This window comes from Pagrus major, chromosome 9 (assembly GCF_040436345.1).
Source record: "Pagrus major chromosome 9, Pma_NU_1.0".
NCBI classification, from domain to species: Eukaryota; Metazoa; Chordata; class Actinopteri; order Spariformes; family Sparidae; genus Pagrus; species Pagrus major.
This window is the reverse complement of record NC_133223.1, coordinates 24,212,310-24,356,488: the sequence shown is the minus strand read 5'-3', so window position 1 is coordinate 24,356,488 and position 144,179 is coordinate 24,212,310. Positions and strand designations below refer to the sequence as shown.

The following is a 144,179-nucleotide window of genomic DNA, read 5'->3' as shown; positions in this document are numbered from 1 at the left end:
TTCTGCACATGGTCCTCTCAAATTGAGTTGTTCCTCCCACCGGTGGCCTCTGCTGAGTGGCTGACAGCTCCTGGGATGTCGAGGGAAAAAGCTTGACGGCGCGGCGGACAGACACACATACAGTAGATGGCATTAGTCTGCTCAGAAGGTCACTGTCGCAAGTTGTTCAAGTAGTTCAAAAGCAGGTTTTCGCTGTTATGTAAGATGGAGAACTGAGGGGAAATAATGACATTGTGTGAGGTTTAAAATGTCTAAGATATATTGTGAGATTGGTGCATTTTTATTCCTAGCTTCATCTCCCATTAGCATTCATTTTCTCTGCTCTGTCGACTGTGTTAAGTATCATACCTCGAGAATATATAGCTACATTTTTATAATTAGCATCGGTCGCAGCCTCACTTACACTTTCCTCCTGTCGTGCTTGAATGCAGACCTTTACCTCTAATCTTAGATTGTTTTTAGTCCTTCCCCTCAGTGTGAGAAAAGAAAATGGAAAAAGTAGAATAGTTTGAAAAAAAAACAACAGCTTTATCACAAATGCTGACCTTTAATTACAAAACCTCTGCAGCGGGAGACCTTAGCTTTTACTTAAGTTGACATTTATAAATACCGAAATGTCCCAGTGAATTGCTTTTTGTTGAAGTCAATGTATTGTTGAGCGAGATAGCATCGGTCCATTTGTCAAAAACTGTAACCGGTGGCTCAGGGGGGTGGCAGGGTGTGTGCAGAGGACAATGTATAGCTGCTCCGAACTGTCCATGTATGTAGAGGACAGACCTGTTAGCAAAGGGCCTCTCCTATCAGTCACGGTAGCGATGGAAAGTCGAGATAGAGATGGTACTCTACCCTGCTACTGTGTTTGTGTGCTCGGGACAAGAAATCGATACAGCTGGTTTCAGAGACTGTTTTACAGTCAGGGCAGCTCTCAGCTTAAATGTTTGTCTGTTTTATTCAATGACACTTCTCTGCAAACTATTACCCACTGGGAGCGGAGAACAAACGTGAAACAAATAAACTAGCCGTCGACCCATCGCTGCATTGTTTGCGCTTACAGATGGAAACTGGATAGTGTGGAAATTTTCTTTACACAGTGTCAAAGCAAAATCTATCACAGCTAAGATCCAAGCCATTATATTACAGCCTCGGAGGAAATATTACTTCTCTGTGCTGGCTTGTTTTATCCCTGATCTTTCTGTCCACCCATCATCACGGGGATATGGAGGCATCTGTGGGGACATGCGCCTTCCATTGCCTCTCCCCTGATGAAAGAGGATTTCCCGTCTGATATGCAGTAAAGGTTATCTGGATCGCAGTCATGTTTCTGTATAACATGCACTGCCAAGCAAAAACAGGAAAACATTTTCTCCCCCAAAACTCATTTCAGCTATGCTTTTCATTATTACCACCGCCAACATACTGCACTTATGTGACCATAATTCTCCTCTCAGTGAGCACAACACAACTCTGATGCCTTTTGGTCTGAAATGAAAACAAAATCTCTTGGTGATTCCAAGAAACCTTTAGGGTACTGTTGTAGTACTGTTTGGAGGAATATTACCCGGGAAAAAATGCTGATAATTGGAAGGCTGCACAAACCCCTCAGATTATTGCCTCCACACAACAGAATACTTTTACAGATTTACCAAGGCGAGAGTGGAACCAGATGAATAAAAAATTCAAATAGGATAATGTTGCGCCCTGTAATCTGGTCTTCTATTTTGCAAGACACTGATGTGTTTTTGCACTTATGCAGATTATTTTTGGAAATTATTTGATGCAATTTCTCAAGCAAAAGCTTTTGCCTCTGACAGTGGGTCTCATTTCACAATTCAGTGTAAAAAAAAAAAGGAAAGAAAAGGAAAGAAAGGAGAAAATGGTGCCTGAGGCTGAGTAGAGCAGACAAGCAACAGCTTCACATCACTCACCTCGATTCAAAAAGGACAGAAATAGCACTAAAAGCACCCACTCTCACTTTGTAACCGTTCCTTTGTTTCCCTGTCTCTCGCGTTAGGCTACCTTCATGGCAGCCCATAGACCCCGTGTCTCTTTTCCCAAAGGGCTACTCACCATCACATTACAGGCAGAGGGCATTTCACTGTGACAAACACAGACAAAATTAGCCAAAAAAATAAATTAAAAACATTACATTTTAGATACATATTTCAATTTCAACATATTTTTAAGGTGGTGAGGCAAAGTTTAATACTATGTACAGTATGTGTTAACTTCTTCCTCAGCTGCGGTTCTTTTAATAGAAGGTGTGAATCCCTCTGAGTGCATATATGACTGAACTTCTCCATCTCATTGTAACAGTTTACAAAACAAAAGGACGGATGACAAACCTAACTTAACCTCACGTCAGAATAGTATAATTCAAAGACTATAAAACTTCAAGGTTTAATTACAAGGATTTATCAGAGCTTCGGGTCGGTAATGCTTCCTGAGCAACACCAAAAAATACAGAAAATAAGAAAATCAGAGGGCTGCTGGGTCTCTGACATGCCTCTTACGCCCACGTCTGCCGTACATGATATGCACTGATTAGCTGAAGTCAGTCTTGTAATGTTGGGAATGCAGCGTGCAGTGATTCAAAGTAAAAATAATCGATAATTGCCCTGGAAACTTAAGTAACGAGCCTGTTTTGAAAATGTAAGGAGTAGAATGTACAGATATTTGTGTTAAAATGTAGGGAGGAAAAGCTTACTCAGGTACAGTAACAAAGTATTTGTACTTTGTTACTCCCCCCCTGGATTTAACCCACATTGTCAGAAGGATCAATGGCATAGACCAGGTTTATTGGTACTTTTTTGGGGGAGTCTAGCGCTGAGGACTGTCTGCATGTGTTCAACACTTTAAATTTGTAAACATATATTGGTATTCATATTTCATATTGTATTTTTGGAATAAAATGGATTCATAAGCCTTCAATGTAATAGGCTGATGTGGATGGCATTTTCCATTTAGATAGGCTCCAGTCAAAGTCAGCACGTCCAGATAAAAGACATGCCTCCTCCTTTATTTTGTGTTGCTCAACCATGCAAATGAAATGTAGGAATGTGCTTCCCATTGTTCGGTTTCTTGAATAGCCATCCTTGAACAGACTCCTGCCTTATATCCTACCTTAGGATGAGGTCATTTTAATTGGGATTTAAATGTGTTTTGTTTTGTTATATCCAGTGTAAATTTAAAAGAATTGCTGAAAGGTTTTGGGGTGATATAAAGTGTCTGATTTTACTTGGATGAGAGATACAACTATTTCCAGCTCTAAAGCTACTGTAAAGCAAATCTAAAATGTATGGTTACTAGTTGCCTATGCGCCTATTATTCATCTTTCTGTTTGCCATTAGTTTGTAATATTGTTATGAATATTTTTGCATCTTCTTCTTGACCAATTTTCAGGCAAAGGCATTTTTAATGTCATCGAGACAGAATGCAACAAGTTATAGAACAGGAAGTAAGATTACAGTAAGGGCCAAGCTAATAGTTTTCAAGCTAATAATAATAATAATTATAATAATTGTGAAATGATTTAACACTTAACCATCAGTTAAGTTCTGTATTTAGCAAACCTTTCCAGACTTCCAAGCTTTCAATTTGCAGGCTTTTGAATGGAAGCTGGTAGAAAAATCAGGGGACTCGCTGCCAATACAGAGATAAATACACTGTCTGTAGGTAAAACATTCAAGATCGAAAAAAGCAGTTTGAATGCAGACTGATAGTGACGATAATAGCAAAACGGTGTCACTGTGCAAGGTTAATAGAAGGTGAAAGGACAATAAAACCAAACACGATGCTCACTGTGATACATTTTCCTACAACAAGCAAGTTTCTCTCAGTCGATACCACATTTAATGTGCTAACATGTGAAAATGTGAAAAACCACCAGCCTTTCAACACAGCTGAATTCATACATTGAAGTGAAAAATCTCGTGATAATATCTTTTTCATTCAACACCAGCATCAGCATCTGCTGAGGCCATTTTTGTCAGGTAAGGGCGATTATGAGCTGCTGAGAGCTTGACGCTCTGCTAGTATTGCAGCCAAGGCAATCACTTGTTGTGACAGGGACAAGGAAGCTCCCTCTCCCTGCAGGAGGCTGATTGATTGGGCAGTCAAGAAGAGGGAAATGTCCTTCACAATGGGCAGGGAAGGACGGCAGGCCCGTGATATTCTCACTCTCCTCCAAGAACTTTGCGTTTTGCTAAACTAATCCTCACTGTTGACATCAAAGAACCACAGCTGACGTGGGAATGAGCTCTACTGGAAATGCTTCTGTCAGATGAGATGGATGCAAGTGGTCCAGATTCATAAAGTAGTGCCTCCTGCTTTCTGACTGAACTTTTTTTTTTCCATACTCATCAAAAACAGCCAAAATACGCAGCCTTAGTATCAGAGTGTGTTTCTGCAAATTCAAACAGAGAGGAAGCAGCAGAGCCAGTATTGGATGTGCACTGCACCGTGGGGTGGATCAGCAAGATTATGTCAGTCCATATATCTTATCCATCTTATAATTTGTCACTCTCTGATTTAGCAAAAATGTATTGCTTTGCAGATTCCAGTGCCGCCCTTCATTTTCATGACAGCAGGAGGACAGTCATTGTGCAGCTTGAAGAAAAAAAATCAAATTAGCAAGAATAGTGTTCCTAGTTATTTGCATTTCAACATTTTCAATAAAACAGTAGATTGTTGGGCTGTGTGATATGACCAAGGGCTCAAATCCAAGTGTAGATCATTTTATATCCACATATCGATACATATGATGATACAGCACATTTTCTTTAAATTTCAAAACATCCTCATACCCGTTAAAACTGAATATAGGTTGATTGCCAGTGACATATATCGGGTCTTCCTCATACAGTCTCACTTTGGCTGTGTTAAGTTCAGAAAACTATTTGGTGAGGTAGAAGAACACCTCGTGGTTTGAAATAATCAGATGTTGTGTAACTTCAGTTATAAATGTACATACGTTGCATACGAAACTGCGGTTACGTCATGTACATGATGTCACTTAACTACAAGTTAAAATAGCTCACTGTTGACTTTTGGTTTGATAGTAACCATCCATCCCCAGTATCCTCCAGATGCGTCTTTTTCACTCTTTGGACAACATTTCCTGACTTCCTCCTTTGCTGCCACAATAATTACTAGAGCAGCTAGAGGGCGCCACCTAAGAAGTGATAAGCTACTTTTACAGTCGACCTATATGATTGTGTTTCTGAGGCTGTGATACCACTTGAAAAGGCCTGTTTCCAATTGTAGGAGATACACTAATAATAAACACTCGTTAATGGGGCACCACCTCCGTTATTTTGTCTATTTGAATAATCCGGAGGTAATTAATCAAATTCGACTGGACAAGTTTAACTTGTATCAATTTTAATCAATTTCAGATCAATTTATTCATCTCATATATGAAGTAGTGAATTCTACACATATCCATCGGTTCTCCACATTAAAAACAAACCTGCACAGACAACGACATGCGGTTAAACATGTTTATTGACTAAATAATTCAGGTTAAATAAATGAAATGGCAATTTAAATGAATAACACAGGTAACAGGAAATGTGAAATAACTAAGTAATGGGTTATTAGTGGAATATAGGCTGATGGTGAGATCACGAGTTAGGTTGAAGCATTTAAATATTACGGTAGTAATTTTTAATACTAACGAGACCCTAACCGAATTTCTCTTAAGCTAAAAGATCAGAACCAGAGCCATAAACCATCTCATGTATCATGTGTGAATCCAGCTGTTGTGAGTGATGGAGAGCCTACTTTCACCGCAGAGGTGTTGAGTCCGCGGCGGCGGATTTCCTCAGGTGTTTTGCAGCTCTAGCAGTCAGTCAGTCCCGGTCCGATGGCCGGGGGTCAGCTCGTCCGGTATCAGTCGGTTGGGCACCTCGGTCCTTTGTCTTAGGAAGAGGGCAGCTGGTCCCGTACCGATCCGGTGCAGATCTTGGCTCAATGCCCAGCGGGATGATACCGCTAGCGAGCGCTGGGGGCTTGTCAAAGAGTCTGTCTTTCGTTGGAAACCGCTTGCACGGTCTCGGACACAGCAAGTTGCTGTGTCGTGATGATGATTGATAAAGATGTTCTTCTTCGTTTCTTCGAGTGGTTTTCAGGCTCTGACTTTGTAAACTAGATTTAACTTCTTGAATAAAATAACTGAGGAGGATACGTTGATCAGGCGGACCTTCCGTTGTTAGTTAATGCAAGGTAATCTAAATTAAGTTTACTTCTTCAAAAGCGAGTTACGATACTTAACGGTATAAAACAAATTAAAACAGAACTTCGTTCTGGTACAAACTTAATAAAAGAAGCTAATCAATACTGCGAAAAATATAAAATGAGAAAAATCAACGCGTGAGCACTTCTGATGAGATCGCTGTCTTGGAGCGTGTTTCAAAGTAAAGTGAAGAGCTTCAAAATAAGTTACAAAAGAAAAACTTAAACAAAACTTTTAAAAACAAAACAAAAACAAAACTAAACAAAAAACTCGTAAACAAAACTAAACAAAACTAAAAACTCTGAACCGAGAGACGTGATCTCTCCGTTTTATTACTTGCAAATCGAGGCGTGTCTAGGCGGGGCTTACCGGCTTTTATCTCCAAGATTTAGTGGAGGTGTTAAGATTCACAGAAACTCACTGAACTAAACCGTGCTTCACCTTCTCAGTTTCTCACCATGGCTCAATAGATATACTTTGTCTATCATGACAAGGATTATGACGTGATTAAACATTAATTATACATATTCAGCTTAATACTTGTTAAAACAAAGACATATCAGAGTCATTTACTGGTTATAAACATGAACATATTAAACAGAATATTTCTCGTCCAACTGCACCAGGGCTCACCACTGGAGGGCACTGTGGTTCCACCAAACACAAGACACATTTAAACATTAAACTTGATTTCAGTCAATCTTAATCGTAGAGAAACGGGAGAAAGACCAGTTTTATGAACTTCTCTTACTGTTTCTTAATGTGTTAGAAATAAGATTGTGAGATACTGACTTAATGGTTAATTAGAAATGGTCTGAAATCTGGAAGAATACAGAGACCATTTGGTTTGGAATGTGAGCAGATAAGGTACCAGGCATAAGTCGTAAATTAAAAAAGACAGAGTAACAGCATGGAAAAACACGTCAGAAGGTGTCCGATGTCCACTCTGTGGGTGTTTGTGGATCAGAAGTCGTAGAGACAGAGAGAGAAATAGGTAGAAAGTGATCAGGCGTGTTACTTAATCTGCAAATGTAAAGACATTGTATTAACACATTCTGAAGACATTCGTTCGTCCCTCCTGGTGAACTGTCACAGGTAACTTCATGACCTGTGTGAGGAGGTTCTGTTCAAAGGGGAAAGAGAGTTCAGAAATGGGAGTTTAGTTGTAAATTAATTAAAACTGTCCTCGTTTGAAGTCTTTATGGTCCAGAGAGGCACTGTCCTCTCTGCCAGGAGATAAGATGTGCCTGAAAGGCGCCTCCTTCATGTAAATCTTCTTCATCCAGATGAAAAGGGTTAACAAGAACAACAAAGCCTCAAGCTAATGCAGAGGCGATGGACATAAGTTCCTACACAATTACAATTTGAATTATATACTCAACAATTTAAAGGTATAAACTCATATTTGATGATTTTCTCCTTTTGTTTAAAACAGCACTGTTGCCCAACTTTGAACTAAGCATCTAACATGATTCTTGCGTAGGTGGTAAAAGAGGTTAGTCTGGAGTCTGTTGTGGGGACCGGCCTGCTGTACAATTTGCAAACTATGTTTTTCTAGTTTGTGTAACTTTTCATACCCAAACCAGAAGCAGACGTAAGTAGCCCCTCTTTCTGGTTTTGTCCTGGCTGGTCAGAGTCCTTCTCTTGTTCAGTATTACCCCATTTTGTGTCACTCTGACTCTCGTCCATGTTTGTTTATGTTCCCTACGTGCTTCATGAAGCATCAGGCCATATGTTGTCCAAATAATGAAAAATATGGCCTTCAGAAATGTCATTTGTGACCCAACAAAATAAATGATACACTTTTTTTCTACTAGCTCTACGTATATCCGAAGCAGGAACTATACTTCTGTCCTCATCTGTCGCTGTTATGAGTGAGTAATTCAAAATTCTGTCTAATACTGCAAATCCGAAACAGAGCACATTTCCACAGCAGCAGAGAATCTTAAATACGGTGCTTCTGCAACTGAGTTTTATTCTCTTCACACTGATTGATCATTAAACGCTTTTGAATTTGTCTGCTTCATTCCGTAACATGTTCAGTTCTTTGCCTGTGTCTTAATAGTAACGCATTACTGGATCATTAAATGAAGCTCCCAATTATCCCAAACCCAGTCACACGACCATTAGTTATTTAACTTTTCCGAAAGTTAAAGAAAAGAAATTATTTGCACATACGTAGGTACAAGACTTTTGGAAAATGGAATGAGATCAAATTCTTTGTCTCAAAAAACAAAGAAGATAAATAATGGTAATGTCATGATGACTCCCTGTTCTCTACTCCCTGTCACACATGCTTGTGAATAATGAATCTAATCTTGTCTTTCGGTTTTCCTTGTGCCCAAATTCTTCACATGATTTTAAGATTTCTTTTCTTTCTCATCTAACCTTAATACAGTATATCTGTGAATGTATAACGTGCATCCTGATTTATAAATATTGCTTTTTCTTTCCATCTTTCAAACATTCTTATCCGACAAAGATCTAAGTGGAATTGAAAGGTGCCTTGTCTAAACTTTTGTTGCATGGAGTAAATGTGCAGGCGTTTCCTTTTTTTATGCACTTTTCTTGAGAATTATGCTGTAGCAAACACCTTTATCAAGAAAAACCCAGCACCTCTCCAAACATAAAGCTTGACAGTCTTTCTTTTAGCTTTTTTTACATCTAAGATTTGAACAACAAGAGCAGGATGCTGAGGCAGTATTCCCTCTCAGACATGAAATTCTATCACCTCCTTTACATTCATCCAGTTCAGTGAGGACCTTGTTAAATATTTGCACTGTGCCAAGTCATACAGAGCCACGCAACCATGGCCATTACCAATGAGGAAGGCTCGGCTTTTAAATGTTAATTGCCGTTCCTTACACTTTCTCATTACACTCATTCTAAATGATGTGCCGTGAGCTCCACTGAAAGTGTTCCCATTTATTCTCAGAATGGGTTTAGAGATCCACCGCATTCACATATGTATGACGGAGTAAAAAGAACTGAGAAAAGAAAAGAATTGTTTCTGCATGATTTTGTGTGTAATGCAGATGGAGATATTGGAGTATTTTGTGAAGAAGAAAAAAAAAGTTAAGTCTTTATTATTACTCAGTAGAGTGTGTTAATGGAGTCAAGAATGGCAACATGCATGAGTGTGAATGTGGTATGATCTTGTTAGGTTTCCCCATTTTGTCTTTCACCCAGCCTGTGCAAAGAGCAATAGACCGCATCATTAAATATATAGACGTAATTTTACTTCAGAATAAAATTAACCATCATTCACTATTACAGCTGAACATAAAGCATTCAGAGACATTAGCTTTTTTTTTTTTTTTTTTTAAGTTTGATTTTGTCATCGACATCTAACTCATTCAGTACCAGGATTTTTTTAAACATTAAAGTCTCCTATTTGGCGCTTATAAAATGTCTTAACACTCGGTCTTTACTTATCTACAGTGTAACAAATTCTTGTTGAAGGCATGCAGCACCATGTTACTATGATGCTGTATGTTGAGTTTGAATCAGGACATTTGTGCAATTATCCCACTTTGTCTCTGCCACCTGTCTCGCCATCAGACTGTCCAGGACACATTTGTTAAAAGCAGAAAAAAGATTGCTCCACATGGAAGTGCTTCAGCACAGAACTGATGGAAAATGTACAACCTAAATAAGTGATTAAAATGGGCTTTAAACAGAAAAAGAGGGGAAAAAACAACCTTTAGTAAGGCCTTTGTCCTGAATTTGTCAGTGCTTTCATTAATGATCAGTATCTTCAACATTTCTAATATTTATTTAGATTAATTCAGTTGAGCTGTACATCAATAACAAATATCTTCATGGCCACATTATCTGTATAGCTTAATGGAGAATGGAGTGATTCTAGGTCTGAAAAGTAAAGACATGCAAAGTGCTTTAACCCTGCATTATTTCTAATGGGCAGAAGGGGGTTAGGGTTAGGTTTCACAAAGAGGTCTGATTGTATGTATGCTTATGAGAAAGTTACCCTACTTGTCCCTTGATTTATTACCTCAGTAAACAGTTTCCTTATGAGTTTATGGTCTCAATTGCTAGTCTCAAGTCTTCTTCAGTACAGCATGATGTTAATTTGTAAATTATGGTCCCATTTAGAGTAAAATAGACAATAAAGGAGGCTATCCTTTAGGCCGCGGCTACCTTGTGACCAGGGATTAAGCAGTAATGGTAGAGGGACAGCTACGACATTGCAGCGCGTTGCCCTAGTAGTGGAAAACCATTATCACTGAGCAACACTTAACTCTTACACTTATTTGACGTATTGCTGGGCACGGCAAGCCAGTAGTCTCCTGTAATAGACAGTTGGGCTACAACGTCAGGATATATCCCCCCCCCCCCCGCTCCAACCTCTCATCCAGATATGGTCACTTCTGGCTCCAAAAATCCAAGATGGCGACACCGTAATGCTAGACCCGAGGCTTCCGAAGTGTAGTCCACAAACCAATGGGTGACGTCACAGTTGGTTTACACTAAGTGGCACTTTGTGTCTGCTGTTTTATTTGTAGCATCTTAATACAAATGCAAAAGCATGCATCAAATCTGATTTACATTAACTCTGCATAATGCAGTTAAAAAAATGTACATAATAAATTACTTAAAGCTATGTATCTTCATGTATGGACCGTGACAGAACATTTAGATTTGCAAATTTAATGGAAAAGGTGTTTTTACTCTTTGAGAGCAAATAAGTATACAATGAGGATGCAGTCATGGCTTAATTTGACGCATACTGTACTCCTGCCAAATTAGTGCAATCCTAAAGCTTTCAATGGTGTCTCCTAATAATTGCCTTATGAATACGTGTTAATGAAGTGGCTTTTATTTCTGCCATCATGTAACCTAAGTGCATGGATAGTTAGACCAGGAAAGATATCTGTGTGCAAATCCGTCCGGGCAGGTTGCCTCGTGTCAAAGTATTTCCAGGGACGAAGATTAGTGTGTCAGTCACCAGGGACTGAGGTCGTGCACCCTCGTCATCCAGCGGGCCTGTACCTCCATGTACTGTAACACCAACTGGCAGAAAGGTCATACCAACTTGATCTTCAATTTAAGATGCTGTTCACGCTTTGGCTCTCTCTCTCTCTCTCTCTCTCTCTCTCTCTCTGTCTGTTTTATGTGATGGGTACAGACAGTGTCGCACTTTGTGTATGTAGTTCCTGGAAATTCACATTTGACAAGGACTTTGAAAAGGAAGTTGAGGCTTTTGAATTATTAGAGGAGAGTAGAACGGCAGTAAAAGGGTCGGACACTGAGGAGGGGTTGTCTGCTCGCCTGCCACTTAGTTAAACCAGCCCGCATCATCTCCGAGGATCATATATCAGCTGTGAATGAGCTAGCTGAAGATCCCTTGCCTGAGGGAGATCACCACAGCATCACCAAAGTCAGCAGCACAGAAACTGTCATGCACTGACACCTCCTGTGATCTCACAGTTATGGCGTGGAGACGGCTTTGATTGGACATACTGCCTACCAGGTAGTACAGTCAAACGTTAAGCACATGCATATTTAAAGGGTGCACCCTCACTGACTTTGTATCAGGGTGTGGAGTGCAAGGTAAGAATAATGAGGTTCATTACAGGAATCCACCCACTTCTCACTTCATGTCTTGACCATGCCCGTGTGCTCTTTTTAAATCTTTAATAAGTAATTAACCTGGCTGAAATGCTAGAGTTGAAATGGCCTGAAATGGCAAACCTGCAGCATCTTGCTCGATGCCTTGTTGCCTTGGAAACATTGGATTGGAAACACCAAGCAGTGGAGAAGATAATGTTGGAAGCAGCATCAGCTCAGTGAGGAGAGAAAAGAAAAGTTAATTGGTTTTGCGATCCAACCATAACTGACCAACAGCAGCTTTTGTAAACACAGGATGGGAACGAGAATATTGAAAAAAGTTTTATAATCTGAATTCACTGGAAATAAGGATTGGTTCATGCCACGGACAGGAATATGCTGCCTTAGCCTGTGAAGGCTATTTGGAGCGGGAGCTTAAGCTTGACACAATGTGCCCATACAATGGTTGGATCTGAGGTCTTGGGGATCTGCGGAGGGAAGCGCAGTCATAACAGAAATCCCCACTACAAAGAGAAGAGGTGAAAAGGCAGTTATTTAACCAGATGCCCCACTCAGCAGAGAGAGGATTAAAATGCACTACTGCTTATCTGGCATAAAGACTTTGACTTTAAAACTGCAGGTTCCCTCAAAAACATGGTGTGAAGGTCAGCCTTTTATTAGATGCCTTTTGTGTGCTAATGAGAATGCGGGGGGATTTATGTGTCATTCCTCTGTTCTTCTATTCACTCAGAGCTTTAATGTGGACGAGGAAGAATAACAAGGCTGCGAACAAGTGCTTTTTTGTTTTCAACCATTTTGTGGGGTAAAGTGGGTTCTGATTGCAAAGCAAACACGCTGAAAGCCAAGGTAACTGTACGGGGCCCAAGTGAACAGTTAAGTGTCTTTTAACCAATGTGCCTTCACTTCAGATATTACATAGTTTTTCTGTGAAGCACACTTTTATCTTTCTCCCCAGAAAAGTTTTTTTTTTTCCCTCAGTTTGGTCTTTTTTTTCTGTTGCAGATGAACTACAACTTGAGGCACCTTTTAAATAATACTGCCCTGAAATAATATTTGACTGTTTTTTAGCACAGAACCAGAGCTGCTGGCATTTTACCCAGGGCAGTGGCTTGGCTCACAGCATTTTCCAACAATAAATCAGCTGGTCCATGCTGTAACATTGATTATAACGTGCTAAATTACACCAGGTGCATGTGTGTCCTGGTTGTAAAAAATACGATGAAGAATACCAAATACGCTCCAAGTAACGCTCCAAATAAGCACAAGGTAAGACCTGTTTACTTTCTTTTCCCAACCATAACCAGGTGAAGTCAGTTGTTCAGTCGTTCTTTCTGCAAGTTCATATTATCTCAAAAATTAGATGTTTTGCTAAGAATCTGGAAACTATCATCCACAGTTTTAAAACATCCTTCTTACATGACTTTATCTTGCTGTATTCCTGTCTCACTCAATATAACCTATCCAAACTTTAGCTAGTTCAACATGCTGCAGTAAGAGTACTCACAAAACACCACATAACACCTTTACCAGCATCTCTACACTAGTTACATGTTGGATGTTGGAATAGATTTTAATATTTTAATGACCACTTTAAAAGCATGGTTGGGTTTTGCCACTGATTATAAATACCACTGACTTACTAACCCCTTACTAGCCTGATTAGATCCTCAGGCAGAGGTCTGTTTTTCTAATGTCAAGGTTAAGCAGGTTAGCTGTTTCTTGATTTTAAATCTCTCTCAAAAACACACTTCTATCTGCTTTCTCTTGAAATGGTCATTCCTGCTTTTTTCTCATTTGAATCATTTTTACCTTGTTTGTCATTATTTTTGTATCAATATACATTTGTTTATGAGTATTTTCTTTCATTTTTATGTCTTTGTAAAGCACCTTGTAACTTGTTTTTGAAAAGAATTATATAAATAAAATTAGTATTATTGTGATGATGAAGATGATGATGATGATGATGATGTTTATTATTATTATTTAAAACCCAAGTGTGTTATGTGTATCAAAAAACGACCCACATGCAAAACACCAATGGAGGAAGGTAGAACAACAAAAAGCGATTTTTAATAAAGTAAGCTGTAATACAAAGAAAAAAAAACAGGTAACAAAAACAGAAGAAGCAGGCCAGGGCAAACACAAGAACCAACAAAGTACAAAAATACAAAAATTAAAGTACAAACTGATTAAGCACTGGGAACACAGGCAAGAACACAGAGGGAACACACGGCGTTGACAGCCAAAGAAAACGCAGAAAAACAGTGAGGGGAAACCACAGGCTTATATACACATGAGTGATTAACTAATGGAAAACAGAAAAAGACAGGAAGTGCAAAGTCAAACATGACATGAGGATAAACTTTCAATATAAAACAGGAAACGACAAAACTAAAAATCAGGACAGTGACAAAATGCTTTTGTTGTCTGAACCAATCAAAAACTCAGATGCTGATTTTCGTCTAGTTCTAAGTATTGCACTACACCTCTCCTTTAAGAGTGGTAAAACAATAAATAAAGAAATTTGGTACAAAAAAATGTTGAATATGACCTAAGGAGCACTCATGTTTCCTTCAAAACATACAGTATTTGTATGAACGTAGTTTCCAGAAGACAAGATTGACTTGTGACCGGAAGTTTGCAAATTATCAGACAAATAAAGCTGATAAATGCTCTCCTCATCCAAACAACTCCTGGTGTACCAGTGAATCCTCTGGGAAGCTCTCTGTGGACAAACAGCAACACAGCAGATAAATATGTAATCAGTTATTTTCCACTGGCTCAATATATATTTTATTTTTTACACTCCAAACATCCCGCCACATCTGCTTTTCACCTCTCATACCTCTTGTCATATGACAAGCTATTGTTGAACTGGGTGACAGTGGGAACGATGCAGTATAAAACCTGCAGCAGCTTCCCACAGTCATAGCCCCCAGCTCTCATGTCACTGAGGGTAGCAGGCTCTTGATCCCGTGGATCTATGTGTCAGCCATCTCACTCATCACCTGCATTAGATATGATCCTATTATTCCGAGTACCACTTTTCTGAATAAAAAAGCATATGACTTATCAAAAAGTAGTAAAACGTGTCCCCATAAATGGTAATGAGACATTCCAGAATTTTTTTTTTACAGCATCACACATGATTAACTCTTAATTAATGCATTCTAAGCATGGTTACACTGTATATGTTTAATAATTTAATAATTAGTTCTATATACTTTATATATTACCTCATAATTTAATACATCTAAAAACTGCAGTGAGGAGTAGCTAATAATAAAAAAAAATATATATATATAAGATGATAAAAGAAAAGATTCAAAATGAAAGGTCAAAGGTCAGCTCAAGTCAGGCAGATGACTTGAGTGTAGATGGAGGTCATCAGAATCTATTATATTTTGGCCCTGATTTTCAACAAAAGTTTGAGAAGCTGGGTGCTTGAAAAATGATCCAAATAAAAATGCAGAATAACTGGGAAAACATAAAAATTATGTTGCAATCTTGAAGATAAATTCAAAACAGATTTAGGTTTGATCCACTTGACAGCAATCGAGAACTTAAGTGTAAAGGTTGTGTAAAGGTTGTGTTTAATATGACACATATTATAAAAAGATAGTCAATGTATTTAAAAAGAATCACGCTGTCGGTTTCAGTCTTTGTGAAGCCTTTTGCACTTTTCCCCCGATCCTCAGCACACTTCAAAGCCATCAGGTCCTTGGAGTTACATTGCTATTCTGCTCACACGCACAATAGCCTGTAAGCAATGGACATTGAATTAGGCGAGAGGTTTATGCTGAAGGTATGGCCACATAACACATTAATCTTTTATTTTCCGTCGATAATGTGGCACATCTAATGATGAGGGAGAGATTAAACCTTGGTAAACACAGCATGCTGTACAGTGTATAACAGTTCAAGGCTGACAAGGCCACAAAACTGTGTCGGTGGAATTATGTTAGTGCAGGTGAGTGTTATTTACAGACAATTTGCAACACATACTGTGTTCTCTTATGGTGCTTAAGAAATCTGGATCTAATGTGTAAACAATATATTTTTGCAGCCTGTACTTATATACTGTATTTGAGCTGCACAGAATTCACAAATCATCGCACCCCGCTCTCCTCGAGCAGTGGATGTTTTGCATGACAATAAAGACACTCAAGCAATAAACACGATTAAATTATGTTTAGTCACATATCTGCGGTGTCTCTCACACTCTAAGGGGCAGGGGTGAAACTAAAAATAAAAAGCCCAGGGTTAGGGTCATTTAGCCGGCCAAGTTCTCTTCTGCTGTGACGTTTGGGTAAAAATTGAGTATGGAGGTGTTCCATAAGGGCACTGGCATATGCTAGCTGGATAAAGGTTTTAAACAAAGCCCTTTGGTGTGCACAGCTCAAAGGGCAGGAGCAATTGCCCTCATGCCAGTGATGGCATAATTCTTTGAATGAAAATCAGCTTCTTGGCACAGGACACCTTTTTGTTCAAGCATGAGTGTGAGCCCTTGAAAATAATCAGAGTCCAGTAGAACGTATCTTGCAGAGGGCTGTGTTGAGTGGAAATCTACTTAATGTGCTCTTGTTTGCTACTAAATAGCAGATTAACCCCAGAGGCTTAAACCAGCCTGCAGCTGGTGCAGAGTATTCGAGCAAGGCGTCTGAAGGGGCCCCCCTTTTCATCCCTGTCTTGGCTTTTTTGATCCAACCCGAGTTACCAGAAAGAGGGATTTTACACGAAAGGTCAGCAATGCACAAGTCATCAAGGGAAAAAACAGATGAAGGTGGATGAGGCCTCAGAGAAGAGACAGCTATGTATTATTATCACACAGACCATCGGAAAATAAGACTGTAAAGGTCGTGAAAGCTGCTTATTACAGCCCACATTTGTGTTTATTGTTAGGCAGCATTATGACAGGAGCAAAGGAGGAAAGAGTGACTGAGGGGCTGATCACACAGAGACGAGCAGCTACAGGTGCCATTGCTTTAAAAATGCCTAGGAAAAGCATGCTTTTGACAGTGTGGAGTACCTGTGGAGCCGGGCTGCATGCACTACTGGTCATCATATGTAATTAATGGAAAATGCAGTGTGACTCCCGTGCCTGGCGCTGTAAAGTTCAACATATTTCAACCTCCAAAAATCGCTAGAAAAACATGATGCACATTGCAGGAGAGGAGCGCCCACCAGGCACGGCATACCGTAGGAAAACAATGGTTTTGCTGGCAATGCGTTCACAGCAATCCGTCTGTGATCAGCCTCTGAGCGTGCATAGGAGGGAGGTTGGGCTTTCTCTCAGGAAACAGCTCTGTGTTCCATGTGAAACCAAAACTTCATCGCAGTGCTCCTGACAACCAGCCAACGCATTCCTGCCTGAAAAAAAAAAAAAAAAGCTATGTGGACACGGGCCCTAAACCTAACCAAACTGTGTCCGTTTTACAACATTAATTACCTAAAGATGAAAGTCCGGTACACCTGTCTCTGGTATTCTCCAATGGTCCTATATGGTGTTTTTGGACTTGTTGGCAAATTACCTATTCTGTTGTTTAGGAATGAGGACGTCATTTTTAGGAGGCCAGATTAATTTTGACAAGTTCATACCAGTGATTAAGAGCTACAAAACGTTCAATGTTAAGTCAGAAATGCTTTAAGATTCTTCGAGGAATAGTTTGATTGTTAGAATGTAATGGCGAGTGGGTAGGCTGAAGTTTGTTGGAGCGACCCATAGATGAAGGAGTCCATGTTCAAATGGCAGAGCAGTTTTATTTTCAAATCATCTCTTCGTTGATTTTCTTTTAGTATTAGTGTGGTTTAAGCTCTGCAAAAAGAGGACAAAATGACTGACACAGGATCAAAATCTCAACAAAAATTGTCTGCAGTAACTTAATTTTACAGGATTCACACATCATGGCTGAGTCAACAAGAATGAACAAAGAGAGGAAAGCCTCATATTGCATACAGCCTCTAATTTGGCTTGAGTTGTTGCAGCTTAGGGAGGCGTGTCCTTCCCAGGCAGGCGTGTTTGTTCTGTCCTCCGCTCCTCAGGTGAAATCTTGTGACCTCTTGGATGAGACTTTTGACGTTGACATTTTAGGAAAATCTTTTTTTTTTGCTCTCTCATCGAGATGAGATGATTGATACCACTGTCATGTCTGCACAGTAAATGTAAAGCTGCAGCCAGAAGACAATCAGCCTATCTTAGCATGAGGCTGCACAAACTGAAGCAATAAAACAACATGTTGTGGTATTACAGGGATTATGTGCTGGACTCTTTGTTGGATTTCTCGGCCACTGCTTCTGGCTAAGAACTAGTGCTGCACATAACCTCTCATAAACCACAAAGTGCTGTTTTTCCACTTGTTTTGTGGGTAGTTGTTTCCCCCTGTCTTTGCACAGCTTATCGAACTGGGCTACTGGCTTCATATATTCCTTACAATTTTATCGATCTTCTCATCTGACGCAAAAATGTTGAACTACTAAATACTGTTGAATTTATAATGACACTAAAGCTTCTACTGATGCAAAATCCACTTCAAGGTGTTCTAGAAAACAGGGTTGTTATATCACGTTATTGCTGTTAATGATAACGGCAGTGCTCGTTTTAATTACACAGTGATGTGTTTGAAAGAGTCTAAACCAGCCTTATGTTGCCCTAAAAACCTAATTGAGATTCATTAGGATCTGCGCGCTGACTGCTGTCAATGTCAGCCTCAGGGCAAGTCATTTATTTATAAACATGTTTACAGTAGGTGGTATATGCTTTGTTGTACAGTTCAATGTCGAAATGCCCCGAGGTTACTGTAGAGTTTGCCTCGGCACATCGGGAAGGTCCCTGTAAACATTGTTGGGGTGATTGTCTGTATTTGACAAGGCTTGGTGCAACATCTGAAACAGGGGTTTTCAACATCAATTTATTCTTTCACAAAGCATGGTGTCTCTTTTTTTTTCTTCAATCATTTTTCATGTGTCATTTCTCTGATAGATCTTCCTTCATACAGTCCTTTTTACTAGAAATGTGCTGCCTAAAATGAAAGCTCCAAAGTCCTGCAATGTGTCTTATGAGAGCACAAAGCATATGGGGGAGTATTAGAGGCCCTCTGAGGTTGGGGAGAAAATTGGCCATTTGTCTGTCACATTCGGCCCATTCTCCCATTACCTGTACAGACCCATTACAAGCTACAACCGTAATAACTCCTCGTGATCTATGACTGTGATGTGGCAAACCAGTGAGACACATGAACCCTGAGCAGGAGCTTGGTTTATGCCTATGTATATATCCCCGATGTGGGTTTTAAAGCTTTGTTTATATTCTTTTTCATAGAGGGTTTTTCCTGCTTGATCCCCAAATGACTTAAATTTTAATGTCTGTGTTTTCAACTGTACTGTAGTCATACCTCCTGAGATTACAACACCAATGACATATTCAAAACCCCAGAACTCATTCCTTCTGCTCAACAGTTTCCATCCCCTTTCAAGTCCTTGCCACAGAAGGGGAGCTCATGCAGAAAGGATTTGCCCTATCCAAGCATTGTACCTGCTGTAAATGATAGATTTAGAGAGAGGCAGGAAAAACGGCAAAAAAAATAATAATCTCTTTGACGTGAGACATGACAAGTGAATAGACATAAAAAAGAAACCAAGCACACAGAAAATTGGATTTTCAAGAGTGCCTTGTCTCACAAAAAATGACCAGTCAGAGGGTGTTAGTGAGGCAGACTGGCTTTCATTAGCCTAGTCATTTGGCATCACTGAACCATGAAGATGGTTAAGTGATATTATGTTAACCTCCTGTTTTACATCTTGGGTTGGGATTAAATGTAATTAGATGGCTTTTGTACTTCCCACATAGTCTTCTGGGTAATTGATGACTGACTGAAGTCATTTACGGACTGTCCGCACTATTGTTCTGATCTCACCGCTGCTGTCTGCCATTTGAACAATGATTGACCAAGACTACAGACATCAGCTAGTTTGCTACGGCTTTGACTTTCACTGTGGTCACATCAAAAGGGAAATGGCGTGTCCCGTTTAGCAATTTACGGTATCTCGGCCCTATTTTTAGCCCGGCGTTGGCTGAAAAGATGTGATGAATGTTGAATTTCTTTATACTGGTTCAAATCATCAAACGCATACAGAGAAAAGGGGAGCCAAACATTAAAGCACTGTACCATATGTATGGGTATGTTTGACCTTTAAAATATAATTGATGGACCTGATTCTGGTGGCCCTTTATCAGAAACATTTACTCTGGCAGCAGGGAGAAAGTACATGTTATAGTAGGCATTCACTGCAGATTTGTCACAGATCTCAACAAAGGCTTCACATTATATCAATATGAATATATTTTGGATGGACTCACAAAGGAATTTTGCCTATTTTCATTCTGCTTTGTACAATTTTGGTAGTATACTGTATGTAAATAAACAATTTTGCCAGCATCCAGAGCCCCCTGCTCACACTCCAAAGAGAGCTGGAGTGTTTATTTGGAATAACATTGGGAAGACAACAGCGCCTTTCTCTGTTTTCTCTGGTCATGTACTGTTATGCACCAATTGTGTTTGTATCTTTCGACTAGGGATGGGTCATGATTTTCAAATATTCAAATAGTTTTTAAATTGGAAATATTCTAAAGATTCATACGACTATGGTTTTGTCTGAAAAAAATATATTTTCCATAGTTTTTTCCCTTGTTTTCACCGGCATCTGGAAATATCGTGATACTACCAGGTATTGCACGATTACAGGCTTTAGTATTATCAGGCTCCGGTAAAACGTCTGTTGTACGATCTCTTCCACAAGAAGTCAGTATAAGCCTCTGCCGCTATAGACGACAATCACAAACAAACAGCAGATATTCGAATAATTCTTGAAAAGTTCCCGGTAATTATCAAATAGCATTTTTGCTTGAAATGTCCAGACAGCCCAGGTTTATGCAAGGGCCATCTATCCAGCTAATCTATCCAATGGATAAACACTCACTAGGCTGGACTGAAAGACTGTAAATAGTTCAGTAACATTTCAGCTGAACTGCCTGATTAAGTTGTTTTGCACTGTATCCAACCATTTTGAAGCCTCAGGTTTGGCATTACAGCTGTCAGCATTTTGTTTTTTTATAGCCAGAAGTGATCATATTTGAAAGAGAGGGTGGACTGGATCTGACTGAGAACCCAAGGACACACCGTGGTAGCAACTATTTAATCAAGGTAGCCATGTCCTAAACCCTGCATTATCATCTATTTTACTCTAAATGGGACCATCATTTACTAAATTAACATCATGCTGTGAAGAGGACCTGAATCAAGTGATTGAGACCATAAACTCATCAGGAAACCATTTAGTGAGGTACTAAATTGATGAGGTTGTGGGGTTATTTTCTTATAAGCTTAAATACAACTGGACTTTTTTTTAAACCAGTGGAGTCGCCCACTGCTGATAATTAGACAGAATGCAGGTTTAAGGCACTTGGACAGTGGCTTCACTTTTGAGACCCAGAAAGCTTTATTCATATTTTATACAGTCATTGGAGAAGACATACTGTAGGTCAAGAGTTTTAAACCTGAAGAGACACACATTTGAAAATGTGGAGACTACAAATCGTCCAGTGTTTGACCCACCTTATAATACCCAAGAGACGATTTTCTCGGTTTTGCTTTTTGTATCAAATTCTACAGATAGAGAATTCAGACACTCAACTACAGGCCACACAGACAACACGCAGAGAGAGCTACAGTAACTGATTGTGTTTTGCTGTGAGACAAGTCAAATAGATACATTGGTAAATTATATTTGTGCAATTCCCAAATTAAATCTTAATGTTATAAAACTATACTCCACACAAGAGACTTATAATCACATTCACACAATATAACCAGAGGTGTTTCTGGCCTATTAAGACCACAGGTGTCAGACTGGGACCACTTGTTCTTATATAGGGGCCAGTAGAATTAACCCTGAAATTAGGATGCAGCGAGAAACATTTGTGAGGAACCAAGGGTTTGATTTCCACTGGGGATGGGGATTGTCTTCTCACTGTCCAGCAGCCACGTCCAGATAAAAGACAGGGAGAGTTGATAAAAAATGTGGAAAAGCAAATCTGAGTCACCTTCAGTTATTACATTGCACTCAAAGCAATTGGCTTAAGGACTGGGTACATGAACTTAGTCTTAAGATCTGTTGAGATGTTGCACTTACATCTGATTCATTCAAGGTGCATTTGTATAGAATATGTAGAATTGGCGTTCTGTCGATTTCATACTCAAAACAAATAGGGGGCAGCACACCACCAAAATAACCGCTATCTGTTGGTAACTCTAGCACCGGTAGTAAGCTAGTTAGCTCAGTTAGTTGTACAGCTAGCAGCCCAGACTGGGAGCTCCGAGCACCGGGGGAGTGTTAATGTCTATACTGCTACCACAGGTGCTTTGGACTGCCACCGGGCTGGGGCTAGCTGGAATTGGTACCTTTCTCTGTTCCGTAATTGCCGGTGTAGGTACCAGAGCAGGAGGATCCTACTCTCTGTATTTTCCTCAAGCAGACAGGGCCGCCTCTTTATGGAGTTCTCTGTTCTGATTGGATAAAGTGGGCAGGGATACCAGAAAATGTATTCTCTCTTTTACTGCATGAGCAGTGGGAGGAGAGACATGGGTTACTGACCAAACACTCTATAACAGTGATTACTGTTGGAATATTGAGCTATTTAACACTTATTTTAATAAGAAAATAACACTTACAGCAGCTTTAATTATTTGTCATTATTAGTTTTACAGATAAGTGTAATGCAAATAACATTTTATTGTTTTACAAAACAAAAACACCCATGAAATAAACAGAAATAAGACAGTGATGTGGTGTGTCCTAAAACAATGATTATAGATCTGCTCATTCCTCACACTTTTAATTGAGAATTCCTATCACATTGTTCATAAAGCTCATGCAAAGTTCACCACAGGCTTATACAAATAAGAGACTTACGCACATCTCTTATGTACAAATGCACGAATGCAATAAAATGCGTCATGCACTGACAGATGTGATTTATAAAGGTTCAGTTCCCAAGAAAATGTATCCATCTGTGTACATAACCTTCAGTATTTCATTAAAAGCATTATGAACTGTGCGATTACTCACTAAAAAGCACAACCAATAAACAAAACAAGGATGGAATAATTTTATAAAAAATCCCCAAGAAGTGATTATTCACATTGAATACAGAAACTGTTTTTTGTGTCTCTTTATTAAAATTATAATTGCATTTTGAATAACGGACCTGATTCTTTAGCGACATCATGCAAGGACCCACACTTATATAACAATAGAAATGTTGCTTTTGGTCATTGGGAAGTCATGGTTGTAATTGGCTCATGTTCAAGTGTCTTTCTGGTTTATTAGTTTTAGATCATGTTTCTTTTTTATATATTAATATATTGTAATATATGAATGTGAGACAAAGTCTATGTCACCGTCTACTCTGCAGACGTGTCAGGCAGCTGGCTGCTTTAATCAGAGGTGAAGTACATAGTTTAGTCATAGTTGGACCCTTTGGTATCCAGGCTGTGAGATGTAAGAGACAGTAAACAACGTGTGAACAAGAAGGCATGAGGAGATCAGTGATGGAATTTTGTTGATCAAAAACATCTGAGAGTCTCATCTTGTGCTGGAGGAGCGTTATTTTTTTAAATGTTAAGGCAGGAGGGAAGAATGTGTGTATGAGTGGGTTTGGATGCTGTGAAGGAGGTCATTAGCCAACCAGTGAGGGTGATGTTGGCTCACTAGAAAGTGAATTAAAGTTAGTCATGTTTGTTAAAGTATGATGAGGCAAAATCCGTAACAGCTCCTGGTGCCTGCTGCCGTATTCAGGTCGGGTTAAATCATGATTACAAACCTCCAACTGAGAAAGCCTGTCAGCTTACTATCATAATTACTGCTCAACTTAGATATGAGGGAATTTTCCAGTATTGCTACCTGGCAGTGGATTCTGGTTGTTGTGGGTTTTTCTACCTTATGAGCAAATGGGGAATACCACAACGGCACTACCAATTTCCAATTTCCAGCAATGAAATGGATAAATACTCACCAGGCTGGACTGAAAGACTGAAAATGGTTCAGTAACATGTTAGTTTAATTGCCTGATAAGACAATACTACTGTTCATATATGTTGGTTTTTGTAGCCAGATGTGATTATATTTGAATAAGATGCTGAAGCACATCCAATCAGGACATCTTGACTGAATCTGACTGAAAACCCGAGCACACACCCTGGTAGCGACTAGTCAATCAAAAGGTAGCCAAGTAAAAGTGGACCATAATTTACAAAATCAACATCATGCTGTGCTGAAGAGGACACTCATTAGGAGACTCTTTTCTGACTTAATAAACCAAGTGAGAAGAGCTGTAGGGGTAATTTTCTCATAGACTTCTATACAGTTGGACTTCTTTTTGACACCAGTGGAGTCGCCCCTCGCTGGCTGTTGGAAAGAATGCAGGTTTAAGGCACTTCCACAGTGGCTTCACTTTTCAGACCAGGAAGCACTGTCCACTATTTATACAGTCTATGATGCTAACGTTAGCTTTTAGCTCCACAGCGCCACTAGCTGTTGACTTTGTCATGTTTTTAGTGGGTCTTTAGTTGTTCCAGGATCTTAAATGTGACCTCAGATTCAACGCAGCATGTAGGAACAGAGTGTATGCAGCATTTTAGTGACTGCTGGCGACTCTTCCCTCCAATGTGTCTGCCCTGCTGGATGATGATGATGATGATGACGATGATGAGAGTAGCTTTGGGGCTAGAGAGGCAGATGGACCCTCATTCTCCCTCCTGCCTGCCACTGGACTGACCTTCATGTCCCTTGAAAGCATGATACCTGTGAATACTCTGATTATGGCCGGGCCAGGCTGCACAGGCCCGCGACCCCTCACTGTGCCGGTGAGTGTTGAGGCAGTAGAGTGGACATGATTGACTCTTACCGCATACCCTGTCGGAGAGCTGCATTCCAACAGGGAAAGACAAAGAGACCGAGCGAACGGGAGATGAGGGGGAAAAAAGAGAGAGCCCGCCCTGCATTCTCTGGCTAATTAAGTCTTATTATCCTGCACAACAGGAGGTACCTGAGAAATAATTGGCCACAGCGACAGCTAAATGTTCCAATCTGGAGGTGAAGCAAAAAGCACTGTAAAAGGTCACATGCCATTGTGCATTTCGCTGATCTTATTAGCGCCTCAGTCTGTGAAAGGACCCATCATTAATTCATAGGCAAAATACTTGCTAGATTGAAAATATTCCACATCCCCCCGATTTAAAGCCAACCTTGTTTAGGTGAGAAAATTAAATTTGTCTTTGTGTGATTTTTGACCTGTTAGTCAAAGAGACAGTCACCTCCAATATTGGCTTTTATACCCACTTACTTAGTAAGGATTATGTCTCTTTAGTAGTGCTAATGCAACATTGAATCATAGTAGAGAAAATGTAGGAAAAATATGCCAAATTATGAAATATATATCCTCACTCACACGTGACATTTGATGAATTTTCTAAGACCTACTTCAGCAGGGAGAGCTAACAATATGTCATGATGTGCCACACATATATTTTCAATTCTAACAACATTTCTTGGTGATTTCACAGATGAACACCTTTAACCAGAGAGGAGGAACTAATCAGTTTAAACAGCTGCTATCTTTGGCACTTAAGGCAAGACTGACTGACTTTCTTAAAATATTTATTTTTATGCCTGTGTTACTTTCAGTAGTATTTAGCTTAGAATGTAATAAGTTTATCTTAAATTAGTAAAATGGCTTTGAAGAAAAAGGCTATCTTGACATTATTACACCTCCAGATTACAAAGCTTCTCAACTAGATATACAGTGTGGCTCCATTTGTAAGCCTGCAGCTGTTTTTTTAATTTAGTTTTCATGCTACAATGACTGCGTACAGTCCAGCTGTGTGGCAACATTTTGTTGGGATAAATGTCAACAAAGCAGAGTTGCACAAACCAGCCCAACAACTGAAGAAAATCCTGCATTCACGTTCCTCTACTGGCACTTAACTCAGTAACTACTAGTAATAAATCCATTTGTGCCATTCAGAATTTATCAACTGTATTTTTTTATTGTTTCATGAATAAAAGTTCCAATTCAATTTCATAACAAGTAACTACAAACTACAGTAAAAGAAAGAATATTTGTGAGAATAATCAGAATTTGTCATTTAATGAAACAGCTTATAATAATCAATGTGTATGTTTTGTGTCTAAGCCAGAAATTGTGTGACGTTCAGACCTCTGACTGTTCTCAAAACTTACCAAGTACTCCAATTCTTTCTCTTCTTTCTGTCATTTTGTCCAGACCACTATTCTTTTCTCCATATATTGAGGAAATGGAGTCACAAAGCCTCTGGATTATTGCAAATTTTTCGCTCAAGCCTGAAAGACTTTCAACTGCTGCTGACATGTCTTTCCCCCAACTCACACTTCCCTGGAGCAAATCCGGTCCGACTTACATCTTTGAGTGGACATAATACTGTATGTAATCAAGCTGCCTCTTAAATTGACTTTTTGACACATTTCTAGTGCATTGAAAAGTCAGACTGAACAAAGACTTCAACAATGGTAAAAGTTCTGTTTGAATTATCAGTAACTTAATGCACTGGATTGCATACAGACATCATGTTCTGGGAAACCCTTGTGCTTGTGAAGGTAATCTGAATCCAGCGAGGGAATGTTTGCTACCAGTAAAAACTACTTTAGAGAAGCTAATTGTAAATGCATTGAATGACTGCACTTCAACTGTACAATAGGCCCTCAAAATTTCACAAAAAATAATGAGTAGATGAGATCAATAGATATTGTGGTTGCGCATTTTTCCCCACGACTGTCAGGAGTGTTTTGAAGATTCTGTCTATTGATGCATCAAGACAGGGTGTTTCTGTGCCACCCATATACGATTTGCAAATGCACTTCTCACTCTCTCAGCCGTGCAGACACATCCTTATATGAAAAGAAGCAAATATATATATATATATATATATCTATATATATATATATATATATATATATAGATATATATATATATATATATGTATATATAAAAAACAGTCTAAAGTGGATATTTAAAAGAAATAAACCCAAGTGTGAGAGCTGTGAGGCGAAAACACTTTGATGATGAAGCTCAATAAATTTAATGTTGGTCAGTGATCTGCCATGTTTGTGTTGACGTTTACATGGTTTTACTGGCACAGGGGAGCTTTAAGCAATATCAAAGCAATGTTTCTAGTATTTCACCCAAACTCTGATCAGTGTCAACAATAATATATCGCAAGTACTATAGGGTCTCTTATACAGTAGAGTCAGCATACTATTTAATAATAACACATGCTGCTTGTTATTCATAGCTTGTTTTCTTGCACTGATGAACAGTCTTTGTAATTCAAGATTGGTGTTTCTTCATTGCTCTGAATTTAAAAGTTATTATGTTTTCTGGCTCGTTAACTAACATTTATATGGATTATGGAAACGCTTATACCAGAGCTATTTATTATGTGTTTTATTTAATATTCACAGTGGCTTACTCATCTTATCCAGGGATACAACACTGTACCATCAACATGATTTTGAAGCTGCTATTTTAAGGTAAAAAAAGTTACATAATGTTGCTTAAGTACATAACTAACATACATATTTTAACCTGACAAAAGATCTTTTTCATCTTTAACATTAATCACGTGTTGATGAATATTCAGTACTGCCGCTTTTGGGAGCAGTCATATATGTTGTTTTGGGAGTCAATGGCCATCGACCTATTCAGTCACTTCTTCATTGTCTACAAGGGAAATTATTACTTTGGTTGACTGCGCACCTACAACTGTTATTAAACAGTGATTAACCTCGAGACTTGTTACTTTCTACATACAAAAGTCTTAGTCCTTTTTCATAACAGACATTTGATTTGTTGTATAAAAGATTCAGTTTTTGTTCTTTTTTATATACTTGTATCTGGTAAACAGCTACATTTCAGGAATCCAACAAATATGGATTTCTTAATTTAATCTATTTTTGTTTTTGTTTGTTTTTTATTTGTTGACAAAGCACAGTAATGAACATCTACATAAAAATGCAAGACTTAAAATGCTGGACTTTGGAGAGAATGCAAGTTTACATCCGTAGTGCCTAGACAGCAAACAACAGTAAAATAACAAGTAAGAATATAAAATACAAACAATATAACACAACCCACTATAAATTAGGGTGCTAGGTTTGCAACAAATAACAATAATTTACCAAAGAATAGTTGGAGAAAAACAAACGCCAAGTATGTCAAGTGAGAAAAACACACCGTTTATATACAGCAAAAACTAAACGATACTCTGTAGAGTTAAAATGTCCACTGATGAAGAAAACAAGGAAATAAGCCCCTGTGAGATTGTACAGTGAGACTCTTTGTTCCTGCTGTGAGCAAGTGTAACATGAATTAATCAGCAACTAGTAGCACAGTGTGTTGTTATTTCACAACAGTGCTTTGATGAACTGAAGAAGCCATGGCAATACTTTTAATACAAAGGATTATTGCTTTCTTTATCTTTCCACCGCAGAACAAAATAAGAATCGACGTGAATTCATAAACCGACTGAACAATATGAGGTGTTGTCAGATAACTGAACACCATGCTGTGAATAGCCAGATTCTGTTATGAACAACTGACCTAGAGTAGAGTGTTATTCAACAAAATAATAAGCAGTACCCCTCTCCAGAGTTTGCGCTGAGCAGATGGCTGATGAGAAAGCTTAACAAACAGTGTAAAATTGATCTGTCCCTATTTGCGATTGCAAGAATTCCATTATTGGGTGACCGTTTTGCAATATTTATGCTTTTCACCCTGTGTTGCCCCCGCTATGATTGTCCCCCCTACCCCCACTGAGCCTTTTTGTCAGCCAATCATTCACCTAATGCTAATGACCAGGTGCTAGCTCTACTGTCCCTCAGATATCATGCCTGAAGACGGATGTATTGATCGGCTGAGATTGATCAGGGCAGGGATGATACAGCAACATTACATGATTTATTCAGGTTCTAATATCTTGCGTCAGGATTTCCCTCTGGGACTCGGCTGTCTGGGCCCTGTGTACTTTCATCATCCATCCAAGCATCAGACCTTCTTTACAGATTCCAACCGCAACTGCTAGAGGCAGTGACGGTCCCCATTTAGTAGTGAGGCCGACTATTTAAAACAAATCCAACACAGTTTGAAAACTGTTGCTTTTTATATTTATTATATTGCCAATAGAAGGCTGCACTCCCTTTCCGTCTTCCACTTTACGAAACAGCTACATGATTTGCATTCTGTGGATGGAAAATTTTTAAAGCAATCGAATAAGCAGTTTTCCATTTCACAAAAACAAGACAATCTTGCCTCTCAAAATAACGAATCAGTATTCATCAGTCGGAAAAACTAATTTGTGATGCATTAGACATACTCACGACATGCGCTCGCTGAACTTATGCTGCTTGTTTACAAAATCTCACAAACCTAAAGTACACAAAATCAAACTGTCTCCCAGTGGCAAGCAGAGAATTTGTTCAGGCTTCAGCTGGGCAGTGAGGCAGGCTGCTCCGCGCAGCTGACAGTAAATAGTTTCAGGTTCCCACTCAAAAAAAAAAAGAAAGAAGACGACCATATGATGCCAAAGGCTCTTCAGTCGATTTAATGAGCAGCTGACACAAGTAGAAATGTTTTAGTCTGTGACCTTCATCAGTGTACTGGGATTCACCTTTTTTATTCTGCCTCTAAATCACCATGCACATTACTGCATACAAATACACTTTATGCACTTCATGCACGTACAGTTACACTGACACTACTGTATATCAAAGGGTGGAATATGAATAAATATATACTAACAAGATAGGTTTCTTTATTGAACCTTCCCAGTTTTAAAGGGACAGTTTACTGTGACAGCAGTTGTCTAATCATGGACTGTAAAAAACATGAACATAGTCTCTGTGATGTCACCCAGGTGTCTGGCCTATGGCAGTCGCCATCTTGACGATGCCTGACATCGCTTAACTCCCGGTTGATCCAAAAATGAGCAGAGATTTTTGAACGAGTGAGTTATATGAAAATTCCCCCTCCATGCTGTTGTCATTAACAGGGAATTTAGCTATTGAGATCATAGCATTTTTTTGAATCAGCGTGTAAACACTTTAATTCAAGTTGTAAAGTTGGGGATCGATAGGGGTCTATGGGGATTGACTCGCTTTTGGAGCAAGCCTCAAGTAGTCATTCAGGGAACTTTAAGATTTTGGCCTTTCTATGTTGGCTTCACTGTGCATATCTAAGTATATACTGTATAATATATGCTGCAATCCGTTCTCAGTTGGTATTCCTGACTTCCAAACTAAATATGTCCCAGTGAGTCTGCTCAGGAAAACATGGACAGCAAACGGGTGTTTGTATGGCAAGTCTGTGAACTTCACAAGCGGCGACAGCAGCTGATTTAACAAATTGGCTCACTTAAAAAGAGACAGAAGGAGCAGGCTCGTACTGCATGCTAGCAAAGTCTTCTATCAAGTATAAATCAACTGAATGGAAATGAAAATGTCAACTACAAAGTTGTTTTTTCCACACATTTCACAACACAAACACTAGATACATTAAAAAGTCATGAAAAGGTAATTGTTCACTTTGTGCGCCAACATCGGTGACCGGGTGTGATGGTGGATGCAGCATATTGTCTTCTGTAGCTGTGAGGAGCTTTCAAATGTTTATTAATTAATTAATTAATTTATTTATTTTAGTTTAGTTTAGTTTAGTTTTTGTTTTCATAAAGGCTGTGTTACAAACAGGCTATCTGGAGTTTGGAAGATGTGGTATTTTACCAGGCAGGGAGAGTCTAATAAGAGACATTGTTGATTTGCATTATGGGAAATAATGCAAGGCTCAAGTGTTTTTGGAGTTTGCTCCATGCTCGAGACTTAAAGTCAGGATATCTCAGGATCAGTTGCTTCAGTTTTTACTCTTCAGGTTTTAATCTCTCTCTTTTGAGTCTCCCAGTTCTACCAGACTGTAATTCACCTCGTAGCCCACCAGGGACCTTAATACATAATTGGCCTTGAACTGTTTGTTTACCTCGCTAGACAAGATAGAGGAGTATTAAAAAGGGAGATTAAGGTCCTCATTTAAACCTGTTCAAAACAATGTGCCTAATTTATAAATACACGTTAAGTTTAAGCAGTGACTTTGTCAGTTGTTAACATTATTGTTTCATTTACCTCATTAGTTTATTTGCACTTGTTGACATAAAAAAAGAGCTGTAAATTCTTCTTCTGTCCCTGGTCAGATGTTGAAATGCAACCAGAAAGTAGAATAAAATAATCAGAATTATCTTACAATATTGTGATGAAGTCTGTTATAAAGGATCATCTCAGTGCTCTCTTTAAAAATGTTCCTCACAGTCTTCTGAACATTTATAACAATAGTTATTTATAACATTGTTTATAAAATGTCACAGCCCTAATGAACGAGAAGTCTCCCATTGGCTAGTGGAGAATCTGTTCAGGCTTCAGCGAGCCAGTTGTGCTGGCTGTTCGACACAGCTGGCAGGGGATGCGCCCTGTTGTTCTGGGGGGCTTGAGGGCAGGTGAGCTCCTGTCACAGTAGAGGATGGGTCGGGCCCATGATGCGTGTGGCATGTTGTTGGTGCAGCTGATGGGGAGGGGAAGAGGGTCAGCGGTACCTCCCAGGCTTCCCATCCCGTCCCCCCATCCCATCTGTCCTGCACTGACAGGATGTGAGCAGAATAACAAGTCTGCATCTGTCCAGTAATGAGATCCCCAGCTCAGCATCAAGATATCAGATGTTAACAGGTAGATGATGATAATAGTATAACCTCATCAGTACTCATCGCTGTAATCACAAGCTCCGCTTCGAAGTACACTAAGCAGTAATTACTGGACCGGTCTGCACTACATTACTTTAAGGAAAACAGAGTGACAGGCTGATACGTACCGAAGCTGAGACCTGCTGTGCTTGCAAATATGTTTTTAAATATCACTCTGTCGAGATCCCAAGTTCACTATTTTGTTATCTTGAGATAACAAAGCTAATTTTCTCATGTTATCTTCATCTCATTGTAATTAGACAACAGATTCATTCACACACCGCTCTGTGGGCTTGGTTTATGAGTTTCAAAGCAACCCAGATCGAAATTTGTATGACTTTTTGCCATTGTTTACATATGTTTCTGTCAAGTGGGCTACAACCAAAAGGATTCTTGTTGGTATAGGGGAGCTGGAAAAGTAACTACCCAGACTGTTAGGTGTCTCAATGATATCATGAAGTATGTATATAAAGGAGTATGTTTATAAATACATATATATATAGAGTACCCCTTGATTTGACATTTTCAGCATAAATCCCCATATGTGCTTCCTTGCATGGCGCTTGTTATCTTTCATGCACATTTTAAGTAATTAGTGAAACAACCTTTTTGTTTTCTTGTGATAAGGGATTGATTATATCATTATCTCAGGATAACAAGGCTTGATATATTGAAATAATTAATTTGTGATTTTAAAAAAAATAGCAAAGCTATCTTTGCAGGTATGGCTGTCCTCAGAAAATGTGAGCAATAGGATGAATGGTGCGCAAGTGTACTGGACAACAAAATCCAATCCAAGTTTTTTCTTGCAAAGCTTCATTAAAGCAATTCAGCATTTTAAAATTCATTTTTTTTCCCAAGAGTGAGATGAGAGGATTGATACAACTCTAATGTCTGTGTAAGTACAGAGAGAATGTTATTAGCTTAGCACAAGACTGGAAGCAGGCGGAATCAACTTACAAATGAACACATATCTCTTTTTTGGGGTAGATTTAGGGGGAGTACTGCCATTATTTCTTGATGAACAACATTTTATCTGTATCCGCTAATGTTGGCAACTACACTGTGGCTTGCCAGATGTGACCGTTGAGTGCAGTTTTTAATCTTTGAACTGGCACAGTTGGTTCCAAACCTGGAAACCTCACACAGTAGCTGTGTCTGGCAGAAAATAGTAACTCTCCATAACCCTTTTGTTTTTACATTTCTGTCAGTGGACTAAGTTAACGCACAAGAAATGACATGTTAATCAGCAAGCTAAGAAGGTGCTAGTTGGCTTTTTTTTTTCCATTTGGAGAGAGCCAGGCTAGCTATTTTAAGTTTCCCATTGACACCATGTCTGTTCTTAACGCACAAACATGACATCATAGCAAGCTTCTCATCTGACTCTCAAAAAGGTTATTTCATAAATATTCTTACACAAAAAATCTGTGTGTTTTGTAGAAGTCAGTTTATTTCTGTGTGGTGTCAGTCTTCAGGTCTGTTCACAGGTTGTGTTGACGCTTTAATAGATATCAGACGTTTCCCCTCCTCCTCGTCCTGCTGCAGCCTGCTCAGAAAAACCTGCCAACATGAACCCTGAAAAGAGGAGTGAGAGAGTGTTTTTTTTATTAAGAGGCTGTTAGAAAGTAAGCTCATTTATTATTTACAATAAACTACATATATTGTAGATGTTTTCGCATGAATGGATTTCTGTTCAGAAGAGATTCAACTGGTGACATTTAGCTTTTGTTCCACTCGCTTATGGGGAAGAGGGAATTTCTTTCATTTTTCATGCAGGGGTCAGTTTGGAGGACTCAAAAAATGCACTTTAGAAAGAGGAAGCAAAGGCTCGCCTCAGTTACCTGCTTGGCTGCTGTGACCTTCAGCTACAAAGGCAGATCCCTGCTATTTTGCAAGTCGATTATTGGGTGCCCTTTGTCAACAGCCAACTTTTTTTAATTCAGCATTTCGATCAATAATTTTACATTTGCTTCCATTTATTTTGTTCTCATGGGAGTATAGTTCTGGAGAAATCATTGACATTCATCTGGCGACTGGAGTAAGACAAGTTAATGCCAAATCCCTGTTCACAAACATATCTCAAGCCTCTGAAGAAGTTATGCATTATGCACAAATGTTTTCCCTCCAGCAGATGACACAGTGGCCGTGTTCATTGTTTAACTTTTTTCCTCTGTTTTGCATACAAATATTAAGGGTGCGTATGAGTAATATGTTGCAACGTCGTCTAAAGCGGAGCACTGTGTGTGGACTTGAAGAGAAGTGATCCTCAAGGCTATAAAAAAATCACTGAACCCTGCTCTTTGCACTCATGTGCAAAGCATGGCAATTCTTCAGTCCACTGCACAAGCTTCCCATATTTTCTCTCCTTTGAGCAGTGTGTTCTTACATATACAGAAAAATGAGAACCCATATGGTCCTTCAGAAGATAGTACAACCTTAATAATGAGAGCTCTCATTGGGCGGCGGAACCTCTGACTTTCATCTACTATTATAACATGGTAGCAGAATTTGTGCCTCGCAAAGGCTGAACTAAGCTACTGAACCACACCATGTCCAATCTCAGCATTAATGCAAGCTGATATGTTACCTAGCAAGCTACACCAGTCATTCCAGCATTTTCAGAGTGATGAAAGCTCCACTAAAACTCAAGTGTTCTGCATTTGCAATGAAGTGGTGAGTGAATGCCTCCGAATTCCCCTCTGCAGTCTCACAGCAGAATCGGGGTAATCCAAAATCATAAACGAACAGACATTTAGACCGTGTGGGTTCACATGAGCACGGCTGTGCTTCACTTTGATCATTCTGTCTCACTGTGTGGAGTCAGGTCACTTCAACAGGCCTTTTCACTTGATATATACTGAATTTCAAGCTTTCCTCTTCCACTTTCTATGAGTTTAGGGACTGCAGATTATTGTTATTCTGCTTATTTCTACAGCACAATTCTAGTGAGAAGTTCACAGATCATGAAGGCCGCCCTAACAGGTCACACTTTATAACAACCATCCCGAACAAATGGTAAAATTGTAGTTAATTAAACTTCAGTTAATAGTTATTTCACGGATTACAAACAACAAAATGCTTTGTAAGCCTTTCTTTTAAACATCAGTTGCAACTTCATAACAGACATGCACCTAATGTTTATAGACAAACTTCTCAGTATTTATTAACCATTTACAAAGATTTATAAACATCAGTTACAACCTAGCAACTAACAATTTCTTAATAAACAGTTTATAAATCATTTCTTCACTTCACTATGTCACTGAAATAACTATTAACTAAAGTTTAATATACTATAAATGTCGCATTTATCTATGATTAAGATGATTGAGTGTTTCCTGATAACTAACAAGTAAAATTACTTTTCTTGACACTTAATTTCACTCCGATTCTAGCAGAGGTAATTAGATCCCATATTGTTGGATATACTGTTTGACGTATACATAGTCACTTTGCTGTATTTTCAAACCTCAAAATGTCTGTCAGCTCTGATTATGAACTTATGGTGCAAACTGTTGGAACACCTGAAAAAAAAAAATCATTGAGGTAAAAAAATTCAATTAAGCCGATAAATTGATGTTATTCCTCTTTCTTTGTGTGAAGTGTGAGGCTGCTTTGCTCTCTGACAGTTTCTTTTTGATATTACTGAACCGGTTTAAACGTCTCTCCACTCTCTCTACTCCATTTTGAAGAGTGCAGTTAATTGTATTTTCTCTCGAAAAACAGTACATTGATAATTATATGCACTTAGGTTTCTATAAAGTGTACTGTGTCATCATCATTACCTGAATACAAAAGCTACAGTATGCACTAATCATCCAGTTAGGGCGAAGCAGCCAAGTGATTGCAAAATCATGCCATATCAATTAAATATTAATTCATTTCAAACATTTGATTTTCACTTATAATAGGGGTTATGCTTTATCAAACTAATACCAATTATTTCAGTGTGTATATGTACAGATAGACAGAGAAGTTGCAGCAGTACACGGAGCGTGTTTATACACTAACGCAATGCACACAAACAACAAGAAGTATAAGGGACAGAGAGTATAGGTAGTGGTTTCAGTTATTTACAGTGATTGTACAAAGGGGAAAAGATGGAAAGCTTTTGTTGGAGTCAGCGCTCTGTTACCTGACTGTCCCGTATATTCAGCTGAGGGGAAGGAGAGTAAAGCGACAGTGGAGTAGGTTGTCGGAGTCTGTTACAACTCTACATACACTCTGTGTCAGAGCGATGGGCTGCACACAGGAGTGGGGAGACCAATGTTGCAGTGTTTCCCACACATAGACTTTACTTGGTTGGGCCGACCAGGTATATTTGGCAACATTTTGCACATTTTTTACTTTTACAGTCTCCCCTCGCTCTATACCTCCCGTCGACTGCAGAGACCGGAGAGAGATGTTCTTGCGTATTAAGTCTCTCCTGTAAACGCACCAATTGTGATAGTTAATGTCGCCCTTCTTATGCCGTCATTTTCGTAAAAGCTCATAAGCGCACTTGGTTGTTGCAATGTCATTCGGTACCACGTTGGTTTCAATAGTTTGGATGGGCTGAGTCATTAACAATGAGCCTCCTCCACACTCAGCTCACCTGCTCTTGTGGAAATGAAATCACCAAAAAACAAGGAGTGCTTTTGGGGCGTTTTGGGTGATGTTTTCGAGGCTCATTCTAAAATTGTCAATCGTTATTGGCTACAAAACATGCAGATGAAAGGTGTGGCTATTAATTCAAACTGTACTCAGTACTCAGTTAAGTAGATTACATGGTGTAATGCATACTTAAGTACAAGTCAAATTACAGACTTGAAAAAATACTAGGGTACCTTTTAGGGTAACCACCCTAAACATTTTACAAGTAACAACACTATGTTAATCACTTCATCAAAGTGATGTTATTACATTTGATTATTTTCCTTACTGTTTTAAATGGATAAAACGCTGAAAAGTTCAATTTAACTGTAGATGTTTATTTAGGTTTGACATCCAGCATTTCAATGTTTGTACAGCATTTTCACTGCTGGTAAACAAGCGTCACTCTGTACAGTAATGCCTGAAAAGATTATTGAATTTTCAGATGTGTCTTATTCAGGTTGTCTAGACCAGAGAAATATGCATTGATTTGACTGGCAGACGAGAGTGATTCAAACAAGAGAACCGATCAAAATCAACACCCAAATTTGCCCAAACTGCCCAGTTAATGGAGCCTGTCTTAAATGTAGAGTCGACTTCTTATCCTACGCTTAATGATGTTGCACTCAAAGTAGTCCTGACGGCTTTTCAGACCTGCTTTGGCAAAAAGACGCAAAGCAACACAATGAATGTTATATTCTACATATAAGCTTATTACTGAAAAGAATAAATTCATATGCAACCCCTTGCTAATCACCAACATTATGATTAAAGATTTGAATTTGATGACATTGTTTTCTCAGTAACTGTAACTACAGTATCACAATTCAATCCATTTTGTAATTTAAACACATGATGCCGTTACATGTAACTTCTAACTCCCCAACACTGGTTATGTAAACCATGACTTGCTTGAGCTGACTGTGACACGTCCATGACTTATCAACCTGTCATGGACAGAAAGGAAGTCATCATCACTGAGAGTCTGATCTTTTTGTGATTTTGCATGGGTCAGATATGACTACCAGACAGACTGGTGAGGGCAGCGGGAGGGTGTCGGGGGCACTACGACATCATTCATGCAGATCAGAGAAGCCTGATATTATAAATGGGCTTCGGGGGGCATGGATGCAGTCCTTTTGTGAATTCATTTTACAGCTTACATGGTGACGAAGATGGCTTTTTCCATGTGCGCCGCCTATTATCATGGCCTGTTTATGCAGATCTTGGTGTGCACAAATTTCTTGCTTTTACCACAGGAAACTGAGGCTGAGAAACTGCAGAAATTACCATCAAAACACAATTATACTGAATAGCCCTCAGTGTTCATGAAACAGACTGAGCAGGTAAATCTAAGAAAAAGCTCTGATTCAAGTGAAACTATTATTTTAATTATAGCGATGAAAGAAGGCTGTTTAAAATAAATCTTACTCTTATAACATGCAAAAGTGGGCACATGATATGCAAAGAAAGGCCATGTGAACACATTAATTCTATCAAGTACCCATTCAGTACAATTCCTCATTAGATTCTAACAGTTCAATCTAAATCTCCCTCTCATTGAGCCCAGATCTCTGCTATTTGCTCAAGGAATAAAAGAGCAAATATCAGCTCACCGTCTGCAGCCGCCACAATCCCAAACCTTCAAATATGAAACATCGAGAAAAACAAGAAATACAATATTTTGTGGCTTTTATGCAAATATGACATTTCCCCTGCCGGTTCCACAGAGCCAGGTCCTCTGTTGACCACAGATACCTGCCTGTGTTACTGCTGAGGCAGCAGCAGCCTCTGTTGCATCGAGTCTTCATTATTTGTTATCAACACATTAATACCTGTCAAATAGAATTTACACACAAGCGAGTCGAAAAGTTGAGCCGCTCGTGTACGGGAGGTGTAGTGTATGTCAAATCTCTCCATGTGCGGGCCTATCTTACTGCTGCACCCTCAGGTTTGAATAGCAGTGCAGTGCCGGCATTTTTATTTACATTCAGGTTTATTGAAGAGAGATCGAAGCAAAGATACAACACAGACCTATATGTGAAATAACACTTCCAGTGTATCTTAATGCTGGCATTTACATCGCTGTAAATGTGTGACGTGCATTTTCCTGTTTCTGTTCCTGTGTTATTGATACGGACCGATCAATGAAATTCATTAATTGACTGACAATCGACTGCTGACAGTTTTAATTTCAGTTGTTATTTACATTCAAAGCAGGAACTGCAGCGTTCAGCTAACTGATGAATTAAAACATCCTTCTCAGCAGCTTTTTCAAGGACATTTGCAAGAATTTGACAAAACTGCAGGTAAACAGTAAATCTTGACCCTATGTTTCTTAAATTCCATCCTGATATTTAAATTACAGTATTTTTTCATATTGCAGTAACACATGTCGATCACCACAAAATAATTTGTCGAATTAAAGCTGTATTTGTGTCATCTCTGTTATGTTAATGACGGCGTTTTATCTGATTTATCTATTTAATGATCCAATAAATGTATAAAGCTGCCCTCAGCAGCACAACCATCCAGATTATTCACTTTAGAACGGTGCTTTCAGCGGGTTGGTACTGACCGGTGTGCAGTACCGGCATTTTTAGATTTTACTCTTTGGCGTACCGTGACCTTTTCATACAAACCGGCACTTCTTACAACCTGCATGTACTCTCTTCTGCCCTCTTTATATCACGTCGGGGAGGTGGAAGCGCCACAAATGGATCATAGTGCTGTCTGCTTCCTTTTGGTGGCCATGTAAACCTATTGGGCTGTTCAGACAGGGCTGCCTGTGCAGCTTAGTGGGCGGCTCATGATCTGCAGCGATCTCTTCGGTATCCGTTATGTTTTTTCCGACTGCCGTGAGTGAAGTTGGCCAGAAAACACACTGATAATCTATTAGAAATAGTGTCACTGCTGTTTGTCATTGTGTTTTTACGTAATTATTCCTCAGAGACGAGCAGATGTGAGCAGTCCTCCCTGTCCTCCCCAGATCACAGCGCTTCTTTGGTCCTTTTAACTTCATTGATCATAAGTAAAAGCGTCCTACTTATCCAGGAACACATAAAAGGCTATGCAATAAAAATCATGAGGTTGAAAATCAGTTTTAATTTGTATATACACTTTCCAATGATTAAATACGAATATGTTAACAAAGCTACAACAAAGGTCCAATCAGTCAAGTTAATCAGGCGTGTCACGCTGGTTCAAGCTGTGGGTGACGTGCCCCAGCAGATTTATGATATACAGATTTTTGATATTGTTATTTTGTTTAGTATTTCACTTTATTACAATTATTTTTGATAATATGTCGTAACGATCAATTTATATTGTGAGTGACACAGATTCTTCTAATCACGTCATAGATCATACCTCAAAAAGTCACAGATCCGATTTCCCTTATGGTATCGGTTTCCTGCAAAGGTTTCATGATGCAACTGGTTTGCAACAGCGGGTTGCATAGCACTCACTTGAGGGGATGTAGACCATAGGTTAACGGTGTGTTGCTAATGGTAAAATGAGCATCAATCCCTTTTTCATACATGTTAAAATTAAAATGCAATTAGTTATACACACACAAAAATAAAAGCATAGTTTGCTTGGCAATATATTTGGCTAGTACAAGCTAAAGTAGGTAGCTATCCCTAAATTCAGTAGTTTAGCCTCAGCGTTGCCAGATGGGGAATTACTGTATTTTCAAGGTAGGTAAAAGGTAATTTTATTGTCATTTTTTAAATCACAAGGATTCCTGCTACATCTAATTTGTAAAATGGAGTGTTGATGATGAGTTCAGGAGTCTCACAGCCTGGGGAAAGAAGCTGCTCTGTAGTCTGGTGGTACGGCAGCGGATACTTGTCTTTCAATATCCTTTGGGCTCTGTGCAGACATCTCACTTCACTGTTGTCGCTGATGCTCTGTAGATTGGTACTAGTGATGTTCTTGGCAGTTTTAATCACCCACTATAGATCCTTCCTGTCCTGGCGGTGCACAAACCATGCCAGTTGGTGATGTTTCCAGTCAGGATGCTTTCTATAGCCAGAATCTTTTCTAACCAGGGTGGTGATGTGTGATGACCAAGATCCTTCCACTCTTCATACTTCGTCGCCTGACTTCCTCCTTTACTGCCATAATAATTACCACAGCCACTGGATGTCGCCACCTAACAAGAAACGTAAATATGGGTCATAATAAACTGCTTTCACAGCTGACCTGCTGTATATGGTTGTTTTCTGATGAGGACAGGCTGTGGAGAGAGTTGGGAAGTCTTGCATTCAAATCTTACGCTATAATTGCCCCCCACTCTCTCTAGAATGTACTTAAGCCGGTGGTGATGATGGATCTTTCAAGGAGGCTGAACAGTTTGCAAAACACGTTACCATTGCTCAGTGTGAGCTTTTATTTGGCAGTGTAGCAGACACTGCTATGAGATGTAGGGACAGTCTCATCTGACATTAAAATAATTATACACTATATACCCTAATTTAAAGTGGTTTTGAGCAAAAAAAAAAAAAACTGATTCAGTGACAATTTAAAGTAACCCCCCCCCCCCCCCCCCCAAAGTCTTTGATTATACTGTGTACTGTATGTCAAATTGCAGAAAATTGCGTCATTATTTTCTTCTGTTTTTCTAGGCAAGGATCCCCATGCCCCCCGCTCTAATTGTGAGCAGGGGGCATGAGGAAGTATCCACGGGGAGCGTTGTGAAGTTAATTCAGGTTTAATTAAAATGTGTCGGGTCCGCTTACCATCTTTTTCCAGTGCTTTCTCCCATGTCACAGTTTTTTTCTTCGTGGGTGGACTATGTTTTCAGATGCCGTTTAAAGCTCTAGAAAAATCTTACAAAACATTTGTGTTTAACTAATTAATGATAGTTTGTGTTGCCTTTTCTGACAATATCATGTCTTAAAAAATAGCGATAGAACCTGTCTAGCTAATGCGTTTTTTTTATTTTATACATGCAGTATAACTCACAAAAGTTAAGGCACAGTATTTAATGTGAAGACATAACAAGCCCAAGTTTTGAATGTTAATTCAAAGCTCAATGACCGGAACAAAAACTTATTAAGAAAAAATAAAGGAACAGAGGAATGAAGAAAGTGTGGGTCAGCTGGTTCATAGACACTGAAATAATAACATTTCATATTCCTGCTTTTTAGCTGCACTTTTTCTTGTCTTTTCAGATTCAATGTCAATTTTGTTGCACTTAAATGTTTTTTCTGTAAGAGGACACTTGAAGGGAGATCCAAAAATATCATTGCCAGCGGCAGCTTCACTGTAAATGCGCACATGACAATAAAGAGCTTGAACTTGAACTCAAGCTTTCATCATCAGACACTTTATTCATGGACTTTTAATTTGTACTTAAGCATGAAAAAAATTCTATGTAAAATGAACAAACAAGATAGCTGGCATTCATGCTCCCAAGGGTATAAGCCCTTTTGAGTCTTACAAGTGTTTAATGAACATTGTAGCCTCCAGGGGCTGCTTGGGTCTTAGAAAATTACTATTTGATTATTAGTCTGGAGCTAGAAGGCCAAAAAGTTTTGGAGACTGTTCTCAGACCCACAGTTTTCTCGTTCACAAACATACATCAAAATGTTGCCACAAGCCTCCTTTCTCTCAAAATGTAAAAATCAAACCTGCAGGAAACACAGCTTTGACTCTTAATTGACGTGGAGAGCTGTCAGACTGCCATTCATTGCCATAGAAACTGAAGAATAAAACCTCCACTTTTCCTCTTTGGACATGCGGTTTCTCACTTAATTCAATTCAATTTTATAACACTTCATATTAAGTCATGTGTAATTGCTGCCACACAGTGTACGAATCTAAAAGTAATAGATTACACGGCCTACATAGGTGTATGACGTTTGAATACTCAGATTTCCCTTTGGCTGGTCAGCTGCATCTTGATGGTACAGCTTCCTAGAGGTGAAAGCGCAGAGGTTGCATTTTCAGCCATTATGAATGATAAATTACAAAGATTATATGACCTGGACCCGTCACTAAGAGACTGGCATCACAATTGGAGCAGGTTAATCAGAGATGTTGTCTTCAACCAAGCAAATTGTTTTTCAACACAAATTTCTTTACAGAAAGTTTTTACCTTTTCTGGTTGACTACTGCAAATTACTTTTGCTCACCAATGGAGGAAAATAAAAGCTGTATTGATTTTGATTAATGTTTCAGAATGTACTGTTTGCCTTCTTAGGTAGCCCTGTTGAAAAAATAAACTTACTGGCAAGAGACCAGAATAAAAGTGCAACATTTTCAGGAACATTTACTGTGTTCTGTTTAGAGGAACCAGGGTCTAAACTGAGCTCCTTTGCTGTAGTTCTGGACCTGAGAAAGTTTCTGCTCTTGAGGTAGAACTTTCTGATAAAGCTGTCAGGGCAGAGTAGCTCTTTATTGCCAAATATCTTATTTTCAGCTCTCCCCTGTGGTGTTTCTAGTCAATCACATTTCTCAGGATCAGGTTTAAACTATAGAAACTCAGTAGAATCCCATTTAATTCAATGAAGACTAATTCAATATTAAACTCAATTGCCCTGTATCACTAGGAGCCTGTCAAATTGTTCTCACTCAGAGCTACCAGCCACCCAAATATGCCCATTTTTATTTTTTTAACAACATCCATGAATTATTCCCTAAGAAATTAACAAAAAATTGCCAGAATAAATGTTAGCTAAGTATGTTTCTGCAATAATACAGTTGGGTCAAAAATGTTTGTTTTTGTTGCTCCTTTACATTTGTTTAAAAATTCTATTTCTCTCTCGCCATAATGCTGTGCTCAGGCACAAAATCCACTTGGTTAGGATTAGGAAAACATTATGGTTTGGCTTAAAATGGCCGACCTGTAGGCTCCTGCTTGGCAGCCTTGTGGCTTGTAAGCCTCCCAATGTGAGCCAGCTAATAAGCATATTGTGTGAACGTGATATGCCACGTTTGGTAAAAATGTCAACCTTGGACGCATCTGTGGTTTGCAGAAACTCCTTACTGCTTACATTATATCTGGGCGACTGGGCTGTGAAAAACGCCCTATCTCACAAAGTTAAAGAAAATGAGAAAAAAATCCTGGTCCCTTTATCCAGCTCTGCGCCAAAAGTTAATGGGGTCTATTCTGGGCTGAGACCCATCCTTCATTCAAGTTTCATGGAAATCAGTTGTGTAATCCTGCTGACAAACCAACCAACCAACAAGCAAATGGATAAAGTGACAAAGATAACCTCTTTAAAGGGAGTATAAAGTTGTAAGAGACAACTTTTCCCTCGCCCTAGCGTGTCCAAGTGGTATTATTCATGGCGCCACCATTGCACGAACAATTGTTTCCGTATTACTCAGAGCCACCAACATCAGCAACACAGGACAAAACATGAGTTATTCAATCATTTATTCTCCAATAGAAACATATGGCCAGTTAACCTTCCTTTTCCTCGTCCACGTGCCAGGTGTCAGACAAAACTGTATAGTGACAGCAAGGTTTATAGGAAACGAATGTAAACGCTGATGGTTTCATTATTCGATATCCTTTACATTGTGCAATCAACATTTACTTCATGATAATACGTTAAAGCAAAAAACGTGTCTACTGCCAGTTTAAATTTCCACAGAGAAGTTTGCATCTCCGGCGTCCAATAGATGGAGCCTTTGGATGAGATGATAAAACTGTCAGACTGCTCTCTCAGAGGGGATATCTTCTGTCCACATCTTCTAGTTCTACAAACTACTTTTACTTCTCAATAAACAGACCAATTTCACCGCTCCTCAAACATTTTCATTCACAGCTGAACCTTGTATTTGAAAAATGAGAGGAGCACTGCAGTCACGTCATTTGCAAACTGTATAAATTAGTGATTCAAACTATTTATGGTCGCATTAGAAGTGCCCTACGAAGCCCTTTAAAATCCCCTACTAATGTTTTTTAATGTTCCTTCAAAATGACACATTATTGACAGCGGCAAAAATAACCTGAAGGTCAGCGGCATTTAATCCATTGTATCTCATTTTTAGGCCATCAAACAGAAAACAGGCCGGGGGTTTTGGAGTGTTATTGGCTCTGACAAACAAACATAATGCCATCCACTCCTTGAACGGTTTTCATGTGCCAGATGTGCCTGCGTGTTTTTTATTCACATTTGGTATTTAGTCATGGCGTGGACTGTGAGCTTTCATTTCCTCTGTGAGACTGTAAATAAGCCCAGCATCCTCTGGGAGTGACTACATAAAACACTCTGTGGTTAGCAGACCTCAGTGCCTGCCAGAGGCATAGCTGAACAGTGGACGCTTCACTTCTATCAAGTAAAGGCAATATCCTAGATATCTCTGTTTATCTAGCTGGGAGAACACACCATCAAAAGAGAATCCTTCCATAAAAAAAGAAGTGTAAAAAGCAAATGTCTGGGAGACTGCAATGACAAAAAAACGTATAGGAAAAGCAGGAGTTGGGAGATTTTTTCTCTTTGCACTGTTTTGGGCCAAAAGGAGGTGCTGTTTTTTAGACAGCCAGAGCATTTAATCTGATGTAGATTACTCTAAACATTTAGTGTTTAATTATGCCATGAATTTCCCTTTAAAAAACAGGTTAACATCATCAACGGAGAGGTTTGGGAGGGTAAGATTGATTTTGTTCCCTTAGTCCTGCAGTTTTCAGTAATCTCTCCTTTCTGATGCTCCCTCGGACTCGACTTGGCACGTGTGTTTCGGTGCGGTTGAATTCACTTTTAAATATGCCTTTTCTCTGGAGGTCTCAGCCCCTTGTGATGTGACCCGCATGACTAATTCCATTTAAAGGGGAATAACATGCATTAGGGCTCTCACTTTTCTGCCTTGCATTTGCATAATTTTGTTTGGCAACTTGGAAAAGGGCCATTAACAGCACTAAGACACACACTGTAAAGGATAGGGACACGAGGCAGATCAATACTTCATTTCAACATCTTTAGCAGCATCGGGGTCCAGATCAGGAGGCATTCACTAATTCAAATTCGTGCAGGAGTCTTGTGATGCTACCATTAGTTCCTGATAAGAAAACACCGTTGTACTGCCTCTCTTAATCTCTGACAGACACGTTCGCTCGATCAATAGTCTTTTACTTTTTTGTTGCAAACACAAGATTGATTGCCAGGAGTTGCCTGTGCTCAATTCCACTTCTCGCACTCCTCATTATTGTTTCAATTAGGCATTCTCTAGAGACCTCGTTGGGGGTAGCATTAAGGAGCGGTGACCCTGTGATTCACATCAAACGCTGGATGTTTGCCGGAACAACCTTTGACACCAACTTTATTCAGGTCAAGAAGTGACAGAGCCATCCAAACAAGTGGATTAAACAGGCGGGCGGGGGGCTGTCGGCGGGAAGCTCAGGGATGACCGGGGGAAGTTGCGACTCGCGCCAGTGAGGAGGAAATAATCACAATGTTACCTTCTCATGAATTATTAAGTACCCTGTGCCTATTTTAGTCCGACTCAAAATGCTGCATTTTCATCAGTGGGTCTGAGGCAGCGTGCAAGGGTGTTTTTTTTTTGACAGCTGTATTACTGCTGATAAGCGAGACTGTGTGAGCTGATCAAGTAGTGAGACAAGCGTTCAGAGCAGGAGCAGCACAGCAGCAGCAGCGCTCTAGTCACTAGGAGCCGTGGCGGCAGAAGCAGCAGCAGCACTATCAGTCACAGCAGAGGCAGCAGCGGCAGCAGCAGCAACAAACTCTCTCCTGTCTTTTTCTCTTCTTTCTGGAGTTGTTTCCTGCTCAGAGGACAAAAGCCGAGGAAGTAGGAGGGAAGTGATCCAGGGCTGATAGCTGCCATCAAAAACAAAACCAAAACGCAGACCTGGCTGCCCCCATGCCTATCGAATTTGTTTGCAAAATCAAATTTGCAGAGGAGGATGAGAAGCAGAAAAGCAAGCAGGATGGGGACAAGGAGAGCCTGATCGAGGAGAGCTGCACACCTCAGGCTAAGGACTTGGCCGGGTTTGCTAACTCCTGCTCCCTTCATGGGATTAACCACATCTTTGTCTCTGGTCGCCTGGGCATCCGGCAGACTCTCTGGGCTCTTGCCTTTTTGACATCACTGGCTCTGTTTCTGTACCAGGCGGCTAAGTGTGCCATCTCTTACCTGGAACACCCTCATGTCACAGCTCTGAACGAGGAGGCATCCCCAGAGATGGTTTTCCCCGCTGTGACCATCTGCAACATAAACCGATTTCGCTTCTCCGCGCTCACCGATGCCGATATCTACCACCTGGCTAACTTGACGGGTTTGCCCCCCAAAAACAAGGATGGGCACAAACCTACAGATTTAATGTATCCTGCGCCTGACATGCAGGACATCTTCAACAGGACAGGACATCAGTTAGACGAGATGCTCATGAGCTGCAATTTCAGTGGACAGAATTGTTCAGCCGAGGACTTCTCTGTGGTGAGTGGAAAACTTTCTCAAAGTTCTGTCCTAGCCTGACTCTGTGGCAATCATATTACATTACTTCATCCTGATTTATTTGCTTCATAAAAACTTTCTTTGCGTAAAAAATGTAAAAAAAGACTTGTATTCGTAATAAGTAGAACATTTTATACATATATAACTCTTACAAGAGTTGTCTCGTTCATACAAAACTATCAATAAGCATGAAAGCAAACTGAACACTTTAAGGCAAGAGGAATTGAAATTCTCTTTGTGCTTGTACTCATCTCCAGGGGCCATGTGGTTCCCACGATACATTTCTTGCATGCAAGATTCAAGGCTTTGGCTCAGTCATTGAGCTGTATCTCTTCTCACTAAGTTCCAAGCAGCAACAGTGTTTCTCTTCAGCCGTGTGTCTCTGCCCGTACCAGAATCTATTATGTCAAAGAACAAAGGCTGCTCCTGAGGAAGAAAAACAGAGAGCTGTCGTATGTGGTTGTATACTTTTTTCCAAGGCAAACTGTGCTTTAATGCTGCCTCCGACTCCAGTAGCTGAGAGTGCATGGCAACAAAATTGTCATCGAAAATAGCCGAGCCTCTTCTTCCTCTCTTTTCCATCACTCCCCGTCGCTCTCCCTCTCTCTCTCTTTCTGACATTGCAGAGCAGCTGCCCCCTCTCTCTCTCTCTTCCTCTCTCTCTCTGCCTCTCTCTCTCTCTCTCTCTCTCTCTCTCCCTCTGAGCTCTTGCACCTTTCAGGAGGAGAAGGAGTAATGCTTCTTCAACGTTGTATTTCAATCTTGCTGCTGTTAAGATTAAATATTTAAAGACAGACATACATGATTTTTGCATTAGCCAGATTGACTAAAAGGAATGAAACAATTTCCATGAGAGAAGGAAAGTGTGTGTTTGTGTGTGTGTGTGTGTGTGTGTGTGTGTGTGTGTGTGTGTGTATGTGTTTGAGAGAGAGAGAGAGAGAGAAAGAGGAAAGGAAGGTAGGCTCAGGTGAAAGGGGGAGTTTGTGCCTGTGTTCTGTGCACTATTTATTAAAGGCACTGTCCTTGCAGGAGATGGATTTCCCCATCTCTCCTGCAGGAATAGGAATATGCAATTGCTTTAGTGATGATAAAGTGCGGGTGTCAAGTCTTAATAGGGTATGTTGAACATTGATATGCTCACCTTCCTGAGACCTAAAGATTCTGTCTTATCACGGGGATGGCACTACATTACCTCTGATGTGCCAAATTACACCAAAGAAATAATGACATTTCCCGGCTCCTCATTTGGTTTCTCCAACAGTGTGTGCGGGTATTTATTCTTCTCTGTTGTTGTCAAATTACCTGTGACATAAGAAATGGATCCCCCTCAAAGAAAAATTTTCCAGGTTGTTTCATCAGGCAAAAGGAAAATGTCATGCTCCTCAGGGGTGCTGAAAAGTTTGACGAAATTCAGTCTGAAGCAACAACATGACTGTAAAAGTTTGTAACGTGCTTCGAGCACGTTTGACGTCAATGTCCTGTGACACTTTGACACGCAGTCCTCCCCGAGTACATTAATTAGCAGACAACTCTGACATCCAGGAAATGTCTGTCCCGTGTCAGTCGACGAGTCGTCCTGTAGCTCTCGTTGGACACCGGGTGACTTCATCACAGATTAAGATCCTGTTGAAAGTTCCCTAAGCTGCTGTTTCCTCTCTGTCGGCTATGTGATCTGCATTTTCGGGGGCTGTCAGTTAGATTTGTTACAGGCTACTTGCTTCTTCCACGCATGACAAATCACTTACTCCCAAGTCCGGGTGGAGTGCACAGGGAGGAAGGATTGGGAGCTGTGGGACCAGGCAGGAGAGCAGAATGTAAAAGTAACATGCAGTCTCTCCTCTGCTCCTGTTTGCATGAGTGTGTATTTTGTAACTACAAATCGCGCATCATTTGTTACAGCAAAGGAGTCATTATTACAGGTGAAGTGCTATTAATCACATGCAAGCATGTACAGACCCACATACACACACATACAAAAGCCTGCACTCACACCGGTCATTACTCTTGCTCTCACGGGGCCCTCCTTCAGGATCGAATCCTTGTAATGTGTTTTCTTTCGATTGATCATTGTGGGAGCTCCAGATGTTTTACTTTGATAATAGCTGCATGGATGTGGGGCTCTTGGGAAAATTACATGATGAAATATAATTGCAATGTTTTCTGACATTTCAGCTCCTCTGCAAACACGCCATGTTCTGTGCAGTAGATCTCTCTTTAGCATTTTTGTTTTATTACGCAAAGAATTTCAAGCAAGTGCTCCTAATTTGGGTCATTATTGCATTGAAAGGTCAAAACTCACCGTACCAAACGTGTCCTTTAAAATACTTGAATCACAAAAACAATCCTGGGTGGAAATTTGTTTTTTTCTTGTAATTTCAAGTCAGTTATTACCAAAAATCATGAAGTGGCTTCCGTGCTTTCACTGTTCAAATTAGTTAAATAAATAAAATTGTCTGGCTGTGGTAATTTATGGTGGGGAAATACATAATCACGTAGCAGAGAAATTTGTTTTCCCCTTTCCAGCGTCTTGGACCGGCGTGATTATTTGACGTAGGTAATAAGGCCATTCTTTATAATTAAAGATTACATTATTGACTTGGATTAATCACAGAAGATAAAGCTGATTCAACAAGCCATGAATAAATAGATTATTTTTTTTCTTCCAGTCTAACTCTGAATAATTGTTCATCTATTGTGTGGCGCTGTCGCAGAGATGAGCAGCGAGCCCTTTGGCTTTTTTTAAACAGAGCTCTGAATTGGTTTGCTCTGACTCTCAGCTGTGTTTGCCGCTGCATTATCAGATTTTGCTCTCAGCAAGGACAGATCCCTTCTGCATATATTCATGGAGAAAACTAAACAGCTATAGGGTGGCATGCGAGGTGATCTATAAAAACCTGGGTTAACGGGGACAACGCTGAAGAGCGCTCTACCTCCAATCTGTCATTACACTGACTGAAGCCCCTATTGTGTGTTTTATGGATAATTGAATGTTAAATAGTATAAGCCACAGATGATGCTCATCCCCTCCCTTTGTCCTGCCATTCATACTGGGATCAAATCTTAAACCGTATTCATGTAAGAAATGGCACAAAAGACACATTATTGTGCTTTTATATCAACAAATGTACAGCCTCAGATAGCGGGAGAAAAGGAAAAACAACATATTTAATTAAAAGGATGTCTTGATAACGAGCTGGGGGTAAAGCATGCGCTTGAACGTAGAAGACTGCAGATAAAGTACTCCAGCATTTGAGTGTGTGGTGTGTGAATTGTGCCTACAGCATTACCAGTAATGTGCAATGTGGTACAAAGTATAACTCGACATAATTGCAAGTCACGACATTATCATCAAAATATTCCTAAAACTTTGAAATTAAAACTAAAATTGCACTAAAAGATACTGGAATCACTTTAACGTTACATTTTGTGATAAAACAAATATTTGTCTCAGGGAGGACACACATCCTCTTAAAGTGACAAACAATCAACGCATCTTAAATAAGAAACCATAAACAATAAGGTCTTACTGCACGAATAAAGAATAAATAAATGGTGGCAACTTCATCATCCTGTCGTTTTTAGTTTGGAACCTGTAGCATTTACACACATCTGGTTAGAGCTGTTTTTGTGGGGGACACAATGTGCAAGTCATGCCTTCAGACATGGTGACAGGCTTAGGCAATTCAAAATAAATCAGGAAATCGATTTATGACTGTATGTCAGTGAGCTAGACATCTTTTTACAGTGATTGATGTGAGGATTTTTGTGATTATCTTGATAATGAAAATTCAACACAATCAACTTATCGCCCCATCCCTAAGTATAAGACTCTTAGTATAGAGACGAGTCACCCAAAAATCTGGTACAGCAGGTTTACTTCCATTGTGGGAGAAGTTGTACATTTTCCTGCCATGCACAGATTTTATTTTTATCTTCCATGTGCAAGGTCACACCACTTGTCAGTCCCTCTGGCCTGATGTGGGGTGCAAGATGTGGTTGTCGAGCCGATGCATCTATAGAAAGACGCACGATGTGTGTGATGGTCTCTGTTACTGCAAGAGAAAAAACCTTTGGCGTTGTCTCTTAGTCCTGCGAAGAAACTCCCATGCACAGGCTTTCAATCTCAGTTTGACATGTATGTTTGTGTGTATGTGTGAAAATGTGCTGTCCATGTGCACATGACTGTGAGAGTGACATCCACTTCCCTGGGTCCAATGTCTGCACACCCCTTAACAGCATACCCAACCACCCACCCACCCACACACACACTGACACACGCACACACACACGTCTCGCCGAGCCACCCACCTTCCCCCTGGTGGAGAGCGAGGAGTGTGGGAGCGTGAAAGTGACTGGCTATCTGGACTGGCTTTCGTCTCCAACAGCCTGTCAATTAGCCGTCTACAGTTCCACTGCTGTGGGTGTCCCTGCAGCTTAGCATGCTGTCTGATATCTGATCCACACACCCCACCCGGGAGGCCGGCACGTAGCATTACTACATCCACAACACATAAACAAACAACTTCACACATTTTCTTGTCTTTTTCCTCTGTGCAAAATGCAAAAAAAATAAGAGTGAAAAATTACACTGATCCCATATCTTTTGATGCTAAAGGGAGGACTGCTGCTTGTGCATCCCACTTTAGTCCCACTGCACTCCTTCCCCACCTTCTCCTCCTCCTCCAGCATATGAGGGGAAGATGAATTACAGTGCAATTGGTCTGCTGCTCCTCCCGATATGCATCACCACTGTCTAATCAGATGAAGCCCACCTGTGACCAGCCACCAGATAACACCAATATGCAAACTGTTTATATTTGGGAAGATTTACCTTTTCCATCACTCCCTGAGCCAGTTTTAAAACCTCTCACTGTGCCACGGTTTGGAGCGCTCGGTTTGATGAGGAGAATCTGCGGCTCAGGGACGGCTTTTAACTCACCGATAAAGGCTTCCGATGTTGTGGTACCGCTAAACCCCCACCCCCTTCCTCCAACCCCAGGGACTCTTTTACTCACACAGACATTTGTCTCTTTTTGACAAGTCATACAGCAAGCTGTTGGTAGTGTTAATGTGGCTGCACACACACACAAACATGTGTATGGAGCAGATAGAATGCTTCCCCATACAAACACACACAGGTTTCGTCACAGATTGAGAGAGTTGGCTCGCAAGATTGATCATGACTCCTGACTGGGTGCCCCTCCCTCTCTGGAGGATCAATACATCCTTCAGTCAGATTGCTTCCCTACCCTTCCTACTCCGAGCATGGTGTGACTAATTATCTTGTGCCTGTGTTTTGGGCCCAGTCTCAGCTGCATTTGTTAATGCCGCCAGAGTTGGTGAAGAATTTGATCTTTAGAACAAGATATCTGTTTGTTTTAGCGTATATCCAGCCCAAATCAATCAATATACACTGTCTACCTTTTCCCTAAAGGGCGCTGAAATGATCGAGCAATACGAGATGACTCACAGCTCGGACTGTGTGGAGATGGGAAGGAAAGAGCTTTAAGATAAAGTGAAATGAAATTTAAAGTCAAATCCAAAAGTCAGAACAGAAGTTCTTCATATGTAGCTGATAAAAAAAAACTGATCATTCAGAATTAGCATCCCACGAATAAAGAGCAAGGACCTGTACCTGATTAAATTTATCAGAAATGTGTAAAGCTTATTAAGTTTGAATTAGTTCTTGCAAATAGCATTGCATTGCAAAAGCATTTGTCTACATTTTGTCAGGGTAATGAAACATATACTTACATTCTCTCCTTCCGGTTTCAATATCGCAGATGTTCTACAATCACAGTGCTAATAAAACAGCCCAGTGTCCAGGATAAAATGACAGCATTAATGTTTCTGCAAACCACTGATACTACATAACACATTCACATTACATCTTTATGACCTCACTGTCAAATTGGAAGGTGGAGGGGATGGTGGTTGAGTTACAGTTCAAGGCTGTGTTTCAACATTTGTAAACGTGACACCGCTGGATATTATTAAGGACACCTCGGGACAATTTTCAGCCATGTTTGGGGCAACCAAAACAACTATTTTAACGCAAAACATGATCTTCTCCTAACCCTAACCAACTGGTTTTTGGGTCTAAACCTAACCAGATCGTAAGTACAGTGCTGTCAGAACATAAAGTACAAAACTGAACCTAATGACATATAAAGACAAGTTTCAGATGTTCTTTGTTCGCAGAAATGTACATTGCCAACATTAAAAAGCTGCAAAAGATTTCAGATGCGGCTACGTCCAGCATTGCCCCCAATACCGCTATCATTCCCCATTTAAAAAAGATTTAAACCAGTGTATTTAGCAAAAGACTTAAATCTCTGCTTGAATAAAGCTACTAAATGAATTTAGTAGTGAGTGTGCATTTTTCTTAAAAAATATAGTTGGCTTCAACACCATTTTGGCTAATGAAGTATTCCAGCACATCCGTCATAATAAGGCTTCTTTTTCTTTTTTTTTGCAGTTTACAGTGATGATGAATGGCATTCACAGCACAGATAACTATGATTATGAAAGCCTTTGGCCAGGCGCACTTTAAATGCACACTTCTCTTCTTAGCTGCCAATGTGAGCTTTTTATTTTGTCATGTCTCAGAGTCTCTGAATACATTAGTGGAAATTCCTCTGAAAAATTAACCAAGCTTGCTTTTAGGCCACCGCCACATAATGGGTTTGTGCTTCTTCATTTCCCTCGCTCGTGCTGTTTAATTACTTTGCTAGAGATAGCACATGTAGGAGGTGGACGAAAAAATAGAGACACCTTATAATGTGATTCAGGTCGATGTGATAGGGGTGTTTTCATCAATGAAAGCTAAACTAGAATTAATCAAAATATAAACATCAGTCAAGCATGTGCAACATCTTTATGAAAACTGTATTGCTACAGTGGTAAAATGGGCTGATACAGAACAAAATCCTTGTAAAATTCTCTTTATTTCAATGTCCAACAGCACTGAAGATATATGTATCACATATGGAATAGTTTGCTTGACTCACAGAAGGACTGAACATTGAGATCATGGAAATGTGCCACCAAATTAGAGGTTTCAAATGAGAGAGAGCAGTGTGTGGGATCATTTTGAATACACACCAGAAAGTATCTGAAGTGCTTAATGTCTTCTGGCAGCCGTTTGAGAATTTGAACCAAAAGTGAAAACCAAAAGAAAACCAAAACACACCTCAACTGTCGCAATCAAACATTTTAAGGGGAGAAATGCGTAATGAACAATACCAGAGCTAGCATGAACGAATGAAAAGCGGTTAGCGAACAGTGATGTGTCATGCTTTACTAAAGCTGCTGTGGTTTGAGCAGTCTCCAGAATGCAAGTGAAAGAAGTGGCTGTGGTGACTTTCTATTTTGAATAAGGGATAACTACAAGATTCTGTGAAGCACTTACTTTCAAAACGTTTGCTGAGCAGAGCTCGAACCAAAGTTTTTGATGCCCATGGTGTTCCAGTTTGTTGTTATTGAGGTAAAACTACGGTGTCTCAGAGGGACAAAGCACGGCATTTCACAAAACAAAATGGCATTTCATAAAACATGACATTTTAGAAACATGTCATGACGCAAAGCTCAGTATTTTGCAAAACACAACATTTCGCAAAACACAAAATTTCACAAAACACATTTCATAAAAGACAAAATTTCACAAAAAACATTTCACAAAACACAAAATTTCACAAAGTACAACACTTCACAAAACACAACAACATTTCGCAAAACAAATTTCACAAAACACAACAACATTTCACAGAAGAAAACAGCATTTCACAAAACTAAACTATTTTTCTAAATTAAAGGGCATTCAACTAAAAACTAGAATAGATTTGGTCAAAAGCTCAAAAAACAAAACTGACTGTGAGACCGTCAGAGAGGTGTTATATCACCTCTGTGGGTGTTTCTGCTGCCATTGCATTGCAGGAACATCATGACCACCTTACAATCTATTGTTCTGTGTTTTTCGACTCACATCCTGCATTTGTGATATTTTAAATAGATTTGAAATGTAGAAATCATGGCCAGTGCAACTTGGATGAAAATGTCAGTCGGCTACAATTCAGCCGATGGAAATAGCATACAGCACAAATGTCACAGTGAATATTTACCCCTGGCATAGTCTGAACATGAGGGCTTCGTCTGTCCGCTTGGCTGGACACTTGGCCCTTATTCTGAATTATGTCTAATGTCACACACTTGCCTGTGCCCCTTGCTGCTTTTTCGAGTTTGTTACCACAACATTGGCTCGACGAACATGCTTGTAACATTCCTTTTCTGTCTCGTTCTCCCTCTCTGGATACATTACTGTTCGCTTCAGATATGCAAACATGTTTTGAACTACAGTACATAAACACTAAGGTGTCATGACAGGTGTGATAATTTGTCTGAAGCTATACGACTTTGTGGCGTAAACCTCCTGAACAGACCTTCCTGTATGATGGTACTTGGCATACCTTGTAGCATGCTCTTGGGAATGATTTGTCAGATGCCTTCGAGGTCGGGTCAGCAGCGAGTGAACCAAATGCGTTTTTTTTCTCTTGTGTAATGTTCATAACGACTGAAAATCCCTGACATTCTATATTACTTAATAATGTACACCAAGCTTATGGAACAATACGCAATGATAGAAAATGCTGAATAATTCAAGCTAATGCCTTCCTAATGTGTAGCTCCTACTGGCCTTTGCTGGGGCCATTTGCCATAGAGGGACCCTGTTTATGTTTCAATATTGTTTTCTAAAGCTAAGAGGAATCAATGGCAGATTAAACATTTTCATCAAATTCATATTTAAGTTGTCTTTTTTACTATTGCAGTTCAAGAACAACTGCAGATGAAGCACATTAACCAATAAAAGTAGAAGATTTTTTTCTGACTGGGGAATTTCGGTTAGGGCGGAACAATTTAGAAAAAATAATAAATTGTGGTTTATGAGACCAATGTGTGATTAAGATTGCAATTATTTTAATAAACTAAACTGCATATCTGTAAAATGCAGTCTTCTCATACTATCAAGGCAGTTTGTGAAAGAGTAATGAAATATAATCTACGGCAGCCCATCCTCATCAGAAACAAAACCATATAGGTGGACTGTGAAAGCAGCATATTACGACCCATATTTATGTTTCTTGCTAGGCAGCAGTAGTATTAATTACAGAAGCAAAGGAGGAAATCAGTTGAAGGAGTATCAAGACCGACAAAGTCTGTGAAGGGAGGAGATAGGTGACGGATGGTTGGGTCAAACAAGTACAGGACTTTCACCAGGAAGACCACTGTCTGTGTTCTGTGTGAAAACAAAAAATCAGTGAGTTATTTTAACGTAAGTGGTCAAATGACTGTACTAAAATGACGTCACAGTCATAATGTAACTAAAGTTACGTATGTAACGTAGCTACATTTTTAACTTAACTTACATAAGTAACATAGATTTTTTAACCCAATGTTTCCCTTAACCTAACCAACAAGTTTTCTTGCCTAAACATAACCAAACTGTGATGGAAAGGGAAGTTTTTGGGAACTGGCAGTCGACCTATTCAGTTGTTTAGGTATAAGGATGTGTTGGATTTGTGTACATGGACACAAATTTTAAATTGTTTTCGTGACTCTCAGCTTCACAGCTTCAGCGTCTACTTCACAGATCTAAACCCAGAAGGTCCTGAATTAAAGCCTCTATGTTGATATATTAAAAATGATGATACAATGGGCTTCAAAGATTACCTTTGTTTGTTTACCAGCTATCTGCTTTACTCGACAACTCAAGCTAGCTGCTAGCTACTTGCCTACATTGAACAATGTAAGTGTTTCAGTATATTTTTTTGGACTGCAAGAAAGTCCCGCTCACATTTAATAAAAGATGTCGTTTGGCTAAGCTGTCAGGTGTTAATAAAACAGACCCTGGAGTACAGAGAGTGTGAATTAACCGTGGCCAAAATGTATTTTTAATTGTTCTGCTAACTCACAGAATTAATGTTAATTAGTTACAGCTGAGTGGATTTTTCCAGGGAAATCAATGGTCGGTTTAACTTCCAGCTTGATACAACTTGTTTAGACACTTAATTATATCAGTTCTAATTAAAAGTGCAACTCGAAAATTTCACTTATTCAAATTAGAATTTCAATATAAAAATGACTGATTGTTGTTGTGTCATATTCCCCTTGTGTATCTCCCTTTTCCCTCGACCTTATTATTCCATCTTCACAATAATGAATTTGTTTTTTGCTTTTCTGCTTTACAAACTGAAATACAGCTCTGTATGATTCTACATGCATAACTTCAGTACAACAATGTTAATGTGGGGTTTACCTTTTTCCCCTCAACATACAAAAAACCTCCCATTCGCCTTTTTTCCTTCCGCTCAGAGGTGTCATCTCCAAGTCTTTGGGTAACACGTTGACTGCAAGTCCGTCACCTGATGTTGGCAGCTTTGTCGTCAGCCCTCGTCCATGTTGACAAAACACTTGACCTTCAGGTGCAGCAAAATGTCATCTGATTTAGCACATCGACTTTGAATTGCCACCACTCATTATGTCATCTAAGCACTGCGTTTTGTTTAGGAATTGAGTATAATGAGCTCGCTTAAAGCAGGAAAATCATGCACATCATGAGTCCTAATAGCATTTGCATAGCTGTTTTTGCATGCATGTGTGTGTGTATGTGTGTGTTTGCACACTACAAATCTTTGAAGTGGCATTCATGCTGAAAAACATGATTTTATCCAAAATGACAGCGAGCGAAGCCATGACGCACCAAGGTCCTGATACATTAGAGAGGATATCTTGGATTGCTTTATCTTTATACATGTATAAAGAAATGTTTCTTTTATATTTAGAAAACCTACTTTTTTCCGCTTCTCCTTCAGTTTGTCCAGTATAATGTCCGTCAGATTGTATTTACCTACGTTCCTCATGTCCACTTCTCACGTGACGCAGAGCCACCGTAAGGCATGTTTGTTTAAACAAGCGTGTAACTGTAGTCATGTTCCCCAATGGTGTTGTCAGGATTAATTCTGTGTTTTCCTAATGCATTCTAATGAGAAAGTTGTGTGCATTTGATTGTCAATAACGTGAAATACGGCCCTGCTCCCTAAATGCTGTCTCCGTTCAATAACCTATTAAAGTTGAATCACAGATAACTTGGCGCGCATCAGGAAAGCAATCTGAAATTTGTGCTGACATTGATCCAAGAGGAAGGAGACCTATTGCTCCGATTAACACTGTTGCCCCAGGAGAGGAGTCCCTTGGCCATTAATAGCCCACTGTCCCAGATTTTACTTAGACCATATAAAATGCTTTTATTTATGAGACACATAGGGGCAAAGCATCATGGACGTAGAACAGTAGCAACCTCTTTGACTATCTGTGGGAGCTGTAGCTGCACTATGAGATGTGAGTTTATGCTGAGAAATCTGTTTTCTTATTCAGAATATTCACGTAAAGCAAAAACAAAATGATTGGAGAGTTCAATGTTGTGTTAAAAACAACAAAAGTAAGTATGCACTTTGTGGCACAGACAGCGTCTTCTTGAACCAGTGAGAACTCACAACTAATACAACCCCGTCTCTGAGGAAGTATGTTCATACACTGCTAATGTGCAAACAGGTATTGAGAGAAACATAATCCCTCCTTGAATTACATTTTTAATCAACCTATCTGCCAAGATTAAAGGCTTCACTCACATTTTTCACTTGTTTGCCTACAATATTCTCCCTTCTACTGTTGTACAATATCAACTCGCTGCAACTAAAGGGTGATTTAAGTGTTTATGCTTCAAGTTATGCAACTAAAGCCAGAGACTGTGGTTTTGCTTGGATTTTAATATTATAAACACTCTGCGCCTCGTGCTTCAAGTCACTTTTGACTTAGTAATGATATTTACCAAAACTTACCAAACATTTTTTCCCACTTTCTTTTATTTTATCTTAACAGAGCAGCATACACGCGTAGTCAAATGAAACACACACCCTTCTTATTCTGCTGTCACAGCGTGAACACATACACAAAACAAAAACAGATTAACAATCAAAGCAAACCGCAAAAGACAAGTTTTGACGGCTGAATTTAATGAAGCGAACCCGGTCTCCAGTGTCAAATGTCCTGCGTCTGCCATTCACCCCACGCAAAACTAGCATGCTGCACAAAATGATAGCCACTGGACATAACACAGGCAGGTATTAAAGGTACAGTGTGTAGAATTTAGGGGGGTCTATTGGCAGTATTGGAATTTTCCATTAGTGTATAATGATTAAATATTTACACTTAAAACCTAATCAGAACTGATCAAACGAGGGAGTTAAATTACATGTTATTCTTCATTTATATGATGTGTTATCGGGTGTGTTGAAGTCTGTTGATATGTGTGCCACCCACCAACATTAATGTGCACCCAAATTAAATTAAGGTCAGTAGGTGGCATTGCAGAAAACCCAATTCTAACAGGAGGTCAACATTATTCGACTGGGGGACAGACTTCAACAGAACATCAGCACATATTTTATATCATGTCATTGGCGTGATCAGACTTGTGATTAAAAATATGGATGGGCCCCAGGAGATTTTCCAGTTTCAAACTGGGCCATGTCAGTCTTGGTGAGGTTACTAGCACTTGCGAGCACTTCTTGCCTGTAACCTCCACCACCATCACCTCCACCCAATATGACAGTCAAAAACATGTAATGTGAAGTGGTTTCCAGCAGTGTTAACTACCAACATTTTATTCTGGCGACCACTAGGTTCCACTAAATCATAGACACTGCGCCTTTAACTTCCACATATTTGTATAATACGAATGTAAATATGAGTGCTCGCTCAGAGACAGGGTTGAATGATGTGGGAGTAACTTTTTGTCTGTATTCCTCCTGTAAAATATCCTCCGATTTTATTTTTGAGCCGATTATATCATATATATATATCATATCATTTCTGTATATATATATATATATATATATATATATATATATATATATATATATATATATATATATATATACACATCTTATATCATGGCTTCCAGATGAATTGTGTTCTCCGACACATTCAATAATGAGTAAACTCTTTTTCTGTCGTTATTTTTTCAGCTTTGTTTTTAAGCTCTTGACGATTTGGCATTTGAGGTGCCCTTAACACCAGACTGAGCACTTGAAGTTAGGAGCAGGTTTGAATTCCTAGTTACAGTTTCTTGCACTTTGGGTGTCATCTCAGAACCAGCTAATGGGTGTTTTGACACATTTTAAACAGTGCACAAGAACATCTGTAAAATGCCATGGACCCTTTCTAAGTGTGCCAATTATTTCAATACCAGATGTCTGCGCACTGCTGTAGTTTAATGCCAACTCATGGGAGGCTGCTATAATTAGACCCACTCAAAATGTGATTGTCTGATCTTACAACAAGATGAAAAGCATATAACATGCATCATGGCTGGAAAAGACAAATAGCTCAACCATTAAACAACCCCCCAGGAGCTTGGAGAAAGAAAATGACAGATCTTTTCAAAATTGCGGTCTCATCCATTTAATTATAAAACACTGTGATAAGGGCATCTCCTTAGAATAAATATGACCAGTAATGAGGTATGGCATAGCTGTTTACGCGTGTCCTTGACATTCACTTTGAGAATAAGGAAAGGGGGTAACGGCATCCTTCTAAACAGATCTTTGAAAGTCCATGGGAAGGGGATAAATGTCAGTGGGCTTCACTCACAAATCACTGTGCTTTTTTCTTCTTCCATGACCTTCACTGTGTCTACTCTGAAAAGAATTAGCAGGATATTAATAAATAATCTGTATGTATACTATGATGAAAGTGATCCCCTGAGACAGATTTAATGTCTTCCATAAAAGTATGCCCTTAAACTGACAATTAATTAGTGCATTTAGGTAATGATAAATAATTAATTAGCATGACATTGAGGGACTTCTGGGACAGTGCGACAACAGGATAAATTACCAAGCATCACTGTAAGCCAAATAAGACCAAGACCGTAGACCACGGCACATAAACCCATTGTGTGTTTTGAATATCAGTATAATCTAATTGGTGTCATCATATCTGTCTTGGCAAGAGCTTCGCCTAAGGACGACATTTGGCTGCTCCAGTGGAAGTGTACTGTGAAGAGATCAATAGATGTAGTGGGTATGATTATGTTATGATTATACACCGGAGAGAGCCTTGTAAAGCCCAGAGAAAGGTGATTTGAAGAGAGGTGCCACACCTCTTGGCACAGTTCCTCGGGCTGAAAAAGCTCAGTGGGAAACAGAGCGGTCAGTGAGATTGGCTGCAGCCCCGCTTCAGGACCAGCTGGCTCGAGAGCAGAATTAGAGCCTCCCCCCTTGTTTCCACCTGCCGTATGCTGCTCAAGTGTTCCAAATCAAGCCATTATCTGCTTCATTTCCTTGCTGAGTGACTCAGCTTGCAAGTAAGTCAGCTGCTCTGCCTTATAGCCTGACGTGTCCTTCTTCAAAAAAAACCCTGAGAGAAATCTGAGGGCTCAGAAAGGAACATTGATATTACTTCAAGCAGTACACTCCAGATGATCAGTATAAAAATGATTTTTTGCCAGAGCAACATGAATTTTACTCCATTCGAACACGACCACAACAAAGCCGGTTTTCATTCGTAAAGCCTTTGAATAATTGAACTTACCGCTCTTAGAATTCAGTTCTGATGTGGAAAAATAAATCAGAACTGATCCTCACAGAGCTGATGATGATACTCAGATGAGGTCACCTTTAACCATGCTTCCTTCTAAGGCAGGTTATGCAGGCCTTTGGCCTGATCTCACCAGACATCGCCTGTATACAGAGTAGATGCCACTGAATAAATAAAACCCCTCACCCCTCCAAACACCAGTGTAAGATGCCCGGATTAGCATCTCATTAGATAGTACTTGTGCTGGTGGTTTGTGGACAAAGGAGTGAGAAAACGAGCAAAAGAGGCTCTGTTTGAGGTCCTTCGCCTGTATGTGAAAGAGATTTAGGTTTTTGCTTTCCCTGGGGAGTTAATTTTGTAAATGTTGAGAGTGAGAGCCTTACTTATAATGAGAAAGATCCTCTTTTTTTGTGGATACTGTGAGGTTGTTATGAGACATGATCACCTGCTCTGTTACCAGCTGCATCATTACAGAATACTGAGGGACAGACTAGCTTAGAGAGACAAAATTCACTCATTTGATATTTTTAAAGGCACAAGATTATTCCTAAGAAAGGCACACCCAGGAAGAGGAAGTGTAATCTAGAGAGTACTTGCACTGAAAAACTTGGTGACAGTTTGCATCCGAGATAAATTGGCCTCAGCAAAAGTGTCTCCTGCTGGTGGCCAGTCTGTGTTATCTGTGCCATGAACATGCAATTTCCCCTTGATTGTGCTCCCCACGGATAAGTAAACACATTCAGTCGAGCAGTAAACTACAAAAGACAAGAGCCCAAAAGACAGTAGTAATAATCTGCCTGAAGAGACAAATTCAAACCTTAATTCACAGCGTTTCTGAAGATTTTAGATATTCAGATTGTCAGCCTGCAGTAAACATTGGGTCTCTTTCGGAGTATCCATTTATTAAGATAAAACCTGGATGTCAGCTTGTTCTTCCTGCATCGCTCTGAAACACGGAGCAAAACAAACCTTTATATCCACTGCGATTTCCTAGATGTCTCTGGGAGATGTACTATAACTGACAGGTATGAATGAAATATGAAATGCCTGGATTGCCTCCACACCACCACCACCACAGTTTAGCCGTACAAACAGCACTTTGGCACCGTCGCTAGCTAGGTTAATGTTACAGACTTGCATGGAATAAAGACGGTTAACGTTGGTATGTCACTTGCATTCCCATGTGTGCTGTACGGCCAGCCGAACTGGAGTTTTTTAGTCCCATATGGATTGTGAAACACACATTTCCATATCTAAGGGTAAAGCATATACAGTACATGCTCTAAACGTAGGCTGAAGTCTGAATGTTGATTGAAATGGCAGCAGCGTGTTTACTTCTGGCTGTTGATAGCAACATAATCTCTTTCCAACTCTGAGGACTGCTCCTCGTTAGTGTGCAACACTATCTTAACAATCTGCATGTCGCTACAAGCGGAGCAAGAAACCTCACTGTGAATTTTACTTAAGTTAAACTGCCTTGCTTCGCCTTGTCATCATGACATTTAGAAAAGTGTCTGAAATGAACTTTTTAGCTCATTGCCGAGATCTGTAAACTAAAAAATTACCTGCCAAGAATACCAACCCTTATCAGCCCAAATAATTAATATGTTTTTCATAGAAATATGTCACGCTGCACAGCCTTTTTTGAATAGAGTCAGGCACTGCATGTGGATGAGTCTTACTCGATACTCTCACATATTCACTTGCTTATTTTTCAGACGTTGTGTGTACAGTACAATCATTGTGGAGCAGGGTTAAGCTATAATTTACATTAATTTAATGAACCGTCCAGGGAGTAGAGCTCAAAAGGTTTACTGAACAGTTGGCTTTTAGATGATTTGTTAAAATGTTTCACAGGTTGATTTCACTGCAAGAAGTATTGAGCTTCTGTTCCCGCTGATAGGTTAAAAAGGCTTTTGTTTGGGCACATAGTGAACAGTCCATTAGAGGTTTTTGATGCAGATACTAAAGGGCACGCATGCTCTATACACAAGCAAAAACACAAAAACAACTGTAGCAGCATTGGACAACAACGTGTGCACCATTCTGTGGTGAAAGCCACATGTTATTGTGTTATTTAAAAACCAAATGGGATGTATAGTATATTTACTATATACTGTGAAAACATTATTAGACATTGAGACCATTTAAGTCAAAAAAACATAATTTTCCTTTTGCCCTTCACAATTTCATTGTACATGTGTATAGTGACAATAAAGGCATGTTCTATTCTATTACTAGCTATAACTATGTGTGTTGTTAGGTGGCGCACTCTACAGGCAGTAATAGTTATTACAGCTAACATAGTTAAGTAACGTCAGATACATAACGTAAGTTACGTAGGTCTGTTTGTAATGGAAGTTACAAAGTAAAGTATTTCTAAACCCAACCAAATATTGGTCTTGCCTAACCCTCACCAAGTACTTTTCCTGGCAAAACCTAAATTGTGAGCGTATGAGGTCCAGTAGGTGTTTTGCTTTTATGCTGCAATGGCCATGTAGCCATGTTGTTTTGGGAACAGTGATATACGCCATTCTGGGAAACGCTGACAATCAGTCATTTAATCATTTAGATATGAGGATAGGTTGGCAAAATCCATTTATCCAGGTCCATTTGCTAAATATTTTCAGCCTATGTTCATCTTTATACTATCACACGGGGTTTCCCAAAGGCTTTCCAGCAGAAACCTACCACACAGGAAGTACCGGCTGTGTCTCACACTTGTCGAGTTCATTTGGTCTGGAACGATACTCCCAAAAAAGGTGTATTGTTGTCCTTGGATCTCGTCCGTTTTGTGGTCACTGTGACTTATTTGAAACCAAGTTAGGTGAAGTGGCACGGACTGGCAGGTGACTCATTCGTTGGACAGTTTTGTTGCCCTGCATCATCAGCAGCACATAGACCTGCAGGGGAGAATCAAAACAAGGTTTGTTTTGGTGACTGATAGAAGGTTATGCTGCACTTCACTGAGCTCTGTGGCTTTGTTCATCTTCTATGGTGTCACGGCAGAGCTCACAAAGAAATAGTCGGTCATAGGCATTATTAAAAGAGACTGCGACTGGACTTCAGCTGCCCTGTGTTCTGACAAACACATGCATCTTATGACTAATGTGAATTATGCTTTCAATGACCAGCTCTAATTAACAAGTGTGTCATCCTGCTACACTGTCTTAGAGCCCACAGTTACATCATCCTAAAAAGGTTGCACTCTTGTTTTTCACAGTTGACAGTGATGCATTTAAAGTAATGCTCTTGAGAGACGTTTTATCACTGTCAACATGGTCTGGTTTTTGGCACAAAGTGGCAGAGAATTTTAACATTGTCTAATCCTTGAAAAACCTTGAGGAAGACCAACATTTATTGTTGTTTTTGTGGTAGGAACACTCAAGAAGGAGCAGAACCATCACTTTGCAGAAATGTATATAGCAATTGCCATCTCAGATAAAAATCTAGGAAGTCGGGAGCCTCGTAATTCTAACTATGCCACTTTCTCATCTTAAATGTTCTATAATCAGAGATGTGGAGACGATGATGGGGCTTGTTTACGCAGCTAACATTAGTAAAGACCATGTTAGCAGGGAAATCTATTACTGTTATAATTTAAACGGAAAGAGAAATGGCATGAACATATGATGGAAAAATGGTGGGAGGCACTATCCTCCTCTCCCGAGGCCAGTCTTGTAATTTCTTCTTTAGATTCACAGACACAGAGGAAAATGATCAAACAGAGCAAGACTGAAACCAAAAAGCTGCAGTAGCTCAGCATTACCAGGCAGTGCAAAAACAGAAGTTTAAATGTGACGGCTTTGTGTAGACGGAAAGCTACTCAGAGCTATTCTTTTGTTTGATGTAACTGATGGACAGTGTGTGCAGACAGCGGGGATAGAGTGTGAGAACCAACGCATTAAAATGTTACTGCCATATTCTTATTACCCCAAACAGTAATATGTAGACCAATTATGCTTTTAAGAGCCATAATGGTCATAATTGCCTCTTTCTGTTTTAAAATGACTTTTCTTTTTTTGTTTTTTTTTTTAAATGGACAAACTGGACTTTTACTGTATCTATACTTACTTCTTACGATACTCAGTATCGGCATACATGTTCTCTGATATGACCTGATATAAAAACTTGTTTTTGTTTTTATTTTGTTTTTATTAGAGAGCATGATGCAGAAAAAGATGCTTTGGATAATTTTTAATTATTTTCATAATACATGTTGGGAGTGTTCGTCTCTGCAAACCACAGAAATGTTTATATCTATGAAACTTTACATTTCTTCATGTGAAATTTTAAATGTTATGTTTTGACAATGCTGTGTGCTAAAGATCTTGTAAGGTTTAAGGGAGAAAAAAACACTTGGTTAGGGTCAGGAAAAGATCATGTTTTGGCTCAAAATACGTTCTCGGTTGCCACAAACACAGCTGAAGATGTCCCAACTATTTGGTTTTGTTGGCACAAACACGGCTGGAAATTGTCCCGAGGTGTCCTGTAAAAAAAATCCAGTGGTTTCACGTTTGCAAATGTTAAAACACAAATGTCTTGAATGTGGTCACTGGCTTTGCAGCCTTCAATAAAATTAACATTTTATTGCTAATTTGGCTGAAACAGTGACTTTTACGTATTTTAAATATATCTTACATTTTCCATAAAATGTTACTAAATAAGTTCAATGCAGAGTTTCTTCTATCACATTGAATCAATGTGAATAAATTAAATAATTTAGTGGGATTAAATTACATTAATGCAGACTTGCATATACACTTTATGTGTTCTTTGAATTATTATATATAGAGTTAATGGCTTCTACATTGAACAATGTATTTATTATTCAAGTATTATACATTAGTTTCAAATTTCTCCTTTAATAAATCTACTTCTTTAATGTATTCACACTGATTCAACATGATGGAAATACTTTGCATTAAATGTGACACTTTACACTTAACTTATGTAATAGATTAAGTATTTTAATACATGTACATTTTTCATCTTAGAGTCACTGTTTTAGGCAAATTATTCTTGTGTAGTTCACCTATTTCATCATGATGCATATGTGAAAATGTTTGTACGTGTGCATCACTGTAGATTCTGGTTGCTGCAGCCGATGTAAGATCTGATTCAAGCGCTCTTAACCTAGAACTAACTCCTCCTGTGAAATATTGAGAAGCGTGTCTGGGAACTACCACTCCGACAGTCTCCCCGTGCAGGAAAGTTAAGATCATTTGATCACCCACCTCAGAGACATCCGCAGCAGTGATTTACTCCCTGTATTTTATTTTATATTTTATCCAGCCGATCATCTATCTTGGCCCCGGCACATGGAGCCCAGATTTGCCCTCTGTATTCTGTCTTCCAGATTACAACCGGTTCAGCAGCCTGTCCGCCGCCCACCACTCAGCTGAAGCCTTTTGTGGGGCCTGTGGGACGTGGCTCGCTGCCGATGATCCTGAGATGTTGCTGGAAGTTTAATCCCCACACTGTGAGAAATGAGGTTCTCCTGCTCTCCCTCTTGCTCTTGCAACTTTGATCAAGCCCTAATGTGATTAGGCAGTGACCCTGACATGACTGGCACAGGAACTTGTAAAAGAAGCCCGTGGAGGGAGGGGGGAGGGGTGGGAGAGCGTCTTGATCTGACCAGTAAACCAAGAGAAGAAAGGAATTATTCTGAAGGTGTCTTTCCTCTGTTGCTGCTCTGCCTTGTGGGTAATAAAGGTTTCATGTATTCGTTTTACCCCGGCAAAAATTGCGATCTATAATGACCTGACATTTCTTTTTTAAAACTAGCCAAGAGGCTCATGATTTGAATGTTAACCAGGGCTCTACTTGATGTAAGGTGCAGTCCACCGGGAGGAAGCTTTTCTTGAATTCTACAGGATCTTGGCTCCTCTCAGTTGAGTCTTCATGGTAAATTAATGTAAATCTTCCGCTGCCTGTATTACAGAGCAAAATGATTGTGTACACATCCTGTCAGTGCAGTACAGCTGCGTAAATAACACATACAACATATTTCAGTTATTCACATGAGACTGTGGCTGCACTACACCCCTCACTGACATCTCTTGTTCACAATCATGCACTGAGCCTGTTTACTGTGTCGTGTGCTGGACTGCTCCCATATGTGCCTCGCATTATTCCTGCCGTCAGCTCGCTGATGATGTGTGGGGTGAAAACGCAGCGCTTTAACTTCAGAGGCCAAATGTGTCAAGTTGCGATATATTAACTTCACTCTAATGGACTTTATCAGCCATAGTGCAGAAAGTCATGGAGATTAGAGCATGAGGGAGTGGATGTTTGATTATTTTTGCATTCTGTTTGGTTCCCCGCACCATGCCAGCAGCTGCAAGAGGATACTTAAAATGCCCTTTGGAATCTGGTGAATGTGGCATTCGATTTTATTTTCAGGTACCTGCATTTCCTCTGCTCATATAAGCTGTCTACAGCGTCATAATCCTCACTTGTAATGAGTTTACACTGATTCAAAGCTGTGTTTTCTCCGTCTGGCGCCCCAAGATTTCATGTATGTTTCCAACAATGAATGTAAACACAAAGAACACAAATGTTTGCCATGATAATAAGAGACACATATGTGATGCCATGTTTTTATTAAGTATTTCAGTCAGATTCTTGCTTTGAGATCCACCTACGTATTGTGTATTCCTTGCTTGCTTTGGCAACCCAAAAGGGACAATGTCAAAGAAGAGACAGAATGTGAAAGATGTCCTGTACAATTGGCAGTGAGATGGAAAAAGATGCAGCACCACCAGGGATCCTTTGCCATTAGTCTAGAATGAGGGAGCTGGTGTAGAATGGAAATAGGCTGATTTACAGACATGATGGTGCTTTGGATGAGGAAAAAAAAAAAAAAAAGTGTCCAATCGCTCACATTGTTGATTGCAGTGAACATTTATTTTTGTACAAATATTGAGAAAGCAAGCAGACGCGTATGTTTCGTTACAGACATTTCAAAAGTGGATGGATTTGTTAGATGGATCTAACAAAGCTGCAAAATTTACATAATTTGCTTACAAAACATAACCATTATGACGTTTGATTAAGTTCAAGTTAACACAGCCGGCACAGTCTGATTCACTCCAACATCAGGGTTTGAGTTAGTTAATTTTAAATCTCACAGTGGCATGTCTATGATTTCTATTGACACAAAACATCATCCAGTTTAGCGAGGCTAGCTGTGATCACAAGGACCCTAATATTCCACTAATAATCAGATCATGATCAGATCAATGATTCATATGACCACCTCAACTGGAAAAGTCTGATCCAAGAGGAGTGCCTAATAACCATGTGAACACAAAATTGCGTGACGCTGCATCAGGAAGAGACAGAAACATGGCGGTAGTGAAATACAACTGACCGATACTTCCTTTTTGTTGGAGATCTTAAAAGGTTCAAACAACAAGTTATTAGAACAAGTGTTTGAAAAGAAGAGCAAATCCAGAATGCACCAAACCAGAAACGCATACTAATATTGTGTTAGTAATACACATACAATAATAACCTGTAAATAATCCAGCGCCTCTTCAATCATTTCAGTTTCTTTCTGTTGTTGCATTGTCATGTTGGATGGCAACAATGCACCTGAAGGCTGGTTGACACCTGCCATAAAACAGAAAAATGAAGGCAACGCAGTTACTAGCGAGCTAGTTATTACCTCAGCTAGTTGTTAACACAGTGTGTGGCTACTAATGCTGCACAAGATCAAGTCGGAACGAGATGACAGACGAGAGCAAGACACTCTACCCGCAGTGCAGGTAGATATTGTGATAATATTGTTTTTGTGAATTATTTTGGTATTGATCATCGTGGAGTGAAAATCTGATACTGTGAGCCCTACGTTATTTCCCAGGACACGATGTGTAGGTCTGTCTTGAAAACTGGATTAACAGGCAGACTGAATAAATGACTAAAATAATTGAAAATCTGCAATGAAGTTTGAAAAAATAAATCTTTTTCTTCTTCTTCTGTTAAACATCCTGCAGATTTGATGCTTCACAGCGAGCACAAGCACTTGGCTCATGTCAAAATGTTACATATTTAAATGCTTTGGGGGCATGTAAACACACATCTTATCACCTCATTTAACATTAATTTAACAGTTAAGTTTGAATCTCTAATTAGAGTGATTGTCCATGTATCCACAGCAACTGACAGGTATCTTGCACAACAACTGCATCCTTCTAATCCATTGAGGTAAAGCAGCTTCAAAATGCCACACGCTTTCAGAAATAGGGATGAGCAAGCTACCTAATTAATGATACAAAAAAATGGATAAATCACTCATTTTTATTGATCACCTTCTTTGTAAGCTCTGCAGATATGGTATGTTATAGTTATTTGTACTAGTGGTGGAAAATAGCTGTGAAATCGATATATTTAATGAGAGATATCTTCAAAAAGGTACTGAAGAAGTTTAAGAGCCTCAATTAGCAAGTGGAGGTTAAGATGTAGTGCGGCTTTCTGTTTTCTGTGAATGAAAAAAGATGAAAACACCCACACACTTATCTCCATTGCAATTAATTTATATTTACTGCAAAGCAGATATGTTTGTGGATGTTTTGGACTTAATTTCTTGATGTTTTTTTTCTTGTTTGGTGGTAGTTCTGGGGAAGTTTTGTATTTTTTTTGTAAATATGACATAGGTTCTGTGCAAAACAATTTTAGCAGATAAGAAATTACATTTTCAGACAGGATTTTACCTTCAAAACCAGTTTCCCTTTTGACGAATACTTAGAAATTCCCCATTTGCTCCATTAGGTCTTACCGTGCAACAACAAAGCACCAGTACTCTCGAGGCGCTACTGCCTGACTATATCTCCACATTCAACAGTGTCATTCAAGGCCATGTGCGGCTGGACAGGAGCATAAACTAACACAGGTTCCTGCGTGGTGGCCTTGATATATTGGGTAATAAATACAACATTTGAGCAAGGCTCATTTATTCGCCTCGCCTATCTTACAATTGTTTTTGTCTGGTCGGCAAATGTTAGGATCACAGGTTGAAACAATTATAATGAATAACACCGGTTCAGTCCAAGTATCCATAGCGCTATGAGCTCATTGTGCTGAGTGGTTTATGCAATGCACTTCTCAGAGTTCACTCGTCAACTCTTTGGGCCAGTATTGTGTGCAGAGGCTATTTATGTAGCATTTTCTATAGTGCTCGCTTCTAGATCAAAACAGCTGTCCCAACAGCCCATAAACAGCAGGTTGTGGAGTGTTATGGCTCATTTTAAACTTGCTTGAAATACTAAAACACACTACCAGAGGGTAGTGCCAGACATTAAGATATGGTGAAGATAACTTGAACATGATTTTTTTTTTTAGTGAGTACATTTCATACAATAAAAATGTGTTCAATGTACAGAGGCTGGAGGGAAGCAGCTTTTCTCTTGAAGAGGATCTCTGTATACTGATTGTATGTGGACATTAGTCTGAATCTTGTTGAGGATGTTGATTAAGTAATGCGTATGGAAGATGCCAAAAAGATATTGGTGGCCTGTTGTAAGGTGGATGTGTTAAAATGACCTGTGAAAATGACACACCTGTTATGCATGAGTGGATGCATCGCTGGCGTGTGAGTCAGACTCTTTATTTATACAGATGGTAAAAAGCAGAAGTGAGCAGTTATTTTTAAGATACAGTAGCAGATAATTATATTAAAAGAACCTTTTCGCTCCTTATGTTAATTGAGTTGAGTGCTGGCGCGGTGCTTACGTTAAGAGGCCCTGATTTCACATGCAAAAGATCAAGGCCACACCTTACATTAGCAGGGGTTTTTTTAAAGTCAGACACTGTGGGCCCCCCTCAGGCAAACCCCCTCGAACACAAATCCATGCCAAATTAGATATTAGCGGTTCCTGTTTGCGTTGAATCCACAGATGTACAGACAACTTTCCCTGGATTAATTGGATACTGAAGAAAACTTAAAATCAGGATGCTTCTCAGGGAATTTCTAATGTTGCAAGGAGCATCTTTTTTTCTATGATTTCTACATCGGATTTATGAGAATTTATTCACAATGGACATCTGGGATAATGGTATCCTTGGAAAGTGTAAATCAGGCAGAATATAAAAAATGTGTGTATCATTTCTGTGTGTTTAGATAGGACTCCAAGAAATAGTATGACATTTTGACCCTAATTGCAACAGTTGGGGGCAAGTCAGTGGACCAAATAATTCTGCATAAAAATGTCCTTTGTTATATATTTGTTGAGTTGTGTACTTTCCAACAATGTTCAAACCCAGAGAAATCCTTTACTCAAGGTAACATTGTGTTTTATTTGGTCGCCCGGCACTACTTTCAGGATTGGGATGTCGGTGAACAAGACTAAACATAACGTGAAGAATACGAAATTATTACCTCGCCCTGAACATTTGTGCCTGAGTCAAATCATACAGATTTTTATCAGCAATGGTGGCTGTTTAATAGTGTTCACCAACTAGCAAAGCTAGTGTTTATTAGCCTCAGACAGCCAGATTACTTTACCCTACATTAGCCGTAAGCTAACGAGCAACAATACACGAGTGTGTGTCAGCACTCACCAGAGACTCCAGTTCTCTATCTTCTTATTCTTTTCTCCACTTTGTAACTTTACGTTCATGATATAAAGTACATTTCCCCTCCAGCTCCAGTCAGCAGTCGACATTACAGAACATAAACACCCCACAATGGAGGTCACCTCTGCGGATCGCTGCTGCAGTCAGGTTAATAAACAGGAGTGAGGATAAAACCATTTCCTTTTTCGAAAAAGTTAAATAGCAATCTCTGAGCTCTCTTCCCGTTGGTAAACAGCGCTGAATCAGAGCAGAATCTGATGTGACTCCAGGTGTTTATTCCTCCAGAAGGTCTGGCTCTACATCCAAATCTTTCCTCCAGAGCTAGCTGGCTCTGCCCCCCAATCCTCCTGGCCCCTAGTGATATAGAGACCCCTAGTGCCAGAAATTAGATATTGTTAATTTAAGTAGTTAGTGAGTAAAAATAATACTGTGGCTCAGACAAATACTGTTTCTCACACTTGATTTGCACAACTTGGATCGCCAGAGATCTCAAGCTTGGTTCACATGGTGTCAGTTATCTCTTTACCCTGTGCCCACTTCTACCTCTACACATTTGCTTTACTGCAACGTTTTTACTTTTCACGTTGGAGCCCTGGCCTCAAAAATGAAACACAAAGCATCTTTCCACTCCACCCAAAATAGAAAACATACAAGTAGTTTACATCCCACACGGAGTGGGCCAGACATCCCACCTTCTCCTGTTGGCCCTTTGTTACTCCTGTTCTTCAACATTACACAAACACACAAACACATAGCTGCTGTCCTTTCTGCCGCATTGAGTATATCAACAGAGACCTCGAAGTAGATCTTCCCCCAAGGGAAGTCAATCAAAGCCTCCCAGCGGTGAGCCATTTCTTCAGGCCTAGCTGATCATTTTCCCTCTAATATCCCCAGTCCCGGCAGCTCAGAGGCTGATCAATGTTGTTGAAAACAGAAAACTGTCCATTCTGTCTGCGAGCGGTGGTGGAAGTGAAAAACACACTGAATTGATGACTTTGTAAATGGAAGCTGGGGTAGACTTTGTGACACCCATGGCTTCCCCCCCTCAAAATACATTCCCCGTCGTCCTCATCACAAACGAATTAGCAATTCAGAGCGTGGCCCTGGGGTTGCCGAGTGTTTATGTGGATGCCCAGTGCGATGAAGGCTCACATTTGTTTCCTGTCACTGACCTGTCACTCATTCGGCCATTAGAGCCAAAGGCAACGTTGATTTTAACCTCAATAGTAGCAAAGACGTTAGCTGTGACCAAAGAGGGAGGGACGGAAAGAAAGAAACGAGGAGAGAGGAGAAATATTTCCAAACCAACACACCCTGCTCTCAGTCATTCACACACACACACACACACACACACACACACACACACACACGTCAAACAAAGGAGACGTTATACCATCAAAGCTTTCGGGGGAGAAATGCCCTTCACAAAAGTGGTGAGCTGGCAGTCTCACAGTAGATTACATGGTGAGAGACAGGCTGTCTGTTTTAAAACATTATTATATGGGATCGATGCTCCTAATTAGCACTTCTAACGCAGCCTTAAGTATTTGTCAGATTTCCAGATTATATTTTCCCAATACGTGGATCAATTAGCTTGTTTGAAGTGTCATCTTGCTTGTGCTACAGTATTCTCACTCTGAAGTCGATAAATTAAGCCCCTCTGCCTCCTTGGGACATGGAGGTGCACCGTAGTCTTTTAAAAGGCAATTTACAGTAACTTTACATTGAGTTTGAGCTGAAATATGCAGCTTAGCCCCAAAGCACACACCTCACATTGTGCAATGTAAATTAGCATGTTCCATTTCAATGGCATTCAATGCTGTACACCACGCTGATCCAAAATACCAACAGCAGGTGTTAAATTAGATTCAGTGCGAGCAATGCAAGTGGGTTACTGCACGGGGTTATTTTATATTCAGTACTCACAGATACTGTATGTCTTCAATCTTACAGTTAATGCTGGTTGGCCAACAGCCAGTTGTGTAGATTCAAAAGGGAGGCTTTAGCTTATATGGCAGTCAAATGTTTGGGCTTATTTTTCTTTGGTATTGTGATACTAAATAGGTCCTCTGTTAACGGCTCTTGTTCAGGTTTTCATCCCCGACACATATTTTGCGTATCCTTGAGGCTTAACAATGATGTTAAAAGTTTGAGTGATGAGTTTTGAAATCTGCATTGGTGATATCCATGTTTGCTTGCTGGCAAACTGCCGTAATGCTGCATTTCTTGGCCTGTTACCACCACCAGCTGTCAATCAGCAAAATAGCGTTGAACCATCAGCCGGACTGTGCGTGGGCGTTCTCATGGGTGCTGTGTAAAATATGAACGGACCTTTCTGGTCTGAAAAGTGAAACCATTGCTAACGTTCCTTAAACCTGTATTCTTTCCAATTGCCAGCAGGGGGGCAAATCACTGGTTTCGAAGTTTGATTGTATGTAAGCTTATGAGAAAATTACCCTACTTCTCACATGTTTTATAAATGTCATATGTTATCTAACAGTTGCTCGTTAACACATCCAGCATTGAACATTAGCAGTCATTTTGAATGCCAGCGTTCAATATCACTCTTCTTTTCAACCTGTTTTCCTCTCTACCTACCTCTGAGGGAAAACTCTGGATCTCTATTTTCACCAACTAGTCGCTAAATTTGTCTGCCTCCTGTGTTGTACCAGACAGACTGTTTTGAGAGCTTTCTTCACTGACAACAGCTGCCTGCTGTGTGTGTATCTGTAATTGCACAAGACCAGCATCAGTATTTCTGAAAGATGGTCAATAGATCAACAAACTGTTGTCTACAAAACTATGTACCCTACAGCCCACATTTTGATGTTCAAAGGTTTCGAGCTATGGATATTAATGCATTTATTTGTGCTTTGCCTCTTGTCTAATAAAGGAGAACCACTACATGGAGAATTATGATACATACCAAAATCTGACTTTAAGACTGTCCTTTTAACATGCATTTGTATCTGACTGGCACTGTGATAAACAGAACAGCTTGCTGCATAAAATAGACTAATCAACTACATTTTTATCCACCGCTTCCATATAGGATGACAGCTCATTGTGGCTGCACAATCTTATTAAATTCAATAGCGGTCATGTCAGCTCAGGTTTTATATGTGTGGTGTTTGTCCACTGCTGACCCTAATTATTTAAATGTAGCATTAATCCTCAGAATCCAGGGGATTGTGAAGCTGAATTAGGGTCAACCAGAGGTTAATGATGGTCTGAATTATCTGGGTGGTTCTCAACAGTCTTTTCAAAAACCTGCATTTAATGTGGCTGCTGTGCAATTATAGCTTGTAGACTCCATTTTGCCCACCTTGTCGATGTCCTGTTTTGTTCGTTTCTGTCCGCCAAATGTTTTCCTTTTTATGTTTTTTTGACAAATGTTATCAACTATAAAAATCACACAGAGCTGCTTAATAGTCCTGATCCCAGTGGGTTATGTGTCAAGGTTTCAAAAGATTGTGAGAGTCTGTTCTTTCAGTGTGCTGCAGCCTGATCAATAAGAACTTGGGTGGCCACTTACATGTTCTGCATGAAAACATTCACTCGAGTACCGTTTCCGCACAAACAAAGCACCAACGAAACTGAGTCAAACGAATATTGAAAAACCAGTCGAGAAATGTTTCCAGAGTCTGATGACAAATAAACGATCTGGTTGCCTCTTCTTCCTCATCATTTAACTCTCTATGGTGGAGGGCCTACATGTTGGAACAATTATGTCAAGATATAATGTTGAAAATGGAGACTTTTTTTTATATATATACATGGTGCATATAAAAACAACTGGGCAGCTTAATCTTAAAAGACAGTTCCAGACTGACTTCCACATACTACAGCCGTTTAAATTGAATTAAATTACGTTATTGATTTAGCATATTTATACTTCATATACAACCTACAATTTCTGCAAATCCAAAGCAGTGCCAGAACTTGGATGCTTTCGAGTGCTGCTTGAAGTTGAATTTCCATTCATTATCTTTCAAGGAAATATATTTGTGTAATTCATTTACTCTCATTGTTGTTTGACCTGCTTGGAACTGCAATAAAACAGTAAATATATGGCGCACGTATGCAGACAAAACATAGATTGTGGAATACATGAAAATATCCACAACTGAATAGATATATCTCGAACATTTAACTTGTTAGCTCATTGCATACTCATCACGCTCAGAATGGGTGAAGGAGCCTGAAGCCTCACCTGTTTGTGATCCTAATAAGGAGATCAGGCTGCCTGACAAGAAAGGCTTTAACTTAATTAATAACATGTCATGGCTTAGCTGGCATACATGTAGTATAACATCCCCAGCAGCTCTCATCAGGTCTAACATGCAGCACTGGTAGCCCGTGACTTGGCATAAGCAGTATCTAAGGAGGGGTGCATGGGGCCCAGGGGTGCACTTGATTTGGTCATCAACATAATGAGGTAATTTTAAACAGATTGCCGCTGAGACAGATAATAGGCACATCATCAATGTGCCGGCCTGACCTTTACTAACAAAGCATAAAACTGCCGTGCTCTGGCTTCAGTTTCATGTTCTCAGGGCACTATTGTATTAAGCCTTCGAATCAAGTGATGAAGTTTTCAGACTTTCAGTTTGTATTTCTTTGATCTGTTTCACTATTTATGTAAATGCATACTGATAGATTGATAAATAAATCCTTATAGGGATTATATGGACATTATTTTTGTCCCCATCACTATTTAAAAGCATTATGAGTTAAAAATGTGCCAAACATAGCTTGCACAAAGAAATGGTAACTAACAAATGTGATAATGACTGTTTAAGACTGTTTGATGATGATGACTGTTTAAGACTGTTTAAATGTTTTTTCTTCTGAAGCCTTGTGTCCGCACCACTTTTCAATGCAAAGTGATGCCCTTGAATCTTTGATCCAAATATAAATGATCACGTACCACTACAGCTGAAAGTAAAATGGCAACAGGATTGTTTTAATACAAATACAACTTTTAATGCAACATTTAAGAACTAGATAAACATTTTGGATAATTTCTCCTCAAAAGAAGTCAGAAAAACATAACTGATCCCTGTTTGGGAAATTGCATAATGTAACAGTTGCTCCTTCTAGAGTAGAAATTATCGCTCGAGATATAAACAATATTTAAATAGAGAAACTTAATATGCAACATAAAAAGTACTAAAATACAGAAATAATGTGACTATATGACAAACCTTGACAAGGGAAGATAACTTCTCATGTTGTTGAAGTAAAACAGGCCTTATTTCCGATTGTGTTTAGCTGAGAAACACACCAAATGGTAATGCATTTTACATTTTTATAATCTAGTTGTCAGACCCTTTAGTTATATTAGGAAATATATTACCTGCCATTTTTATTCTGACATAATTTCCCATTAAATTAAATTACATGTCAGACAAAAAAATAAGGTTTGGGATGATGCCTGACGTGGGGTCCATTATCAGGAATTAATGGAGGCCAGTACTGTCCAACTCACCGCCAAAGACAATAAAAACAAAAAACATTAATTTATATTTTCATGCTTTTTGCGATCAAAACATGACATTTTTAACAAGAAGTAACACCTAACCCTAACACCTGAGGGTTTGACTAATACCTGAAACAATTATTACAATCCCATAAGGTTCTTATGCAATGGAAACATTGTTCACCACTCCAGTAAATAAGACAAACCTCAGATACGACTTAGCAACAGGAGATAAACAAGTCCGCTCAACTTTTAGAACCCTTTGGCTGAGCTATTAGGTAAAAAGCTAACATGCTATGCTAGCAAGACTCAAGGTCAATAACACTGCGTACAGCTCACAGATCATATATTTAATTTGACAGTGTGTCTACGAACGAGACTAGCTAGCTGGCTATGTCACAACCTAATGACAGGCCAAGTGTACTGTCAGCCGCAGTCTGAAGTAGCGAGTTGTATTGCTGATGGGATGTGAAGTGATCGCTTGAGTTCAGAGATAGAGAGCAGGCTACCTCCTGCAGCTGTTGTGTTCAGAGGACGATGCACTGACCGACTACACTCAGTTTAGTAAATCAAATATTTAAATTAGATACAGTGAACACATAGTGTCACTGGAACCATATGAGTAGTTTCATAGGTGTCAAACCCTGCAGCCAATCAGAATCAAGTATCCATCCAGACCATGCTATAATAAACAGATAGAGAAAACCATAACAAAATGTAGGAAAGGTTCAGAATACCATCCATATAAACAGTACCAGTACCTCTTAACTCATTCATCCATTCAATATTTTTCAAGATATTAAATTACTTTTTTTTTCTATAAAAGATTTATTTCAGTTTCAAGAGGAATCTATGAATATCTGTCTTCATTTTGTCCCATGTTCAATATGTGGAAGGATCCACATTGCATTGAAAACCGTGGCACATTAAATGGAGGAACTGGCAGCGCGAGCCTGTTATTTACTTCGTACAAATTGACAACCTCAAATAGCGACTGTGTTCTGACTGATGTTCTCATCTGACTTTGCTGCTCAATGAGAGAGGCACACTCCATCTCTGGTCAGTGAAATATTGTGTGAGTGCTTTTGGGTAGATATGCCAACTCGTATGCACTGTCAAGTCTCAACAGGGCTTAGAGACTGATCTGGTGGATCTGGGGCTTTCATTTTGAGGTGTTTGTGTGTATGTGTGTGTGTGTGTGATTCCATCTATTTTATTATGTTTTTCTTACCTCATCTGCACTGTGTTTCCTCTGCTGGTGACAGCACAAGGCTTTTACAACCTCTACGTCTGTTTAAATAAGAGAAATGTCAGCCGGATACAACACAGCAACATTGACAAAGTTCAGTTTTAAATTAATCTGCCCGTGGTTAATCACAGCATTAGACCTCTGAGAATAACAATCAGCATTACATCATCTTGCTAAATAATTTTTGAATGCTTGGCATAACAAGTACAATTGCAGAAGAACAAATGTTATAATACTGCATAATAGTCCACATGCATCACAGGTTGTTATGCCTGTTATCAACGGCGCAGTCATTAGTCATCATAGACAAATGTTCAGTTGCTGGCAACAGACATTAGTGAGATGGAGGACAGCAGTGTGTTGAAGAATTTATTACCCATATTTTTCTTCCAACCACATCTGAGTGTTTTGTTGTGTCTTTCTTTGCCTAATTAAACCTTTTGATATGTAAATTCTTTGGAGATGTGAACAGATGATTTCCATTATGGATTTCTGCATATGAATATGATTCTACATGCGTTTTGCATATTAAATCTAAATGTTTTTAAACATCACATTACCTTTGACATGTAATTTACCTGCCGTCTTTCTCCCATAGTTGTAGTAGATTATCTCATATTTATGATCAGTTACGTAAACTAACAGAATGTCTTGAACGTAAATGCGTTTCTTAGATAAATGCTTCCCCCTCCTCTCGGTCCGTGTCGACAGTACAGCAGATAACATCGTGAGGGGAAGTCACACTTTGCTCTTCGATACACAGCCCGGGGATGGGAATGCACACGGGAATCTGGAGAAGGACTCGCCACTCGATTGTCACAGAGAAAACACCTGCTAGAGCCACATTAATGTGCGCACACACACACTCACACACACACACACACACACACAGAGGACGTGACTGTCTTGACTCCTCATGACATGACGATACACTCTAATCTCCGTTAGGGTTCACCCGGCGTGCTACGTGCTTCAGTCGAATGTTCCTCCATCCTTCTGCCTCCTAAGCCACGCTGGCCTTTGACTTGTTTACACAGATTAAAGATGTGATGGTGAAACATGTGCTGGATCAAACGGCGCCTCTGCCGAGACGAATGTCAGCATGATGAAGGTGAGGACTCTAATGCTGTATTATCTCTGCCACATTGTTTAGTGGATACAAAAGGGGGAAGCAGGTGTGATGAATGTCCAGCAGAGACAGACACACATTCCTACCTGTCTCCACCTGTGTGTGTTAGAGGGAGGGGGGCGCAATCTATTTAGCCGCGAGGGTGGGGGCTGGGTCAGGCAATCCAATCTGAAGATGTTTGCTGGTTGACGGGGTGGAAGCAGTGAATGGACATGGCACAGTTTGGCCCTGGGAGATTTCTGTCTGACACTGTCAGGAAGGACACACAGGAGCGGGTCGAGGACGAAATGGGAAGGTCATCACAGGACAGACAGGTGTCACCTGATGTATCGTGGGTTAACAGCCTCCGAATGATGTTGCCGTCGGCTCAGCCCACAACAGAGACATCTGTGAAACAAGGCTGGATTCTTTCCTCTTCTCTGCGTGTCTCTGGTGTTACACAACTGATTCTGTCAAGTCTTGTCTTAAATTCCTGTATTTTGGTCACGCACATGTTAAATCTGAAATGTAATGCCGTGATAACAAGTCAGTAATGTAAACTATTTAATAATTCATCTGGTTATCACGGACAAAATGTAGTTATTACTTAACAGAAAATCCCTAGTTATGTAAATCAAGTTCTCCAAACTAAACCAAAAAAATATGTCTGCCAGCCTTCCAAAATGACCTTAATTTAACCCTAATTAAGTTTTAATGTTAATTCTCAGTGCCTTCCAAAACTGTAAAATAAATTATTTATAAGATCATTCTCAGATCTGTGACCACTTTGTTTAATGTTTTGTGAGGTTTAGGTACAAACATAATTTGTTTATGGTTAATTACTTTACATATATCACATATACATGTTTACATCATGTTGTACATAATTCCTATGGATGCTAAAAGTAACATCAGTAACGTGTGTAACTGTACCCACTGTTTGTTTCTCATTTTTCTTCGCTCAACCAGTATAGGTCTCTTTGAACAATCTTATCATACATAACTTTATACTTTTTTTTTTTTTCGTTTTAACACTTTTGTTCAGATTAAACAAACAAGATATAAGCTGTCAATTTGCGAGACTTACAGGTGCAGGTAGGTTGATTTTGTTACCTTAGGACAGAGCCAGGCTTGCTGTTTCCCCCTGCGTCCGGTCTTCATGCTAAACCAAGCTAACTGTTAGCTGTGGCCTCTTATTGAACATAAAGACGCAAGAGTGGTGTCAATCTTATCATTGCAGTTGTGGCAAGAAAGCAAATAACAAAATTCCCAAACTACTTCTTTAACTTAAGTGTTTGCTGCAATGGAACCACACATTAATCATAGTTGGTTTGCCATAACCACAAATTACCCTCACTTTAACTATGCTGCCATGCATAGAGTTTTACAATATTAGCACCTGATTATTGAATGTCAGCACTTGTGTATGCTGATAGATTTGGTCTCACCTTGACCATAAGGTTTTGCAGCTCTATAACTGAGTCACACTACCTCCAATTAGCAGCCAGTCCTCACCAGGAAAACAGCAACACTGCAGTGACCTCTAGTGGCCGTGGCTGTTATGACATGAGCAAAGGTGGAAGTCAAAAGATGAAGTATCAAGAGCCACATAGGGGAGGAGGAGAGGGTCAGTGGATGGGTTCACACGCAGGACTTTCACCCAACAGACGGGTGTTAGTGTCCCATATGAAACCAAAAGTCAATATTGACTAATTTTAACATAAAGTTAGCTTATATTACTTAACTTACATCACATACTGTACGTAACATGACATACTTATTTAACTCAAACAATGATCATTTCCTAATCTAACCAAGTTAAAGGAAGTTCCAGTACTTTTAAACCTGGGCCCTGGGACTACATGCTTTGGTGTGTAAATAATTCATACCTATCAACGGTTTTTGAATCGAGCCAGTAGATTGATCAAGCGGTTTCTGGTAACAAAATGGACATTATTATTTAACAAAAAGGAATTGTTTCCATAATGTTGTCAGACACTCGGAGTTGCCCCAAAGGAATAAGTTGCAGCCGTGTCGCAGTATGAAGTATGAATTATTTACACACCAACACATGTAAATATAGGGCCCAGGTTTAAAAATACTCAAATTCCCCTTTAAGGCACTACATAACTTACTTATTTTGTTGTTTAAGAATGAGGATGTGTTCAAATGGCAGCTAGAGGTCGTATCAGGATGTTGGGCAAATGACAAATGCTGTCATTTTTCTTGTGAGGACAGTCAGACAGTATAAAAATAAAGAATTTCCATCTCTGAAATAAAAAAAAGATAAATTCCATCACTATCAGTATAAAACAAAGCATTAAACATTTTTTAAAAAGTCATCCATCGCAAAAGGCTGTGTGAGTCAACAGTCAGTCTGCAACGGTTAAATTGCTTTTTTCAGACTCCTCGGCTTGAGATAATGGTTCAAATAGTTTTATCTACTGTGAATGTGGGTGAAGCTCCTTTTCTATTATGTAGACAGACAAATACAACTCTGGAAAAAAAAGATCATTAGATCATGTTGGTGTCAGATTTCTGAGAGAGAAACAGGCTCTGGTTTAAACATGTAAAATAATTAGAATATAGCACACTGACCTTTTCTCTGACCCTTTTTTAAAGGCTGCTGTGCTGACAGGCTCTAATTAACATTAGCCTCCAGCAGCCGACTGGTGTCTTCTGGGAAGGAGAGAACAATCCTGGCCAGGCTGTAGTCCTGTAAAACACAGCAAAAGGCCATCAGTTCATCTGTTCGCCCTCCCCCCTACTCATCTCCCACTCGTCGTCCCCCCCCGCCTTTCACCACCCACCTCCTTCTCATCTTCCACCCTTGGTGGAGAAAAAAAAGCTGGAAAATGTTCATAGATGCTGCCATAGAGATGCCTTCTCTCTGTTTTTACGTTTTAATCTTTTCGCTCAATATTCACAGTTGTGTAGAGCCGACTGAGGGCGTGCAGCAAGCACTTAGACATGTAGGAAGTGGGTAAGTTCAAACAGGTTTCGATGGAGGGAACATCATGCGGATGATTTTGAGATGATCTTGGCACCTGTTGTTTCCTGTGGACCCGACACACCTGCAGCAACGTGTGTTATTTTGGGATGCCACACATCATCACATCAGGACAGACCACTTTTCACAGCGTCAGTGCTCCAGGAACAATTTGATCACATCCACTTCCCACATTGACGAATACTGGATGTTTAGTCAGGCACTCCACCAATCTTTCAAATGAAGTGCAGTTTACACGTCACAACCAATATACTACTTAGCCTGTGAAAACAGTGGTTTAATGTCCTCTTTGGCTCTGGAGGGAGCTTTCCAAAGTTTAAGGGCCGGGCTGTACGAGAAAAGAAGTGGTTTGAACGACATGTTTTTTTACTCAGTCAAAAGTGTTCAGACTTTATCTGGAAAGTCGGGTAGAATGCAGGCCCTCATAGTAAAATGAGAACAGACTCTAGTACAGGAGGATAAAGAGCGAGAAAGGTCCCTGTCTGGGGGAGGTTGGGGTGGTTGGATGGGTCGTACACTGGACTTTCCCCCGCTGTTCAAGCTCAAAGTGAGTGCAAGAGTCAAGAGTAATTTGCCTTCAAATTAATACCCAAGTAAGTTAATGTATGTAAATAACATGAATGACTTTACATGACTGAACGTAGTTATTTTAACCCAAAGAGTGATCTTTTCCTGAACCTAACCAAGTAGATTTGCACCTAAATCTAACCACATAGTTTTTGTGCCTAAACCTAACCAAACTGCAACTGTTTCATAACGTTGTAACAGTTCAGAAGTCATAATATGTCATAAAATGTAAACTTTTGGTCAGCAAGCTTTATTTTGAAAGTCTAACCATACCTATTATTGCTAACTTTACCTAGTAAACCCCCAGCAAATTTTGACCTGTGCACAGCTGGCTGATCATGGTAGGAAGAGAGTGTGATGGTACGATCGTCGGTTTCGGAAAGATACCATACTAAATACTGCATTGCCCCTTTAACAACTTCCTGTATTTCCTCTATGGTGTGGTTAGTGTGCAGAAGTGAAATAAAGCAACAGTACGCCATGTGTCCGGTCCACATGTCTGTCCTCTGGGCTGCTGCTTGCAGAGATTTAAGCTCAAACTGAATTTTTTCTAACTAAAATTTTTCTTCTGCCTTTGTGCATTTGAGTGTGATGAAGACACTTGAGTAAAGTCAAAAATCTAGTCTTTAAGGCTGCAAATCAATAAAAGTGCTCCAGTCCTTTTTCCCTCTGAAGTTGGCTGTCCTTGATCTGAAAAGCACCTGATTCAGCTCCTTATTTCTGGGAGATGCAAAGGTTTTTGGTCCTGAGATGACAGGATCATTCAGGTGGCAGTTTTAGATGACTAACCTTCATCTCTTGGCTGTTTCGGTGCTGTATTTACTCAGGCTTCTCTTAACCCTTACACAGGTTGTAGTATCAATATCGATTCAGTGTCTAAATATTTGCTGGGCTCCGAAGCTGCCAGCTGAAGCACTCTGAGCTCCTCGGATCGTTTCGCCTTAAATACATCTTCTCTGATCTGTCACACCAAAATGATTTTCTGACATTTTTTTTCAGGAAAATTTCTACAAAAATATGCCCAGAGTGAGTCTTCTGATTTAAGTAATCGTCAAAACACTTCAAATCAAGGCCAGCGATACAGTATCTGCTCAGTCTTGAAGATAAATTCAGGTAGTGTGAGATCACCTTGTGAAAACGATCCCTGTACCTTTTTACCTGCGATTTGTGTAGTGCCGACAAGGACTCCCTACGCACCTGCTATTTTTCACTGAAAAAATCAATCAGCTGCATCAGGGAGGCTCATTTTCATCATCGCTTCATTGACTTTCTCCCGGGCTAAATTTCCTTTACAACTACCCAGTGATACAGCTTGAGGCCAGGGAGATCATAGTACGTCTTAATGAGCTTGAGAGTGCATGCACTTCTTTTTCCTTCAGCCTTGTTATCTGACATTTAGTGAAGGTGCTCACGTGTTGCTGACAAAAGCATTCCCGGTAATGTTCCTGCTAGGTGAGGCTAGGCGAGACACACGCAGCTCTGTGCGTGTCCAGAGGCGTCACACGGGAGGTGAGCAACACAGACCAGGTGACACAGAACAAGATTTTTAATTTAGCACTTCTATGGATGACTTTAATCGTCCTGCTCGTGGCAGGATGGATGAAGCTGCAAAAAGAGTCTTGCTTGCTTTATATTCAGTGCATATGACAGTGTTACGGTCACTGCCTTCGCCAGGGTACGTACTGTTATGAGGTCATTCTTGTGGTCCAGAACTTTTCGCATGTTGATTGCATTCTTTCTCTTGGGATTGTTCTGCTTCACTATGGATTCCTCTGCGCCATTGGACCATCATCCCAGTTTGCCTCGAATCAGGTCTCATCCTCCTTCTGTCGTCAATTTAGTTAATCGCTCCAAACAGCCCAAAGTTTAGTAAAAAAGTTCATTCAATTTGCTTTATCCAGCTGCATTATTGATCAGTAATAATCTGTAGAACTTCATCGTGACTCCTAGGTTATCTTGTGATTACACTTTTCCAATTTTAAATGCTTTACTAAATTGATAATACAGTCCTGTTTGGCTGTTGCCATGGAGATTACTGGTAGGGGAAAAACATTCCCATTACCTGCTTGGGATGAGCCATTTAACTGTTGGTCTGGCCACTTTTGGGTAATCATAACATATCCAGGGCCTTTTTTGATGTTGTGGCTCCATACGCAAGAGGAAATATTTAGTTTTTAAATTCAATTATCTGTCCTTGAGAGGCAGCTGTGGTTGTCTAATACACCCCCCCCACACACACACCCACCCCCCACTTTGACTTAGCTTCGTCCTTGTAGCCGCGGAGGTCTCCCTGCTTCTCCATGCTGACCTTATTCCCAGTATGTGTGATGTGATCCAACATGACATTCAAGTATCTCCCCTGGACCAGCGAATGGCTCTTAGTGCTGTGTGCCAGCAGAAGAGGCCCGGCTCTCTGGTTCCCTCTACTATCCTACAGGGAATGAGCCGATCAGCTCTTGTTTTCCAAATGGACCTTTGGTTCGGCACTGAGGCAGCAAGCGCACCACTATATAGCTGCTGCTCAGGTGGTCCGGTAGGTGGAAAAGTGTGAGTGAATGTCACTGAGGGGAAGAAACGCATGTCATGGATTGTTGCTTTTTTTCTTTTTAATCAGATGTACATAGAGTGTACCACTGCTCAGCTGAGGGAAGGAACACTGAAGTGATCTCCAAAGGCACTGGAGTGTGTTAAACAATATGAATGTTCAAATATCCTGACCAGCGTCGCTGTGGCCTCTCCTAAGGGACGTGAACTGCACTAATGGAAATCAATGAAACCACTGGCATTTCAAATGTGGCTTGATGAGATGTGTGAAGTTACCAAGAGAAAAGGGATAAATTGATCCAAAGAGTAAATTGACGCAGGCTGAACTGATAGATGTTGCTCACTGATATTGCGTAATGCTTCTAACAGGAAGCGGATGTGAGTTAAACATGGGCAGAGTGACCTTTAGTTGTTGTGGTTGTCCAACCACCACTATGTCAAAAACACCTGATGCTAAATATTACTATTGGGGATTACAGCCAAGAGCTCACAGAGGGCTGAAGCCTCAGGGGTAATCACTGGTACCGAACATCGGCAGGAACGCCAGACAAAGCATCGGGGCAGGATACTGTGAAATGTTAGTGTGTGATATTACGAGCTGAGGTACAGATCTTAAATCGAAGTTATGTGGGTGTTGGATGTGTTTTAGAAGGTTCCCCATGAGAATCACGGTGAGAAATGTTCTTTGCCGAAGGAAAGGGAGAGAGAGAAAATGCATTCGTACCTTTTTTCTCTGAGATACACAGTTCAGAGGTGAGCCGCCAGCCTCCCCATCGCACCATCTCATTATTTTAAAACAAATAGTATTCTTTCCATGTCAAAACACAAAATAAAACCCTCACTTAACATGAATTAATTTGACTTTTTTATTCTCTCTGTGCCTGAAATGTTGCTATTGTAAGGCACTTTAAGACTGTGTTTCTAAAGGTGCTTTATATTATCATTTCTTTCTTATCCAATGTGCAGCCTATCATCTACATATATACTGCAGAGTGCAAAGACTCGTTTGCTCTTTCTCTGCAGCTGCGTGAGACTAAACCAAGCGCAGGCTGCCTCACAAAGAGGATTTTGGCTTTAAACATTTATTTCCGAAATGCATGTTGTAAATATTCTAAATACTTATTAGGGGGTAGACCGATTATCGGCCCCGACCAGCATTTTCTAAAATCGGTGTCTGTGATATTTCTGTCAGATTATCGATAAAATAAAAATAAAAATGTCCTACTGATGTAGCATCCGCTCACTCAATGCCAATATCTGATTGGTAACACGTCACAATTAATAGCCTCTAAACAGTGAATAATATGAATCTGCAAAGTAACTAGTAATTACATTGATCAAATAAATGTAACGGAGAGGAAGTATGAAGTAGCAGAAAATAGAAATACTCAAGTAAAGTACCTCAAAATTGTATCAAAAGTACTTTAAAGTAAAAGTAAATTATACCTAGGTTTATTTCATCACCGGTTGTCTTATCGGTCGACCCCTAATACTTGCCTTTATATGACCTAAACAAGACCATCAGAGAGAGGATTGGCTATTTATATAAAGATATTATTCTTAATGCCGGTCACTGGGTCAGTCCCGACTACTCCTGGTTGTATACATCATATTTATTGTTATTTACGATGTATGTTGTAGCAGTGGCAAGTTCTTTCTTCATGGTTGGTAAAAACAAAGTGCTAAAAAAGGTTTTCCTTAATGACTCTGCTGTCCTTTATTAGGCTTAATGTGTTCACAAATGACGGCTGCCAGAGATTACATGTTCAACACATTTAATGTGATTTCAGTGTGGTGAAGTCTTTATAACATCTTTTTTAAAACTCTCCTGAGAGCACTTAACTGAGCACAATAATGACCAGACAAATTGGCAAAATGTGGGTTGATTTTTTGTTTTTTTTTAATCGAGGCAATACTGTATTTCTTATTCTGTAGTAAGCCCCAGCTCGCAGTGTTAATGCACAGTTGATGGCTAATGACAAGTGTATTAAGTGATCATGGGATTTTAATGGCCACTTATCCCTGGCTGTCAAAGTCTACAGAAAGCTGCTGGGAGCTGCAGCAGCAGCTGTCTGTCTGCCAAATGGGCAGCTTTCTGCTCACAGCCTCTCAGTTTCTCCCAAGTTTCTTTTTGACTTTGTTCTCTTCATGCAGTTGAACAACATACTCATTTAACTCGACAGAACATCTGCGTCATCGTTCATGTAGGCCTTTTTTTGTTTTTTTTTGTTTTTTTTATCAAAGCCGTTTCAGCAAACCTGTCATTCCTTATTTCAAAGGATGAGGACATGCGGTGAAGTACAATGCCTATTAATAATCATTAAGCTAATAAAAGCCATTAATCCCTCTTTTTGTTCTTGTCAGGGGTTATCTGATTCAGACTCTGCAACCTGTCGATAACAGCGGTTTAAAAAAAAAATTAGGAGTGACTGATAATATAATCAGCCATCAGCATATTTGCAAAAGTTCTATCAGAGCCAAGCAAAGCATTGCACTTAAATCCATCACTCCTCCTACTGTCATTAAATTGAGACTGTTTCATAACCAGTTAAAATCAGACAGTAAATGTTAGAAACACACAGTAGTCATTGTGAAGGTTAGAGAAGGTTCTGTTTGTGGCTAACGAGGAGCGCAAACTAGCCGAAGATCAGACGCTGCAATCTCTGGTGTTGATGCCACACGCTTTGAACACGGATCCACCTTGACCCTCCTCCTAAGATGTTCTGCGGCCATATCAATACATCACACGACTTCTGCCTTCGCTGCTTTGAAGCGACCAGTGCTGTCATTTTTCTGATAAGGACAGTCCCCTTTGGAGACAGCTGTTTTGGGTTTCTGATGTCTTTAATCTCCCTTTCCGGTTTGCAGATATCCCATCCAGGGGCCGTCTCGATGACTCTCTGTTATTGTCTCACTACGTGTTAAAGTGACATTCAAAAACATCCTGATGATGTTTAATCTGAGACGAGTCTCATTTGCTCAATCTTTTTCTGATATGGCGAAAACAAAAGCTAATGCGCAGGTCCTCAAATGTGTCACTGGGGCTCATATTCGTGGAGAACGTCACTCACCGGGACCCATTTCAAACCTGCAAATCTCATTCTTATGAAAAGGCTCAGACACTGTTACCTAACCAGCACTGTCAGATATTGCTGACAGATTGGAAACTCGGTTCTCCCGATTCTGGCATTTGGATGAAGTTGTCTGTGTAAACAAACGCAGTATCGACTGGCCTGTCCGAAATCTCCCACATTCGGCTGCTTAACTGCTGCTTTTATTACAGATTTGCTCTGTAAAGACAACAGGCAGTTTCTGTCAAAACAACATTTTCTCTCATTTTGCCTTAAAAAAAATAAATAAACAAAATGGACAATAGAGTTGGCAACTCGGCCAGTCAATGCAATGTTATCATTAATAGAGTCATTAAAAGAATAGGAAGCTGTATATGTATAAATGGATTTTCTGGTAATTGTTTTTGTAGCCTGAGGCTCGGGATACGAATTTGTTTTGTTGGTCTGTTTATTTCTTCGGTATCATAGCAAAGGGTTGCTCATTTTCTGCATGAATATACTGCTTGCAAAAGTGTGGATGCCAGGTCGTTTTAATTAGGTTCGAAAGTCCTAAACAGGGCATCTTTCCTGCCAGCACTTATTAACTCTTACTAACTCTTGTTGTGTCAGGATTTGGTAAGTCAGACTGTGTTAGAAACTGCCCAAAACCCCATTTACATTTAGCTGTGGTACAATCGTAAATACAAAACAAGCTGTGAGATATAGTGCTCCAGTGGCTTCTGGTAGTGTTGTTATTAAATGTCCAATATTGTAGAAAGGGAGATTTTAGAGTCTTTTATGTCTAGTTGCTATGTAATTACTGTAAAAGATTCAGAATGCTAAACCCTTTGAGAAATGCAAAAAGCCTGAATTCTGTAACTTCTGTAGCATTGTGATGTCAATGACAACTGTACTGACCCTCGCCGCGCCCCCCAGCACAGCCTAGGTTGCAAAAACAGTAGACAGTAATGAAAATCTGGATACAGCGTCGGAGGCTGTCCTATGAAAGCTGCTCAGTGGTGCACGAAGCCAGAAAAGCTCGACTTCCTGGCTATAAAATTACCAAGATATTCCGCGTTGTGGGTCCCACACAGCGAGCGCACTGGAGACTTGAGTGGGAATAAAATGATTTAATCTACTAGACCAAATTTAGTGGACCGAATGGATCAAATTATGACAGTGAAAGGAGTTGTTTCATGGGGGTTGTGATGCTTAAAAAAAATTTATCCACAGTTTTACACCTGCTTCTTTCACAATGTAAGCTCATGGGGAAAAGTCTTTTTGGGCCCCAGTGCATCACGTGATGATGTAATTACACGGGTTGGCCACTAGAAAAACTGGCTTCAAAGCCTGGCGATATTCCTGGGGGCTTTGCAGCAGAGCTGATGTAAAAACACAGTGGGCGGTGCCTGCTCAGACCTGAGAGATCTGACCAATCAGAGCAGACTGGGCTTTTTGAGAGGGGGATTTTAAAGAGACAGTCAATAAAATGAAAAAAAAGAGGCGCTGCCGCAATGGACATTTTGCGAAGCATTATATCAGATAAATATTTTATATTGAAACAAAAGTATGAATCTAAAAATGTATATATATTGGATCTTTAAAGGTTTATAAAGTTTTCTTTCCACCTTAAATTGGCATGAACACATCAACCACCTTTTTGTAAACTTTTGCAATTTATTATTGTAAGATCTACAGGAACAGCCAGTATGAGCCGCTTCAAACGAATGAGGCTCACTTGATGTTTTCTCCCTTTTTATGCAGATTTTTATAATTACTGCTGTTCTGAATCAGTGAATACAGTCATACCGCTCTGTTTGGAGTGTTCAAGGCTCCTCTTGTTACATGGAGCCCTCCAGAAAAGCTTGTTGATTCCAAGGCTGAAACCTAAATGCTGGTTGTAAGGTCAAGTGGAAGTCATCATCAAAAAGATGTGGAGATCTTTTCACTCCTCCTGGAGGCGAGTCGGTTGTTTTGTGCTCTTAATAGCAGTCGGGTTGAGCATGCTGCAGGCCTACAGTACTAGCTGCCCTTGTGCATATCACACTGTCATCTTCTAATCAGAGCCATGAGCTAAGTTGCAGTGAGATGTGGCTTCTGGATGCATATGAATATCCATGTTTTAGTTTTTCCAAATAGGCATGCTAGCTAAAATTTATGCCCAAGTGGGATTTTTCTTGTTTCTTTGCTGCCTGAGGGTGGTTGACAGCTGTTCGGTTTGCCAACAGTCTTGTCTGATAGCAGGCCAATGAGTTCCAGCATTTCATAGCTGGATCCTTCCTTCATTGCAGCTTCACCAAAACAAATATGGAAATGGAGGTTGTCAGTGCTCGGTCCCACAGGAACAGAATCTGACTCTCAGTGGTCGTCACAAGGCATCACGACAGGGTATGTGCACTGTGTGTGCCTGGGGTAGCACTGGCACTTAATGTAGCTTCAGCTAGCTTGTCTTTCCTCTCCCCCATCACCCCAGCCAACCCCCCCACCACCTCCACCATCACCCTACGCTGAGTGATGTCAGACAGTCGGGAATGCTGGATGCAGAAGGAGAGCGCAACGGCAGCAGGCGGCAGAGATAAGGCCCCCCCATACCTCCACAGATTAAACAGCAGGATTAACCTCTCTACTCCACCACTGCCACCATGGTGTCTTTCACCCCCTTATCTACCCCCACCTTCCCCTTTTCTCCTCCAACATTTGCCACCATACATTTGTACAGTTGTCATGATGTGGGAAATTGCTTTTTAACCCTATGAGGTTTAGCTCTGTCCTTGGCAATTGAAACATAAGAAAATGGAACAGGCCCTGCCAGCAAAGAAAAAGCAGAAGTGTTTTCCCCAAAAATGCTTTCTGGTGTTGTCCCAAGCCAGACTTTACTTGAAATAGCACGTCTGCAGAAATGAGGAGAAAAGGAAACCCTGCTGAATGTGTCACCGATTACAGCAATCTTTGGTCATTTTGTCAGCTTTTCGACATCTTTTCTTTGTGCTTGCCAGATTTGATAAGTTGAAGATTCAGTTGCAACATCTGAGTTATTCATGTTCAAAGGAATAAGGCAAGCCAGAGGCGCCAATAAATAGTCCAACAGATAATGTCCTCAGCTGTGCCACCCTGAAGCCGCACTACGGAAATGATTTGCAGATATTTATTTATTTCACGCTCCAGTGTTCAGGGCTACAACCACACTTACAACAATACATGTCCAGTTCTGTGGTTTATTGGAAAGCAATAAAAAAAATATACATTTAACCAGTCTGCTAAGATGCAATGCAGAGAGCATGTGCAATGTAAATGATATACATTTACATAAACTGTAGAGCACAATAGTTCCTCAGTCAGTATTCATTCAGAAGGCAATGCATTTCAACTGTCTTTGCCCAAGGCTTTCTGTATGTTGCAAATTATATAAAAACTACATTGAAACACCACACTTTTGTTATTCTTACACTCAATTTATTTTTATACTTTTGCCTTTTCTTGTCTATCCATATTTTCAGGTTTTCACCAAACCTGAATTTCCTGCAGCGCCTAAATCATAGTGCATGGCTGTTCCCTGAAAATATAACAACACAAAGTGTCATGTTGACTTTTTGTCTTTGTGCATATAGGCTGTCGTTTGGCAGGTAACAACTATAATCAATCATATCAAATGTCTGGTTCCGGCCGTCACACGTCAGGCTAAGATGCAGGAAATGAAGATCCTCAACTCTCCATACCAGGCAATTAGCATAGCATCCCCCTGTGTTAGGTACTTGCGATAAGAGGGCTAGTGACCAAGTGAGCTATGACATTCCATTGATCCAGAAAATTGCTGCAGAGCCAGCCTTGAAATTAGTTTAAATTGCTGAATCAAAAAATGTTATCCTGGATTCTGGCAAGGCCAGCGTAAACCTTATGCCTCTAATCCCCAGACTGATGTGAAAAGTTGTCAGGGATCGTGTCGCCCACCGCCGCGATTGATGGGGGAGTTTGGATTCTGTGTGACAGAGAGAGACACATGCAAGCAACTGGGATTTGACTTGGATGGCACTTATGGCTACCAGGGTCGTGACTTGGTTTCAAATCTGCAGGCTTTGGGAATTTCCTGTGCGATCTACCACTAGCTTTGTGCTTTTCAATTCAATTACACGCCGAGTCTTTACTCTGTGACAATGTCGGATATCATGCTCTCTTAGATGCGAGTTGAGTCATAAATCTAAGCTTTGACGCACAGTTCAAGGATTGGGGGGGGAATAATTTACCATCAGTCAGGTGCCTCATTTTATCCTCTTTGGATACTCTCAAAATAGCAACAAACAGCAGTGTTGCAGTCATACATTGATGGAAAGAGGGAGCAGTGAGGAATATGTTGATTCTAAACACCCTTAATTTGGAATAAGTTCGGTTAAGAGGATCACTGAAGCAAACATAGGAGTGGATTAAAGTCAAATATAGTATGTTTTCAACATAATCACTAGTCTGTCAGTGACCAAGAATACCAGCACTGCTAATGTTGGAATGTTTTCGATCACATTTTTGCTGTTTGGACAAGAAAATGAACACTGGTCGCTCATGATGACGCAAATGGTAGCATGTCACACTCAGAGGGAAGTTGTGTAATTTGAACTTTAAGAACTCACCCACACATCGGTTGGCACATTATACTTTTCTCACAGTACTGTAATAGACACAGCCTTCTAACCCCGTTTGAGCTCAGTGATTGGCCGCAGCGTGCTACTGCCCAGGTGTGTGGACACCGCTCACTAATGACCGGCTGAAGTGTGGTTTTAACAGCAATACGCAGCAGTGTGTCACCGTAAGAGCTGCAGATGATGTTTCAACCCGTTCATACAATAGAGAGTATGGTTGCAATACAACCCCTATCACCCTGCCTCCTCCACCCGCCCCCACCCTGCTTTTTTTTTCTTTGGTTCAGTTTCACATTGAAAGACTTTCTTCCATCTTCACCACTGAGCTGGGAAAATGTCAACAAGCAGAGAAAACAGAAGGCATTTTATCTGCCAGTTTGATGGGGCAATCTTTGCACAACCCTTGTTGTTAAGGTTTGTTTATCACGTCCCACAATGTCAGCAAATGTAAAACCGGTCTTTTTTCTAGTTTCTCTTTTTTTTTGCCTCATGTGGCAAAAAGTTAAACTCTAAGTGGGTGAAGCTTTAAGTATCGTACATAATCCCTCCTGCTTCTGACAGGAATAAGAAACTTGCCCTAAAGACCACTCAACGGATTTTTAAGTTAGTGTGTGAAAATCCAGCAGGATAAGAGAATGCCCCACTGGATACACCGGGATTAGTATATCTATTGATTTGTGTCATCGTGAGGAACACGCGCTATATTACAAGCACATTAGAAGACAGCATCTCTCCACATTAAAATGTGAAGCAAAGAGAACGGGCAAGGGCACTTCAAACAGCTGCTTAGCAGCTTACTGATTTGCTGAGTGTGTTTCTTCCCAACAGGTATGTAGTAATGTGTTCTCATTAGAGCTCCAACATCAAAGCCACAAGCAAAAAAAAACTCCTTATCTACCAGCTCGGGCTGAGAACTTGCTAATGCTCAAGATTACAAAATTTGATGTTACTTCAAAAACAGCATGTGGGGTGAAGGAATCGGCATTGCAGTGACCAGTCCTCAGTGCTTTGTCTGCTTAAAGTCTCCCACTGGGGAGCAAAAACCACAAGGCCTGACAGTGTGTTGACTCTGCAATGTGTTGACACTGTTCTGTACGTCACACCTGCACAGATGCTGAACTGGAGCAAAAATAGCCAACCAATGGCGCGGTCAATGTCCAGCAAAGCTAAATAATTTCTTTCCTTATCCCAGCATTTTCTACGGCTTAAAAGCTTATTTTTTCACAGTGCACGCCAGTTGATTCTACCGTGAATTTGACAGAAAAGACAAGTTATTATAAGTACGTTACGTTTATTAACACACATTGTATGTCTTCATAATTGTGAGTAGGAGTAAAATTAAATCACACACATAAATAAATCGTGAGAGCCTGATCTTCAGCCATTAAAAAAGACTCACACCCCAGCAGCATTGATACACAGCTCACATACTCCAGGTAGTTTCCCAGAGGCTTGTGTGATTTGTAACACCACCGCAGCTCACCGCAAACACACACGGCATGCAAGCAGACAAGCCCAAATGTTAAAGATGATTAATACGGAAAGTTATGATTGACGTGCTGCCGCTACTCAGAGTGGTGGAAATAAGTTAAATATAAAGAGTCCACACATCCAGTGTGTTGGATATTTTGATTTGCTAAAATAAAAGGTGTTTAAAACTGCATGTTTAAAAACACTGACTACAGTCCTTGAGTTGAAAATCATGCAGGTGTATAAATATCCAATGAGCAGTAGCATTAATGAGAAGACTGCATCGCCTTCTGGGGGATTTTCTCAGAGGATGTTGAGGAGACTGCATCTTTCACCTCCATCATTATGTCCTGTTGTGAACAATGAGATGATGGACATCATTCAGATCAGGCCTGTGAATCACAGACTGTCTTTGTTAGGACGGTGGATGACAGCTGCTTCATCAGGTGGCGGCAGAATTGAAAGGCTGTTTTAACCTCATGCTGATGTATGTGCTTTTCTAAATATGCACCTGAACCATTCAGAGTAGAAGCACTGAACTTATAAAAGGCAAAGAAACAGAAGTCCTGCAAGGTTAATAATTTCATAAGCAAGGTCAGACTGTGGCAGTGGAGATGTGAGGATGGAAATGTGAGCTGTACCTTATTGCTCGATGCCTGTGGACTCAGACAGACAGATCTCCTGTTGTGAAAATGGTGAAAACGTGCTTCTGTGAGCTCCACAGTGAGTTGAACTCATATTTGAGTGATATTGACAGGACATCTGTTAAACTGGACCGGGTGAGGAACCTTTTCAGTCAGACTGAGACCGGCAGCAGCAGGCTTCCTAAGCTGCAGGAGCATTTGATGGATGCGTCCTCAGTCTGCGGGATAAAGATGAAACCGGCAGACGACACGACACTGTCACAGTGTCCAGACTGGGGGAAATGCAGCCTTAATGAACACTTCTCCTCTGGAACTGACTTCTTGTTTGAATGACTTCCTCAGCCTTGACCCAAATCAAAAACGTAGCAGAGGAGCAGGTTTAATGGTGGAGAGCGGCCTGATTACAGCTGTGGTCTCACTCCTGTCAAAGATTTTAAAGACAAATAATCTAATGGTGGCTCATTAAAGGGAGAGGAAGCTAGTTGGGTGAATCTGTTTTGTTGTTTTCTTACTTTTTTCCAGTGGTGTTAATTGTTTTGATTTGGAGCTACATTTTTGTTATAATTGCCTTAATAATTTAGTCCCAGTCCATTTTTAAAATTGTTAGCTGAGACCCCTTCACACTTTTACCATGCTGAAAATGGATCGGTCTAGCCACTCTGCACTCTTTTCAGAGCTCTGCATCAGTGCTTCATTATAAAATTCGGTTCGGTGGTTCCATTATCGCTAGCAGTGTATCAAACAGGACCACTGACATCCTCATGTGGAGGCCCGTTCCCCCGCCATCTTGGACAGCTAGGTACGGCAACCCAGATTAAACAAACCACATTCAGAACTGCAGTAAAACCCGAAATTTGTTAATTTAGATTATGATTATGATCACATTTTCTAATGATTATTTGGGACAGCGGTGCATGGTTGCCTGTCGTCGCAAAGCATATTCATATTGTTGTTAATGCGTGCTGTCCAAATATTTGGACAAATTGTATCTACTATGCTTTGACAAAATCGTACTTATAACTTCCATGTCAATAAAAAACGTTGAGTTGAATTGGATTGAATTAGATTTAATTGGACAAAATAATCATTAGCGAATGAACTAACTCACAATTTCCTGTTTTACTGCATTTCTGTGTGTGGTTTGTCCAGGTGGTGTTGCCGTACCTTATTGTCCAAGATGGCAAATACACTTGTGCATGCACTACTACTACTACTTCTACTTGTGCAGCTACTCACATCAGGTCTTTACTAGAGATTCCTTAGCTTTTATGACTTCAGTAGTGTCTCTAGTCTATTTAGTGGTTACAAAAACTGAATAATAGATTAAACTGGTGAAATCCAGTCTGGGACTCCTGTGTCCTGTGACAATTACAAATGTCATGGATATTTATTGGGCACTATTGTGACCATTGGACATTATGACCCTCGATTTTTTTTTTGCAGTTTTGTGGGATTTAACGTACTCCATCTCACAATGTCAAATGTCGACTGAAATGATTTACTTTTAATGTTGAGTTTTAAATTAGAAAACCCAATTATGGCATAATTAAAGGGCAAAGATTTAAGAATAAGCGCTATCAGCGTTTCAGAGATTAAAACAGATTAAAACGTTTCAGGTTTAATGTGATTTCCATTTGGCTGAAGTTGAGGTATTGTAGTTAGATCTCGCAGCACTGGAGTGCATGTCCCGGTGGAGGCCACGTAAGTAGTACACAGCTTTGAATAAAAGAGGGCCATGCAAATAGGAGGAATATTTCATGTAAGGGCCAGTCATAATGATAAAAGAAAAAAACAAGCATACCTTTTAGTTTCATTCAGCAAAGCTGCTCCATCGTTAAATAGTTGCTGTGCAAGGACCTCCTGGGAAATTAAAAACATATTGTGCCACAATTTCCCTGTGACTCAGAGCATCCTTGGGGAGAGCACTTTTAAAATTTCTAATAAAGGAGACTTCAAATTACAGAGAGGGGACCTGGCATTAATTAAACTGGGGATTTCAGTAGGGTCAACGTCTCATATTTATCTGTTTATACCAATGGTTTGGCCCGCTCGAAAGACTGTTTGGTGTATTGAGGTCACAGCTCATGGGTAAAACAAACATGTGGATGTTCTCAAGTATGATACAGAGATGATTTATGTGTTACAATAAACTAAAATCATAAGGTGATAAAAAAACATGTGTTGCAGTGCAGAGGGGACAGGAAGATCTGACAAAGTTTGCTTTTATCTTATTTTTCTTCTTAGTAGTGTCAACAAGGGGCCTGTTACAGTGGAAAATGTGCTGTTTGCTCCTTCATTATCAGATTTTAATGTCATCACCTCATTTGTCAGATTAACCTTTTAAGGTGTGCAGTGGAAGTCCCTTTTAACAGGCTTTTTCTTGCCCCAAAAATGACCCGCACAAGTCTGCCATTATTTCTGCTGTGCCAACCTACAAATTATCACTCACTGAATACCTGCAGTTTCACAAGACTAAAAAGCACCAGAAAATGACTATCCTGCCACAGAACACCGCTGTGAATCTATTTTTATACAAAGTGCTAAATCTACGCTAATGTTTGCAGCCTTGCCTTGGGCTAAATTGCAGACTGGTTGGCAGGCAGCATACAAAGAACATAGGATGTTGTTTCTGTGTATTCTTTGTGTGTTTAGCAGGACTGACAATATGCTTCCTGTTTAAAGAAGACAATTGCATGTTTGTAAGTTTTATTCCCCTGGATGTTTGAGACTAAACACAGCATTGCCATCCAGATTGCTGCAGTTAAACAGAAGTACATTTTATGGTCCCAGAGGATGATTTCATATAATCAGCGAAGAGTTCTGTCAGGTCAAAATCCACTCGGACCATCAAAAACCTGAAGCAAAGAATATGTTTGTGAGTATCCAGAAGTTGAATCGTAAAAGCTGTAGTGTTTATGACATTTCCCATAGTACCACCATCAAGCCAAAATGCTGTACATAATATAGTTACAACACATCTTAATACCTAAATGACTTAAGAGGCTGATTGGTCTCGATTGACTCCCAAAGTGACAACCGTTCCAGCATCAGGCGTACCAGACCTTTGTCGTACAGTCGCAGTTTGGTTGGGTTTAGGAAAAGATTGTCTTATGTAACTTTCGTTGCAGCTTTTTCTCGCCACTGTCGCCAAGTGCTTGCTCATGGGGCAAATGTCGGGCCTTGGAAAGTGTCATGAGATGACTTTTGTTGTGAATTGGCACTGTACAAATAAAGATTCATTGATTGATTGATTTCGTTGTGAACAAACCTATGTTGACGTAACTTAACTACATTACTAACTCACCACTGACTCACACTGAACACGACCAGCAGTCTCCTGGGTGAAATGTTTCATATTTAATGGTTTACCATAAAATCTCAGTGCTCGTTTTTTGTTTTTCTCCTCTTTCACTGCCATCTTTTTAGCTCAGCTACAAAAAACTTAAAATAATAAAATCATCAGTAGGCTACATTACATGTATTTGTTCTGACTTCATGCACTTCAAGGGTCTGCCTGTGTGCATTAGGCCCAAAGTCTCCTGACACACCAAGAAGCTTCTTCTCTTAAAAGCTACACTTGAACACACTGCTAAGTCTCCATCTGCCTGCTAGCATAAACACATGTTCTGCAGTCAACCATTCCCATGCCATGCTGAATTTGTACGTTCACTGTTATTTTTAATGGCACAAAACATAACAGTCTGGATTTAATTTCACTGCTTTCGGCAAAGAGCTTAGATAAATCGACTTTATGCTAACTGATGAGGACCGAACGACAGAGGAAGTTAGCAACTGGCTGGTGAGCATTTAAATTAGATTGAATATTGGGTCCACCAGTCGGCCAGAAACGATTCATTGCCAAACAAAATGCTAATGCTCTGTATGTGCTGTATTTTTAAATAAGCATCTGTTTGCTAACAAGTTAGTCGTGACAACTTTACAAGGTCATGATAGGCTAACTGAATGTTTAATGTTGTTTTGATGTTGCTGTGCTGCCCTCAATAGGCCAAAATCTAATCATGCAGGATTAAAGGTTAATGTCAAGGTGTTAAAAATTACTTATTTCTACAATATCTATGGTAAATGTTCGGGAAAGATGGCACTCCTGTCATCTTTGTGTGTGTTATTTGTAATTTCCTCTGGATGAAAAATATTTGCAGGTGATGTTTTACAGGGATTTAATCTGAGCTTTGTTTTACACCATAATTACAACGAGAGATCCCAATCAGTAATTTCCTGGGTTACAATGTTCTCCCGTAGTAACACAGTGTAACCCCACTGCTGGTATTGTCGACAGAGTTTTGTAGATATTCTGTATTGTGCAAAAGTATGTATCAAGAATTTTGAAATCCAAAACTTCCTCAAATTAGCAGACTGTCTAGGTAGAAAAATGCCTCCAAACAAGCCGACTATACATGGGTTCACATGTACTTTAAGGTTATAAAGGTTATGTTTGGTTCAGCTCAAACAGACATCTAGTCCTAGAGAGGCTGTGGATCTAAAACGATAAATGTCTTCTTTTAGAAACAAAACAATTTAGAATCCATGTCAGTGTATTGAAGAGTACAACCTGAGCAGAGGGACTCAGTTACATGTGCCTCAGTTATGGCACAGGACCATGGTTGCATGACTTTAATTACATTCTCTGTTTGGCAGAGCAGTGGCACATCAATCTTATCTGCTTAGCTGCATGCAACAGCACTCAAACCTCAACAAAAACCTCTTGGCTGACACAAGACCCTCGGAGAGCATCTCGGAGTCTCGCCCTCTGTCTGGGTCTAATCTAAATGAACCAAAGATTTGTAAATATTAGACGGATGCAGAAATTCAAAACAATCACAACAACAGACAGCCAGAGTGAATGTAGAAAATTCAACTTTAAACAACGTGTTGACATTATGTGACTTGGTTCGCATAATTTTGATCAGTAAACTAGATTTGCATGCAGAATTATAAAGACCAACCTATTATTATGTTGTGACCAGATGTGTAATAGTATCTAGTATATTCATGATAACTGATATCAAAAAATTAAATCAATATCATGTGAGTAATCCAGCGGAGATTTTCGGGCTTGTGCATCTTTTGTTTATGAGTTCATCTGGTTGCCTTTTCACTAGTAATTAAGTGTAGTTGTTCTTTATGTACACAGGTTACAGACTCTCTCCACCTTCCTACACTTGTATTTTGAGTGTAAATTATTTGGCACAAAAGAGACAAAAAATAAACAAAGTTAAAGAAAGAATTGATTGATGAAACTTTTCTTCAAATCTCTATAGATATTGCAATAATATCGATGTCATGAATTTGTTAAATCTGATATCGTGACAGCCCTAGTTGTGAAATTGCTTTGCTTGGGATCGTGTTACGTTTAGGAACAAGAACAACTTGGTTAGGATCAGAAAAAGATCATGTTTTGACTTGAATTACCTGTTTTGGTCGCTACAAACACAGCAGGAGATGTCCCGATCTCTCCTTAAAAATATCAGATTTTGTTGCTGCAAACATGGCAGGAAATGTCTGACAGTCTCCTTAAAATATCCAGTGGTGTCACACTTACAAATGTTGAAACACATGGCAGCCATCACTCCACCAACATCCCCTCCACCTCTGGACATGACAGTCAGGTCGGAAACATGTAAAGCGAACATGATGGTGCGTTCGAATGTGAGCGTATCAGTGGTTTAAGGAATGGTAACTGCCAACATTTTACCTTGGCGATCGGGCTGATAAACAAAGATAGAGATGAAACGACATTAATCCACATATGGAACTTGGCTTGTTGCAGCAGGATTATTGCTGCTACTACTACTGATAAGGATGCGACTGTAGTTTCACAGCTGTAATAAATGTAAGTGCACGTTTTATCAGTAAAATTGATACAGTGCTGCAGACTACTGCATCCCCATTACACCCATCATTTTCTGTCTGTCAATTTGACAATAATAAATGTCCTACATCCAGACGAGCCTCTTTGTTTGTTTTGTTTAACGTTACAGATCTGGCCTTAACGATTTTTGATCGAGCTTAATTGAACATAAGGCCAACTTTATCTCCAGCTCAACAAACAGCAGGGTAGAGCCAAGTAGGAGTGATGGATGGTCCCTCCCAGCGTCTCTTGTTGTTTGTTTCATCCCTGGCTGTGTTTAAAAATGACCCTTCAAAACGGTACCAAGGGTGGAAACTAGTGTTCTCGGCTGCGCTGAAGGAGGACATGCTTGCTTGGGTAATCCTTTACCATGGCTTTTACAAGGGCCTTTCTTGGCACCAAGGCAACCCTTCAAATATCAATATCTGGGTGTGTGCTATTCCCTTTGGGTAGGTTCAGTTGATGGCTTTCCATCCCTGTATGAGGGCTCGCTGGCAGAGATGGAGGAGGCATGGGAATGCACCGACATTGATTTCTTCATCCCGATGCACACGCTGATGTATTGACTGCCGTGCCGATCAGTTAGAGACATTCTGTTTGCCGCTGTTTGGTGGAGCTGAGAGACAGCGAGCAGAATTTCATCACACTAAGCCACCGAGTCAAAGGCCATACTCATTTCATTTCACCGCCACAGTCGCAGTCTTCTTTTTCTGTTTCTTTCAGGAAAATATTTTTACTTTGACTCTTTTTCGTCAGTGAGATGTTGCCAGAGTCGGTTTAGAAAAGGAGTCTTCACTTACTGTTCACGCTATGATGACAACCGATGTGATTATGCTGTGGGGGTGTCTGAGTGCGAATAGTAAGGCCTGCTCTTCTCTGTTGCACTTACTGTCATTCACGTGCAGTCAGCTGTTCTTGTTTAGAATGTCGATAGAAGGGTAGAGACACAAGTAGAAAGCTCTGTAAAGACTCTCCGGTCGTCCGTCACAGTGAGGAGCCTCTGATGCATGGGGCTTTGTAATCATAATTTAGTCATCTCAATGGTGTCATCGCTCGCTAATGATGAAGTCATGCACGGCACAGGAATCGCAGACAGCAGCGCGTTAAGGCGTCTGGTGTCCTCAGAGGTGTGTTGTGCAGCTTGTTGTCACGGCGCGGCTAAAATAAACATGCTCTGTTTCTGACATCTGTCAAAGTGAATTATAGATCTTGTGAAGAGTTGCAGAAGTCACAATACTTCTTCTTGGTTTACAGCTTTGTTGTTTGTTATAATAAGTCATGCGTTTTGAGTGCCTGACTGGAATCTGACTGACTACACGTGCTCCAGAGGCAGAATACAAGGAGAAAGACACTGCAGCTGCTTCCTCCCTTCAGGTAGTGGTGTTGAGTGTGAGTGTGTGTGTGTGTGTGTGTGTGTGTGGTTGAAGGGCGCAAATGACCTTGTAGCATGGAAATAATCCTGCATACTCGATGATCGAGGTAAAAGATAGATCAAGTGTATGTTCGCTCGCACCCCTAAAATCTATTAAAGTGTCGGAATTCAAATAGATGCTCGATAATTATTTGAAACGCGCTCATTTTCTAGGTATGATAGATTGCATCGTATCATCTCGCTGGCTGCTAAAGTGCTCGTCACCAGAAGCATCCAGGTTGGCTTTGTGTCTGTTAAATGCAACGAAATTGCTCTGAGTTGTATTAATGGAAGTCAGCCACAATCTGAGCAGCTCGAGAGGAGGTCAAAGTCGAGGGTACCACCTCTGAAATTGATTTGACACAGATTCATCCGCACGGAGCAAATGTGTGTTAAAAAATGCATGCCGCTTGATATTTTCATATTATAAATGTTGAAGCTCCTTTCACCTGTGACACACAGAGGAAAAAAAAATATATATAAAATTTCGTCTTGTAGATATGTAGTATCAATACATCCTTCTGCATTACAGATTATAAATTATTCATCTGTTGATGTTGACAAAAAATACCCATCAGAACAAATAGTATGTAACTGTTAGCTTGCAGTTTTCACTGCAAAAACAGATTTGTGGCTGGTGGCTCACTTTCTAATCCTTTTCTTTTTGTATATTATACATTTAACAGTTTATCTTTTATATACACTTGGTTCACATGGTTTTAAAACAACCGGCTGATACAAACATACAATATTGACTTTAAACATTTTGATTTTATTGTTCAAAGTTGCTCTTACTTAATTTTAGGCCTGTTTTTTGTTGGATGTCATGTTCTCACTTCATTAATAAAGACACGCTAACTTAATATATTTGTAGAGCAATGATGATAAGTAAAGCAACATTACCTAACTTTTTTACCTTAAAATAACATGAAAATCATTTTGATGGTATAGTCTTGTAATAGGATGAATAGTGTCTCTGTCTCCGCCACTCCGCCCTCCATCACTTGTTTCTGCACTATGTAACTTCAGTGAGAGGGGAGGATCACAGCGTTACATATATGTTTGCTTCAAGATACACGTTTTCAACACATTGTTATGACGTAATGAGGTTTGTTTGTAGTTAGTACCTACATTATGTCTGACAAACTGTTACAGACCTGGGATTTGTGTTTACGACAATGGTGTTGCACTCAGCAATGAGAAGCAAAATTGCACAAAGTGCCAATTTCTACATAATGTTGCTTTAAAGTGAACTCTCACATATTTATAATTAAAATAATGATGTGCATTTTATATTATGTATATTTTATATATTATGTACATAAATAAATCAGACGGTTTATCTTCTTGTGAGCATGAAGGTGTAAAGACGAGCACAGCAGTATTACATACTTGGCTTTTTTGTGTGAGGATGCTGTAAGCAGGAAGATTATAATATTAAGTCAATTGGAAGATTTTATGATGATATCAACTGTTGGATGAGCAAAGATTTATAAATGGCTTAAAGAAAGATTCATAGACTGTATAGACTGAGGTTTGAAGCCTCAAGGTTGGCATTATGGTGGTCGCCATCTTATTTTTTTGAAGCCAGAAGTGACCATTTTGGGATGGGAGGGTGGAGCTGGAGAGGACATGCATAGTTACATCCCTATCCTGATTACAAGGTAGCCACGTCATTGTCTATTTTATTCTAAATGGGACCAAAGTTTACAAAATTAACATCATGCTGTATTGAAGAAGACTTGAAACCAGCGATTTAGACCATAAACTCACGAGGAAACTGTTTACTGAGGTAACAAATCAACTGAGAAGTAGGGTCGGTTCTTCGTAGACTTCTATACAATTGGACTTGGACTTCCAACCAGTGGAGGCGCCCCCTGCTGGCCTTTAGAGATGCAAGTTTAAGGCACTTCCAAAATGGCTTCACTTTTCAGAGCCAGAAGCTCCATACAAAGATGTAAGAAATGCAGTCTTTATTTTCTCTAAACCTTTAAGGGTGCAGTAAGGGTTTCTGAAAGATATGTAATTGTTGAGTCTCACTCCGAGGTCGTTAAACACCACTTTAGGATAGCGGTCAGCCTGACCTACCTAGCTAAAGCGTCTGTATTTGATGTCCTGGTAATCAGACTAAACAATCTCACACATTGCACCTTTAATCAATGTCATGATTGTTTCTGTCTGTTGAGATGTGTTTGAAACCTTTGACCTACTGTTGCCACTAAAAAAGAAATGTCAGAGTTTTACATATGTTATTGGGATTCATTATCTGGGGAACATGAACGTCTGAGCAAAATTTCATAACAATCCATCCAGGAGTTGGTGAGCTTGCAGTCTGTATCAACGTGATGACTGAAGGACATCCGCAGGTTTAATAATTTCCCCTTCTAATGTAGAATTTATGCTGCCCTTTTGTCTCTGTCTTCTAATTGTGACAGTGAGTAATGTGTTTCAGTAATGGGACACATAACGAAGAGGATCAACTCGACCTCTATCGTAGCCTAGCTGGGTGTACAAACGGCACGGGCTCACTCTGAGGCTTTGGCTGTAAATAACAACAAACAACTTCAGTGTGAGTAAACTCAGAGGAGATCAAATGCACATTGACAGTCAGGGCTGTAACCACAGGAAGCCTTCCAATATTTTGAGGCCCTATCACAAGCAGGTTCTTTAACTGACAGTCAGAGCCCAGGCAACAGGCCCGGGATTGTCACGACTGTGGGATATACGGAGCCCAACCACAACTCTTTCTAATCCACACTGAGCTTTGTGGCCTCTGATGCAGCATATCAAACGTGCCTGTTATGTTCATAGAAAATTAGAATTTAAAAGTGAGGCAGCTGTGTCATCAACTTCTAAAGGTTTCGGGAGCAAAGGCAATAACCTTTTTAGCAAGGTGTGAAATTGATCTTTAGAAAAATGCTTTATGAAAACCTCTGAATGGACATCGAGCAGCTTATACAGTATATGTATATGGATTGGATGGAATATTACAGAAAATGTCTTTCTTTTTTGTCCTTGAAGTTTGGGGGAGCTTCAGATGCTTCCTGGAAGGCGTCCTGCAATCTCATGATCCCCATTTGGCAGAACCGGTGTCCACATGCCAAACATCTGGGCAGGTGGCATGCAGCCACTCGGCTAATAGCAGGCCAGATATGTGGCCTGTCTTTGATGTGCAAGCAGGGACTACACTGGTCCTCTGCTCTCACTCTTAATAACCTGGTATTAAAGGAGCATCAAATCATCTATAATCTTTATCGACCTCCATTGGCGAACAGTAGGTGCTGCAACAAAATTGATAGATGAGCCTCAGGTGAACGGAGAGACACGTGAACAAACTCATGAGGGATCCAACAGGATGAAGAAGAAGTGAGATGCTAAGTAATGGAATAATTACAGGGTACGGTAATGTAAAGTGCTTTGCTCACTGAAACTGAAAAGGTGGTGCCGCTCACTCATTTGTACTCTGCATGGTGTGTGTCTGTATGTTTGGGGAGGCTTGAGGAGTTTTTGGTCTGGAATAGAAAAAGCACCAGAAAGGGAGTTTATAATGCCAGAAATGTCACCACCTGGAGTGAAATCAGTAAAATTAATCATAAACTCTATCAGTCCCCTGCAGATACGCTGTGCAGAAATATTCTCATTTTGTCCTGTTTTTTTTTTTTCTGACTATGACTTTGATCAGAGTCAGTCAAGGACAGGATCAGTGGTCTCAGGTTTTTCAGTTCCTATTCAATCTGCCGGCCCTTTGTTCCACTCCTGCATTATCTCCTTCTTTAACTCGGCCGTTTGAGAGGACTGTGATTAGAGGCCAAATTAAACTGGGTGTGTTTAGGTGTGCAGTCTAAACCTCTGTGTCTGCCAAACTTCCTTGGGCTCTGGCTTTAGATCCAGCTTAGTCTAATGGACTGTGAGATCTGCTTTTGCCCCAAAACAAGCTATTTCGCCCGAGCAAGAACACTAATCAGACTTGTTTACTTGGATGATTTATGTAGCATGAAAAACATGAATCCCCCATGCTCATAAATGTTACACGGTTGAGAGGCAAATATTGTTTCACTGTTGCGCTCACAAGAAGGGGGAAGGTTTGGGAGGTCAGTAAGTGGGGAGGTTACTGCACTTATTGCACCATCTTGTGAATAAAGCAAGTGTTGCATGTGATTAGGAGTCCCAGGACATTAGATATGTGACACTGAGGAGGAAAAAATACATTTATTTTTATTATCTCTTGCACCAGCCACCAGCATTTTATAAAATACTTGCAATCACAAGCATTTGTATACGTTGATACATGTGCTCAGTTATGAATAACTTGTCACAAAATGACAGCTGATATTTATTTGCATCCGTATCTCTCTCATATCCCTGAAGGGACACCGTATTTTATATTGATGATTCACGTCAAGAGATAGTAGATCCTGCTTTTCCTCTCCGGTAGTTTCATCAACCCTAACATGTGGCTCCAATCCAACAGATATCATTTCCCCAGAGTTCCCGGGAAAAGAAAAACAACCAAGCAGGTGTCTTGGTTATGATGAATACTAAATAAAAGTTTGGCCAGGGAAGTGTGACGCTGTTTCTTCAGCGGCAGTTGGGTGGGAGTGTTTGTGTTTTTGGGAGAGTGTGCCAGACTCCGAGAGAAGCAGAGAGCGGTGCGAGATTGAGAGCTTAGGAAATGAAATCCTGTGTTAATGACAGAGGTACCTTAATTAAACCTGAAATATCTAAATGACTGCAGAAAAACAGAGTCGACAGTCAGACAAATGCCTAAGGCAGGACTGTTTTCCGGTGCAGTGCCCAGGGCGAATTTCTCCTCGGCTGTATCGGTGTCCACCGTACGGAATACCTGATCAGAGCTGTGGGCAACACGAGGTGAAGCGTAAAAGTAAAGCATACTTGGCTCATGTATAGCCGGCAATACGCTCCTGTGCTATCTTGAGTACCCCATTAGCTCATACATTCAGCATGACTGTACTGTGCTGCTCTCTTCTGAGCCATGACCTCAAGCTCGGGAGTGGAAAAAATAGCCTGAAATTGTTCCTAAACCACCATAGGGCAAAACATAGCTTAACCAGAGGCGCTGTTTGGGTTGGACGTGCAGTATCCTGAATGAGTCAGAGGACCACAGGACCCCTTGAACATGCCAGGAATCATACATTTTCATGTTTTTCCCAGCTGTTTTTGTGCTATTATTAAGGGACTCCATCCAGGTTGATTCATTTTAACATAGTTAAATAGATAATGACAAGCATTGTTCCATATGGAGCATAATTAATAGGCGCTGCTCCGTTTGACTTTTAAGGTCAAGAACCATTTTGGTTGGATCCAGCCACGAGCTCTTGCTGCAGGAAATGATTCATCTCAATTACACCTAAAGACTGATTAGGGACCTGTCTCACTGCGGTGATCCAAATGAATTATCCCCATCATGACTGTATTTCTAATCACATTTATAAAACAGCAGCTTTATGGGCCCATGGCCGTGATGTTGGTGCGGACCGTACTCACAGGAAGCTTTCACGTCTCTGAGAGTGCTGAATGTAGTGGACTATTCTATTTGTGAGTTGCTGTATTGTGCTGGAGAGCCTGTCCATTTTCAACCTCTTTTTCAAGAGTATCTCTCACTGCTCCATTAGCTGAGTGTGCTCAGATGTGCAGGGGAATAGCAGCATGGGTGGGGGGAAACGGATGGGAAAAAAATGGGAATACTAACATTTGAAGAGAGAGGTTTGCTGAGTGCACTGTTCTGACTTTGGTGCTCCACTTACTTGCGGTGCTCCGTCGGAGGAAACCAGAAAGAGGGCAGCAAAGGCGGAGAAGAGATGAGTCAGAACTCCTACACTAATGACTGAAACAGGACCTGAGTTTATATTACAGTTTATTATTTTAACACATGGGATTTAACTGGAGAGCAAAATGTACAGACATACTACTTAAAATGATCAAGTACGTTCAACACTTTGTTCTTATCAAATGTGTTTGATCACAACCCAACCGCCAAAATAAATAGCTTATGATCTGAGAAGGTTTAGGCACAAAAAACATTGTATGTTCCTGTTAAAAATATACATTTTTTATCTTGAGAGAACACTGTGCTAATGCTCCGGTTAGGTTTAGGCACAAAAACACTTGGCGAGGCTTAAGAAAAGATTATTTTTTGGCTTAGAATACCTGTTTTGGTCACCACAGACATGTCATGCCAAAACTACTTGGTTAGGTTTAGGAAAAGATCTTACTTTGGGTTAAAGTAACCAAAACTGGCAACAGACAACTCCCCAACCACCCAATTTTTTGCACTTTTATACTATTGAGGAGCTATAGGAGCGTTTCAAGCGTATTTGACGTGTATGGCATGAGAACGGGCTGGTACTGTAGATTATTGTGATTGCCATTAACTGCCATCATTTCATCCTGGTGACTAGGCTGTTGATCACGAACACAGTAAGTCAGTGTGACATTGAGCTTTCCTCTTATTAATCAGAAAAGAACACTGATTATAACCAGCATTCATTTACATTTCTTATAAAATTTTGAGAAAATGATCTCCTTTATCTCACATGTTATTCTGCCAAGACCAACCAGGATGACAGCCCGCTGATTACACAGTATTTACCTCAGCTGAATGACCGTATTAAACTGCCATTGAGATCTCGGTGCTCAGTTGTGTAATGAAGGTTGGAATTGATACACAATAACTGTAATGTCTGGAATGGCAATCCAAAGCTGCGTCCCTGGTGCCGTGTTTAGAGGCTGGCATTGAGATGGAGGTTAATGGCGCAAAACCTGTGTGCCTCACACTCTGGTCTGCACTGTTTAGGCTTCACGGCTGAGCCTCGCGTCTGTTTAGACAAACTGTTTCTCCCTGAATACATCTGAGAGGGAGGTTATGATGTTATCCAGACTTGTATTTACTCCCCACTGTATTTATGTATGTTGATATCAAAGCGCTGACCCACGATGAAAGTAATCTGGCTGACATTTGATTGAGGATTAATTTATGAATTATGCAGCTTGACCGTGGTGCATGAGAGGAAGAAGAAAGATTCAGCAATGAGTTCTTATCACTTCTTGTCAGTTTGTCAGACGTGTGCTGAGCTGACACATCGCTATCGTTTTTTCTAATCTTGAGCTCCAAAAATCTGTAGAATCTCTGCAGCCTTCCTGTTCGCCTTGTTCACGATTTCTGAGGACTGAAGTGTTCGTCACAGCTGAGGGATGTAAAGTCCTGTGATGGAGTCACGAAACTTTAGAAATTCTCGATAAGTTAGGAAAACGCACTGTGTAAACAGTTTATTGGGTACAATAGCACTGTAAATATCTTGTATTTTTAAATCCAATGTATTCAATGCAGGGAACATACACACAAAGACATGACTACACAATGACACACAATATAATCCTCCTCACTAAAGGACAGAAGGACAGTTGGACAAAAGAAAAATGAAATCAAATAAAACGTAGTCAGCACAAGTGATGACTAGTTTTACCAGGGGACGTCATGGGATTTAGAAATGACCTCCCCATGTTGGTGCTTTGTGTGGCGCACTCACACAAGATAAGTCTCATATTTACTGACATTATCTCCTAGATATGATCTCAAGGATCCCTGTAACATCAACTTTCAGAAGCCAGGCATCTGTTCTTCAGCAGCCGCATTATTAACATAGTTTAGAGTTGTAAATGTCAATATAGCCGATCTCACAGCACAGCTGTTCAACATATGCTGTGATTAAATTTCTTGCTTGTTCAGTTGTCTGACAACAGAAAACAGATGTTTACAGAAGAAATACAACCCCAAACCACTGACATGCCGATTCTAATATTCTAATCCCATGATATTATGACATGGCCTCTGTATTTCGTACAAACATTACAACAGATTTAGGATTAAGATCACAGACGTCTTCTGCAATCATAAGAAATTACTAGACGTCGCCAGGTAATGCTAGTCCCACACGACCAGGGCTTTAGTTTGAGCAGTTTATGTTTGTATGGGTAATCACAATGTACTTTTGTACAGAGCATCTTCCTTGACAAACACAACAGGGCGTTGCAGGTGGTCAGTAAGTCAGCATCAATGTGGACTCGCTGTTGGAGGGTTTTATAAGCTAACTGGTTCCGGATGGCACTTACTGTAGTGGTACCTTCACATGGACGAGCAAATAGAGAGTGAAAGTGGGCAGGGAGAGGGTGTAGTGGGTTGTTTGAGAGGACCCGTAGTGTTGTTTTTGACTGCTTTGTATTTTAAGGTTTTGTCCAACCCATGAGAGGGTTAGCAGGCTTTTTTAATCTCAGAGCGATCATGCTGCACTGTGAAAGTATCCGTATGAAGAAGAAAGGGTCGGCCTCTAAGGCCAGATGGCCGAAAAAGTTTTGTGTACTGCCAAATGATCAAGTAAACTCACAAAAAGATATATTCCTAAGTGTGACTCTCTCTTCTTGATACGGACACATGCAGCTAGGATAACGCACCAGTTGGTCAGAGCGCAGTGGAAACCTTACAAACGACTCGTGAAAGTAAAAAGATGGTGATTTTTTTCACCACACACGCAAACGGTAAATCTGGTGAGGAAACCCAAGGATTTAAATGATTAATTTTTCATGTGTTACCTCTTCTAACCCTTCGTGTTTTTTTTTAAGAGAAATTTACAGCAGAACTGACTTGTACAAATAAATACCAGCAACAAAGATGTTGAGGAGACATCTTTTTCCTCTCCCTTGTTGGTTGTTTAACAATAGATCTCATTCTGTTTAGTGTTGCCTTGTAGGGTCAGGGTTAGTTGTTCTTTTTTGAGCTATCTGGAAGCCCAAGTGAGGTGGTGGTGACTAATCTCTGTCTGTTTTTAGAGTGTGAGAGGGAAAGTTTTGCATCAGGTTAGGGTGCAAGGGTAAAATAAAGCAGTGAAGCACAAGTGTAGTTCCTGACTTCATGCCCTGCGCTTAAAGGTTATTTACACTCTGTAAATGTAGTTTTTCTCACATTCTTTCATTTTCTCTGTTTGGAAGGACCCCTGAGATTAATACATTACATCCTTGTTTTATCTTTGTTCTAAGACCTGTTTTGACTGAACTGAGGTGCCTCCCTAAGTACTTTCTGAGGCAGCTATTTGGTCTTTCATTGTTTCAGTGTGTCCTCTTTGTCCTCCAGTGCAGGCTGGGTAGAGATGATGACACTGTCTCAGATGCATTATGTAAGATTTATGCATTGTCATGGCAATGCTGATTTATTTATTTGTTTGCTTGTTTAACGGGGACGTTTGAGCATCACAATCCAGACTGCATGTCGTCCAGATGGGAGTACACTCAAACATTAAGTCTTCGATTCCTCGTTTTTCTGTCAGGAAAGCATGAAATGTTTTCTGTTACACAGTTCGTAAATGCAGTTGGCCTATGTAGAAATTACATTTTGCTTTTACATGTTATGTATCATAACTATTCATTTTGTCTCATTTTTTTGGACAAGAAGACAACATATTTGCCAAAAGAAAATGTAGAATCTTATTTGCTCACATGTGCAATGTTTTTTGTTTTGTTTTTGCAAATCATATTTGTACATGTCCTAGGCTTAGTATCATGCTGACAATTCTACAGAACGTGTCATATCATGTTCACATTACATGTTTATGATCTTACTTTCATATCGGATGATGGAGGGGAGATACTTGCCAACCTTGAGACCTAAAAAAAAAAGCAGAATTCTGGGGGTCCTACCATCCAAAAATTTGAGATTCAAGGTCTTGTGTGTTTTTATTTAATAATTTAAATTTTACTTTTAATTCTCAGAAAACAACACAGACTAATTAGCCCTCTAGCGTAAAGTCGCGTAAATCTGTGGCATAAAGTAATATTTATGACTATTCATTAATTAATTTTTTGCCACTGCCCTGTTTGTCAGCCTCTCGATGGGGATTGACACAGAAAAAAGTGTGAAACATTGTCAAAAATCAGGGGAAAAACATGGGAGAATTGTGACCCCAGGAGGAAACCGGGAGAGGATAAAGAAAAACGGGAGTCTCCTGGAGAAATCAGGAAAAACATGGGATGGGATGGTGGTGTAATTAAGCGAGAAGGATGCCAAGCCGGTGACCACAGTTCAAGACTGTGTTTCAACATTTGTAAGTGTGACTCCAGCTGTTTTAGTATTGCCAGTGTTTTTTTGTACCTAATCCTAACCAGACCATAAGCACAGCATTGTCAAAAGAAACGTTAAGTTGCAGCATGAATGAATGTAAAGTTTCAACATTCGCAGAAACGTACATTACCTACATTTTCTCTGGCGATTGGGTCGATATTCAGAGAGGAGGGTCTTGAAGACAGATAATTATTTCACTAAAATTAGGAAAATCATTGAAACAAACTGAATGGTTGACTGTCTGATCAACCATTATTCCATCGTCATTTATTTCAAGCTTTAAGAAGCTGAATAGAGTAAATAACTGGGTGTGAGAGGGATTTTTGCTGTGACTGGCAGCCCTGTTGCCCCCATCACTGGTCCTGAGAAAACATTTGGCGATACCATGTAAATATTCAGTTCTTGTCACGTTGTGATTCAAGTCTTCCTGCCAGGAGGATGTAATGAACACATTAAATCAAGAAAAGCTCTGTCTCAACCTTAAACCTGCGTGAGCCGGCCCTAATGGTTTTCAACTGCCAATCAGTGCTCCGGCATATCCGACCACCCTCTGTAAATGAATTTAAATCCTCTTGCCCGATGCCACACAGCCTTGTCTGGAAATGGATGTCCTCTGGAGAAGCACTGAAGTGAGTCCTTCAGGTTATTTTAATAGCAAAGTGCCACAGGACAGTCAGATCACAGTCATAAAGAGGGTGTTTAAGGGTTTACCCCACCAGGGCTTACGAATTACATGGTAAGGGGTTGGTCTCTTAATGCATTTAGCATGGAGAGACAGAGATGAAACAAGGCACTTTAGAAGAAAAACCAACAGCAAAAGACACATAATGAATTGACCTTTAAGACTGTTACATTATAATTGATGAATACGTGAAGTCAGGCATCTTTCCAAAGTACTTTGTGTTGCTGCTATAGATGAGGACTTCCCCTTTTGTACTTTCATGTCAAGCCATGTGTATTAAATCACAGGTTTGTCTCGGAAAGCTTTAACAGGAAAAACTTGAGAAGCCTTGTTAAATGGAACAGAGAAGGGATCCGTCTTCCAGCTCGGACAGTCATACAATACATGTCGTGTATACAGAGCAGACTTAAGTGGCAGTAGAAGTGCCTGATTAACAAGGAAAAGGGCCCCAGGGTAAAATAGGGCCCCGCGTTTGTCCCACTGTCATTGCATTATGTATGTGTTCTATTAAGTGCCCATAATGTACAGTGCACACAGCAGAATGCAAATGGAAGCTCCATTATATTTTACCCACAGAGTCAGAAACCAACCACTTAACATCTCACATCTGAAACACTACCCTTCTCCTGGCTGGCTATACGGGAGTTAGTTTGTAGTAATTTGACTAAACACACATTTATTTAGGAATATGTACTGTGTAACATTCAGCTGGAATATAAAGGTGTTTGATTACATTTTGACACGGGATCCCTCTGTGAGATTGAGCGTGTCACGGTTAAACAAAGGGCACCCAAACGCAGACACACAGGCAGGCAGTCAACTTAACAAAAGCTGAGCTTTATTGACATGAAGCCGAAGTCAAAGTGTAATAAATCCAAAATCCAAAAATGTGGCAACAATAGGCAGAAAACAAAACAGCAGAAAACCAGGGTACAAAAGCACCAACCAATAAACCAGAAATAACACGAGGAATTAGGAACCAAAAGCCAGAAACACACAATGGGAAGATGGCACAGGGAGACACAGGAACACAAGGGCGAAGCAGAACAGGAGCAGGAGCAGGAGACGCATGACAAACAGAACAGACGAACTGACAAACAGAGAGGGACGGGAAGACAAGGACTTAAAAACACAAGGGGTGATTAACTTATAGAGCACAGGTGAGACAAAAGGGAGGACATGAAAAGAAAAACATGAAGCATGAGGACAGAACTTCAAAATAAAACAGGAAATGGCAAAACTACAAACTGAAACCATGACAGAACATGAAGATATAAATGCAGTTCCCCATTTAAAGGATACATTCACCCAAAAATGATAAGAGACTTGGATTACAACCGGTTTTTTTTTTTGTTTGTTTAGATGGTTGTTTTTTTTATGTTTTAAAACAAGTCCCCATCTACTTTAGTTGTTTAGGAGAATGCTGCAACACTGTTTTGCTGTGAAGCCCCAGAAATCTTTTGTGGACTAAAAAACTTCACCAGACTTTCCATCGGCATTAGATTGAGTAGATAATGTCTGAATTTTCATTTTTGGGTGAACTTAACCTTTTAACCAGCAGTAACAATTTTTTTGGCTACTTCGGGGCCACAGAAACAAGCTGTAAACAGCAAAGGCATCTGTATCACCTTCAAGAGGTTAACTTGTTACCATAAAAGGTTACTGTTTATTGATAACATAGCAGATACGGAGTGACATTAGCATTCGTTTTGTGTCAAGTTGCTGCCCACCTGTTCTGCCTTGGTCTCCACCAACTCAATATCTGGCTTATATTATATATATTATATTCACCAGGCAGTTTTTCACCTCTCACTACTGTTGTCAAGTGCTTGCTCATGTGATAACTGTGGGTCTCTTTAAACTAAAGAGCAAGGTCTTAACCCGCTTTAATTAAGTGTCATGAGAGAACTTTTGTTGTGAATGGGCTCTATATAAATAAAACTGAATTGACTCGACCAGCCTGTCACTGTCGAAAACAAGTGTCTGAGAGAGTATAAATAATAAAATTATCCATAGTTGAACTTATTTTAGTTGCGTTGGTTTCAGGGTCCTGTGACCAAGCAACTCCAAACACATTCAAGCCTGATTCATTATTTATAAAAATCCTTATTACAGCCCTCTAACAGCCTTCTTAATTTCAGTTCATAGTGATGCATACGCAAATTAGTAATTATTCGAGCTAATTGCAACATGAGCCCTTCAGGCCTTCAGGACCTCCGTGGTTTTGAGATCCCGGGCAAGTGATTGAAGCCCACAAATAGAAAAATAATATTATACAGTACATATATAAAAGCACTCATGTTATTTAGCAGAAGTTGTGACAGTTTCAAGTTTGTGAAAGAGTCTGTGTGTTCAGACCTAACCCACAGGATAATAAAGAACGCCATGTTTTGATCCCTCGCCATCTGAAAGTCTGCTCAATGCAATGATATTGTTTTAGACCTCTGAATGAGAACAGAGTGAACAATGCTACATTAAGTGCTGCAATGATTAGCTCTTGTAAACAACTTGAGTCACTGAGAGAAGAACAAAACCTCTTTTCATTTGGATTGTAACTGCCATGCTGCTGCTCTGTTTCAGCTTGTCAACAGCAGTGCCAAGTTCCCTCTTGGGAATTGCCCAAGTCAGCCCTGTTACCTTTGCTAAATTTGGTGCAGGATGTAACAGGAGAAAAATGCTCCATCAATCAAGTTGCAGATGCAGAAAGAGAGGGGTTGGGGTGGGGGGGGGGTGGGGGCTTCAGAGGCAGAGAAAAAAAACCAGTGGAAGCTCTGCCAAAAACCATTTCCTGGGTGAGATGATGGGAAAACTTTGCCGTACTCTCCGGGGACATCATTTGTGAACACACGGGCATCCTCCAGAGCCCAAAGTTTTCGAGCGGAACCCAGGCACTTGGTCGGGGTGTTTTGAGCATTTCTAAAGTGAAATCCTCCTTTTGCCTCTGTTGCCTGCTCCATCAGATAAATTCTGCCTGCCGAGGCTTAAGTGTGTCAATGAACGGGGGGAGGATCAATGATAAGTGCAGCTTACCTCCTCAACTGCTCCGCACCAGCCAAAAAGAGATTAAACCATTTCAACCTAATAGCACATGTCAGTCAAAAAGTCACACTTGAATACTTGAGCCCCCTCTCGCCAGGCCCCCAACCCCACTTCGACGCCGCCCAATTTTCTAATCACGCCGGCTGGAAAAGATGCTGCAATTTGCAAGAAAATGTTAAGTGGCTACTGAGCATGTTTTCACCATGGAGACCCCTTTGTACCACATCACAGCCCTGACCTGAGATCTGTAATTGTGTCAGCCATTTCTCTGAATCCTCAACTAAGACTCACTTTGAAAGGTTGCCAATCATAAAGCATTCAGAAACACACCCGCACTCAATACAAACATGCGTGCATACGCACGCAGATCAAAAGCCTCTCGGCCTATTATTGCATAAAACACAGCTGTCTCTCTAAACGCCGAGCTTTTGTAAATGCTACTCATTTCTTGCTCTAATCACTGTTGTGGATGTCATGAAATTGCCCACTGTTCCAGGGAATTACTTGACTGAACCCCACCACCGTGGCTTTGATTTGCTGTTCAGCCATCTCAGATGTGAATACACCCTGTGGTCTGTAAATGAGAGCTTGTGTTGTTCCACCAGCATCCCTTATTTAGACATCATAGCCCTCATTAGGTGGATCAAGCCGATATCAAAGTCAGAACACAGAAGTCGATGTTTTGGAGAATGCTTAGACTGTCACAGCGTCTCTTTAATGATATGTCTGCCGTCTACTCAGCTCGATTGTTATTTCACTGTCATTTCTCCAGCGACTTGTCGGTTGACCCTCTGCTGCCATGTGATTTCCTCGGCTTAATGCTTTCATCACTGTCCTCTTTCATTTGATGTTTGGGCAAATCCAATAGATTACTCTTTTTTTGCACCGTGTAAAAAGATGTACTATGAATGCATGTCATTTAGAGGAGAAAGCTGCACTCTCAGGATAGTTGTCCACGGGATTGGCATGTGCAGCAGGACTCATAACTCTGCAGCTGTTTGAAGTCACAAACATTTTTTTCTTAAAAGCCTGTTTTCCTTAAACCAGATTTAGTGACTTTGTTTTCTTTTGCAGTCTCTTTTTTTTGTTTGCATTTCCAGGAGCAGTGCAGCTTTTCATTTCTACCGAGCAACTCTCACTTCTGTCGGCTGAAACGAGAACTGTCGCATGTAGATTTTATCAGCTCTGACGATAGTTAGCTTGATACATGATTAGGCTAACGTAAGCTAGTCGTTTGGAAATGAAGTCTCTGGCTTTTTGATGTTCCAAGATAACTTGTTTGTAAAGCAAGACTGTTGTAAAAGGGTCTTCAAATGCCACATGCACACCTCTCCTACATGCCGAGAAATCTAAAGCCTGAGAGGTTGGCCATTATGGCATGCATGGACTGTCACTGCTTGAGGGAAGAGGTTAGCGAGCGGTCAATTGAATAATTGAAAATCATTTTGTGTCGAGTTTTTCACAACATATTCCGTGATGTAATCAATCAGACAGGATCAAAAACGTATTGTTGTTTTAGTCATGTGATGGCAGGTTCTCATCCTGCATTTTAGATTGTGGTGGTGGATAGTATACTCTTTTTATTACATGCAGATCACGGATTGTCCCTTTAAAACTCACTTGAGATAACGGCCTTGTAAAATGGATATTTTCTGCAGTGCAGCAGTTTAGATGAGCAGCATAAACAAAGAGATGATGTGTCCCCCATAGAGACAGCTCCTCTGATAGGTGGTGACGTGATAGCTCATTCAAAGCGGCCTCTCTCTTATTGTCTTTTGTTTTCTTTTGAGGGGAGATTAAAGAATCTTTTATGCCATTTGATATTTCAGTGGGATGGTACTACTATTGAGCTGCATTGTGCAGGGTTTGTGTGGCGTGTGTGTTGGGAATTCATTCAAATACAGCTTATCAAAGTCCACGAGGGACTGAGCCAGCAGACTGCGTGCAGAGGTTTGTGGGTAATATTCAGCAACTTCCTTCGAGCAGATACTCAGCTTGTTTGTTTATTTATTTATTTATTTATTCTCTCATATCTCTGCCTTCATTTCAATGCACCACGAGTATGTTCTTGTCACAGCCTGCATGTGGACTGTCATGTTTATGGTGATGTTCATGATAGGAATCTATTCTCTTCCAGGTTTACACCAGATATGGGAAATGCTACACTTTTAATGGTAACAGGACCACATCCAGGAAAACCAAGCAGGGCGGAATGGGGAACGGGCTGGAGATCATGTTGGATATCCAGCAGGATGAGTATCTGCCCATCTGGAGAGAGACAAGTAAGCCTCAAAACCATTTGTCCAATATAATCCCATCCTATGGTACAGCACGAGACACCTCTGCTGGGCTCTATATATATAAAAAAAACCTGCATCAATTTCTCAGGGTCATGTACTGTAAATAATGCATTTTTTGATTGTATTCCGGCAACCTGGAAAATGTGATTTGTGAAAGGAAACTCCTGAACAAAACACGCTACCTCAGATTATAGCTGTCACATGATATTAACCCCTACTTGCTTGTCTTTCAAACATGACTGAAATATGGTTTGTAGTTAGCCTCAAACTGAGACCAAGCTGTCAGATGAGGCAGCCGTCTGAAATCCCCTTGTACTCTCCCTTTACACAACGCCCCGTGCTCTTGCTCTGTTTCATCCTGAAGATGAGACGTCCCTGGAGGCCGGCATCCGAGTTCAGATCCATAGTCAGGACGAGCCTCCCTACATCCACCAGCTGGGCTTCGGAGTCTCTCCGGGTTTCCAGACCTTTGTTTCATGTCAGGAGCAGAGGGTAGGTCTTCTTCATCACAGCTACACCATCCCCGCTCCCCCACCACACCACCACCAGATTACTGTTCTCCCTGCAACCGCTCGCCCCTGGTGGTTCGGACTGGGGTCTAATAAATCTCTGTGTGCTTAGCTGACCTACCTGCCCCAGCCCTGGGGGAACTGCCGCTCCACCAGCAAAGAGAAGTTCCCAGGATACGACACATACAGCATCAGTGCCTGTCGCCTGCTCTGCGAGACCAACGAGGTCCTGCGAGTGTGCAACTGCAGGATGGTGCACATGCCCGGTAAGATCAGCACCCTATGTCACCTTTACCAAGAAGAATATAGAAAAATATTTGTTCACAGATAACTAGTAAATCACGCTCTCAAACTGATGTCAAGTTACTGTTTTAGCAGGAACTAAAAAAAACTGATAACTAAGAACAAAATACTGTATATGTGTGATTGGAACTGAGAAACCAGTGTTGGAAAAAGTACTCAAAAGCACATTTACTGAAGTACACTTTTACCTGCTACTTTATACTTCCACTCCACTACATTTTGTAAATACTGTACTTTTTACTCCACTAGATATATTTAATCAATGCAATTATACGTTACTTTGCAGATTGCACACTGCATCAGAGCCACAGTAGCACATTTTTTATTAATTTTAACATCTATAGCATAAAAAACAAACACTACTTCTGACAATCAGACAAATATCTGATCTGATAATCAGGCATGCCCACAGTATACAGTATGTACATAAATGTAAATATAGGTAAAATGTACTTTTTCTTGTATTTTTGATATTTGAGTTCATTTAATATCAGATACTTTAACATGTTTACTCAAGTACTATTCATGTGGGTGACTCACTTTTACCAAAGTAATATTTCACCACGATATCTTTACTTTTACTCAAGCATGACTTTAGTACTCTTTACAACACAGTCTAAAAGTCATATTTGAGTAAAAATGAAAGATATTGTGTTAAAATGTTACTTTAGTCAAATTAAAAGTCCTGTATACGAATGGTACCAGAGTAAAAGTCTTAAAGTATCTAAAAAAAAATTTAATTAAATGTACTTAATTATCAAAAGTCCAATGAGAAGTAAATTGTAGAGTTTTTCATCCGATTGCTGATGAAATGAATTAATTTAAAAACTTTGTCTCCAATGCAGCATGAAATCTGCAAAGTAACTAGTAACAAAAGTAATCAAATAAATGTAGTTCAGTAAATAGCATAACATTTGCCTCCAAAATGGCAAATGGAGCCAAATGTTATACTTGAAAAGTAGCAGAAATTAGAAAAAATCATGTAAACTACAACAAACACAAAATTGTACTTAAGTAAACGTACTCAGTTACATTCCATCACTGTAAGAAACACACAAACACAAAACACAGCTCACATTGGTACACAGAAGAATAAAATACTGCAACAGAGGGTACTCTCTGGTTTTAAAAATTGTTTGGCTAAGTCTGATTGAAAAACCAGGCCAGTATTTGCATGATATCACTGTAGATGACCCATTGTGCAAAACAAGTCATTATTTTTGGCCCACTTCAATAATTCCGGCCCAGATATAATTTGGGCTGCCCGATGCCTGACCTTGATGCTTGATATTTGGAGTGGGAAGCTCTTCAGCAGTGCTGGCAGCTCTCCGGACAGTGACTCTTCAGACTGCATGAAAGTCTCAATGAATTTTGGATCCACTTGTTCATGCATCTCAGCTGTTTGGGAGAGCTTCTGTGGCCATCATTAATCATTTTGATCATTATTATTATTGTGATTATTGGCCCTGGTGGTTCTTCGTGTTTAGTTTCCACTGATAGATGGTTTTCTAGGCAGCTCATGTCTTTTATGTTGGATCAGGTTCACATCGACAGCATCACAATGACAGAATGCTTCAAATGAGCACATGATTTTCATGTGATGTGTCAAGAATCACTCTTATTTGCGATCCTTTTTTAGGACAAATTTAGGATACAGGAGGAAAACATTTTCTGGTCACACTTCATTTACCAAATCATTTTGTCGAAATTACCTCAAAATTACCCCCAAATTACTAATAAATAACTAGTAATTTCTTGAATACCATTTCAAGAAATTTCCAACTGTTTTTTGCTTAACACCTGCTCATCATGACATTTTAATGTCCTTCTGTCTCACCAAATCTCATGAACTTTGAAAAAAGCTTTCCTAAATGTTATTATAATGTTAACATCTCGCTTTAATTTTAGTGGCCTGCTGAGGGGAAATCAGACAGAAACTAGTTAGGTATTAGGTATTCAAGATTCAAGAAATAAGCAGCTATTTATTATCTGCATGTTGGAAAATAGCAGAATATTATCATAAAATAATTTTGGGGCAGTTATCTATAAAACTATGATGTGACTTAGTAATTACCACTTACTTACCATGACATTTGCAGCAGTGTAAAAGTGTTAGCCGTTTTCTTAGTGTAGTGTAGTGTGCCTTTTTTGTATTAATAACCAGAAAATATTAGACAAGGCAAGGCAAATTTTTTTCTCCAGCTCATTTCATACCCAAAGGCAACCTACATGTAAAGTGCTTTACAGATTACACAGGCAGAAGCACGAGAAAGTTAGTATAGCAACAATAAAAGCAATCAGCAAAAGCAAACTGAGGAAAAAAGAATAAAAAACGCTAAAAACAAACATTAAAAGCACACAGAATTGGCGCAAAAGAATCAAATTGCACGAATGGGGCAGTGTATCTGAATCTCACTTGAATTCACACTGAAATAAACAGAGAAAATGTCTCAATGCAAAATTTTAAAGGTTATTTGGTAGCTTAAGAAACACTACCTTGATAAAGCAATGACAAATCAGAGATAAACCTATAGTTGAGATCTGGTGAAAGCAGAATCAAGCAGATAGAAGACACAACACAAAGCTGTGTGCGTCAGATAGATATTGCTTCCATTTGGACACTCAACATTTACGCAGTTTCCCTATTCAGCTCGGGGATATGTTTTAGAGGTGAGTCCGACCAACACAAAGTAAGATGTTTGGACATACTCAGTCTCTGCGTCATCGTGGCGGGGGTGAAGTCAAAGAGATGAGTCACCGAATGCAAACTGTGTCTGATAAGTGGGCATGTTTGAGGTGGTCGCATCTAAAGTTAAATGCAGGAGACTCAGAATGTATGCAGGAGGCATTTTCATTTACATATCTACACAGAGCAGCTGACATTTGCGGCGTTATTTAGCCTGACTGAAAAATATGAGGAAGCCAATCGATGTGAATAAACAACTCAGTGGGAGACATTTGATTTGAGGTGGAAACGAGTCTTAATACTGATTTAACCTCGTTTAACGGATCTGATACATTATATGACAAAGGGAATTTTCTTCAAATTAAAAAAAAAAACCTCACATTCTCAGGTTACACATTTCAAAACTTCCATTTGCGAGCTGTGATTGCCAGACCGAAGTGGTGGTCTGATCGGGAGGGAGAAATCCAGCTAATAATTTGATCTGGACAGGCTGTGAGGCGGACACGTTTCTAATCAGTTGTGTGCTCTGCAGGGTGAAAGTGCCTACCTCACTACAAGATCGTGATTGTGTTACAATATGAGTCATGATTTGGGAGAAAACTAGCAAACTCCTATATCATACTGGTTACTGCATCAAAACATCTCAATCTGAATGCTTGCACTTTACTTATCCCTGCAATGGAAATATATTCTGTATATATGTAGGTCTAATATATATATATATATATATATATGTATATTATATATAATAAATACTAACCATCGTTAATACATGGAAGATTTAATAGTAAATAGTTAAAGTAATAGTTAAACATTTATTCAACAATCTTAAAGGTTAATAAACATCAGTTGCAGCCTTGTAATGGCTCCAATTAATGTCTATAGATGAACTACACTGAAATTATATATTCTCTATGTTGGGCTGCCACAATATCAGATTTTCACTACATAATTATCAAAGCCAAAAGAATTGCTAATTTTTTTCTATTGCGAATTCTAGAGAAGAAAAATTTGAATGGCACTCGGTAGAGAGCATACCTCAGCCAAGTCCCAATTCAATCAAGCCTAATCTAGTATCAAATTAAACATATTCAAATCTGCTAGATCCAGATTTGTATTTGTATCTGCATCAAATTGTACTCACTCGGATACCTGATTTTTCTCATCAGGATCCATCCATGCATTATTCCCTGAAAAATTAATGAAAATGCAACAACACTCTATCTCACAATGTTACAGTAAGTGAGAACATATCCCTGGATCTATCCCTTTATCTGGATCCTCACTGAAAGTTAATGGGGTCTATTCTGGGCTGAGACCCATCCTCCATCAAAGTTTCATGGAAATCCGTTCAGTGGTCTTCATGTAATCCTGCAGACAAACCAACAAACGGACCCAGGCGAAAACATAACCTCCTTGGCAGAGGTAATGTCATTAGTCAAAATTATCTTTAACTTTGTTTATTGTGCGTTTTGTCTTGTGGGCCAATGAACTACACTCGAAATACAAGTACAGGGAGGTGAAGAGTCTGTAACCATAACTGTACAAAAAGAACACTTGAATAGTAAAAAGGCGACCAGATGAACTGATTAACAGAAGACATCTTCTGATCAATACAATGTAAATTATTTACATGCTATTTGTTACACTTTGTGAAAAGGTTAGGACCCAAATGCAGAAACACACGGGAAGCAGGCAGGATCAGGAACTGAAAACAAGCTTTATTAACAAAAAGCTGAAATTCTCCGAAAACCAAGAATCCAACAAAAACCAAGAAGAGCAAACAACAAAAAACAAAGTAGCAACACAAAAGGCTCGACAAAGTACAGATCAAAAGCAAAGAAAACATACCACGGGGAGACACTAGAAAACACTGAAAGTCACACGGGTGAGAAACACAGGAACGAACTGACAAAGACATCAGGGAGCACACAGACTGTATACACACAGCGCTGATTGACAAACAAGACACAGGTGAACACAGACAAAGGGCGGGAAATCACACGATGGGAGGAACTGAAAAGCAACACCAGCATGAGGGCACAATTTCAAAATAAAACAGGAAATAACAGAATCACAAAACCAGAATCAATAGAATCAATCGAAATATCAAAGTTATCACCACTTTCTGTATATTTAAACACCCTTAACTGACAGATTGTGAAAATTACTTTTACCATTTTCCATTACCTTCCATTTATTTTCCAAAAATACATTATCTAGTTATATATGCAAATATATATTGTACGTTATAGCTTTTTTAATACATATCAGTTTACAGTATATTGCCAATGTAATTATTTAAACGCACATTTATTATATTTTATGACATATTCTTGAAGCAAAATGACAATATATTGGAATCTATTGTCAAATATATGCGAAAAATGTATTTTTACTAGATAACATTATATTTTTCAGTGTATGTCAATATATGCTTGTTTTGTAATAGTGTTTTTTATTCATTTTTTTTAGTCTCATACACCTGTAAAACCATCTTATGCCCAGGTTTACAGATCCAAACCTGGTAAAACAACCCTCTGTCTCATCAGTCAGCTGTCTGAGGAAATTGCACCTCTTTCAGAAATATTCTTTATTGCCACAATCATTCAAATGAATGAGACACGTATGAAAAAAGACCACAGAGTGGGAAACTTTAGAGTCAATAGATAGTAAGGGCTGTTCACGGTGCAGAGGTGTTAAGAGAGCAGCCAAACCACTTTGCTTTCCGTGATGATGTATCACATCAGATATGATATTTATTATATCAGCGATAATAAATGTGGAAGCTTTTCCAGGCCATTTGCCCAGTTCGGCTTTAGATGAGGGCTTCAAGGCAGCAGGAAGCTCGCATTAGTTCATTGCACATATCAATAGTGAATAAAATTTATTGCTGCATATTAAGTTTGCTCAAATTCCTTCATAAGGGCTCCAGAGAGTAATTGGCTCAAAAGCTCACCAAGGGAGCATGAGGCCAACTTGTGACCTGAAAATCTTAACAGCTTCGATTTGACAACAAAGTACTGTATCAATGAAATGTAGGAGCGCTGTGCCGTACACAGTTTACAGAATCCATTTTTCTCTCCTCCGTAACAACAGCAGTAACAGTTTCGTGTTGCTCAGATTCTTATTCATTATAACAGTTGGCTTTTGAGACGAACGGCACAAATGTTTGTAATCCATTTCTCTCTCATGCTCGCTTATATAATCCAGCAACTGCTAACAGTCTACTTAACAAGCCACAAATGGTCACCAGCATGAGTTTACATAATCGTACATTTGTTTACAATCTGTCGCTTCTGGTCTTTTATACAAGTTTTTATTGTTTACATTTTTATACTTTGTGTGTTTATGTTTCTTGTCCTTTTAAAGGCACTGAGCTATATTGTTGTCTTTGTATTTATGTTGTCTTCAGCTGTGTTTATTAGCAGGATGTCACACAACCGACTGCACAGAATCCTAAAATATGGTCAAAAATACATATAAAGCTTTTTTTGTTCTTTTTATTTTTGCTCATGACTCCTGAACTGTGAGGCGTAGAAGCAAAATTGTGTTTTCCTGGATTATTCGGGGTTCGAGATGAATATTTCAGTATTCCAGCCTATTTCTATCTTTGGATGACCAGCCCAAATATAGCTTTTAAGTTGTTCTTGTTCTTAATATGTGGACAGCAGACAGACAGAGACGCTGCACAGCTTTTGCCTCCACACTCAACATTTCTTAAAATAAAACACAAATGGAAGAAAAGTTCTCTTTCTTCAGGGTTTAATGATGATTTATTTGGCGTCAAATCATTGCAGGGTATTTCTACTCATTGTGGTTAAAAGTATTAACTCAATATCTCACAGACAGACAGAACAAGTCTGACTCTGTTCAGCTGAATGTGAACAGGCTCACTCCTCAGATCATCAAGAAATGATTTCTATCGATCAACATTTCTTAGTGATTGCGAAGGCTGTTTGAGCTCAATGTACTGAAACTGAGGAAAACACATTGAAACAGACAAAACAAGCAAATTAAGAAAACATCTTCACTAGTTTGACAATGTGTCCACAGCATTCAGGACAAATGCTGCAAAATAGAGTAGCAGAGATGACAATAAAAAATTGTTTCCAGGAGACACTGAATAGTGGTGAAAAGGCCCAGACATGGCATGCTTGTTGTCCCACCAAAAAAAATATGCCAACACGCTAACAGATAGCTGATGTTAAAACCCTCATGAGACACAAAGCACAGGCCCGTTCTCAAATCGGACTCTTCCCACTCCCATTCCATCATCTCACAGCTGAATGACGCCTTCATTGAAGGGCAGCGGTAAACCTTGGGACAAACGCCCCTCTATGCTAGAGTGCAACTTGGAAACAGTTTTCATCTGTGCTTGTTGCAGCATTTCTGTATTTCGTTGTGTACTCATGTATGTTACACGCTCCCACCTTCTGTGTTTTCTCCTCCTCTGTTCTCCTTCCCTTCTCTCAGGTGCTGCTCGTCAGGCAATTAGACCTGCCACATATTAAAGGGAGGGTGGAGGAGAAGGAGCTCTCTTCTTCCACAGATCAAGCAGTCCTAACCATTTTTAGATTTTCTCTTTGTCTTTATGTTGTCTTTTCTTAGTTTAGGGAGGGAAGTTCTAGGTCCTATGGCCCACTACTGGCTGGCCCAGACTTCCTTTATCTTTTTGTTCATTTAGGCCTCCAGACTGCCGTAGTTTTGGTTGATTTTGGTATTATTTGTAAATAAACATTAATGTTCTTTTGCAAACTTGTTCTCAGGTATGGCGTCCTTTTTTAATGTGTTGCTGGTCACGAGGTAGAGCAAATAATTTTGTTGTGTTTTGTTTGTGTTGGTCTCTTTTCATACATTGCAGAGTGTTGGGCTCTCACGGTCACCGTAGCAGTGTAGCTCAGTCGCCAGAATGAAATGTTGGCAGTTAATGTTTCTGCAAACCGAATGCTCACATTTGTCGTATCACATTCACATCACATATTTATATCTCACTTTCATATCAGGAGTCGGAGGCGATGGCAGCGGACTGAATGTTTTTAAGGAGACTTAATTTCCACCTGTGTTTGTGGCGACCAAAGCAGGTATTTTAAGCCAAAACACGATCCTTCCCTAACCCTAAGTGTTTTTGTGCCTTAACATAACCAGATCATAAGCACATAGTTGTCACGACATAAAATTTAAAATTTTACCCAAAAAAAACACAAAGTTTCAACATATCTGTGGTTTGCAGAAACATTCGTTCTGGTGATTGTGTTGCAACGTAGAAAAGGGACTTGTCCAAAACATTAAACCCATGCAACATTTCACAGTCAGACAGACACACCTCTGCCAATTAATTGTGCTGCTGATGAATACCTGCCATTAATGGTCGGGGCAATAATAGTTTGTCTGCGAGGAAGTAACTCATTGATTGTTTTTTAAAGACTCTCTAAATATGCCTCACGGGTGAAACCAGCATGCTCCATTTCTCGGTGCAATCAAGGACGGACGTCCAAGATGGCCCAGGCGCCGTGGATGGAAGTCATCCTCTGTGTGCCTGCCTTCATTTGGAGATGAATAATAAGCTGTGGAGTGTTGTTTGCAGCAGACACGGGTCACTGATCATTTTGTGTCTGATTGATCAGACTCATTTTCTGTTCTCCTCTCCAGGAACTGCAGATATCTGCCCTCCCAGTAAAATCAACTGTGTTGACAAAGCGCTCGGTAAGAAACAATCCTCCTTCATTTCTTTTCTCATTACAATAGGTTCCCCCAAAGGGAAATGGAAACACAATCAGTAAATATGATAAGGATTTTTTTTTTTTTGTCTGTAATACAAATACCTGGAGGTAGACTTGATATTTTGAAATGACTTTTCCTCATTGTGATTTAGTCACTTTAGAGTTTGATGGCTGTGCTGCCTCCATTGTTGAACTGTTAATATTAAACCGACGCTCCAGTCCTGCATATCTGCACCCCCACCCTCAGCTCCGGCCTCACTCTCCTCCAGCAGACGTCATATCTGAACAAAGGTGCCTTGGCTTCAAAGGCTTTACGGTCGTGGTAAAAAATGGTCATCATAGCAGACACATAAGTATAATTATCATTTCTCATCCAAATAAGCCAGAGAATTTAATTATGTCTCTCTTTGCTGGATTCAAACCCTATTCACAATATGTTTGAATGAAATCTTAGATATATCTTTCGAGAATGGGCCGTATTCATGTGGGTCATATTCCTGAATCAAAAAGTGTGAATATATTCGCCCTTCATGAAAGGTAATAAATGAGAATATAATTTATATATCTATATTGCAAAGGTGTTTTGTTCCCATATCAGACAAAGAATATATGCCACCGTGCTCCTGCATGCACATAACCTTATTGTTGGTTATAAAATAAATCATAAATCATCAAATTATAATTAGTACTTTGAGTGGTCGCTCTCTCTGGACTGAATGCATTTGGAATTTGAAAAGAGAGATTAGGGAAAGCTATTTACTCTCCAGTGTATGTTGTGTTGTTTTGTGAATATGTATTAGTCGATGTGTGAACAGTTTATGTCTGCATGTTAACTGGGTGTGAGTCTGCATGTTTCGCAGAGCCTTTTATTCTCCAGACAAACACCTTGACAGTTGTTTTCTCATAAATAAAAGGGTTAGACTAAAACATTATGTTGTTAATACATCAGTCGATCTAGTTCTAACAAGGCAGAGACCACTGTTTAAAAAAGTCTGTAAAATCTGATGTGACCTGACATTTCGTTGCACATTTCATCCAATGAAACATTTAGTAAATTCTTGATTTAAAGGCTGTAATGAAAAGCCACAAAATTGCCAATGCAACAGGGAGGAACACTCAATACTGCTAATTTTCTGGGCATGAATGTGGTATAATTTAATGATGCTGAGTGCTTAAAATCTGCTCCTTCACACATGTTAGCCTTTCGAAAACCCTCCTTACAAACTGAGCTGAAAAAGCCACACAGTTGTGCTCATTTTTTACTTGCAGCATGGCCACTTACAGAAGGGATCAGGGGTTTGTTCATTGTCATTAGAATTAGGAGTTCACTTAATGTGGTCCGTAAGTACTGTTGCTATGGCTACCTGTAGTCTAAAATAGGCTACAATGTGCATATAATTGAAATGTTCTGGTGTGTTATAAAGTTTTAATGGACACCTGCCAACTAATCAAAAATGGAGGATTTCTGTGGTTTTTAGTTTAAAGTCTTTTAAAAGACAATTAAAGACATTATTTGTAGCAATGCTGCAGTGAAATATATAAAAATGACTGGACCTGTGTTTTATTTATTGTTTAATTGTAAATGTGCAATTTTATTCAAAGTGCGTTACATTTGTTCGCCTGTCAGTGGCGTCATAGCCCCTTTACCCCCTCTAGTTCTTATGACAATGTTCTTGTAAGTGAATTTTCTCTGTTGCCATCAGGGAGTCGTGTTGTTTCACCTGCTTTTAAAACAAACCGCTGTACAAAATCTCTTACAGCTTATATTTATTAAAAGTTATTTAAATTTTGTATGTATAGACTTTTTTTTATTATTCCACTGAGCTCCTTGGCATATTTTTCTTTATTCATTTATGAATCTACATGTGACTGTGGGTTTTTTTCTTGTGTGCACAAGCTGTTCAAACAAATTGCCTCTAGTGAGATTAATTAAGTTATAAAGTTTAATAAAGAGCAGATGATACATCACAGAGTGATGAAGGAAGTCTGCAAACTAACTAGCCAGCCACTATGTGAGCACTTCAAGGATTGACACAGAGTATCTGACTGGGTAGGTTTTGTAGAAAAGTACTAAATTTGACATCGAGATGAAGTCCAGCAGCAACAGCTTCTCCCACCATAGGCCCTGATCACACAGAGACTCGTTGCTTCAGGCACAGCCGCATCAAAAACACCTCGGCATAGTGCGTTTACATCAGAGCAGCACAGTTTGCCTTTGAAACAGGGCTGTGTGTGAAACAGGCAATTTTATGTCATTGACTGAAGAAGCACCACGACTTTGCAAAATAAAGTGCAAATACTTCCCTAGAAAAATGCAACGTGGGGCTAAAGAGAGGAGTACCATACCTTAGGAAAACAATCGTTTTGTTGACAATGCTTATCTATCAACAGATCTTGGTGTGATCAGCCGCTAACGTCATCATCAGTGGCAACTCTGTTACAGTATCCTTCTGCCATCTAGTGACATTGGATCAAATGATTATGTGCGATGTGAAAGGGGTGACAAACCCACAGATAACTATCGCCCAACTCTTCACTTCCCCCCCAGCTCTGCAGAGCATTTTAGCATCTTTTAGCTAAGTGTTTTGTTTTACTGTTTTGGTTCACCGTCACCACTTTCATCAATTTTGTTTCCAGCTGTAGCAGGCAGCTTTTTTTTGTTTACCACTACGCTACTTGCCCAGCATCAAACAACACAGACAAAGTTAGCAAGTTAGCAGCTAAAAGGCTAGATATTTTTCTCAGGATGTGGTGGAGACCAAAACAGAGCTAAAACTGAAGTGAATATTGAGTTACATTTGCCTGGTGTTCAGAAACTCAACTCCAAATAAATGCTAATGCTGATTCGTATCTGCATGATGGGTAAATGGGCAGCCATTTGCTAAGTTACCCATAAGAACTTATATAAGAACTATAAGTTGATGATGTGTTTTACAGCCTGTTTTCTGTCCACAAAGAGGTAAAAAAAAAACCTATTCTTATAGGACACTCTCCCATTCTTAACACTTTTTCCTTTCTTGTCCCTAGACTCTATGTTGTATTTTTTATACGGTGCTTTTATATGTTTCTCTGGGAGAGTGATTGCCAACAAATCAGCACTGAAACTGACTCTGTTGAATCGCTGTTTCCTTTGTGTTGCAGCACAGCAACAGAAGAACACTGGGGATACGTGTCCATGCGAGACGCCGTGTAATCTCACCCGTTACGGTAAAGAGCTCTCCATGGTCAAAATCCCAAGCAAGGGCTCTGCTCGCTATCTCTCCAGGAAATACGACAAGTCAGAGGACTATATCAGGTACGACAGGAACCTTCAAGACTAAACTCACATATGAGCAGTGATGTAGCGTTCAATAAAAAGGGCCATAAACTCTGACCTCCAAGCTGTGATCACTATCTGACAACCATAAATACAAACAAAGTCAATTATATGTTCACACAAGCAGCAATTTGAATTTTGTCCTAAGGTGAACTGTGCATTTTGGTTGAAAGTCTGGTGATAGCAAGTTGACTTTGAGGCACCATGATGTCATCAGAAGTATATACTGTATGCATAATGTTAATCTGAAAATGTGATTTATTTACTATATGAATCTAGGAAGTTGTTCTCTTCTGGTCTGAAGGTCTGCCGAGCACTCTCCATTAAATTGCAGGATTGTCATCCTGAGGATTATTTCATATGCTTTTCACTATCTGATAAATGTCCCTTTGGCATACACTTCATGACAATTTGTGTTTGATTGTCATGGTCCCCACAGAAAAATAGTAATGTTTTTCTTCCAGCACCACATTTGGGGAAATTTGTACTATCAACGTAGAAATATTAAAAGAGCAGACTGCCGTGGAATTAAATGAACAATAATGATCCTGAGAGGATAAAACCTTTCAGTTTTGTACTCTTATCAACTTGTACCACGTTATCAGCTTTGACAGACAAAGTATCTACCAGGCAGATTGCCTGAAAAAAAGGCCCCTGTGGTCTTTCCTGTTGTGCCAAACAATTGGAAATGGGAAAAAAAAACTAAACTAATCTCAGAGAATATCATAACCATCAAACACTGAGTGTAAAATTTAATTTAAAGTCTGTATGTCCATTTTTATGATTAACCCTTAAACAAATAACAAATAATTTGGTTTTCATTTTTTTCCGTCCCTTCAGTGTTTTATATACTTTCTTGTGCGTGTAAAAGATCTTGAGAGTTCAAAAGGTCAAAGTCTGCACCAACAGAAGCTCCTCTCTCCCACAGAAAACACTGCCCCTGAAACACCTCGTCAGTAGTCCTGCCTTTAATACTGCGACTTTGTGACATCACACTACATCACCATGTCACACATTTGCATAATTTATGCCTAGCAGCTAGTTTGGCACATAAGAGTTAATTAGGCACAGCTGCTCTGTTTTTGTTTTGCTGTGCTGGGTCCGGCGTGTGTGAGCTGACCAATCAGAGCAGACGGATTGGGGGGGTCCTTAAAGAGACAGGAGCTAAAACAGAGCGTTTCAGACAGAGGGGGGATGAAGTGCTGAGAAAACTGATGGGTTTTTAGTTTTTAGCATTTAAGCATGTAAACCTATTATAGTGGTAACCCAAAATAAAATTATAAACCTGAAAATGAGTATAATATGTCTCCTTTAGGTTCTGCAAATCAACAAACTGCAGGTTGTTCAGTTTATTACAAAATCACGCAGCCTTCTGCCTCTGATGATTACCTTAGCATATTTAGCACTGTACACTGGGCTGGATCTAGGCACATGGCTACATTAACATATATTTTGAAAATTTAAAAAAAAAATTAAAAAAAAAAACAACACAATGTTAGCGTCAGTGTGCGTCAAAACTATTTCAGTGGTTTCACCTCATTGAAATTCAGAACAAAGCATCTGTAAATAGTTTTCCATTTAAACATCTAAATCTGAATAAGTAAAGACACATTAAAATGCATTGTGAAATGCATATAAATATAATGTATAATATTGGGTTATACGTCTCCTATAAATAGTCCTACATGACAAACCAATTACATATGAATACTAAAATATAAATAGTCAGAATGTCTACATTTTGACTTGACTACATTTTAAAAATGTGCTTAAAAATTCATTGTTGATTTTGAAAATACATCAGTAACAATACTGTAGTGTCAAATTTGTTGTCTTGAGCTATTTTGCTCTTGAATTTTGATGTTTTGCCTTTTGACTTTTTGCCTCTGCCTGCACATCTATTATTACCATATGATGTTTCTCTTGTGTTTTAACCTTTCTTCTTTTTATTTTTGTATTATGCAAATAAACACGCAACAAACACAACTGCGAGATGTGCTTTAGACCTCCAGAAAAGCTCATAAATCGACCTTGTGCTGAGATTGATTTGACAAACACCATCATATCATTTGTTCCATCCAGCACAATAATACTGTGAGATGTATTGGACATTGTAACTTGTAGTGACTTTAACTTTTAATCCTGTTTTACGTACCAGCAGATTATAATAAACTTAAAGCACTTATCCTGAAGCTCCTCTCAGTGCCTCATATAACGGGGGATGTTGTAGAAGGTAAGCACGCCTAAACCAAAGAGCTCATGATGCCTCACAACGCTTAATATTACCAGACTTTCTAAATCCAGAGAGATCAGAGACGTGGCAGTGACTGAACACGCTGTCAGTGCTCGTTCTGCTCATCTCAGTTAAACCCTGAAACACCTCATTATCTCACAATCGCTGGTTGGATCTGTGTAGAGCGCTACAGGCCTGACAATCCCATCATGACAATTTACAGTGAGCATAAAGATGACTCGGAACGGTATTTTTTTCAAATTATGATTTTTAGTAAGCAAGTGTGTTTCACTTTGTTTGACATTCACACTCCGCTTGTTTATCCAGAGACAACTTCTTGGTCTTAGACATCTTCTTTGAAGCTCTGAACTATGAAACCATCGAGCAAAAGAAAGCCTACGATGTTGCAGGTTTATTAGGTAAGATTTCTCTCTTTTCTGCATATTTAAACAGAGTGAAAGGTAAATATATAGGGTTGTAGACGCTGTGCTTAGGCATCGTGTCCATTTTGTTTGTCCTCTTTCTTCTCAGGTGACATTGGTGGACAGATGGGCTTATTCATTGGAGCCAGCATCCTGACAATCCTAGAAATACTGGATTATATCTATGAGGTGCAGTATCAGTACACACACACATATCAGCCAATCACATTGTGAGATGAGAACGAGCTGAGATATAATTAGCGCTAATTAACAGCTGGATTTCAGCAAGAAATCTGTTGCAACAGAATGTAACTGTTTACACAACACATTAGCAATGTCAGTGTCTGTTTTAGTTTCACTCAATGTTGACAAAGAGTATGTTTCTAATGTTTAACGTCAGTACGTAAAGTGTTCTTCCAAGACATAATCATGAGAAAATCTCAGGACTGGTGGTGCATGTTATCTCTTATACTGCATGTGAGGAGTTTCATTTGCAGCCTGGAGAAACTAATATCCGCTCAGGTCTGTGCTGAGGACATGCTACTAACACTGATCTTGAAATGAACTCCTGTCTCAGCTGTATAAGATTTCTAGCCTGCTGCGTGCTGACTACCAAACATGTATGAATAAAGCAAGAATCAGAGGCAGGGACTATAATGCAGACATCACAGTGCATGAACTCTTCACTCTGCTGTATCTCTTGTCTCCCGCACTCATCTCTGCTCTTTTGCCCTCCCTGCCGTTGTGCTACGGGTGAAACCAGGTGATCAAGCACCGGCTACAGCGTCTGCTGAGGCCGCAGAAAGAGGAGAAGAAGAGCAAGCAGCAGCCGAGCACTGTCGCAACAGTGGGTCTGGAGGAGATGAAAACAAAGGTACGGCACACATCGTACTACCAGCTGCACTGTTTTCATGAGTACACAACCTCCCCTGCAGCCCTGTAACTGCATTAAGAAACTACAAGGGAATAATTTACAGAGAAGCAAATTAATTTTTCCACTGCTAAAATAATGAAGAATGTATTGCTCCTAATTAGTCTTAACCACTGCGAAAAGCACACATCCTCCCCTGGAGCTTGCATTAGTTCTTGCACAACTTTATTCTGAAGTTTCTTATATTTGAACAACAGATTTATTGTCTCACATCTAAAGCATAACAGTGTCTCCACACTACATACTAAACCTATAACATCATCTTTAAACAAGTCAGCCTGAGAAGAGAAAAGATTAATTTTGTCGGTATTAAATATTTGCAGCTTTGATTGGGTTTGGAGGGTGTGACTGGCTTACATCAAATTTTATTTTCCAGTACAGATGTAGACAGCAGATTAGTTTAGAGTATGTGCAGAAAACCTCAGTATCTATTGAAAAAATCCAATAACAATTCACAGAAAATTCACTCAAGCTGACCGAGAACTCAGCTGTCAATTGACTTAAAATATATATTCAGCTACCTGGCATGCTACTGGTATCTTTCTCTCTACAACCATGGCCAAAGATGCCGTGTAAGTGTTATACACACCGGTTTACACAGTGTATTCAGCAGACAGGATCCAAGAATTTCAGTTGGCCATCACACTGAATTAACAATCATCAGCTACAGCTGAGAAAACGACAGGTGTCATTTAAACCTGCAGCATCAGTATCAAACAGTATCATTTCACTGGACTTGTTTTGTCACAATCTGTTAAAGTAAATGAGATTTAAAATGAATACTTCAACATTTTGGGAAATACACTTTTTTCTAGAGTTACGTGAGAAGATCAATATTAATCCCATGAGGTAAAGAGCAGGATTTACAAGTGTGAAGATCTCAAATTCACACATCGCATCTGTGTTTTCAATCCATACAATTTGTGGTTTTGGGGGAAGTTTGGTGCTGTTACTATAAGCAAGCAACAGCCAGGTGCAGTCATCACAGTGAGGTTGTTAGGTATCATTGTGCCTGTAGAGAGAGCAAATTACCATATCTGGCAAGACAGCAACAACTAACTCCCCTAAAACCACTAATCTTTATTTTACATTAAGATATTTAGAAGTATTGGGAGGCATTCTTTTAAACTTTGGACAGAGACAGGCTAGCTTTTACACATGGATCTAGCTGGATACAATGACGCTGCTAAGCCTTGCTTCCGAGTGGCCACTCGCAGTATTGCAGCTCAAAAAACATTTTCCCAATACACCTGAATGGGCACCATCTTTGCGTTCACTATCTAGTCCTCTGTTGATAAACCATCTTTGATTAAAATGGTCCCCCTTAAAACTGGCTGAAACACAAGACGGTTTGATAGATAACACCAAGGTTCCAAGAATATTGACCAGAACCAGTTCAAGGACCAGGGATCATTTGGAGTTTGAGATAAATGTCCATCTAATTCACGATCAAGGTAATAACAGTGGTGTCAGGGTCGCCAGGGTTGACGCTGTCGAGAGATTAATTTCACTGAACGTTACCACCTACATATTGTGACAAATGATTGCACGTTATCTTGACAACACATCCTCAAACCTTAATGACTGAATAGGTTGGCTGCCAGCGACTCCCGAAATAACATATGTCACTGTTTCCAAAACAACATTGTAACAATACAGGCAGGTTAAGGCTTGTTAGGTTTGTGGTTTGGGTTAAAACGATACATTACTTGTGTAACTTCACTTACAGACTTCCATACGTCATATCACCTAAGTTACCTTTTGTATGTGACGTCACTTAACTACGGTTCGTAACTTGAAAAAACTCACCATCAACTTTTGATTTTACACTGGACAAGAGGTTGCCTGGATAAAAGTCCTGCGATTGTTTAACCGACCGTCCACCCTGACCTCCTTAAATTACTTCCTCCTTTGCTGCAGTAATAATAACTATATCCACTAGAGGTCGCCATCTAACAACACACTTCAATGTGGGTAATACCTGCTTTCATAAATGACCTATGTGGTTGTTTTTTTCTGTGTCTTGAAGTTGTCTTGTTTGTTGTTCCTTCAACAGGAGCCCAACGACATGACAAGGAGTCACCCAGAGGGGGCGTACGCCAACACTATCCTCCCCAACCACCACCTCCCTCATCCTCACCCTCACCCTCACCCTCACCCTCACCCTCACCACCATCATGCCGGGCACCACGGCGTGTTTGAGGACTTCGCTTGCTAGAGCCCGCCATCGTTTCCAGTCCTGGTGACACCAAAAGATAAGAGCTGTCTGTGTTGAGATCAATAACAGACCCTTGGCATTTTCCGTCGGTCCTTTTGCTGTCACCAGTGAAAAGCTACAGCCAAAGTCGAACACCAAACTCGTGCTGCTAACAGAGCACTTGTACGTACAGTATGTAGGCACAAATCGGACACCGCTTTTACTTTTTTCTCTCCGGATGGGACCCCTCTCAACTTCGTCCAGCTTCACGTGAGAAGAAGTCAGGCACTTTGTGATTTCAGGACCAATGTTTGGTACATGATCACTATAAGGGAACAAGAGGAGGACTGCATGCCACCTTGATCAGTTTATAGTCCAAAAAGGGAAAAGCATAATTTATTTATTCAGCTAGCATCTCTGATTTTTGTATCTGTCCATTTATCTCTCCTCAAACTATTCCTCCTGCTTCATGGAAAACACACTGTACCATATCAAGCCGTCACACATTATAAATTATGTAATTATTTAAGGAGATACTATTATCTATATGTTCTATATTGTATACAAGATGAGAATACTTCAGTAAGCAAACCCTACTCGTGCTACATCCATCCAAAATATGAGGGGAATTATTTAGGCTGAACTGTATGACCTTGGCTTAGAAGACCTAGCAGCATCTTTCCACATGATACACTCTGTCTGGTTTGTGGTTAAGGTGTTAGAGAGTAGCATTGTACCTGTACATAAAGTCCAACTTTAAATGAGAAAGATCTAAAAGTTCTGTTTCAATGGTTGTTGTTTATATTCAGTTAATATATAACTTATGTAATATTAATTTTAGTTATTTATACATTTGAGAAAAGACTTTTATATGACAATATCACGATTGTAGCATTTACTGTACACTTACAATCTGCAGACATGTTAGACTGCCAAACATCAATACATCCGTCCAGGTAACGGAAAATGGATCGACTATAATCTCCATCGTTTCCTTTTATACGTCTACTGCTTTTTCCAAGACGGCACATAAATCCTCTGCATATGGATGATGTTTTCAGTTATGACACGTTGTACTTAAATTATTCTTCTTGTTCATTTCTGCCGACCATCCACTCTTCACTCCGGTTAGCATTCCTAACTTTAAGCTGACATAAGCAATAAGAAACAGAATTTTATTTTTTTGCCAAGTCATCTCCTTCTGCATGTGGGCCAGTATCACTGTAAAAGTGTAGCAGCTATTTACAGTGTGTGTGTGTGTGTGTGTGTGAGAGAGAGAGAGTGTGTTTGTTTGTTTGTTTGCATGTGCACTTTAACATTTTGCACACATCACTGAGCACATTAGACTGATGCGACTCGGGGGAGCTGATCCATGAAAAAAAAAAAGGACAGTTTAAAAAAAATATCAGAGTAGTTAGCAAGAAAGAGGAGTTTTGTTGCTGTAGAAAGATTTTTATCTGACAAAAGTAGAATTAGAGCAGCTTTTACATTCAGTACCAAAATTGTATACAGGAGTTTAACTTATAAAACTGCTCTGGAGGCTGAAATATTCTTTAACTAAGCAGACACAACAGTTTTTAAGAGCACAAGCTAAGAAAGGTGGAAATGTTCAATAAAAATGGAAACTCTTACATCAGTTAATTCATAATCATGTTTCATATTTGTTGCCCTTACGCACTGAAGGAACTTAACAACCTGTAACCTACAAAATGAGATATCTTGGACTGAAAGCAACAGAAATATCAGCAACACTATGTTATATCACAATAATCTTTATGGTAGGACAGTTAAGTAAGCAGTGGAATGGAATGAATAAAGCAGATACAGATTTTCTTTCTCATTTATGCTCGCTGCAGGGCGCTGCTCGAGTCAGCCGGTGGTCCAAAATGTCAAGTCCCTCGAAGCGCTTCATAGTTTTTCGGTTGTTTCGTATTTTTTAATTCATTACCTGCACGGTTTGTCCATGTGTTTGTTTATAATGGTTCTTTAGCCAGACATCTTTTTGTTGTGTTCTCTTTTTATGTATTAGTTGTAGTAGTAGTTGCTTTTCTTGTGCTTGTTTTGGTCACCTTCGTTGTGATGTGACGGCCCTGTAAGTACCTGGGATTTGTATTTAGTATCACCTCTTGCCTAGGGTGGAAACAAAAGTAGAACCCATGACGATGGCTACACCTTAGGTTACATTACGTTAAGTTCCTGCTGTGTTAAATGGCTTTAGGTTATTGTGTAGGTTTAAGTTAGAACGGCAGGCTAGTCCTAAATTTTTAAGACTAGCTGGACGAGCTAATCTACGCAATTTGGCATGACCGGAGGTGTGGACTCGAGTCACTATTTGATGACTTTAGACTCGACAAAATAAAAAAAAACTGGACTTGGACATTAACCAATGACTTGTGACTTCACTTGAACTTCCCCCAAGCCAAAATATTAAAAGGTAGGCTACATTATTCAAAAAATACACCACAGATCACTTCATTTCCTGAATCAACTGACGTTAATGCTATTCATTTCTAAAAGAAACCTACAATTAGAAAATCACAGATTGAGATTCAACAAGCTTCCAACTTCATTCAAGTTGCAAATATAACCGTAAGTCAAGGCTAATATTAACATGGTTCATTCTTAGCTAATGTTAGCTTCACAGTAAAGTAACTTCGCTAGCTAGCTGGCTAAATAAAGTCAGGCAGGAGAAGTCACTGATATATTGCATACACAGCAATCCGTTGTCCACAAAAGAGGCCCCTTAGACTCAGTTTCAGCAGTTGTACAGCAACGACCTGTTTAGACAGGCAAGTGTTAAATCAACAAAATGTAACTTCCTGGAGAAAGATAGATGATTGTTGAGTCTCATCCTCAGGTTGTCAGATACTGACGCTTTGGCTGGCCATCCGACCCGAGCTGCCAACCCAAAGCTTCAGTATTTGACGACCTGGGGATGAGATTAGACAATCAGCTATCTTTCTCCGGGAAGTTATATTTAGTTGCTTTAAAGGTTTCCTCCCCTGCCTCGTACTTTGATGGCAATGCGCTGCAAAATGCCAACGTTACAGCAGTGAACTTGCAATGTAATGTTACTTTAATGTTTCTCCATTCATTTAAAAGCATTCATGATTTGTGTAAATTTGGTGAAGAGCGCATCACGACTTGTTCAGGACTTGAAGCGCAGAGTTTAGGACTTGTGACTTGACTTGAGACTTGTTTGCGACTTGCCAAACACTGAACTCGGTCCCCCTGCTGCTTGACACTGTCCTTTGTGTCAGAAGACAGAATCAAACGGGCTACTTAATATCGCCTCCTCCCTTCTAATCCTTTTGTCTTACTGGGCTTCAATCTAATGTCAGAGACATCATCTTTTGCAAATGTTTGCTCAGCTTCATATTCATCATCACTGAACCATGTAGGGACGCAGTCATGAATGTGCTTTCAGAAATGATGTAATGCCTGAGATGTGGTCTTTTTTTAATTAATTCTGACCTGAAAAATGTGAGACGCGTTGCTTTATTACTGTCTATTATTTATCCGTTTATATATTTGACAAAGCTGGAGCCAAGAAAGGACACACTCATTTACAACACATGACTGCGTGTGCTACATCACTAGACAAATGTTTTGATGTTGGTGGGGATGTTGATCATGTTTCCCCCTCATAGCGAGCTAGCAGCTCATTCGCTCTCGAAACTTTAAAGATCCTGATTTTGTTTGGCTAACTTTTACAGTTTAACCTGCACAATATCCAAAAGCCCTGAGCGTTGACAGGCCTTTGACAATCCACTCTGTATGTAACTCACAACATTTGTCTGGGAAATGTATTAAATACTTCACACTGCAGGATATCATGTTTAGGAACGACAGCATAATTTTTCTGTTAATTTGATCGGTGCATTCTGTCGCCGCAACCTCGCTGTACATCATTTTTAGCTCACAATGAGATTCCACAGTCCTTCATCTGTCAAATCCCCTCCCCCTGTCAAGTAATCATGGGCTATACATGGCTGTTTAATATTCATAATCATGTGTCACTTTGACATTTTCAAAAGGTTCCCAATCACAGTCTCTGATGGCATCCTGTACAGGCTATGCATAACAATCTTCTCCTCTGTCATCAATAATTGTAGCTATCCTCAGACAAGTCACACAGGCGCTGATGTGTTGAGATGAATACAAGGCTGCATTATCACTGTCGAGTTCTGTTTGAATGGTAGAGCCTGGAGTCGATGTAGAAAGGGTTTTTTTTTTGTTTTTTTTTATCCTCCAGATGTTGTGTTCAGCTACAACCTGATTAAATCTGTCTGTTAAAACACAGATAAGTCGATTACAAAGAGTTGATTTTACAGTCTGTGTGAGGTGCCGCGGGGCTGAGAGGTGGGCGGCAGGTCTGCACTGTAGCAGATGGGACAACTTCCCCGCTTGACAACATGTAGCTCACATTCCTCGGATTCCTCAAGCCTCTTCTTCTTGCACAGCTCTTTGGGCCTACCTTTTTATAGCTCCGTGACGTTCAGCCTGTATGTGATTATTACCATTATCCATAAAGATCAATTTAATCCGTCCGGCCACTGATGTTAAGTTTTGAATGTGTGCTGTTATGTCCTTCTTTTTCAGCTGTTTATTTTTAGCCGAGAGGTCATATTTAAAAAAAAAAAAAAAAGCAGCTGTCAGGAATTCATAAGTACAAATTTCATCGCTCATCTGACAGAGATGGAAATGGACCGTCACCGCAGTAACAAGAGACGCTTACATTTTGTACAGAAGTGTGATCTTGTGATTATTTCCTCTGTTAGAACACATTTTATAAATGTTAAATATGGTAAATACGATAACTATTAAAGTTTAGATTGGTAAAACCAGTGCCTCCTAAGTCCAGAGCCCAATTCACTTTGTCACTCCATGTTGTCTTTCTTTACATTCAAAATGTATTTGAATCTTTCCCATCCATTTTAAAGCCTCTCCACCACTGACTTGTTATTAAAAGAAAATATACGGTAACACTTCATTTTACAAGTCTGCATATTTATTGGTATGAGTTTTTTTTTGTTTTACTGAGTTGGTGTTGTAGTTATCTTTTGTTATGTATTCGTTTAATTGTATATAAAGTATAAAAGATGTGCAATGGACTCGTGAGCAAATAATCATATCGGAGATAATGAAGGAAATATGGCAATAAAGTATTTAAAAAAGAAATTACCACAATAATTACCTCAAAATCGATTGAAAATTACCCAGAAATTATAATAATAATAATATTCGACTCTCTTCAAATGAGCAGTTAATAAATAGCTGTTCATTTCCGGGAAACTTCCAACTGGTTTTTGCTAAATTTAATCTGCGACAACTCACCTTTATCTCGACTAGTTAGAGAGAAACTAGTCAGAAGTTAAGCTAGCACTATCAGAAGATGTTAGCCATAAACTAGTTGGAAATGGTGCTGTAACAAGTCTCTTCTAGTTAGTTGCCTGGTGAGGAGAAGTTAGACGGAAACTTTAAAACGTTAAAATGGAACGATCAGCAGAAGTTGAACAAAAAAACAGTTTGAAGTTTCCTGGAAATGTACAGAGGTGGCAAAAGTACACGCATTCTTCGCTCAAGCAGAGGTACAGATACTAAAAAGGGAAAATTAAAAGTACTGATTCAACTTCTTCTGATTCAACCCTCTGAAGGAAATTTCTACTGTGCAAAGCTAACTGAACCTAACGTCACATTTATATAATTCAAAGACCATTAAACTTAAACATCAAATACTGACATTTTGGGTTGGTAAAGCATTGTAAATAATCAATAATTGATCATAAAATTTAAGGAGTAGAAAGTACAGAGCCTGATTGGGCCACACGAGTCCACAACCCTACTTAAGTCAGCCTCCCCCCTTGTCTTGTAAGATAACCCGATGAAGGTCAAAGTACCGAAACGTTGTTGTCATTAAACTTAATTGAAAATGTAGTGGACAGTGTGCAGGAGTCTTTTTCCTGATTTTGTCGGCCTTCGGTCTTCTCCTACGCACCGGTCGATCTTGAGGTGTGCAAAAGATGTATTCTGTGAAAGTGTAGGGAGTAGAATTACAAGTTGTCAGAAAAATAAAAGTACCAAGTACCTGAAAAATCTACTTAAGTAGAGTAACAAAGTCTCTGTACTTTGTTTCTTCCCACCTTTGAAAATGTATTAAAGAAATTACCAGCCATCTATTAACTTATTGTAAAATAGCTGAATATTATATTATATTATATTATGTACATTTTGAGGAAATTATTGTTGTAATATTGGGGTGACTTCAAATATGTTACTTGGTTATTACCACCTACTTGGTACATGTAAAATGAAGTGTTACCAAAAACGGCTTAAAGGTTAAAACAAGACTGGAGGCATCTTAAAGGTTGGTTTTGGGAAACGTGTCAAGTCAGAACTTCTTTGAAGAAGTATAATCATCTAGTTAGGATAAGTGAAGTGATTTTCTGTTCATTCTCCTAAATGTTTTTTAATTCTACCTCGTGAACCCAAGTTGTCCTGAAATACTAAAACATGCCGCACCAGTTTCTAGAGGACTTGAAACAACTGCGTCGCTGTGTGGGAGGAGAAAGTCCTGGGATCGAACGTAAAACGAAGTACAAAATAATGACTTACAATTAACTCCCAGCTGCTCTGTAGTTATGTGGTTTTACAGCATGCCTCAGGGTAGCGCATACGGACCCCTGAAATAACTAAAG

At 39.8% G+C, this 144,179-nt stretch overlaps 1 protein-coding gene across 1 annotated transcript; it reads left to right on the top strand.

Annotated features, from left to right (window-relative positions):
- The first annotated feature begins 46,152 nt into the window (after window positions 1–46,152).
- On the top strand, window positions 46,153–138,184 carry asic4a (acid-sensing (proton-gated) ion channel family member 4a). Its single transcript, XM_073473863.1, has 10 exons — window positions 46,153–46,728; window positions 118,999–119,143; window positions 119,526–119,653; window positions 119,783–119,936; window positions 128,312–128,365; window positions 131,524–131,677; window positions 134,259–134,350; window positions 134,463–134,542; window positions 135,117–135,227; window positions 137,341–138,184. Exons 1-10 carry the CDS (start codon window positions 46,153–46,155, stop codon window positions 137,500–137,502), a joined length of 1,656 nt encoding a protein of 551 aa, XP_073329964.1. The 3' UTR covers window positions 137,503–138,184.
- The last annotated feature ends 5,995 nt before the right edge of the window (window positions 138,185–144,179 follow it).

Excerpts from the sequence above, each read along its gene's own strand:
- asic4a (XM_073473863.1), top strand. The coding sequence starts at position 46,153 with ATGCCTATCGAATTTGTTTGCAAAATCAAATTTGCAGAGGAGGATGAG. Across the intron at positions 128,366-131,523 it reads CTGTGTTGACAAAGCGCTCG|CACAGCAACAGAAGAACACT; the intron begins GTAAGAAACAAT and ends TTTGTGTTGCAG. Across the intron at positions 134,351-134,462 it reads CGATGTTGCAGGTTTATTAG|GTGACATTGGTGGACAGATG; the intron begins GTAAGATTTCTC and ends CTTTCTTCTCAG.